At 45.8% G+C, this 112061-nt stretch overlaps 1 protein-coding gene and 1 non-coding gene across 2 annotated transcripts; one reads left to right on the top strand and one right to left on the bottom strand.

The window, feature by feature from the left end:
* Window positions 1–23504: 23504 nt before the first annotated feature.
* DRGX (dorsal root ganglia homeobox) lies at window positions 23505–78014 on the top strand. Its single transcript, XM_033208686.1, has 7 exons — window positions 23505–23699; window positions 45602–45716; window positions 49865–49962; window positions 50891–50992; window positions 54609–54787; window positions 54877–54989; window positions 75800–78014. Exons 2-7 carry the CDS (start codon window positions 45683–45685, stop codon window positions 76063–76065), a joined length of 792 nt encoding a protein of 263 aa, XP_033064577.1. The 5' UTR covers window positions 23505–23699; window positions 45602–45682; the 3' UTR covers window positions 76066–78014.
* A 23124-nt stretch (window positions 78015–101138) lies between these two features.
* LOC117082906 lies at window positions 101139–101223 on the bottom strand. Its single transcript, XR_004436831.1, has one exon. It is a non-coding gene; the product is annotated as a small nucleolar RNA SNORD103/SNORD85 (small nucleolar RNA).
* Between the last annotated feature and the right edge of the window lie 10838 nt (window positions 101224–112061).

The following is a 112061-nucleotide window of genomic DNA, read 5'->3' as shown; positions in this document are numbered from 1 at the left end:
AGAGCTGGACTGGCTGTACTAGTATCAGACAAAGTAGATCTTAAGACAAAAATGCTCCTAGAGATAGAGACATTTTATAATGATAAAAAGGTTAATTCATCAAAAAAATATAACAGTTGTAAACATATATATGAACTTAATCAAAACACAGAAAGCAAAAACTGACAGAAGTGAAAGAAGAAAATGGCCATAATAGTAACTGGAGACTCCAATAACCTATTTTCATTAATGGACAGAACTAGACAGAAAGTTAATGAAATAGAAGAATTGACCAACACTATAAACCAACTAGCCCTAACAGACATCTGTGGAACACTTGACCCAAGCACTACAGCATATACATTCTCAAATGCTCATGGAACATTCTTCAGGATAGGCCTTATACTAGACCATGAAACTTCAATACGTTTGAAAGGATAGAAATAATACAAAGAGCATTTTGTGATCATAATCACAGGATTAAATTAGAAATAAAAAATGGGAACATTTGAAGAACTCACAATTAGGAAATTGAACAACATACTATTAAATAACCAATACACTAAAGAAGAAAACAAAAAGGTAATCAGAAAGCACTTTGAGACTAATGAAAATTAAGACACAAGTGAACTGTACAGATGCAGCTAAAAAAGTGCTTGGAGGGAAATTTATAGGTGTAAATGCCTGTATTAAGAAGGAAGAAATAAAGCAGTAACCTTCCACCCTGAGTCATTGAAGAAAGAAAAACTAAAAGCAAGCAGAAGGAAGGAAATTATATAGAGTAGAAATTAATGAAACAGAATAGAAAAACAATAGAGAAAATATTACTAGAAACTGGTTGTTTGAAAAGATCAATAAATATGACAAATATTTCACTAGATTGACCAATAAAAAGACAATACTCAAATTACTAGGATCTGGTATGAAAGAACAGACACTACTACCAACCTTACAGAAATGGGCAATCTGAATAGGCCTATCACTAGTGAGCAGATTAAAGCAGCAATCAGAAAATTGCCCACGAAGAATAGCCCAGGCACAGACAGTTTTACCCCTGCGTTCTACCAAACAATCAAAGAAATGCTAATAGCAATTATTCTCAAACTCTTTCAAGAAATAGGAGGGAATACTTCCCAGTATTACCCTGATAACAAAACCACTCAAAGATATCACAAGAAAACTGCAGACCAATATGTCTTATGAAATACATGCAAAAATCCTCAACTAAATGCTACAAACCAAATCCAGCAACATATAAAAAGAATTATACACCATCACCAAGTAGGATTTATCCCAGGGATATAAGATTGGCTTAACATGTGAAAATCAATGTAATACATATGTCAATATAATTTTAAAAAGTCATCTCTACTGATAAAAAAAAAAAAAGGTACATTTGAATAAATCCAACACCCTTTCATGATAAAAATGGTTGAAAAACAAGGAATGAAAGGAAACTACCTTAACCTGATAAAGAGCATCTATGAAAAATCTACAGCTGTCTTTATACTTAATGGTGAAAAACTGAATGCTTTCCCACTAAGATTAGAAATAGGACAAGGATGCCCATTATCACACTTCTATTTAACATTGTACTGGAGATTCTAGCCATTACAATTATGCAAGAAGAAAAAAAGGTTGCAAAGGAAGAAGAAAAACTCTGTTCGCAAATAACATGATCTTGTATGTAGAAAATTCTAGGGAATCCACTAAAAAAAAAAAAACTATGGAAGCTAATAAATGAGTTCAACAAGATGGGAGGATACAACATCAGTATTTAAAAATCAGTTGTATTTCTACACACTTGCAGTGAATAATCAAAAATGAAATTAAGAATATTCATAATAGCATAAAAAAGAATAAGGTGCTTAACATATTTAACAAAAAGTGCAAAACTTACACTCTGAAAACTACAAAGCATTGCAGAAAGTAATTAAAGAAGACCTAAATAAGTGGAAAAACATCCCATGTTTGTGGATCAGAAGAGTTAATGCTGTTAAGATGACAATATTCCTCAAACTTACCTACAGATTCAGCATAATCCCTCTCAGAATCTCTGCTGATTTCTTTGCAGAAATTGACAAGCTGATGCTAAGAGTTATATGAAATTGCAAGGAACCCAGAATAGCCAAAGAAATCCTGAAAAAGAATAAAGTAGAAAAACTCACATTTCCTCATTTTGAATTACACAACAACAGTAATTAAGAAGTGTGTTACTGGCACAAGCATAGACATAGATCATTGTATTTTTTTAAAAATGGTGATTCCAGAAATAAATGCAAACATCTGTAGTCAACTGATTTTCAGCAAAGGTGCCAAGTCCATCCAGTGGGGAAAGAACAGTCTTTTCAACAAATGGTGCTGGGACAAGTGGATAGTCATGTGCAAAAGAATAAAGCTGGACACTTACCTTACATTATATTTAAAAAGTTGGCTGGGTGTGATGGCTCATGCCTGGAGTCTTAGCACTTTGGGAGGCAAAGGGGCAGATTGCTTGAGTCCAGGAGTTTCAGACCAGCCTGGGCAACATGGCAAAGTCATGTCTCTACAGAAAAATAAAATTTAGCTGGTCATGGTCATGTGCGTCTGTAGTCCCAGCTACTCAGGAGGCTATGGTGAGAGGATCACTTGAGCCCAGGAGGTCGAGGTTGTAGTGAGCCATGAGCATGCCACTGTACTCCAGCCTGGGTGACAGAGCAAGACCCTATCTCAAAACAAAAAAAAAAAAAAAAAAAAAAAAAAAGTTAAAATAGATGCAAGAGGCCGGACGTGGTGGCTCACGCCTGTAATCCCAGCACTTTGGGAGGCCAAGGCGGGCAGATCACAAAGTCAGGAGTTCAAGACCAGCCTGACCAATATGGTGAAACCCCATCTCTACTAAAAATACAAAAATTAGCTGGGCATGAGGGCATGCGCCTGTAGTCCCAGCTACTCGGGAGGCTGAGGCAGAAGAATCACTTGAACCAGAAGAATCACTTGAACCAGAAGAATCACTTGAACCCAGGAGGCGAGATCGTGCCACTGCACTCCAGCCTGGGTGACAGAGTGAGACTCTGTCTAAAAAAAAAAAAAAAAAAAAGATAAAAGACCTAACTGTCAAAGCAAAACCTATAAAACTCTTAGAAGAAAGTGGGTAAATCTTCATGAACTTGGGTTTGGCAAAGCATTCTTAGATATGACATTCAAAACACAAGCAGCAAAAGAAAAAAGAGAATTTGGACTTCATTGACATTTAAAGCTTCTGTGCTTTGAAGGATACCATCAAGAAAGGGAAAAGACAACCTACAGAATTGGAGAAAATGTTTGTGAATCATACTAATAAAGACTCAGAAATAACTTTAAAAATGGACAAAGGATCTGATTAGACATTTTCCCAAATAAATAAAAATGGCCAAGAAGCACATGAAAAGATGCTCAACATCATTAGTCATCAGGGAAAAGCAAAGCAAAACCACAATGAGATATCACTTCACACCCACTAAGTTGGCTAAAATAATAAAAAAGAAGTGTTGAGAATGTAGAGAAATCGGAAGCCATGGATACTGCTGGTGAGAATGTAAGATGGTGCAGCCACTTTAGAAAACAGTTGCAATTTCTCAAATGATTAAACACAGAGCTAGCCTATGACCTAGAAATTCTTCTCCTAGGTATATAACCAAGTCAAATGAAGACATATGTTCACACAGAAACTTGTATATGAATGTCTCTAGCAGCATTGTTCATAATAGTAAAAAATGGAAACAGCTCAAATATACATCAATAGGTAAATGAATTTTAAAATGCAGTATATCTATACAATGGAATATTATTCAGCCCCACAAGGCAATGAAGGACTGATACACGCTACAACACTAACGAACCTCTAAAATTTTCTGCTAAGTGAAAAAGCTATAAAAGACCACATGCTATGATCCCATCCATATAAAAGTCCAGAATAGGGAAATCTATAGAAACAGGAAGTAGGTTAGTGGTTGCTTAAAGAAAAAGGGGTAAGTAGGTTGCTTAAAGGGTCATAAGTGAGGACAATAGTTAAAAAAGTTGGGGGTTTGGAGGTGTTTTTAGGTTTTCAGGTGATGAAAATGTAAAATTGAGATGGTGATGGTTGCATATATCTTTGAGTATACTAAAAGCTACTGAATTGTACTACTGAAATAAATGGGTTATATGGTATATGAATTATATCTCAGTACAGTTGTTAATACATAATTAACATAAGGTGCAAGATAAATTGGGAGCTTAACAAAAAGACAACCCAATTAAAAATGCTTGAAGAATCTGAATAGACATTTCCCAAAGAAGATACACAAATGGCCAAAAAGCACATGAAAAGATGCTTGACATCATTAGTCTTTAGGGAAATGCAAGTCAAAACCGTGATGAAATACCACTTAACAGTCACTAGCATGACTATAATAAAAATTTTTTAAACTTAGTAACAAGTGTTGACAAGGACATGGATAAGCAAATGCTTATACATTGCTGGTGAGAATGTAAAATGGTGCAACCACTGTGAAAAACAGTTTGGTGGTTCCTCAAAAAGTTAAACATAGAATTATCATATGATCCAACAGTTACACTGTGTAGAATATTCCACAAACTGAAAACTGGTGCTCAAGCAGATACTTGTTTGTGAATATTCATAGTAGCACTATTCATAATAGTCAAAATGTGGAAACAGTTGAAACATCCATTGACAGATGAATGCGTAAACAAAATGTAGTAGATCTATGCAGTGGAATATTACTCAGCCACAAAAGGAATGAAGTACTGATGCAACAACATGGATGACACAAAAGATAGCATATATTATATGATTCCATTTATATAAAATACACAGAACAGGAAATTCTGTAGACAGAAAGCAGATGAATGGTTGTCAGAGGCTGGGGGTGGGGGAGGGGGAATGGGGAGTGATTTCTTAATAGGTATAGGGTTCTTTTATGGGGTAATGAAAGTGCTTTGGAACTAGATGGAAGTGGTGATTGCACAACATTGTGAATGTACTAAAGGCTGCTGATTTGTACACTTTAAAAAATACCTTCAGGTGTTCCATGTTGCTTTCAGTTAATTTTGGTAAGATTTTTCTAGAAAATTGTTTATTTTGTCTGTTTTAAAAGTTGTTCCTTTGTAGATATCATCTGTTTGTCATTGGTGTTCTGCAGTTTCATTCTGATTTATGTGATTTTTTTCCCCCTTCTGGTTCAGTCCTGAGAGATATGTGGATTTATTTTTATCCTGTATGGAGCGTGTACTTCTTGAATTTAAGGATTCATGTCCTTCAACAGTTCTGGAAGACTGTAGCCATTATTTCTTTGAATACTGCCTCTTCTCATTTGCTTTCACCCTTCTGGAACTTTTTATTTCTAACTTTCTGGTTAAGCTATCCATTGACTTTTTATTTTATTTTTTTGAGACATAGTTTCACTTTTGCCCAGGTTGAAGTGCAGTGGCATGATCATAGCTCTGATCATAGCTCACTGCAAACTTTTGACCAGAGCTCACTGCAAACTCTTAACTCCTGGGCTCAAGTGATCAGCCTCCCAAGAGGCTGGGGCTACAGGAAGGTGCCACCATACCTGGCTGAAGTTTGAAAATTTTTTCAGAGGGACAGAGTCTCGCTGTGTCACCTAGGCCGGTCTTGAATTCTTGGTCTCAAATGATCCTCCTGCTTTGGCCTCCCAAAGCACTGGTATGACAGGCATGAGGCACTGTGCCCAGCCTGAATTTTTAATTTTATAATTATAATGTTGATTTCTAAAATTGCTTCTTTCTCCCCTCTAAGCTTCCCGATTTTGTCTTACAATGCTTTTTTCTTATTTTTTCTTCTTGTGGCAATAATAATTTTAAACACCACTGTTTCATAGTCTTCATCGGATTACTGCACTGGCTGCAGGTCTTGCTGTTGATCCTGCTCTTTGTGGTGTCTGCTGGCTCTCTCCCTCACAGTAAATTGGTTTTGTGTGTGTGTGTGACTCTTGTGTGTGTAAAGATGGGTGAGTCATCTTCAAAGGGGCTTTCTCACCAGCATGGTTTTTGTATGTGCTTGTGTCTCATGGGTGTTATCAGCCTGGGACCAATTTTTTTCTGTTAATTTCTTAACTTTCAATGTTATGTTTTAGCAAAGAGACTGGCAGCATTTTGCCCCTGCCCTAGAGATTTGTGGAACTTTGAACCTGAGAGAGATGATTTAGGGTATCTAGTGGAAGAAATTTCCAAGCAGCAAAGCATTCAAGAGATGACTTGGGTGCTGTTAAAGGCATTTAGTTTTATAAGGGACGCAGTGCATGAAAGTTTGGAAAATTTGCAGTCTGACAATGTGATAGAAAAGAAAAACCCATTTTCTGAGGAGAAATTCAAGTTGGCTGCAGAAATTTGCATAAGTAACAAAGAGCCAAATGTCAATCCCCAAGACGATGGGGGGAAATGTCTCAAGGATATGTCAGAGGTCTTCACAGCAGCGCCTCCCATCACAGGCCCGAAGGCCTAGGAGGAAAAAGTGGTTTCATGGACTGGGTCCAGGGTCCCCCAGCTGTGTGCAGCCTAGGGACTTGGTGTCCTGCATCCCAGCTGCTCCAGCTGTGGCAGAAAGAGGCCAACATAGAGCTCAGGCCGTGGCTTCAGATGGTGCAAGCCCCAAGCCTTGACAGCTTCCACATAGTGTTGAGCCTGAGGGTGCACAGAAGACAAGAATTGAGGTTTGGGAACCTCCACCTAGATTTCAGAAGATGGATGGAAACGCCTAGATGCCCAGGCAGAAGTTTGCTGCAGGGGCAGGGTTCTCATGGAGAACTTTTGCTAGGGCAGTGCAGAAGGGAAATGTGGGGTCAGGGCCCCCATACAGAGTCCCTACCGGGGCATCACTTAGTGGAGCTGTAAGAAGAGAGCCACCGTCCACCAGACCCCAGAATGGTAGACGCACCAACAGTTTGCACCATGAACCTGGAAAAGCCTCAGACGATGGCAGCCCGTGAAAGCAGCTGGGCAGGAGTCTGTACCCTGCAAAGCCACAAAGGCAGAGCTTCCCAAGACCATGGGAACCTACTTTTCACATCAGCGTGACCTCGATGTGAGACCTGGAGTCAAAGGAGATCATTTTGGAGCTTTAAAATTTGACTGCCCTGCTGGATTTTGGATGCATGGGTCCTGAAACCCCTTTGTTTTGGCCAATTTCTCCCATTTGGAATGGCTGTATTTACCTGTACCTCCATTGTATCTAGGAAGTAACTAGCTTGCTTTTGATTTTACAGGCTCATAGGCAGAAGGGACTTTCCTTGTCTTAGATGAGACTTTGGACTGTTGACTTTTGGGTTAATGCTGAAATGAGTTAAGACTTTGGGGGACTGTTGGGAAGGCACGATTGGTTTTGTAATGTGAGGACATGAGATTTGGAGGGGTCGGGGCAGAATGATATGGTTTGGCTGTGTCCCCACCCAAATCTTGCATTGTAGCTCCCAGAATTCCCACATGTTGTGGGAGGGACCTAGTGGGAAGTAATTAAATCATGGAGGCTGGTCTTTCCCATGCTGTTCTTGTGATAGTGAATAAATTTCATGAGATCTGATGGTTTTATCAGGGTTTTCCACTTTTGCTACTTTCTCATTTTCTCTTGCCACTGCCATGTAAGAAGTGCCTTTTGCCTCCCACCATGATTCTGAGGCCTCCCCAGCCATGTGGAGCTGTAAGTCCAATTAAATCTCTTTTTCTTTCCAGTCTCGGGTTGTCTTTATCAGCAGGGTGAAAACAGACTAATGTACTCCCCTTCTAAAGTTGATGTGTATTGGTCTCCAGGCGTGCTTCATTCACTGACCATGCCTTCCCAGCCGTCGCTGTCCCTGGTTTCCACACTGGATCTGCAGTGTGGTTGGATCTGCAACCAACCTCAGATCAAGAATACTTTTTTAGAAAATAACAATACAATAAAATATAATACAAACAAACAATACAGTATGACAACTATTTGCATAGCATTTGCATTGTATTAGGTATTGCAAGTGGTCTATAAATGATGTAAAGTACACAGGAGGATGTGCCTATGTTAAATGCACATGTGTCCTATTCTCAAATGGTTATTTAAATTTTGACTTTAACTGTAATTACGTGGTTTTTTTTGTTTTGTTTTGTTTTGTTTTAAATATTTTTAAGACTGTTTCCTTGTTTTTCTTCCCTTTGTTCACCTTGATCTCATGCTGGAGATTTGTCTCTCTTATTAGCCTCTTCAAAAAAATCAGCTTTTTATTATTTATTTGATTACTCTGTTGTTAACTTTCTAACAGACCTCAGGTGCTCAGAACCAGATAAGCCAGAATTCTTGGCAGAAGAGGCTCCCTGTCATCCTGTCATGCCTGTTTTTTTTTGGTTATGCCTGTACTAGTAAGCACCCATGAACCCACTGCCCAGCATAAGAGAAAGGTCACCCCAATAACTCACAGTTACCTGTTTATTCCTGTCCTTCCTCCACCTTTCTTCCACAGCTAGTAAACACTATTCTCAGCTTTGTACTATTTCCTTGCTTCTGTGTTTGTGTATACCTAGAAGAACATTATTTTTAGTTGTTCTTCATGTAATAAAAAGGGATCTTGCTGTACTTAATATTCTGAGACTTCGTTTTTAAAGTCAATGTTATACTGGTGTGTTTTATCCACATTATGGCATGTAGCTGTATATTTCAGTCCGTTTTCATGCTGCTGATGAAGACATACCTGAGACTGATACCTGAGACTGAGCAATTTATAAAGAAAAATAAGTTTAATGGACTCAGTTCCACGTGGCTGGGGAGGCTTCATAATCATGGAGGAAGGCAAGGGAAGAACAAAGATATGTCTTGTATGGCAGCAGGTGAGAGAGAATGAGAACCAAGCAAAAGGAGTTTCCCCTTATAAAACCATCAGATCTCCTGAGACTTATTCACTACCACAAGAATAGCATGGGGGAAACCACCCGCCATGATTCAATCATCTCTCACCGGGTGCCTCCCACAACAGGTGGGAATTTTGGGAGCTACAATTCAAGATGAAATTTGGTGGGGACACAGCCAAACCGTATCACTGTACTTTTACGTTTCACCATTGTATGATATGCCATTTTGTAAATATTCCACAATTTATCTATTCTGTCTTACCTGGTTCTAATTTCTAATTTCCTATGTGATTTCTTATTGAAAGGCATTCAGTTATCTCAGGTTTTTCCATTATAAATACTGCAGCTATTAACACTCTGATATATGCCTCCCGGTACATGTGAGTGAGGTTGTCTCTTGGACATAGAGCCAAGAATGGAATTGTACCCATTGTGCCAACTATCACACTTTAGAAGAAATCCTGCTGATTTGTATCCTTTCCAATATGTAATGCTATCAGACTAATTTTTGTAGACCATATGAGTTTAAAATCTCATTTTGACCTTTATTTGATTTTCTTTATGTCTAATGGTTTCAGACATTTCTTCATGTGTTTCCTTTTCAGTTATTTTTCCTGTTTATTTTTTTTTTTTTTTTTTTTTATTATACTTTAAGTTCTAGGGTACATGTGCATGACGTTTATATCATGTATAACTCCCCAATGCAATCCCTCCCTCCTCCCCCCTCCCCATGATAGGCCCCAGTGTGTGATGTTCCCCTTCCCGAGTCCAAGTGATCTCATTATTCAGTTCCCACCTATGAGTGAGAACATGCGGTGTTTGGTTTTCTCTTCTTGTGATAGTTTGCTAAGAATGATGGATTCCAGCTGCATCCATGTCCCTACAAAGGACGCAAACTCATCCTTTTTTATGGCTGCATAGTATTCCATGGTGTATATGTGCCACATTTTCTTAATCCAGTCTGTCACAGTTGGACATTTGGGTTGATTCCAAGTCTTTGCTATTGTGAACAGTGCCGCAATAAACATACGTGTGCATGTGTCTTTGTAGTAGAGTAATTTATAATCCTTTGGGTATATACCCAGTAGTGGGATGGCTGGGTCATATGGTACATCTAGTTCTAGATCCTTGAGGAATCGCCATACTGTTTTCCATAATGGTTGAACTAGTTTACAATCCCACCAACAGTGTAAAAGTGTTCCTATTTCTCCACATCCTCTCCAACACCTGTTGTTTCCTGACTTCTTAATGATTGCCATTCTAACTGGTGTGAGATGGTATCTCATTGTGGTTTTGATTTGCATTTCTCTGATGGCGAGTGATGATGAGCATTTTTTCATGTGTCTGTTGGCTGTATGGATGTCTTCTTTTGAGAAATGTCTGTTCATATCCTTTGCCCACTTTTTGATGGGGTTGTTTGTTTTTTTCTTGTATATTTGTTTGAGTTCTTTGTAGATTCTGGATATTAGCCCTTTGTCAGATGAGTAGGTTGCAAAAATGTTCTCCCATTCTGTAGGTTGCCTGTTCACTCTGATGGTAGTTTCTTTTGCTGTGCAAAAGCTCTTTAGTTTAATTAGATCCCATGTGTCAATTTTTGCTTTTGCTGCCGTTGCTTTTGGTGTTTTAGACATGAAGTCCTTGCCCATGCCTATGTCCTGAATGGTACTACCTAGATTTTCTTCTAGGGTTTTTATGGTATTAGGTCTAACATTTAAGTCTCTGATCCATCTTGAATTAATTTTCGTATAAGGGGTAAGGAAGGATCCAGTTTCAGCTTTCTACTTATGGCTAGCCAATTTTCCCAGCACCATTTATTAAATAGGGAATCCTTTCCCCATTTCTTGTTTTTGTCAGGTTTGTCAAAGATCAGATGGCTGTAGATGTGTGGTATTATTTCTGAGGACTCTGTTCTGTTCCATTGGTCTATATCTCTGTTGTGGTACCAGTACCATGCTGTTTTGGTTACTGTAGCCTTGTAGTATAGTTTGAAGTCAGGTAGCGTGACGCCTCCAGCTTTGTCCTTTTGACTTAGGATTGTCTTGGCAATGCGGGCTCTTTTTTGGTTCCATATGAACTTTAAAGCCGTTTTTTCCAATTCTGTGAAGAAAGTCATTGGTAGCTTGATGGGGATGGCATTGAATCTATAAATCACCTTGGGCAGTATGGCCATTTTCACGATATTGATTCTTCCTATCCATGAGCATGGTATGTTCTTCCATTTGTTTGTGTCCTCTTTGATTTCACTGAGCAGTGGTTTGTAGTTCTCCTTGAAGAGGTCCTTTACATCCCTTGTAAGCTGGATTCCTAGGTATTTGATTCTCTTTGAAGCAATTGTGAATGGAAGTTGATTCCTGATTTGGCTCTCTGCTTGTCTGTTACTGGTGTATAAGAATGCTTGTGATTTTTGCACATTAATTTTGTATCCTGAGACTTTGCTGAAGTTGCTTATCAGCTTAAGGAGATTTTGGGCTGAGACAATGGGGTTTTCTAAATATACAATCATGTCATCTGCAAACAGGGACAATTTGACTTCTTCTTTTCCTAACTGGATACCCTTGATTTCTTTCTCTTGCCTGATTGCCCTAGCCAGAACTTCCAACACGATGTTGAATAGAGTGGTGAGAGAGGGCATCCCTGTCTTGTGCCAGTTTTCAAAGGGAATTTTTCCAGTTTTTGCCCATTCAGTATGATATTAGCTGTGGGTTTGTCATAAATAGCTCTTATTATTTTGAGGTACGTTCCATCAATACCGAATTTATTGAGCGTTTTTAGCATAAAGGGCTGTTGAATTTTGTCAAAAGCCTTTTCTGCATCTATTGAGATAATCATGTGGTTCTTGTCTTTGGTTCTGTTTATATGCTGGATTACGTTTATTGATTTGCGAATGTTGAACCAGCCTTGCATCCCAGGGATGAAGCCCACTTGATCATGGTGGATAAGCTTTTTGATGTGCTGCTGAATCCGGTTTGCCAGTATTTTATTGAGAATTTTTGCATCGATGTTCATCAGGGATATTGGTCTAAAATCTCTTTTTTTGTTGTGTCTCTGCCAGGCTTTGGTATCAGGATGATGTTGGCCTCATAAAAAGAGTTGGGGAGGATTCCCTCTTTTTCTATTGATTGAAATAGTTTCAGAAGGAATGGTACCAGCTCCTCCTTGTACCTCTGGTAGAATTCAGCTGTGAATCCATCTGGTCCTGGACTTTTTTTGGTGGGTAGGCTATTAATTGTTGCCTCAATTTCAGAGCCTGCTATTGGTCTATTCAGGGATTCAACTTCTTCCTGGTTTAGTCTTGGGAGAGTGTAAGTGTCCAGGAAATTATCCATTTCTTCTAGATTTTCTAGTTGATTTGCGTAGAGGCATTTATAGTATTCTCTGATGGTTGTATTTCTGTGGGGTCGGTGGTGATATCCCCTTTATCATTTTTTATTGCGACTATTTGATTCCTCTCTCTTTTCTTCTTTATTAGTCTTGCTAGCGGTCTGTCAATTTTGTTGATCTTTTCAAAAAACCAACTCCTGGATTCATTGATTTTTTGGAGGGTTTTTTGTGTCTCTCTCTCCTTCAGTTCTGCTCTGATCTTAGTTATTTCTTGCCTTCTGCTAGCTTTTGAATGTGTTTGCTCTTGCCTCTCTAGTTCTTTTAATTGTGATGTTAGAGTGTCCATTTTAGATCTCTCCTGCTTTCTCTTGTGGGCATTTAGTGCTATAAATTTCCCTCTACACACTGCTTTAAATGTGTCCCAGAGATTCTGGTATGTTGTATCTTTGTTCTCATTGGTTTCGAAGAACATCTTTATTTCTGCTTTCATTTCGTTATGTACCCAGTAGTCATTCAGGAGCAGGTTGTTCAGTTTCCATGTAGTTGAGCGGTTTTGATTGAGTTTCTTAGTCCTGAGTTCTAGTTTGATTGCACTGTGGTCTGAGAGACAGTTTGTTATAATTTCTGTTCTTGTACATTTGCTGAGGAGTGCTTTACTTCCAATTATGTGGTCAATTTTGGAATAAGTGCGATGTGGTGCTGAGAAGAATGTATATTCTGTTGATTTGGGGTGGAGAGTTCTATAGATGTCTATTAGGTCCGCTTGGTGCAGAGATGAGTTCAATTCCTGGATATCCTTGTTAACTTTCTGTCTCGTTGATCTGTCTAATGTTGACAGTGGAGTGTTGAAGTCTCCCATTATTATTGTATGGGAGTCTAAGTCTCTTTGTAGGTCTCTAAGGACTTGCTTTATGAATCTGGGTGCTCCTGTATTGGGTGCATAGATATTTAGGAGAGTTAGCTCTTCCTGCTGAATTGATCCCTTTACCATTATGTAATGGCCTTCTTTGTCTCTTTTGATCTTTGATGGTTTAAAGTCTGTTTTATCAGAGACTAGGATTGCAACCCCTGCTTTTTTTGTTCTCCATTTGCTTGGTAGATCTTCCTCCATCCCTTTATTTTGAGCCTATGTATGTCTCTGCATGTGAGATGGGTCTCCTGAATACAGCAGACTGATGGGTCTTGCCTCTTTATCCAGTTTGCCAGTCTGTGTCTTTTAATTGGAGCATTTAGTCCATTGACATTTAGGTTAATATTGTTATGTGTGAACTTGATCCTGTCATTATGATATTAACTGGTTATTTTGCTCGTTAGTTGATGCAATTTCTTCCTAGCCTCGATGTTCTTTACATTTTGGCATGTTTTTGCAATGGCTGGTACCGGTTGTTCCTTTCCATGTTTAGGGCTTCCTTCAGGGTCTCTTGTAAGGCAGGCCTGGTGGTGACAAAATCTCTAAGCATTTGCTTATCTGTAAATGATTTTATTTCTCCTTCACTGATGAAACTTAGTTTGGCTGGATATGAAATTCTGGGTTGAAAATTCTTTTCTTTAAGAACGTTGAATATTGGCCCCCACTCTCTTCTGGCTTGTAGAGTTTCTGCCGAGAGGTCTGCTGTTATTCTGATGGGCTTCCCTTTGTGGGTAACCCGACCTTTCTCTCTGGCTGCCCTTAAGATTTTTTCCTTCATTTCAACTTTGGTGAATCTGGCAATTATGTGTCTTGGAGTTGCTCTTCTGGAGGAGTATCTTTGTGGCGTTCTCTGTATTTCCTGAATTTGAATGTTGGCCTGCCCTACTAGGTGGGGAAGTTCTCCTGGATGATATCCTGAAGAGTGTTTTCCAACTTGGTTCCATTTTCCCCCTCATTTTCAGGCACCCCAATCAGACGTAGATTTGGTCTTTTTACATAATCCCATACTTCTTGCAGGCTTTGTTCATTTCTTTTTCTTCTTTTTTCTTTTGGTTTTCTCTTCTCGCTTCATTTCATTCATTGATCCTCAATCGCTGATACTCTTTCTTCCAGTTGATCGAGTCGGTTACTGAAGCTTGTGCATTTGTCACGTATTTCTCGTGTCATGGTTTTCATCTCTGTCATTTCGTTTATGATCTTCTCTGCATTAATTAGTCTAGCTGTCAATTCTTCCACTTTTTTTTCAAGATTTTTAGTTTCTTTGCGCTGGGTACGTAATTCCTCCTTTAGCTCTGAGAGGTTGATGGACTGAAGCCTTCTTCTCTCATCTCGTCAAAGTCATTCTCTGACCAGCTTTGATCCGTTGCTGGCGATGGGCTGCGCTCCTTTGCAGGAGGAGATGCGCTCTTATTTTTTGAATTTCCAGCTTTTCTGCCCTGCTTCTTCCCCATCTTTGTGGTTTTATCTGTCTCTGGTCTTTGATGATGGTGACGTACTGATGGGGTTTTGGTATAGGTGTCCTTCCTGTTTGATAGTTTTCCTTCTGACAGTCAGAAGGACTGTCTGTTGGTCTGTTGGAGATTGCTTGAGGTCCACTCCAGACCCTGTTTGCCTGGGTGTCAGCAGCAGAGGTTGCCGAAGATAGAATATTGCTGAACAGCGAGTGTACCTGTCTGATTCTTTCTTTGGAAGTTTCCTCTCAGGGGTGACGCCACCCTGTGAGGTGTGGGGTGTCAGACTGCCCCTAGTGGGGGATGTCTCCCAGCTAGGCTACTCAGGGGTCAGGGACCCACCTGAGCAGGCAGTCTGTCCGTTCTCAGATCTCAACCTCCGCGTTAGGAGATCCACGGCTCTCCCCAAAGCTGTCAGACAGAGTCGTTCGCGTCTGCCACGGCCCCGCTCTTTCCCCTAATGGACTGCAGCTGTGCGCTGTCCACAGAGGTAGAGTCTACAGAAACAGGCAGGCTTCCTTAAGCTGCTGTGAGCTCCACCCAGTTCGAGCTTCCCAGCGTCTTTGTTTACCTACTTAAGCCTCAGCAATGGCGGGCGCCCCTCCCCCAGCCTCGCTGCTGCCTTGAGGATAGATCGCCGCAGACGGCTGTGTTAGCAGTGAGGGAGGCTCCGTGGGCGTGGGACCCTCCCGGCCAGGTATGGGATATATTCTCCTGGTGTGCCTGTTTCCTTAAAGCGCAGTATTGGGGTGGGAGTTACCCGATTTTCCAGGTGTTGTGTGTCTCAGTTCCCCTGGCTAGAAAAGGGATTTCCTTCCCCCTTGCGCTTCCAGGTGAGGCGATGCCTCGCCCTGCTTCAGCTCACGCTGGTCAGGCTGCAGCAGCTGACCAGCACCGATTGTCCGGCACTCCCTAGAGAGATGACCCCAGTACCTCAGTTGAAAATGCAGAAATCACCGGTCTTCTGTGTCGCTCGCGCTGGGAGTTGAAGACTGGAGCTGTTCCTATTCGGCCATCTTGCTCCGCCCCCCTTTCCTGTTTATTTTTATTGGCTTGTTTGTCCTTCTCTTATTAATTTGTAGGGGTTCTTTGTATTCCTGATTCAGATTCAGCATAGATTATGTAAATATTATCTCCAAGTTTCTAATGTGTCTTTCTGTTTCGCTAAAGTATTTGTTGATGAGCTTACTTTTTTACATATAGTCAAATTTATCAATCTTTTATTTTATTGCTAGTGTTTGCTGTGTCTTTTTAAAAAAGTCTTTTCCTACTCTACATTTGGAAAGATTTTTACCTGTATTTCCTACTGGAATTTTAATTTTGTCATTTAATTACTTAATACAGCTAGAATTAATTTTTAAGCATAGAGAGAGGTAGAGGTTCAATTTCATTTGTTTCACCAAATGAATATGCTTACATCATTTTCTTCCTTTGGTGGCTTTGGAATTTAGTCTGTTAATTCTTCAAATAATAATTTGAGCTGGATCCTCGTTTCATAGTTTTTTAGTCTTCCTTGTTTTTTGTTTTTTTTTTTTTTTGCTGTCTTTCTTTTGAAACAGTCTGATTCTGTCCCCCAGGCTGGAGTACAGTAGCACGATCTCGGCTCACTGCAACCTCCGCCTCCCAGGTTCAAGTGATTCTCTTGCCTCAGCCTCCTGAGTAGCTGGGATGACAGGCGCCTGCCACCACGCCAAGCTAATTTTTGTATTTTTAGTAGAGATGGGGTTTCACCATGTTGGCCAGGCTGGTCTTGAACTCCTGACCTCAAGTGATCACCTGCCTCAGTCTTCCAAAGTGCTGAGATTACAGGCGTGAGCCACTATGCCCTGCCTTCTTGCTTTTTAATACTTGCATTTAAAGCTATAACTTTCCCTCTGAGTACCACTTTAGGTTCATCCTATAGTTTTTATATGCTATGCAGTCATCATTATTTGGTTCTAATTTCTAATTTTCAGTATGGTTTCTTCTTCAATTCATAAGCTACTTAAAGTGTGGAATTTTCAAATACATTTGCAAGGTTGACTGTCTTTCTGTAATTAATTTTGAATGCCATTTCACTGTGGTCAGAGACTGTGCTGTGCGTGGGATTGGCTGTTTTGGTGTTTGTTGAGGCCAGTTTTGTTGTTTAGCAGCTGATTAGATTGTGCTGATTGTTGGGTGTTCTATGACTGTTCATTAGGTCAAGTGTGTAAACTGGGCTGCTTAAATTTTCTGTGTCCTTGCTAATCTTTATTTTCCCTGCTTAATCTATCAATTACTGAATGAAGGTATGTGAACTTTTCCATTATTATATGGATTTTAAAATTTCTCTTTATAAATCTATGAATTTTTGCTTTTTCTTTTTTAAGGCTATATTGTTAGAAACATACAGATTCTGGATTTTAAAAATATCTTTATGGTGAATTTTCATTGTCATATGTGATAGAAATTGTTCCTATGATCACATGATAACTTCTTTTACCCTAATAATGCTTTTTGTCTTGTTTATTTTGTCTAATGTAAGTATAGCTATAACTGCTCTTTTTTGATTCATATTTGCCTAGTATGTTTTTTCCATTTATCATTTTACAAATAATTTTCTTCAGAATGCAAATAATTTTCATCAGTATACAAACATAGTCAATGTATAACTGAGATTACTAATAAATTTGGATTTATTTCTGTCATTGTGTGTGTGTTGTATTTATTATCATGCTTTGTTTCATCTTTAACTTTACTTTCCTCTCCTGTCTTCTATGGATTTTTTTTTTTTTTTTTTAAGATAGAGTTTTGCTCTTGTTGTCCAGACTGGAGTGCAGTGGTGTGATCTCAGCTCACTGCAACCTCTGCCTCCCGGGTTCAAGCAGTTCTCCTGCCTCAGCTTTGTGAGTAGCTGGGATTACAGGCATCTGCCACCATGCCCGGCTAATTTTTTGTATTTTTTTAGGAGCGATGTTTTGGCGAGGCTGGTCTTGAACTCCTGACCTCAGGTGATCTACCTGACCCGCCTTCCCAAAGTGTTGGGATTACAGGCATGAACCACCGCACCCAGCCTTGACTTCTATGAATTAATTGGACTTGCGTATTCCCTTTCCCTTTTTCACTGAAGTTATACAGTTTATTCCTAGTCTTTACAAATTTAATATGCACTTTTAAAGCTGATATTTTCATCTTCTTTCCCCAGAATAAAAGAACCACAGAACTCCTTAACTATTATTATTATATCTTTCCCTCAACTTTCATGCTCTATTGTCTTAATTTTAGGTCCACCCTGTTTCTAATGATCCCCATTCATCATTAGTATTGTTTCACACAGTTTGTGGTCATGAGGTTTAGATTTCCCTGCATGTTTATTACTTTTCCTGCTTGTTGCATCTTACTCTGTCTTTGTTTCTGAAGTATGTTCTTCACTAGTTCTCTCAGCATGTGTATGTGTGTGTGGGAGGGGTGCTCTATTTGAATGAAAATCACTTCATTTCACTCTCACTCTGGAATGCTTGTTGAACAGGGCATGGAATGTTCAGTTAAAAGTTGTTTGTGGCCGGGCACGGTGGCTCAAGCCTGTAATCCCAGCACTTTGGGAGGCCGAGACGGGCGGATCACGAGGTCAGGAGATCGAGACCATCCTGGCTAATACGGTGAAACCCCGTCTCTACTAAAAAAATACAAAAAACTAGCCGGGCGCGTTGGCGGGCGCCTGTAGTCCCAGCTACTTGGGAGGCTGAGGCAGGAGAATGGCGGGAACCCGGGAGGCGGAGCTTGCAGTGAGCTGAGATCCGGCCACTGCACTCCAGCCTGGGCGACAGAGCGAGACTCCATCTCAAAAAAAAAAAAAAAAAAAAAGTTGTTTGTTTCCAACACATTGAAGACGTGATTCTCTTTTCTTCAGGCCTCTTCTATTGCACTTTAGGCATCTGTGGTCAGTCAAGTGGATACTGGTTGCTAGGTTATTGGTCTTTTCTCTCTGGTTGCTAAGTAGATTTTCTCTTTGTCTTTGACATTTTGTGATTTTTATTGAGGTATATCCATGCATTCCTTTTTTTTTTTTTAAGTCAGTCTTGCTCTGTTGCCCAGTCTGAAGTATAGCGGCATGATCTTGGCTCACTGCAACCTCTGCCTCCTGGGTTTAAGTGATTCTCCTGCCTTGGCCTCCTGAGTAGCTGGGACTATAGGTGCAAGCCACCATGCCTGGCTATTTTTTGTATTTTTAGTAGAGATGGGGTTTCAACATGTTGGCCAGGCTGGTCTTGAACTTCTGGCCTCAAGTGATTTGCCTGCCTCGGCCTCCCAAAGTGTTGGGATTACAGGCATGAGCCACTGCACCTGGCCCATGTATTCATTTTTACTTTTTGTGCTCAGAGCTACTTGTGCTTACTCAACCCGAGGATTTATATTTTAATAATTTCTTTAAAATGACAAATCTCTCAAATATGGCTTCTCCTCCTTCTTCATTCAGAAAGCTCTCCTTTCTGAATGCCCATCAGCTGTGTGTCAGCTCTTATTCTTTTCTCAAGTTTTTGAGCCCCTCAAGGTTTTTAATAAAATTATTTATTTGCATCTCTGTGATGCATTCTAAGTGATTTCCTCAGAACTATCTTCCACTTCACTAATTCTCTCCTCACAGGTGTTCAACTTGTGTTTAACCTGCCCATCGAGTTTTTAATTTCAATGTCTTTTAATTTTATTTTTCAGCTTTATTGAGGTATAACTGACAAATAAAAATTGTATATATTTACAGTGTACACGATAACTTGACATATCTATACATTCTGAAATTATTGCCGCAATCAACCTGGCTAATCTATCACCTAACATACCATTTTTTTTTTGTAGTGAGAACATTTAACATCTGTTCTCTTAGTGACTTTTTATATTTTTAAGTGTTTTATTTTTCCCTTAATCTTTGGAAGTTCTCTTTTCTTATATGGTTTCTAGTTTCTTTAATCTTTTGAAATGTCTTATTTTATAAACATTTTCATAATGTTTTACTGACTCAAGTTTGGTGAGGGTTGGGAGAAGCTAATCTAGTTTGCCATTTCTGCTATTTTTTAAAAAAATAGTCTTTTTTTTCCCAGCAGTTTGAGGTTCACAGAAAAACTGAGTGAAATAGTTCTTTTGATTTTTACTGATTGTGTCATATTTCTTCGTGTGTTTTGAATTTTTTAAACTGAGACTTCCTATATGGCAGAATTTGTTTTTTTTTTTTTTTTTTTTTTTTTTTTGTTGAGACGGAGTCTCGCTCTGTCTCCCAGGCTGGAGTGCAGTGGCCGGATCTCAGCTCACTGCAAGCTCCGCCTCCCGGGTTCCCGCCATTCTCTCGCCTCAGCCTCCCGAGTAGCTGGGACTACAGGCGCCCGCCATCTCGCCCGGCTAATTTTTTGTATTTTTTTAGTAGAGACGGGGTTTCACCGTGTTAGCCAGGATGGTCTCGATCTCCTGACCTCGTGATCCGCCCGTCTCGGCCTCCCAAAGTGCTGGGATTACAGGCTTGAGCCACCGCGCCCGGCCTCATGGCAGAATTTGTGTTTGTTGGTTTTTAATGTAGGAATCTCTGGGCTGGGAGATTGTTTCTAAGGGTGGGTTTTGCTTTCACTGTCTCTGAGACACCTAAAGTCTCAACCAATTATAAACGATTCTCATGTTACTTTCGCAGCTTAGGGATTTTAGTGACACGTGGACTTCAAACCTGTGCATAATGTAAGTTCAGGGTCTCAGTTTCCCTTAGGAGAGTCCTCCTCTCCTCCTCTCCTTCAGTGCTCTAGGCAGATACCAGCTTTCTTGACCTCTTATATGGTACTGGGCAGAATTTTCCTCATTCTCCTTTCACGGCAGCCTCCCACTCTCAAGGATCTCGACTTTATGTAGTTCCAGTTTTGTAGCTTGAATGCATGCAATGCTTCTTCTCCTCTCTCTTTGTGGGGTGGTAAAGTGGGCTTGGATTATAATCCTGGAGGACACATCCTGAATGCCATGATCTTGAATGCTGAATTTGAAAGATCAACATCCCTAATGTCTAAATTCCTACAGTCTAAAAGCCCCCAAATCACAATCCCAACAGATTAGAATCCTGAATGTTGAAATCCTGAAAGTCAAAATTCTGAGGAAGGGATTAGTGCCTCTTTCATTCTACATTACCTTCATATTGTCTTTATGTGAAAATTAAGTATGGTTTAAGGAGATGCATATGGCTATGTATTTCATCATTTCCAATACTGGAGATATACATTGTATAGAGACTTTTAGAGAGTTCAAATTTGTTTCATGCATTTTTTGCAGATTTGACTCCAGAGTGCATTATCACAGTGTTGACTGTGTGCAAGCATTGTGTGTATACATAGGAATGTTGAAGCTTCTTCAATAAATGAAGAGATGTCCTTTTTGTACATCTGCCTTTGTAAAAGAGATTTCTTAACATCTTGACTGTTTGAGTGACTGCTTATGTGGTGGTGACCCATTGTGATTTTTTGATCGATCTCAAAAGGTGGGCCTAGTGGGAGGTGTTTGGGTGATATGGGCTGATCCCTCATGAATGGCTTTGTGCCGTCCTCACCATAATGAGTGAACTCTCACTCTATGAGTTCATGTGAGATCTGGTTAAGATCCTGGTGCCTCCCCTCTCTCTCTTGTTCTCTCTTTCACCATGAGTGGAAGCTCCCTGAGGCCTCCCCAGAAGCTGATGCTGGTGCCGGGCTTCTTGTACAGCCTGCAGAATGTTGAGCCAAATAAATCTCTTTTCTTAATAAATTACCCAGCCTCAGGCATCTCCTTACAGTAATGCAAATGGACTAACACACTTTCCATCCCCAGCTCACCCTTGGACCAAGGAGGAACCTATCCCAAGGCAAGTGCAGTCTCAAGACCCCCTCTCTCCAGGCTCCCCCTCCCCCACACACCAGGATGCTTGTTCAGTCCCTCTGAGCCCTGGGAAGTGGCTGTCTTGGTGAGCCTGGGCTGCTGGGCGTGGGGTGCGTGACACCCCTCAGAGTCACATGCAGGAGCGGGAGAGAGGGTCTGAGCAGCCAGGAAGCTCTTCCTGGAGAAAGTCACTGATAGCCCCAGGCCATTTAGGCTGAAGCCAGAGCTGCCTAGAAGGTAGTAGGGCCCCAGAGCTCTCTCCCGGATCAGTTACTCAAGCCTCCACATGAGAAACAGGGTTGGAGTAATTTAAGTACTCTAAAAAAGTGACAGGCTTGCCTCCAGGAAGAAAACTCTGCATCTGTGGCTTCCCTTATTTTATGGTGCAGCTTTTCAATTTGAATCCCATATGGGGAGAGGGGCAGGGGCTCCATTTTTGGATAAAACTTTAGGCCCTCCAAAGTCATCCTGGGCTGAAGGTAGCTGTTGTGAGGTGCTCTCAGGATCCACCATCATCCCTGGATATTTCCCATTGACTTTGGGTGACCTCGGGTGACTTTGGGCAACAATGAGGGGTGCAGCCCGTGGCAGTCACTGACACACCTCAGCCAGCACCAAGCCTCCCACAGAGCCAGTGAGTGGAATGATCTTGATCCCTGATCTTCCCCACAGCCCTTGGCAGGGATGTTATTGCTGTTTGTAGATGACAAAGTTGAGTTCAAACAGCATGCCTGGGTTTGCACACATCCCCGGTAAGGGCAGAATGGGAAGTTAGGTCTCATTCAAAAATAACCCCAAGCCGAGTTATTTTTATTGAACAGAGTTAGTGCAACACCCACAGCATTGCTCCCATATTTCCCTTGAAAGAGATTCTCAGACTTCTGGTTTTAAAAATGTTGGGGTCCAACCAGATTGACCAATCTTTTTCAAGCCTAGTCAGGAATTTGAAAAAACTACAGGGTGGGCAGAGCTAGATTTTGTCTAGCAGCGGTTGTTGTGAGCTGGGGAAGTTCACACCCTCACTTGATTTATTACTCATTGCAGTCCTGTGCATGAAGTATTCATCCCTGATTGCAAATGGAGAAACTGAGGCAGGGCAAAGAAATGTGATTTGCCCTCAACTGTGGGTGCTGAGGCAGGGCAGAAGCCCGGGCTTGTGGCCTGCAGTCTGGGCTGAGGAATGCCCCTAGGGCCCACATGCTGCCCTGGTTAAGGATCTGTATTGGGGCTCCACTCTTGCCCGCATGAGGGCACGAGAAGCAGATGAGAATTCTGTAAGGGCCTTTGGAGCCTCCAAACCCTGAAGATGGTAAATGCCCTTCCCTACAATTCACTTCCAAATACAAACAATACCAAATGCCAGCGCAGGAGGCCCCTCGAAGCACTGATTTTCCTCCCGTGCACTTCTGGGGTTAGGCTTTTTTTACTTAGGTATCTAGTGTGAGATCATTAAATTATTTAATATTTGATGCCTGTGCTTTGCTGGTGCTCCACTTGCAACCTCAGAGTGTCCACTGGGTACCCCTTATGGGGGTTTCAGGAGCTTCTTGAAGATGGGGAAATTGAGGCCCAAATACAAGTATGGTCCCGGTCATAGAGGGTGCCCACTCTGTCCCCTCAGGAGGCCTCCTTTCCAGGGAGGGCGGGGCCGGACCCTCCCAGCCCTTAGTCACCATCCCAACCACCAGGGCAGGAGCCATTGCCCTGCAGCTGCTGCCTGTGGGGTGCTGGGCCAGCCTGGTCCTCTGCTCTTGGGCCTAGGAGCACTGGCGGCCAGGGACAAGGCACAGAAGGAGAAGCAGCTGGTGTTGGGGATGAAACACCTGTTGCCCTGGAGGAGCATGACCATGTGCTCCCCCACCCACACTTGGCTGCATGTGGGACCCTTTCCAGAGGGGTGCCGACCCCAGCAAGGTCACCAAGGACCAACGCCCCCACAAGCAACACTGTGTGGTGCCTCCAGGGGGAGGGGGTACTGGGCTGCCTGGTGGGTCGGGGGAGGGGAGATGGAGGATGGGTCTGGAGTTGGGGGTGTGTTGGGGAGGGGAGAGGGAAACGGACTGAGAGAAGGGGAGCAGGAGTGAGGCCCCCTCACTGGAGGGCAGGAGTACCACCCCGGACCTAATGCTTTTCTTCCTCGGACCCAGCCTCCCTGGCCTTACCCTCATTTCCAACCCTGCCCAAGGATGAGTGCTAGGGGCCGCGGCCTCCTAACAGCACCGACTGCTTCCAGGGTCTCCTCCGTGCCAAGCCGGAGAAGGTTTTGACAGCCAAGCTCAGCTTCACAAGTTCAAGCTCCGGCATCTGCAGGAGACCCCTTCCTACAACAAGGCCCAGCATTAGCACAGGTGAGAGGGCCTGCGGTGCGGGGAGGCAGTCTGCCCGTCCACACTGGAGGGAGCGCTCCTGGGGAGGACAGCTGGCTTTGACTGGTCCAGATTCATTTCCCTTGGGCTCCCTGCAAGCCAGTTTCCTGGCCTCAAGCCTGGGCTGGGGGAGGCCTGTGGGGGAGAAGCCTGTAGGGCAGCCGCTCTGGCTCCAGGGCTGTTTCTGAAGGAGCTAGGGTGGGCGTCCCAGCAGCCAGCATGCAGGTGGCACAGGGTGGGTGCTCTGTTTCCGAGTGATCTAGCAAGCCCCAATTCTCTCCTTTCCTCTCCCTGTTCCCGTCACTCCTTTACTGCTCATTTCTTGTTTATTTCTAAGAGTAAGTCAGGTAAGGGCTCTGTTCTCAAAGGCCCTGATGTGGGAAGACAAGGTGGAGAGAGACTCTCCAGGAGCCATGGAGAGGCAGGGTGATTGCCTGTTTTGGGGAGGGTCTCAAGGGACAGAGCTCGATGCCTAGGAGGCAGGTGTCCAAAGTGGCACTGCACTCACTCTTCCATGCTCGTGGGGCAACACTGGAGGCCAGCGTTGTCCCCAGAAAAGCTCCTGTTGTCTGAGCTGGCCTTGAGAGGTGCACAGACATTGCTAGGCCCAGGAGGGACTCTAGGAGGAGAACAGCATGGACAAGGAGGGCACTGCTGGAATGAGTGGTGAGCCAGAGGTCATCACAGAAGGCCAGGAATGGGAACAAAGAAGTTGGATTTTATTCCACAGGCAACAAGGTAACATAACCCACGGGAACTACGAAAAGTTCAAAGGAGAGGCAAGAAAGACACCCATGATAGCACCACTCAGGAGCAACTGTCATTAACATCTAGATGTATTTCCTTCCAGTCTTTTTTCTTATAGTTTTTCATGGTAGATTATAGTTTATCTATCTATATATTTTCATTTGATGTCTTAATCCAATCATTTTCCCTTGTGAAGAATTCCTTGGATCACATAATATTGTATCAAGTGGGTGTATCATAATTTACTTAACAACAATTTTCTATTTTCTCCTGTTATAAATAATGCCGCTGGACATTTCCATGCATGAAATCTTTCTCCCCTTCCAATTTACATCAGTTTCTTGCAAGACTTCCCAGGTCAGAGGCCTTTCACCTTCCACCTCCCTGCTTGCATGGCAGCAAGCTTTTCTTGCACCTGCATCTTATTTCTCAGGGGCACTGTGTGTAGCTTTTATTCTCCTCTTTTGGGAGTGAGGGGTAAGCTCATGGCAGGGGTGCTGTGTTCCCAGGTAAAATCCACAAGTTCCTTGGATCTACTACCCCAGAGTCAGAAGGAGGGAACCTCCTCTTGGCCAGAAACATGCCTCTGGCCTCCCAAAGCTGGCTAACTTTTGATGTCACCCAGACGTAAGACAGGGAGGGCCTGGACCTTCTGGACTGGAGGGCTAGGGGAGCAGTGTCGTGGAGCACCCAGGACCTGCCAGACACCACTCCTGATGCTTCTGCATGCTTTATTTCAGAGGAGTCTCCTCCAGCATATCTGGCTCGTTTACAGGTGTGGGGAGGTCACGGTTGCGGGGAGTTCCCAGATACCTCACACACAGGTGCTGGGGGGCTGGGAACTGTCAGCCACACCCCTTTGTCACTCTTTTGGTGGTGGCCAAAGCAGAGCATCTGGATCAGCACACAGTCAAATACCTTTCACTTTAAAGATATTTCTATTTAGAAATAACTTCAAACTTACAGAAAAGCTATGAGAGTGGCAGATAACTCCCACGTGCTTTTGATCCAGATTCACCAATTGTTTACGTTTTTGTCCCATTTGTTTTACCATTTGTATTCTCTCCCCTCTCCCTTCCCCTTTTTTCCTCATCTCTCCTCTCCTCTCTTTCTCCCTCTCCTCCCCTCCTCCTCTTCTGTCTCTCCTCTCCTCTTTCTCTCTCCAGACACATATGCGTGCATGCACACATACACAAGTACACATTTTTTTCCCCAAACATTTGAGAGTAAGTTACAGGCATCATTCCCCTTTGTACCTAAATATTTCAGTGTTTTTCCCAGGCACAAGGGCGATCTCTTAGAGAATCGCAGTACAGTTATCAAAACCAGGAAACTTCACATTGACACAATACTGATTCATATTCACACTTTGCCAGCTCTCCCCACACTGTCCTTAGCAGTTCTTCTGCCTGCCTGTCCAGGCTCCCATGCTGCATTCGGTCATCTACCCCTATCCTGCAGCTGGGATAGACCCCCGACCTTCCTCAGCCTTCATGATATTCACAATTTGGAGTTCACAAAACGTCTCTTGATTTGGGTCAGCCTGATGTTTCCTCAGGCTCTGGGTGAAGCATCTGTAGCTGATCACATCAGGAGGGACATATCTGTCCCGAAATCCCTGGGTAGGGTGGTCGACTCCAGGCCCCACTAATGTAAGCTACTTTTAACCCCTTTGAGCTCAGTAAGTAATCTGTGGGGAAATTCTTCTGAGATTATGCAAGTATCCTGTTCCTCATCCAACTTTTGCCCACTGTTTTAACCTCATTGATGAATTTTGCCTGAATGCATTATTACTATGAGGGCTGCCAAAGGATTTTCTGACTCCATCACTCCTACATTTATTATCGGCATTTACTGGAAGGAAGAGCCGCTCCTACTTATTTATTTACATCAGAATGGACTCATGGAATTTTGTTTTATTCACTAGATTATAATCCATTAGCCTCATCATTTATTTTGATGCTCAAATATTCCTGGTCTTGGCCAGGAGCTGCTGTGAGATAGTTCTGGTGGCCTTTTGACAGGCTCCCATTGCCTTTGTCCATGTCCTCACCTCCTGGCACAGCTCATTGTATACATTCCGTATCCTTACTGGAGTCAGACCTCCCTCTGAGGAGTCCTGTCCTTCTCTCCCTTCCTTCCTCCTCCTGATTTTAAACTCTTCATTCTGAAATAATTTCAAACTTATGTAACATTTGCAAGTCTGGCCCTTGTTGCAGTGGGGAATATTATTTAGAAGCCAATGAGCCCTTTTTGTGCACATTGCATTTGGAGTATCATTTGTATGATGTATTTATTTTAAATTTATTCTTGTGAACATAAGAATACTGGGTTTATCATAGTGCTACCAAGTGTCCATTTAAATTACAGTTTTGGTTACCAAAGTGAGGCAATTGATAGAAAAGTGTGAAGTCAGTAGTAGACCTTAGATACAAAGATGGAGTGTGGCTGAAATCAGAGAATGCGAATGAGTAAAACTAAGAAAACCTGAACCATATCGTGCTGGACTTGGGTCTGAACACCAATGGGCTCTTCGGCATCCTTGCAAACCACTGAATACCCAACATTGGGAATGTTGGCTTGGGCTTTGAGAAGCAGCTCATCCATGCCAAGGCATACGAGTTTAATACTCTCAGCAAGCATATGAGGTTTACCAGTATTACTGCCATTGTACAGATGGGGAAACTGAAGCACAAAAGGCCAATCAATGAGGCGGGACACCTTGGTGCTGTAGGAACTCAAGTTTATAATGGCAATCAGGGATATTGTTCTCTGGGTTCCTACTTTGCGGTATGGGATGTTAGATTGCACAAATTGGAGATTTTTTTCTGTTGCTAATATTCAAAGATAAAATGTTTATTGGGGTTGTCTTTCCATTGCAAATGTGCACTGGCTTGGAAGCAATGACTTGATCATTCAGTTTGTCTGAAGGGGAATTGGTAGGTACAGTCATGTGTTGATTAATGATGGGGATACATTCTGAGAAATGAATCATTAGGTGATTTTGTTGTTGTGTGAACATCATTAAGTGTACTTACACAGACCTCAATGATACAGCCTACTACACACCCAGGCTACACACTTGTACAGCTTTGCTCTCCTGAGTACAGCAAGTGGTTGTAACACAATGGTAAATATCTGTGTCTCTAACCATATCTAAACATAGAAGAGGTGCAGTAAAAATATGGTATTAGGGTGGGCTCAGTGTCTTATGCCCTGTAAGCCCAGCACTTTGGGAGGCTGAGGCAGGTGGATGGCTTTGAGATTAGCTTGGCAACATAGCAAGACCCCATCTCTACCGAAAAAAAAATGAGCTAGACATAGTGTTGCACACCTGTAGTCCTAGCTACTTGGGAGGCTGGGTGGGAGAATCACTTGAGCCCTAAGCTGGGGTCAATTTGGTTCCTCTCATGTGGAGTTGAATCAATTGTCATTTATACCAAGTCATATGAATTTAATGTTCTCAGCAGGCCTAGGAGATTTATACCATTATTATTACTATTATACAGCTAGAAAGACGAAGGTACAAAAAGGTCACTGAGCTGGTAAGAGCCCGAGCCAGAGTTTGAATCCAGGCAGTGTGGCTGCAGGCATCCTGTTTAGCTCCTACCCATTTGGCACCTGGTGCAGAGTTAACATGGGGTGGCACACAGCTCAGTGCCTGACTCCTGGTTGTGTTACTTGTGGCCATGAGGCAAGGAAAAGGTGGGACCACCTGGAAGGCAGGAGTCGTTCTTGGTTGGCCAGTAAAGCTTTGCCTGTGAGGCCAGGAGTGGTGTGCAAGGACTGGGGCACAGGCAGAGGGAGCTGGGGTGCAGGGCAGGGTCAAGTGTGGATGGTCATACTGAGCCCCCTCTGATGCTCTCCACTGCTGTGCAGCTGCCCTTGGGGCTGTAGCATCTGCCCCAGTGGGAGCCATCTCCAGACATCACCCCCAGCCAGCCCGGATGTCTGAGGAGTGTGAGATGCAAAGTGGACTTCTGGAACATTGGCTGAGTCTTCCTGCCACCCACCAAGCTACAAAGTCAATAACTGCAAGGGTCAGTGTGTCTTCCCAGTGGGCCACAAGACCAATGCCTCCCATCACCCCTCCCTCATGTCCTTCCTCTCTCACTTCAAGTGAACCCTGACATCTCCAACTCATCTTATGTCCCCACCAAGCTCCACTCCACCAGACTCCTTTACTTGGACTCACAGGAGACGGTCGTGCTGAGGCAGTGTGCAAACATGGCACTGGAGAGTGTGGCTGTGGTGACAGTCTCACCCTGGCATGAACTTCTCTTGACTTTTCATAACTGCTGAGTAGGGTGAGCAGTGAGAATGGTGTGGGAAGAAATGATATCCACTTGGGAGCTCAGAGCACCAGATCTCATTTAATGATGACATTGAGGTCCCTGTGTGATCTTGGGTGAGGTGTAGATTCTCCCTAAGCCTCGGTTTATCCATCCTGGAATTGTGCTAGCTGAGTGGAGGTATGGGGGCCAGTTTAGGCGGGACTGTTGCCTCCTGTATTATTCTATTCCATAAAAACTTACAGCTGGGTCCCCAGGGCAACACTGGCCCAGCACAGAGACAGCCCTTGGTATTTATTGAATGAATAATGAATGGATCAGAGGTTTCTTTTGTCATTCTTTTTCTTTTTAAGTTTTTTTTTTTTCCACTTTAAGCCCAGTGTCATCATATCTAGCTATTCCTCTCACAAGGCTATGTCCTGTTTTTAAGACAGGAGGAAGAGTTTTATAGCTTTATTGCCTTCTCCAACCTCCTTCCCAGCTTAGGTACAGAAGTCCTGGTTAAGGGCGGAACATAAACTCTCTTGGCTGGCTGACTGGGAGATGGTGGAATTGGTCAGCTTTAGCAGGTGATCAGCAGTGGAATTTATAAAGCTTAGGGAAGCAGGTCACTGGCAGAGCTGAGACCCTGCACAGCTGGAGGCCAGTGGCACCTGTGTTTCTGTACCACTGGGACAGAGTGGTGGAGGGAAAAACCTTTTTAATCTTCACTCTTCTTGACCACCACCCTGGAGCCCAAGTGAGAGCATTTGAGATCTAATGAAATCAGAACAAGAGCCCTGCCATGCCAGTAAGCTACCACTCTCAATCAGGTAGTGGAAAGAGGACAATTTCCTGTCATCTATTGTGGATGTGTGGTACTGCTTAGATTAAAATGAAACAAACCTATCCATCCATCCATCCATCCATCCATCCTTCCATCCATCCATCCATCCATCCATCCATCCATCCAAATTATGGTGAAGACGTTGAAGATGATGTTTATAGCAAGATGTTCAACAACATTGTTTGATTCAAAAAGCTGATTACAGAAGTCTTCACAATATGATCCTATTTTTGTTTACAACTATTTGCATAGAATAAACACCAGACAGAAATACATTGCAGTCAACACTAGAAAGCTTTTCTCTTGTTAGTGAGATCTTGTGTGGTTTTTATTTTCTTCTTATTTAGCTATGTTTTCTACATTTTCTTCAGTGAAGATATATTAATTTTATTTAAAAGAAAAAACCCAACTGATTTAAAAAGAGAGCAGATGTGTTCTGTGTGTTCTTTGGATCTGACTGGGAGATGGGGTGTCCACGGCAGGAAGGTGGGGAGAGCCAGGCAGGGGCATCTTCAGGCTTCACTTGCCAGGTACTGGTGGGCTCCTACCTGGCATGAATGAGGTTCTGGTGACCTCTGAGGCCTCACCCAACTCAGGGTTCCTAGATCAACCTAAGGTGCCATTCAAGGACAGCCTCTCGGTGCCCTGCAGACCTAAGGTGTGGAGAGGTGAAGGCAGTCCTGTCCCAGCCCTCCGTGAACCGAGGATATGTTCAAAGTCCCACATTTGGACCTAGCTCTGTCCCTGGCCACCTATCTGTGTGACCTTAGGAAAATTCCCTCACCTCTGTGAGTGGCAGCCTTCTCATCTGCGAAGAATGTAGAATACCACATCTCTTAAAGGGCTTTTGTGGGAATAAATGGCACAGTAAGCAAATAGAAAGCAAGAGACACTCCTCCCTAGTGAGGACATGAGATAAACACTAGCTCACATAAAAGCCAGCCAAGAAGATTGTGTAGGGCTGGGATAGGGGCACCCGGGAGCTGATTTTGCCAGCCCTCCTTTGCAGTGCCCAGGCCTGGCAGAGAGCTGGTGTTAGGAACATGTCTACTACTTAATGAAGATGAGGGGGAGGTAACAGGACCGCAGGAATGAATCTATAAAAGCACAGGCTGCTGGCAGCAGCAAAATGGGAATAAACTCCTTAGTGCACCTGCGGAGCCTGCTGTCCCATCACTACACAGGTGCCCCACAGCAGGACAGCCCTGGGAACGCCTGGAACCCTCTGGCCTGGCAACAGTTTGTTGACTGAATAGATGGCAGCACGTGCAAGATCCACTTTCTTCCAATAATCCCAGGACCATAATTAGGAGTCAAATCAGCCCACTGCTCGCCTCAGCTCCCCTCTGGTTTTTTGTGCGCCCAGGACCAATCCCAGGCTGAGCCAGGGAATCCCAGAGAGGGGAGTCTGCCACTTCTTTCTGGGGCTCTCTGGGCTCTCTATGGTCAAGGGCAGTGAGTGAGGAGCCTGATGTGGGCCTGCAGAGCCCAGCTTCACTTGTGGCAGTCTCAAAGGTCCTTCTACCTTGTCTGCTGTTGGCATAGCCTCCCCCAGTCCTACTGTCTAGTGCTCCTTTGATAATGGTGAATTCTGGAAGGAGCCCCACCTGCAGACCTGGGGAGGGCCACAGGATTTAGAAGACATTCTGAGAAAACACACAGATGAAGTCCAGCTGTGCTGCTGGATGCGCTCCTGAACTGTGTGGCTTTCTTGCAGATTTCTTTCCCCCTTCTTCCTTCTTTGGTGTCCCAGGGTTGTTTCGTCCTCCCCTAGTCCCTTCCTAAGTAGAAACAAAGACTCAAAAGAGCCAGGAGCTGAATGCAAGGCGGGAATAAAATGAGGCTGAAAAGCCAGGGATGCAGGAGGGCAGCAAGGAGGAGGGCCCCTGGGGGGCAGATGAGTGAGACAGGCCCTCCTGGGGGCTGGCAAGGAGGGGGTCTCTTTTCTTGGGTAGCCAGAGAATCAGTGCTGTGTGCTACCTCGCCCAACTGGTGGAGCTCTGATGTTCCTGCCGCAGGGACCTTGTGGGAGAATGGGGCCTTGGGGGCTGAATCTCACCCTCACCAAGACTAAAAGGGCCGAGGAAGTTGAGATTGTCATGTGAGTGGACACACAGCCACTGCCACACAAGAAACTAGGAAAAACATCTGTGTCACCGATGACAAATGGAAGATGAAAGCCTTATGACATTAAAAGCTCTCACAAGTCATGAACCTTTCAATAAGAAAACAAGCAGAGAAGAGGAAGTCCCCCCACCTTGCCCCGGCACAAACAACTTAAAAGAAATACAATATAGTCGATATACGTACGATAAACTGTTTTAGCCTGTAAAAACGGAAAAAAGAAAAAAACCCTGAGATAAAACAAAATGCCTTTTTGTGTGGCTTGTCAAATCCTGGCACCCGGCATGTGGGGAACTTCCACCATCCACAAGGTCCCTGGGTTTTGGATTGCTCTCCAGGAGGGCGGACATCCTGCCCCGGTGGTGGGCTCAGAGCCAAAGGCAAGGCGGATAAATAAGTGATGGGATTTCTGGGCACAGAGAGGCATCTGGGATTACGGTAAATGAAACCTGAACATCGAGGCTCCCACTCACCACTGGCCCTGCACAGGTGGATACTCCAAATGATCTCCTTTTGTGCACCCTCACTATAGTTTCATTATGGTCCATTAAACAGCAATAATTAAAACAAAATATATTGGATTTGTTTATCCTGGACTTTGCAAGGAAATGAGATTTGCAATGGTGTTGGTGCACAGTTGAGGACTACAGGACTTGTAATTAGTAGGGCAATTAAGGAGATGTTGCCTTTTTACTGCGACGGTGTACTTCTTAGGGATAATGAACTCTCCTGGTGGAGGGGAGTCTGGCTGGGGGTAGCCACGGGGACCAGGGGCTGCCTATTGCTGGTCCAGCCAGTGGGGGAGCTGGGGCTCATTTATGTAACAAAATGCTGCATGCCAGATGCTGTTCTAGAAGCCAGGGTGCACTGTGGAGCTTGCATGTGAGCACCGAGACAGACACCAAGCATGTGCCAATAAAGCATTCGAGAAGGACTTAACAGCTAAGCAGGAAACCAAAGCAGGAATAAAGGTAGAGAGCGGTGGGGACCAGAAACGGGCTTCTATCGTCTCAGAAGTCTTCTCTTAAAGAGATGACTTTAAGCCGAGATTGGGATGAAGTGAGGGTAGAGTCTTGAAGGCCACCCAGGGGCAGCTTTCCAGACAAGGGGAAGGGCAAGGACTGGTGGGAAGGTGGGTGATGGTGTCTGGCCAGGCTGGGGTGGGAACTGGGTACAGACAGGAAGGGTTTTTTTCCCCGATTGCCCCTGGTGTGATGCAGAGTGTGAGGACACCCCAGTGACCTCTTGCTCTCTACCCCGTGACACAGAGGGCAGATCTTATCCCCACTAATTTGTTCAATAAAGGCCCTCTCTCCAGGCTGTGTACCTCAGCTGGAGGCAGAGGCACCTGGGAGGGCATATTCTTGAGTTGGAGTTCATTGTGAGGTCCAGGGCACATCTCCAGCTTTACCTGTGGTTTCCACTTAAAGGAGAAGGGGTGCCCGGCTCCTGTGGGGCTAGGGAGGTAGAATGAACTCCATCATCTGTCCCTTCATCCATCCATTTGTTCATTCCTCCTTCCTCTTTCCTCCTTCCATCCACCCACCTATCCATTCTCCAACCAGCAGGCATTTGCAATTTCTGAGACCCCAGGCTGTTCCAGGGCCTTAGTAGGAGCAGGAACACCCAGATAGATCGGTCCTGGCTCCTGCTATCCACATGAAGCTGTCTCTCCAGTGGAAAAGGAGCTACTCTGCAGTTTGGTGCCACCTGGTGGCAGCTGTTGGCTCTGGCTGAAATCAGTGAGGATGATTCTGGGCTGGGTAGCTCTGTGCAACTTCAGAACAGCAGCAGCTGTTTCTGAAAGTACCAAGTGGGTTAATGCCTCTTCTCATCCCAGTCTGAGGAAGTTGAGCTGGGAGAATGCTGGGAAGGCAGAGACCCCTCCCTGCTGCCACTTCCCTTTTCCCACGATTGGTGGCAGGTTACCTGGTTTCCCGCTGTTTACCCTGTTCTCCCTTGGAGGCAGTGGTTTCTACTCTGAAATTACATATGTATGGAGTGTAAAGTTCTGTTCAGTGACCCAGAAAGTATGGTCACTGAGGAGTTTCTCTGTAGGGCTGTAGGCAGAGAGTCCCATCTGTTGCAGACAGCCGTCTGAGACCGTGGGTGGAGCCAAGTGGGTTCAGGGGAGGCTCTGAGGACCACCATATGCCACATGCTAGATGACCCTGCCTGGGAGAAACAGCCAGCGGCCTTGACCTTGACATCTTTACTATCTGAACTTGTGAGTATCTTTTTTCCTGGCCATGGAAAACAGACCCCTGACCTGATGCCTGATTGTCCTAGGACCTGCCTCTACAGCCTTCCAGCTCCACCCCAGAGACATTTGACTGTGGGCTACCTGCTTATGACCTCTTCCTCCAGCCACTCTCTTTATTGAAGCATCTATCTGGAGGCTCAGGGCTTCCCTACAGACCTCTGTCCCTGGCCTGGGTCCTCACAAAAATGTCCAACATCTCAGACCATCCCTGAGACCCTGCCTGGCTCTAACTTTGCCACCACTGACTAGAGTGGCTGACTCAGAGGCCTGTGGGATTTGCATGATGAATGTAGTTTTCCACGTGGAGCTATGCTCATGGGTGTTTCACCATCCACAAGGATGGGCCACTTGGTTAAGGAGGGAACGTTGAAGGGTGCTCAAGGTGGAAGTGAAGCTGAAGAGAAAAATACTTGCATGCCACTGGTCACGGATGGGCTTTCACAGAAATGGGAAGCAGTGTGAGTAAATTGAGGCATCTGCAATATGCTTATTCTTTGATCAAATCATTTATCTACTGAAAGTTTAAGAAAATAATGAAAATTAGCCCAGCGAATTTTTGTGTTTTTCGTACAGATGGGGTTTTGCCATGTTATCCAGGCTGGTCTTGAACTCCTGTGCCTGCCTTAGCCTCCCAAAGTGCTGGGACTACAGGCATGAGCCACCACTCACTGCTAGTTTTAATTTTTTGTCTTATCTGCTTCCTTAAAAATTTTTTAAACATTTAATTCATTGATTGATTGATTTTCCTTTAGACAACTTTTTCTGAAGAGCATAATAAAAGGAAAGTCAGCCATAAACAAACCACTTAAAAAAATCCATTCAGGGATTGTAAGTTCAGCTGCCTTCAGACGTGAGACAGAAAGTATCCTGGTGTGAGGGATGAGACGTTCCAACGGACCAGGACCTCGGCCAGATGCATTCCATGCAATTGTTTTCACATTTTAGAAAATATAAAACAACACTAATACTGACACTGGCCAAACAACACAACTCTCACCCTGGCTGGACAGCCAGAAGGTGGTAACCTTTGCCCAAAGTAAGAAATGAGGGTCCCCTCTCCTTCACCCCTTCTGCATTCCTACCCCCCAAACTCCAGACACAATTTTCTGGTTAAAGGGGTGAGGCCATGAGAGCCAAGGCAGGTGCACCTGGGAGAGCCATCGCAGGGAATGGGGAATAGGTATTACTTGGACACAGCAGAGTTCAGCATAGGTGTTGCCAGACAGAGCCTGGACCTGGGTGGGGACAGGTAGGAGGAGAAGGAAAAGGAGGAAGAGGGACAGAAGGGAGGGGAGAGAGAAAGGGATGAGGAGAGAGGGAGAGGGAGTGGGAGGGAAGGGAAAGAGGAAGGGAAGGAGGGAGTGGAGGGGAGAGTAGGCAGAGAGGGTGGGAAGAAGGGAAGAGGAGGGAGAGGAGAAAGAAAAGGAGGGAGGGGAGAGAGAGAGAGAGAGAGAGAGAGAGAGAAAGGGGGGCATTTCAGGATTGAGGACAGATATGCAGATGTGGAAGGGCTGCCCTGCCTCCTCCGTTTTCTGAAAGGCTGTCACACTTGCTAATCACCACCACCAGCTGTGGAAAATGTTACCATTTCATACAGCAGTTCTTCCATGACGGGAATCCTTTTGGCTTTGCAGATGGGAAAAATGACGCTCAAAAAACTAAGACAACCCAAGAGCTGGAAAGCAGCAACAAGGATCTGGGACATGAAGCCCCATATCCATTCTATGACTTTGGCTGCAGCATGCGGGGAGGGTAGCCATTGGGATGGTTTGTGGGTGCAGTCAAGAGAAGCAGGCTAGGGAGAAGTGCCTTCCCACTGCTGCAGCCTTTCCAGTAAGACTGGACAGGGTGTCCACCTGGCTCGCACACCACGTATCCCAATGACCATGTAGGAGGTGACTCTCCAAAGGCCCTTAGCAACCTTTAGTAACAGATACTGGAAAGAAGAGACGATTGATTGTCCCTCTTTAATTAATGCGATTATTCAAGGCCTGACTTGTTCCAGAGAGCACTGAAGGACACCAGCCCAGCACTGCAGGGAGGCACTGGCTTTGCTCGCTGTCTGAGGCACTTATCTCCAAATGCTTTGTTCACGGCTATGTCCTCTGTGACTTGAAGCTGTAGATCTTGTCTTATTAATGTATGCATTGAACAGATCTTTATTTTATGCCTACTAGGTGCCAGGCACTGCTAAGCCCATGCTGACCTGCTGTTTACAGTCAGCATTTACAATCTAGTTGGGGAAATAATATTGGTAAACACACATACATGAACATACACAAATATTATATTAAAAGTTTTAAACATCATGAAGGAAATGACATCTCTTTTCTTTTGTCCCCATGTAAGGCTGGCACGAACAGGGTTCTCAGTGAGCGTCTATTGAAGAAATGAGTGGGGAAGGGAGAAGAAGAATATGCAGGCTACAGGAGGAGCCTCCATTCTCCAGCAAAAGGGAGGCCTGGTCCTGAGCTGGGCTGGTGCGGCTAGGGAGTGAAGACGCCATGGCCACCCTGGCTGGCTGGGACTCCCTGAGCCCAAGCTGCCAGGGCTGAGGGGCTGCCTTGGACAGCTCAGGTCCCCTCCAGGGCTGCATCCAGGGGACATGCTGCCTGTTGCTGGAGGTCTCAATTTGGCAAGCTTTGTTACAATGGCTGTATGAGGCCCTCCCAACACCCCAACCTCCCCAGGTCCCCAGGTACATCTGCTGAATGTTACCTGACCACAGAACCAGGGCTGCACAGCTGTTTGAATATTGGATGAGGAGGTGGATGGATCAGTGGGCAAAGGGGCATGCCCCCTGTGTATTACCTTGTCTCTTGCCAGGCTGGTCTGTGGAGGGTGTGGGCTGATTGGGGATGGGGCTGAAAGGTGGGAATTGCCTGAGCCAGCTTTGCTTAGACAACAGGCAATTTCATGCAATAAAAATTTCTGTTGGGATCTAAGAGTGCTCGGAGAGTCTGCTGTTGAGTGAGGCTGAGGCCATGGGAGGAGAGGGAGGCAGTGCCCCACCCCTGGGAAATGTGCTGAGGAGTCCCTGTTATAGCCTGGCTATGCCAGGCAAGGTGATGGCCAACCAAGTCACTAAGAGCAGAGCAGTGAGACGTTGGGGAGGGGCAGAGGGCAGTCCTTGTGAGGTGGGACCAATGTGGATGGGAGTGGGCTGGTCAGGTGGGGAGACAGAGGGCCCTGCCGATCCAGGATTCCAAGAGCATGACAGTGAAGTCACAGCTGAGAAGTACTCACTGTGTGTGTCTTTGTGTGTATGAGAGAGTAGGAGGGAGAGAGAGAGAGGAGAGAGAGAAAGAAGGGAGGGAGAGAAAGAGAAAGGGAAAGAAAGAAGGAGAGAGAGAAAAGGAGAGAGAGAAAGAAGGAGAGAAAGGAGAGACAGAAGGAGAGAGAGAAAGAAGGAAAGAAAGGAGAGACAGAAGGGGAGAGAAAAAAGGGGAGAGAGAGAAAGGTGAGAGACAGAAAGAAGGAAGAGAAAGGAGAGAATGAGAGAGAAAGAAGGAGAGAAAGAAGAGAGGGAGAGGGAGAGGGACAGAAGGAGAGAAATAGCAAGAGAGAGAGGGAGAGAAAAAAGAGGAAGGGAGAGAGGGCTGGGAAGAGAAAGGAAGAAGTGGTGAAAGGAAGAGAGAGGGATGGGGATAGAGAAAGAGAGAAAGAAGAGAGAGTGGTGGGGAGCAGCAAGAATAACCTACTGATGCTTGGATCAAGTACTGACAGGCGGGCCTTGTCAATAGAGAGGTTTAAGAGGCCAGACTTGACCCCAAGTTCACCTGGTTGAAAACCCGTACCCCTTCTGCTGCAGCTATGTACATAATGCAAGTCTCAGAAATGGAAAAGATTCATTGTGTTTACTAATTATTCATGTAGCAAACTTACTTCATTCCTTCCATAGTCATTTCCATTAAATTCCACACATTTATCGAGCACTTAATATGGGCAATCAAATGTGCATTTTGTTTGAGGGAAGCCACGTCCTATTTAGGAGGGAGCAGCTAGGGATGTTGTGCTGGGGATCAGTAGGACTGGCCGCCAACCCTGCCTCTGCTGTTTCCAGTCCCCTCTCCATGTGCCACAGCTCCATTCAAGTCGTATGAATGCACCCAAAGAGCTTTGCACCCAAGAGCTGACCTTGAAAGCTATTTTTTTTTGTCTAGAGATTTATTGGTGAAATAATTTAGACTTGGAGACTGAGAGATCTTTCTTCTATTTCTGGTCGGTCCCAATTTGAGATTTCCTTAGATTGATTTAGGTTTCTTATTAGCAATTCATTACTACATGTTAATAATAGCTAGACTTACCAATTAAATACTTATAAAAGTATTTTGCTTCAAGTCAGTGACTCCAGTGAGTCAATTAGAGCAGTCTTGGATGCTGGGATCTTAGAAATTGAACCTGTGGGTGTTCCTGGAGGAGGTCTCCCAGACCAATGTGGGGTCCAGCCCCTCAAGATTGTCCCATTAGGAGGCTGATGGTTGATGCTTAGCCCTGTCATGACCCCTTGACAAGACTCTGGTGAGAACTCTGGGACAGAGGAGATACTGTGTCTTTGGGCTCTTCTCCACTGGAAGCTGCAGGAGAGCACATAAGGACAGGAACTCCTCCCCAGGTGGAGGTGAGCTATGTTCTCAGAGCTGCCCATCCAGAAGTTCCTCTAGGGTGGTAGAGACAAGGTCCAGTGGATCCAATACTTTTGGGTATGGTTTCCATGTGGTACCAGTTTCTTTTCCCTCTGTGTCCCCATCTCCTTCCCTAGCCAGAATCCCTAGGGGCTGGTTCCCCAGGGCTGTGAGCTCAGATCTGCATCCCCTGGCATAGCACAGAGTAGGTGCTAGATACCCGAAAGGAGGGGAGAGAAAGAAGGAGAGACAGAGAAAGGAGAGAGAGAGAGAGAGAGAAAGAAAGAAAGAAGGAGAGAAAGGAGAGAGACAGAGAGTGAGAGAGAAAGAAGGAGAGAGAGAAAGCAAGAAGGGAGAAGGAGAAAGGGTTGAAATGGACTGAACGAGACCCTGAAATGCTAGAAGCTGAGGACTTGGCCTTCCTCAACACGCCCCTTTCTTATCCTAACACTTGACAAAAAGTCATTATCAGTCTGAAAATAATGATAGACTCACACAGAATTTATGTCAAGGGTTGGAAAGACAGATAACTGCAGGAGCCAGGGGGGTTACACAACCTGGAGACAGGAAAAGTAGTAGGGAATAGTGAGGTATGTGACCGAGTAAAGTTGACATGCCCAATCTAAAGTCAATGGATTTAAATTTCTAAAACATTTCTGTTAACTGGATAAGATGCCTTTGATCCAGCTCAAAGGACCTTTGTTTAGGTTTTCTAGCAAAATAGGTGTTTTGAGTACAGTTCAACAAACCAGGCAATTAAGTGTGAAGAACAAAAAATGGTAAGGAAGTAAGTTAAGTGTGGCAGACAGGCAAGTGCGAGCTCTCCCAAGGATGTTGTGGCTTTGGCCTGGTGGGGGACGGGGCTAATTTAGGAGACCACCAGAAGATTCAGGTGCCATCTGTAAGTTCCCAAAACAGCTCACAAGAGCATCTCTCCAGGAACGTGGCCCTAGCAGCAAGACAATAATAATAATGATAATGCCACAGTTGCAGCTGATGTTCACAGGGCAGTTGCTACGTGCTGGGCATTGTGTTCAGCACTGTCTTTAAAATTTTTTAATTTTTAAAATAGACTTTATTTTGTAGAGGAGTTTTCTATGCACTGCAGAATTGAGCAGGAAGTGCAGCGAGTTCCCATATATCCACCCCCAGCCTCCTCAACTGTTAACATTAGCACCAGAGTGGCCCATTTATTACAGTGGGTGAACCTGCATTGACATGTCATGATCACCCAGAGGCCACCATTTACATTAGGGTTCATCTTGGTGTTGTGCATTCTATGAGTTTAGACAAATGTCAAATGACATATATCTACCATTAAAATAGTTTTAACTGTCCTAAAAGTCCTTTAGCACTTTTTTTGTTGTTGTTGTTGATACGGAGTCTTACTCTGTCAACAGGCTGGAGTGCAGTGGCGAAATCTTGGCTTACTACAACCTCTGCCTCCCAGGTTCAAGTGATTCTTCTACCTCAGCCTCGCAAGTAATTGGGACTAGAGGCATGCACCACCACGCCCAGCTAATTTTTGTATTTTTGGTAGAGACGGGGTTTCACCATGTTGGCCAGGATGGTCTCAATCTCTAGATCTTGTGATCTGCCTACCTCGGCCTCCCAAAGTGTTGGGATTACAGGCGTGAGCCACTGCACCAGGCCAGCACTGTCTTTTAATCCTTCCTCCAGCACTTGATGTGGCATTGTTGTCCCATGTCACACAATGAGACAGGGAGGTCCTGAGAGAGTAAGTGACCTGCTCAAGCTCACTCTCCTGAGGACCAAAGCCTGCTTGAATGGAGGCCGAGGTGCAGACTCTGCAGGTGGTGGGCCTTCCTCCTGGTCTGTGCTCTCTTTCTTTGTGAGAATTAGGAGGTCATGGGCAACCCTCCAAGCTCTGCAGCAAACACAGGGCCAAAGGTTGAAGCTGAGCTCTGAGATCCCTGGGAATCACATGGGAATATACTTTGTCCTGTGGTCACTGAACAGTAACAGGTGAAGTTATTGGAAGTTGGCTTGCATTTGAGCAGCTACCATGTTTTATATGACAGTAGAACTAGTGAATTACAGGGAATTTTCAGGATGATAAAAATGCATATCTATCCCTTGTTGTATATATGTATTTTCTGTTTCCAAGTCCCCAGGAAATCTGGAATTTCAATTAACTGCTATGTTCTTCACATATTCTCTCATGTTTAGCTTAGCTAAGCTAAGTTTTTTGGCAATTTCCAAAACTGCAATATAACAATAGATTTGCTGACAAGTAGAGAACATGCCATATTCACACTGAGATGTATCCACCAGGGATTATGCTAGAGAGCCTTTAAAACATTTGTAAAAATATCAAAATGACAGCACAAATAACCTGAGCCCTTCCAAAACATATAATTAGAAATTCAGTGTGGTTTTTTCCTCCCTGATAATTTAAGTATTTTACCTGCTTTACCTTGTTGCTATGGGTTTGAGCCATGTGTACTGAAATCATTTCTGCTAAGTAAAGTTTTAAAAGGGAGGTTGTGAAAATCCCTTCTGAGCACAATTAAGATGTCAAATCCAACACATATTTTTGTATTTGGCCTCAAAAGATGAGGACAGAGGTGTCTCCAAATATTTTTCTAATTTTCCTAAAACAACCCAAACAGTAAGAAATGAGTACTATGCATGGTATTTAAGATCTCAACTCGGAGCCTTCAAACCCCTACATTTTCTAAGGATTTGGAATTCTTTTCAGGAATCAATTTAAAATGATTCATAATTCAACTGAAAACAATTGAGGGCTTAGATAGACGCTCGCATTTCCAGCTTTTTATTGCTGCTCTTAGTGTTTCTGAGATGACAGTTTTCCTTTCATAGAACCAGCTTAAAATTAGAAAAATCAAACACCCATTAGAGAAAGCAGATTTACTCTGCTATTAATTGATATAGAGATGTAAAGCTTCCATCACCTGGGCAGAAGTCTAGTGCATTCCTGCAGACAGTTGCAGTGGCTAGAACCTGGGGGGTCTGCATCCCACTCACTGGGCCTGAGTCGGAGCTGTCAGCCTTTAGGAGCCAAGCTTTGAATTTTCAGCACTAAGACATGCGACACTGGGGGAGCTGCCTCTGTAAAAACATCTGCATGCCAGTCTTGAGGGGTGTGTGTTACTGTCTTCCCATTTTATTTTTAAAAACATGAACATCCTTGAAAGTTGAACTCCCCACCCTGAGCTGGCTTCTCTCTTCCCTATGGGACAGGAGGCAAAGTAGCACACCCTGTTTAGCAACCAGGAAATGATTCTCCGGAATGCAGATGCTGTGGCTGCGGGTATGAGATGCGGAGACAAGGGGCACTGAGAACCCAGGATTGTCTCCCTACAGAGGCTGGAGGCAGCCTAGGTGAGGGCCGGGAGCGGGGGACTGTGAATCTGCTGAAATAAGACTCCCGCGGTTTTAACTTTAAATAAGCATTTCCATCCTAGTGGAAGCCCCTCTAATGTCTCCTGCAGCTTTGATTTTGGAACACGTCATATTCCTCATTAAAGCAATCACTGTTAAAACATAAAGCAACACAGGATTTATTTCTTCATTAAACTGATGATCCGTATATGAAGCCAATTAACATTATGAGTCTGGTGAACATCAAGTGTAAAGAGGTTAGAGAATATTAAAAGCAGTCACCTTGGTCTTTAGATAAAGAAAGTACACTTTTAGATTGTAAATTATCAGAGTGTCCAAGCAGGACAGATAGGAGAATTTGGTTAATTGGAAAATACATTTTACCGCACAAGAATTAAGGAAAAATAACCTTTTCGTTGCTAAAGCCCTTTTTTAGGGGGAGGGGGACCGTAGCGAACACCTATTAGTCACCTTCTCCCGGGTGTCGGAGACATTCGGAGAAAAAGGGGGCTAGCGTCATCAAAGTTTGCCGTAGCCTTTCGTTTCTAAGGTTGTTTGGTTGTTTGTTTAGTCGCTGTTTTGCCAACAGGAAGGAGCACTCGCTGTTTTGCCAAGAGGAAGGAGCACAGCCTAGCGGCTCCGAGAGAGGGGCGCCGGGCGAGGCGAGGCCGAGGGTCCCGAGCCGGCTTGGAACCCCGCGAGCTGGGTGTGTTACCGGAGCTCGGCTGGTTATCTAGCAAGGGAAGCCGCCGGACTCGCCTTGGGGGCCGCGGGATGGTTTCCGGCTGCAGCCGCCGGGTAAGAGTGGCGCGTGGGACTGCGGAGAAGGGAGTTTTGTCCCTGTTGCCAGCACTGGGTGCGTGTCCGGAGTAACTTTCGCAGGTTTGGACTGGGAGAGGATTGGGGTCGGTCCCCGGACGCCTGGGGTCCGGCCGGGTGGATCCCACTCCTGAGCAGAGAGGGGCCCCGGCTGGGCCCCCGGGACTGGCTTCTTTCTCCGCAGCAGCCGGGGGTGGGCGGGGTGGGGAAACCGGCGCCGCTGTCCAGGGTTCTGACCTTGCCGGGAGGCTCGGCGAGCGCTCAGTCCTCAGACCCCGGACCCGCCTGTCTCGTCCCGGGGTCATCTCTGGGCCTTAATAGGAACCTGCCTCGGTCGATGTCAGGGATGGGGAGCTGAGACTGGCGTTTGGACCTCACTGGTTTCTGGGGCCAACGCAGCACCCTGCGCTGGTCTGCTGCCGCTGAGCGTTCCCGCACAGACCCCCAGGTGTGCCTGAATATCTTGGCCGGGGCGGCCCAGACGCTGTCCGCACCTCGCTTCACCGCCACCGGGCTCCCAGAGCGCACAGGCAGGAAACTGCTGCCTAGGGCAGGAGGGAACCCGAGGGGACTTTCGGCAGACCTAGGCAGCAAGAGGAGCTTCGGGCTCTTGTCAAGAGCTCCAGAGAGCAAGGGCCCTCTGAGGGAGACAGGGAGACAGACAGCGCGCGCGAGCCGGTCTCTTGACCTGGGATAAGGGAGGATCAGCGCCAGGGGCTCCCAGCCCTCTTGGCATGACGTATGGAAGACCCTCAGCTGCCATGCCGGCCCCCGCCTGCCACCGCACCCGCCTCCGGGACCTGCCAGCTGCTCCTCCCGGGCCGGCTGCCTGGACTCTCAGAGTCCGTGGCCCCGGCGTCGCCGGCGTCGCGAGCTCTCTCCGCTCTGAACCTAGCGGGACTTTCCTGTGATTCTTTCCCCGAGGCAGAGCAGACTCTCCTCTGGAGCGACTGAGCCCAGGAAGGGCCGCTTCACTGAAATAGGTCCTGACTTGCCTCGGCCGGAGAGGGACTGGTCTTCCTCCAGGCTGTTTTCTAAGGGGCGTCGACGGCGGCCGGGACCCAGCGCTCTGTCCCGCAGCAAGATGCTCCTCGCCCAGCGCTGGTGTCCAGCGGCGGGCCTGCCAGGCGTTTTGTTTCCGAAGCGCTGTGTCTTTAAGATGAAGGCTGGATCCTGGGTCGTGCAGGGACCCGACCCACCACCTTGCCAAGGCTCCCTAACGCAGCATTAGAATGTTTATAAAATATTCAATTTATGTAGTCTGTCCAAGAAGCCATCGTCCCAAAATAAAATCAGCAGTCTAGACGGAGCACAGACACCAGAACTTATCAACAGTTGTCTGACTTGCATCTTCTGATGCATCTTGAGTGGGTCATAATACCAACTTTATTTTCAGTGGTGCATAAATTAATTACACGCATTTAATAACCAAAATATCATTATATTCCCCCTTTAATATCATAAAGGCTTTCCGCCAGGGAAGCACTTAATAGTGCAGGGGGCCGTAACGGGCTATTATCCTGGTGTAATGCTATTACAGAACCAATTATGCGCCATTAGACTTGCTTTTTTTGCAGTTTATGTGATTTGATCCAATCCCGCGCCCCTGACTTGAAAATTTCAGCCCGGTACTTTAGAGTTTAATTTTCACCCAGGCAGAGAGAAGGGCGGTCTCTCTCCGTTGAGTGTCTGCCTCCGATGCATTTTAAAAGTAATTGCAAAGGGTCCCACCGCATATCATTTGCATCGAGAAGCGAACATAAATTCAGGGACCCCTTGCTGAGAACAAAATCAAACTTTCCTTTTGTACGATCGCTTGGAAAGGGAAGCCGTGTGCAAAGAGTCCCCCCAAAACCCATCCGGCGGCGACAATTAGCAGCGCTTTGTCAATTTGCAGCCCGGGAGTCGCCAGGCCTTTGACAAGGGCAGCCCAAACCAGGCGCTCGCTCTCGGAGAAAGGTTTGCCTCTGAGGGGACATGAGGTGGGGGGTGGGGCCTAGTGTATTTTCGGAAAATGTATTTTTTGGGAGTGGTGGTGGTGGTTGTTGTATCGTTCTGTTTTAAAAGAGGAAAAAACATTCCTGATGTTTGCTGAGAAATGACGGATTTTTTTTTTTTTAAACACCACGTGGGCCATTTGTAAGGCCCAATAGACCTATCCAAGTTACTCGCTGTAGACAGCGCTGGAAATAATCAGATTAAGGCCAATTATGCGTGAGATTATAAAGGCGAGTGCTGAGCGGCGGCGCGCGCTGCAGACAGACAGCAAGACATCTGGCCACTTCCCGAGTCACTTCTTTGGTCCTGCGGGGGCCAGCCGCGCCGAGCCCCGCCCGCCGCCAGCCAAGCAGGGCGTGCGGACCGGAGGCGGTCACGCTCCGGCCTCCTCGACCGCCGCCCACCGAGGTATGCTCGGCTCCGGACCCACTCGCCAGTCCCCGAGCGCCGGGCCTTGGGGCTCGGCTGCCTTCCTGGCCTGAGCTGCAGCGCGCAGATGGCCTTGCGCGCTAGCCGGACCTGGCTGCGGCGGCCCGGGTGCAGGGCTTCTGGATGGGACCCCGGAGAGCCAGAAACTACGCCGCGAGGGTTTGGTGCTGGGGCTAGGGTGAGGGCACGGCACTCCAGGAGGTGGACACACCCGAAGGACTGCCCCGTGGGGTTGCCGCTTGCGACGTGGCTGACGCCTTCCCTCCTGTCTCCCGCAGTGAGCTGAAGGCATTGGGAAGGGTTTTCCAGGAGGGGAGCGCCCCGGGTGCGCCCTAGGGCAGGGCGGGAGCGCTGGCAGAGGGAGACTTGAAGCTCTATCGCTGTTTGCTTTGCAGCCAGGCAGGAGCAACGCGCGCCGGTCCGTTCCGCTGCCACCCTCCCAGGTCTTGGCCGTCCAGCCGATCTGACAGCCGGCGATGTTTTATTTCCACTGCCCGCCACAGCTAGAGGGTAAGTAAGCGCCGCGCCCCACGCTCTCCATGAAGCCAGAGCCGACCAGAAAGGGCCGGAGAGGCAGCAGGGTTGGCGGGTGGCGGGGTCCCCGCCCTGCGGGGAGCGCAGCCGCCTGCCGGTGAGTAGGGGTGCCCCTGTCCCCCTCCCTACACCCCACTGCAGCCTCGCTCCAGCTCCCCGCCCCGTCGCCACCTGCCTCCCACCTCCCTCCCCGCCTGGGCCAGGACGCCCCGGGCTATGCGTGCTGTGGGGACCGGCCGAATCCTCCCAGCACAGATGCTGGTGTCACGCCTCTAATTGGGGCTCCCCAACCCAGGGGGCCGCATCAATCTTTCACGGTGCTTTTGCAAACATCCCAGAAAGCGAAGGCGAGTGAGCCCGCCGCGTCCTGGCCCCGATCACGAGCTGCGCGAGCCTAGAAGGGCCCATCGCTGGGCTGCTCTCACTGGGGCCGCTGGCGAGAGCGCTGCAGGGGCCTTGTCCGCCCTGGATTCTGGGCAGCTCAATTCGCTTGCTGGCCGCCTGGCTGTCCCTGGAACCAGGTGGCCCTGCCCACCATCTGCCGGGACTGACCTAGCGTGGCTCCTTCGCTGTGACTCACTAACCCTAAATGTCGAGCACTCCCCACTCCCCAGGGCCAGAATTTCCATCTTTGAGGGTCTCCAGGCCTGAGAAGAAATTTCCCTTCAGGATCCCCAGTCTGGCTTCCGCAGTCAGTTGTTAGGGGGGCGTGGGTTGGTGAGAAGGGGACAGTTGGGACCTCCTGCATGCCCCCTGCTCAGGAGCCGGGGGATCCAAGATGGGGTCTTCACATCAGGGGGCCAATTAGTAGCCATCAGGTGAGCCACACTGTGGGCTTTAATGGGGCCTTCTGCAGAGCAGCAGTCTCAGCCCTGGGGTATTGGGACTTTTGTAACTGTGGGAGTGGCATTTGGCAACCTACTCCTTTGATTTATTATTGTGGTGGGAGAATTTGGGGAGCCAAGTAGTTGTGGGAGACAAGGGGCAAGGTAAATGTTGTGAGGCCCTGGGAGACCTGAGACTTCAGGTGATACTTGTCAGTCTTGCCACAGGCTGCCCTGAACAGTGGCTGAGCCTCAGAAAGTTTGTTTTTGTTTTTCTCATAAAAGCTCTTAAGAGTCCAGTAGGATTTTCTAAAGGAAGCTAATGAGGACCAGTGTTTAAGCCCTGCTAGCTCTGTCAGCATTGCTAGGAAGGGAAGGCCACACATTTGCCTGCATTTCACCTCCTTTTATCCCCAAGGTCCCATGCAGGGTGAGTTTTATGGAAGGGTGGGAGATGTGCATCCCCTGACAGTGTACCCTAGGGGTTGAGGGAGTCTCTCTTATGTTGAGGGTGCCTTCTCTGTGCATCTGAACCAGGGGTCCAGACTAATTGCCAGCTAGTGTCCCACCCTTCTGGTCAAAGTTGGGGAAGGCAGAGGTTTGGGCATTTGGCAGGTAGGGGACATCATGAATGTCTGTGTGCAGGGTGGGTTGCAGGAGTGACTTAGGGAGAGTCCTGGCCTGGCCTGCCATGACCCCAGCTCTCAGCCCAGCTTAGCAGGCTTACTGTGCTCCCCACACCCTGGGCACATCCCACCTCAGTGCTGACTCTGTGATACAACCAGAAGAAGAGCAGATGGGTCTTTCAGAGTCTTTCTTCCCTCTGTAGATGTGTTTCTATGCCAGTTTTGCAGAAAGGAGTAATTTAGTTTAGTTGAGTGTTGCTGGGTGAAAGGGATCTCCTGAGAATGGAAAAGTTGAGAACAGACCTTTGGAACATGACGTAATTATAGTCTATCATCTTTTTTATTTTAATTTTTTTTTGCTAATCTAGAGAGACATAAAGAAGAAAAGAAAGAAAGGCTCATAATCTTACTTGTCAGATAATTTTGCTGATGTTACATTAAAAAGTACCACTGGCACCTGCCTGAGAAGTTTGAATACAACAGAAACTTACACATTGAAAAGTAAAATCCTCCTTTTCCACTTCTTTTCCTAAAAGTATCTGTTATTTTTTTGTGATTCCTTCAAGAAAACATGATTTAATTCTCATTTATGTATTTTTAAAATGCATGTTTTGCCTTATTTGCACTGAAATTATGTTGCTACATCATTCTGTACTTTGCTTTTTTCAGTTTGTAATGTATCTTGGAGATTTGTTCATGTCAATATGTATTGATCTACTGATTTCTTTTAAACTGCTGTGTAGTATTCCATTCTATGTTGTGGAGAAAGTGTCTGCTGATGGGCATTTTGGTTGTTTTCCTTTTTTTTTCAACTATGGTGTTTCCAGAAACACATTTTTTTCTATTTTGGCACATGTTACAAATATATTCAGAGATTAAATACCTGTATGTGTACTTAAATGTTTGATGGATGTTGTCAAATTACCTTCTAATAAGGCTGCACCTGATTTGTACTCCTACAAATGGTGAATGAACCTGCACATCTTATGACACTCATATCTGTAATGGGTGTCTTTATTCACTTCATTATTTCACCAAAATGTTGAAAATAATATTTCATTGTTCTGTTGTGTTTGGTTGAATTATCTTTAAGGTTTAACATTTTCATAATATCGATTATCCTACTTATTTTTAAGTAAAATAGCTATTCTCATTTTTTCTTCTTTTCTATTAGCTTGTCAATCTTTTATTAATTTGGTGAACTGTCATCCTTTTTTAGGATTCAGTTTGACATGCAGTGTTTCACTTAAAGATTCTGCATGTACACGTTGTGAGCCACTTTGGGACCATGAGGTATAAATTAGAAGACTGAGGGAAATTGTGATGGGAGATCCTCAGAGATTGTATTCCATCCTCACCAGTCAAGTGCACTGTTTCAAAAAAAGACAATTTGTTTTCATGCAAAGTAATGAAAATAAGACTGCATTGAGGCCATTCCTTTTAAGTTTCCAATGAACTGGAGAGAAATAACTGTAACTAGGGTTTTGAGGAACAACGCAATTTGGACAGGAAGATGGAAGGAGAACACTTTAGCAGAGAGTCAGGGTGTTTAGCAGAGAGTCCAGGATGTGGTCCTGGAGGGTGAAAGAATAACTAGAAGGAACTTCCTCTAGTAGACAGAATTTTAAGAAGCCCAAAGGACTTTCAATCTTTGAGACTGAGGCCCTTCTGAGGGTCCTTGTCTGGGACAGTGTAGCTCCAGAACCCCTAATGCCGTGATTCTGAGAACAGAGCCCATAGCAGGTAAAGTATTCACTGGTTAATGGCAAGTTGCTCATTTGTTTTCCTAAGAAGCCATTGTGGACTATCAAGTAAATAGAGCACAATTTGGAAAATGATCTGAATGCACGTTTGGGGCCAAACTCTGTTCTGGGTTTATAGCGAGTTTTGAAGCCTGCTGGGGAGGACAACGTCTTTCTTTTGTGGGGAAGTAGAAGCAATAGGTGCTTTATAAGGCCTGGCCAGAGGGCGGGGTGCCCTTTGAGAGTGGCCTTGTTCAAGTCTGCTTGGCATTCAGGACAGTCACTATTGGTGCAGATCTCCTGTTAATTGACATCTATATAACAGATCCACTGTGGTGCTGATGAGCTGTGACCAACAGTAATTAATATTCATTTATAAACTTCTTACCTCCTTGCGTTCTGCACTTCTAGGAGAAAAGTGCTGTGAAAAGCTCTTGGTGTTTTCTTTCCTCCCCCAGCCTCTCCCCACTCCCAGATTTTAATTCTTGTTTATAGAAATAAGGGAAAGTAAACTACCAGATGAGCCAAAGGGAGACACACAGGCTTCTATTAAAGGATCTGGAGTAAGGGTGAGATAAAGGCACATTGAACAGGGGTGGAGCCGGGAGCTGGAGAGCAGGTGAAGGCTCTGCCTCAAGTCAGTGACCCTTCCTGGTTCAGAGTCCAGAATTTCACAAGAATTGAACTTTGCCATCTTGGGGATTAAGGTCACCACCTGCCCTGTGTAATAGGGATAACTGGGTTTAAAGTCAGAGGTTTTGGGGACAGAGTGGAAAAGAGGGGGATTTAATAGGAGGAACAGAAAAATATCCTTTGGGACAAATAGGGCTGCTTGTCTGGTGGGTCAGGTGTGTGCCCTCTGAACTGTGTCCGGGGGCGGTCTGAGGACTGGGGCCCCTTCCAGCCCAGGCTGATCACTTTGCTCTTGGTAGGCACTGCACCCTTTGGCAACCACTCTTCGGGGGATTTTGACGACGGGTTTCTACGCAGAAAACAGCGCCGGAACCGGACAACGTTCACTCTTCAACAGGTACCAATGCTGATTCTCCTTTCAAACATCAGCTACTTCCTACCTCCCCCAAATCAGAGTTGAGCAACTCTTCTTTGTCTTTTAAAATAAGACCAATTGATTATGTTAACTGAATCTTTCTGTTTTCTTGAACAACTTACGTGCCAAGGAATCTGTTTAAGGGAGAGTGCAGATGACTTTAACCTTGTAATCCCAGATGAGAGAAGAAGCAACAACGTTCTCTCCCACTTGCCTTAGGTTGATAGTTTGGGGAACACTTCCATGTCAGCAATATCATTTGAACCTCACAGTGACCCTCTGAGGAAGGCAGGTCAGACATTCTCATTCTCAGTACAGAGATGAAAACTCAGATCCCTGGAAGTTGGCTGACTTGGACAAGGTATAGTTGCCCATAAGTGGAAGGGCTACAACTGGGACCTTGATACTGTGTTTCCCAGAGCTGGGCTCTTTCTCCTCGATCAGCCTGTGTCCCACTCTTGAAGTGAACTGGAGTGGTTGCAAAGGTGACCAAATATCCCTATGGCATTTTGTGGGATGACACCATGAGGGCTTCTGCAAGTTGTTTCTGTTCCCTGGCTTCCTATGGTGAAAGCGATACCAATTACTGTAACTGTTCATAAGGTGACCATTAGGTTTTTTTGATTCCTATGACAATACTTAAATGTAAAAGCATATAAATATTCACACCTCTCTTATTTCTATTTCTTGCCAGAGCACTGAGTTTGCCAGTAAGCTGTAGCTCCTAAGTCATCCGTGGTTGAAATTCTCATTCTGTGGGATCCTTCCAAAGAGCTCTTTTCTCCCTGTCCTTCCTTGATTTGATGTGTGAAACTGCTTCCTCACCACTCATAGGAGATTTGAAATATGCATCTGCTTCCCCTCACCTAGCCACAGCCTCTCACCAGTACATATTTTTTCCTTTTACCAGCTGGAAGCTCTCGAGGCCGTTTTTGCCCAAACACACTATCCAGATGTCTTCACCAGAGAAGAGCTCGCCATGAAAATAAACCTCACAGAAGCCAGAGTGCAGGTAAACCTTCTTTTTAATTATTTAACTCTCTAATATTAAAACTGGCAAACTTTTTTTTTGACATCATGACTGCAGAGTGCACATTTGGCCAAAGAAAGCAAATGAAGACTATCTGTCATTTTCATGATGCACTTTAATAACATCAACATAATGTGGAATATTAGATTAGGTTGATTAATCGGTCATTCATAATTAACTAGTGATAATGTTCTACACTAATTTGTCCGCGTCTCTAAGGTACTAAATTACATCAATGCACATCCATTTCCTTGCTTTGGGAAAAAAAAAAAAAAGAAAGAAAGAAAAGAGCTGAGATGCTATTCTCAAAGCAGCTCTGACCGCTCTGGGGTAAGGCCGGTCAATTGCACAGAACCGCGTTTTCAGATGGGAAGCAGGGTAGGATCTGCTTTCCAGAAATTGCATCATGTCCAACTTTTCCCCTGCTCTCTGAATCTTTCAACAAAGTGGATCGGAAGAAGATGTGCAATTTAAAAATCTTGAAACAGCAAAAGCGATAGGGCTGCTTCAGAGATGAGCATGGCCCACGGTGGCCGTCTCTAAACAGGATTTCTGTTTAGAAGCTACACAGTGATTACGTTTAGGTGCACAAACCCGCCCGCCAAACCCAGCAGATGTGCTTGAGTGCGAGAGGAAGGGATTCACAGTGCCGCCTCTCTGGGCGAGCTGTTCTTTGAGCACAATTATATATTCATTTTATTTATGGGGTTTCCTCCATGCTGTTTCTGTTCTTTTTTATGTAGGGGCTTGGGGTTAAGACTATGCAAAGATCTAATTGTAGGAAATATAATAGTTTGCTTTCGGTTCCCCTGGGTCATGTTAGTATCTCTTAAAAACCAATGGCTGAAGAGAGATAATGGAATTCTGAGCAGTAAATTGGGGATTGTAAACAAATTATTTCCCCTATAATCAGATTATGTGATCCTGATTATTAAATCTGAACATGAATCATTGGTCATATGCAGGCAAATTAAACTGATTATTATTTGGAAATGAAAATCTCCTTTGGCCAGGATACCGTCTATCCTTTCTTTTTTTAATGCCAGCTTGCCAATAGCTGCCTAAAGACTGAACTGCAAATTGAGATAAATGACACAATTATTGAGCATTCAGAAGTGGAAGATCATAACTTCTCCCTGAAAGGTGCAAGGGTAAGATAGGGGTGGTGACAATTAAAGCCGGGAATTGTTGTTCAGGCTGTTGTTGGCTATTATGCAGACAGACAATGGCTGTGAAGCGTTTGTTTAGTGAACCTCCGTGTGGGGACGTGGGCTTCGGTGGCGGGAAGGGAGATGTGTTTACATTTATACCCCTTGCTCATTCAAATATGATTAATGTTCTATAAAGCAGGGTCTTAATCGAAGCTGATGTTGTCAAACAATAACTAAATAGGGAAATAAACGACTCCATCATGCTCTTTCCTCAGAAGCAGGAGAACTGTCAGTGCAAAGTCATTAAAATATGATAATGAAAAATAGCTCAATTAAATGTTGTTATAGCTGTGACCTTCATTCAATTAAGACGCAAGAAAGTGTCTGCATTTTGCTTTGCATTTAACTGCCCTAAATTTAGAATATAGATAAAATCATTATTCAATGGTTGCTGATATGTGCAATTAAAAGCCAAGTAGATTAGAAAGAAAGAAAGAAACCCTGTTAAAGGAGAATGAAAATTAAGAGATAGGGTGGGCCAGCCCAGCAGAGGGCTCAGCCTCAAGGACCCAGGATCTCTCTGGGGCCAGCGTGCCAGCAGCCAGGGGAGGAGGAGAGGATGCGCTGGGGAATTGAAGGGAGGTCTTGCCAAGCATTTTTTTTTTTTTTTTTTTTTGTAGTCAGGAATTATCTCCCAGGAGGGGAGGGAAGAGGTTTTGCTGGAAGGAGTAAACAGAAGCAGGATTTCACTGACCTCTGGAAACTCCTTGAACCTGGGCTGCCCGGCTTCCATGAGGCTGTCCTGCAGAATATAGTTTTGGTTTCTAAGGCTTAAAGAACCCTGCACCTGACTCTAAGAACGTACTTAGGTCAAGATGAATCACCAGCCTTTTTGTAACCTGAGGGTGATGGAGATGACATGAGTGCATGTTTACTGAGTGGTGGATGGCTATGCATCAGGCCCTGTGCTCAGTGTTTTGCAGGCATGCCAATCTTCCTAACAAGGCTTACCGGGTGGCCACAGTTATTACCCCCAAACAGTTTGAATCACAGTTCCCAGCCAAGCCAGTGGGCTTCAAACTATGGATCTGCCAGTTACCACCTGGATGGCCTTAGGCAAGTTAATTAACCTCTCTGCACTTAATTTTCTCATCTGTAAAATAGGGATAGCAGGACTACTTACCTCATAGGGATGCAGTGGATTCTAAACCAGATTTACTGAGGTCCCAAATTCTATGCCATGGCTGCATCCAGAGTCAGTGTTTCTTTCCGTCCTTCCCTTCCTTCCCTTTTTTCCTTTCCTTCCTTCCTTCCTTCCCTTTTTTCCTTTCCTTCCTTCCTCCCTCCCTCCCTCCCTCCCTCCCTCCCTTCCTTCCTTCCTTCCTTCCTTCCTTCTTCCTTCCTCCCTTTCTCTCTCCCTTCCTTCCTCCTTCCTTCCTTCCTCCTTCCTTCCTTCCTTCCTTTCTTTCTTTCTTTCTCTCTCTCTCTCTCTTTCTTTCTTTCTTCCTTCCTTCCTTCCTTCCTTCCTTCCTTCTTCCTTCCTTTCTTTCTTTCTTTCTTTCTTTCTTTCTTTCTTTCTTTCTTTCTTTCTTTCTTTCTTTCTTTCTTTTTCTTTCTTCTTTCTTTCTTCTTTTTCTTTCTTTCCTGGAGTCTCACTGTGTCACCCAGCCTGAAGTGCTGTGGCATGATCTCAGTTCACTGCAATCTCTGCCTCCTAGGTTCAAGTGATTATCTTGCCTCCACCTCCTGAGTAGCTGGGATTACAGGCATCTACCACCACACCCGGCTAACTTTTTGTATTTTTACAAAAAGAGACGGGGTTTCGCCATGTTGGCCAGTCTGGTCTCAAACTCCCGACCTCAAGTGATCCACCCACCTTGGCCTCCCAAACTGCTGGGACTGCAGGCCTGAGCCACCACACCTGACCCAGAGTCAATGTTTCTAATGAGTACACTGGGCTGCTGATCATGAATATGTCATGATGTGTATCCAGATGATATCATAGATATGAGGCCAGACCAGACACACCCAGGTACCCAGACCACAGCTGTTGGAAGAGCTAGTGAGTCTTTGTGATGAGGAAGCCCCGGGTCAGGTTTCATTAGCTGCTTTGCTGGTGATCCTCTACCTCCAGTAGGAAATACATTTCACATCAAATAAATGAACTTGCGTGTGACTCAACGTTAAGGATTTCCACAAGACAGTGCTTTTACCCTTATTATGGGCATTCGGATACTTTCTATTATTTAACGTTCATTAAAAAATGTCTGTCCTAACCTCTTCAGTGGATCTTCTGACCACTCTGTGGGCCTGATACTGCAGTTCAGAGGGCGTGGTGTGGAGAGGAGGCTGCAGGGTGAGCTGCGAGTGCCAGCACTGGGTCCAGGGTTCTGGCTCCCTCCTCCTGTCTGATTTTCACTGGGTGCATGTTTCCATCGGGGATTCAGGTTTGGTTCCAGAACAGAAGAGCCAAATGGAGGAAGACGGAGAGAGGGGCCTCGGACCAGGAGCCAGGAGCCAAGGAGCCCATGGCAGAGGTGACGCCTCCTCCAGTGAGAAACATCAACTCCCCGCCCCCTGGGGACCAAGCCCGGAGCAAGAAGGAGGTGCTGGAGGCCCAGCAGAGGTGAGACTGTGGGTCTCTAGGCCCGGTGGGCCATGGGCAGCACTGCAGACACAGGGTGAGACCTCAATGTGATCTCCTTCCTTTGCCAGCCTAGGGCGAACGGTAGGTCCTGCAGGGCCTTTCTTCCCCTCCTGTTTGCCGGGGACTCTCCTGAACACGGCCACCTACGCCCAGGCCTTGTCCCATGTGGCCTCCCTCAAAGGTGAGTTTGGGTTTGGCTGGGCTGGTGGGCATGACCTCGTGGGGGTGGTGGAGGTTGTGTGACCAGCCTGGGTCTCAGCTTGGCCATCCTTTCACCTGGGCCTGTGCAGCTTCCTCGCCTCCTGTCAGTCGCAGCCAGGGCCACTGGTGCTGTCCAGTGCTATCTTGATTGCTTCCTACATGCGGCCTGAGCATGGAGAGAATGTCCTAAGCATCATTCCACCCACAGAGAGCTGGTCCTAGAGGAGACTGCCCCACCGTGACTTCCATGTTCGCAGCTTTCTCCTGCTCCCTGGTAACAGTGTTAGGTGCCAACCTGCAGCTCATGGGTGGGGCCTGGGTGGGGCAATCATCCCTGCTCCCAGCTTTCTCTCCATGTGTGCAGCTGGCCCACTTGCTTTCCTCAGGTCTCCTGATGCCAGAGGTCTGAGCTGTTAGGATTTGTGGTTTTCCAGGATGTACTCTCTTCTCAGTGGCTGTTGTCTCATCTGAAGGATGGAAATTGTTAGGGACATTTTGTCAGACTCAGAGAAAGGAGTTCCTATGGGGTTGGCCCTTGGGATTTCTGAGCAGCCTCACTGGAATGGGCTCATCCAGTGTTTCTCAGATACTGGCCCCAAACCTATTCCTTCAGTGATCAGGCTACACAGCTGTGTTGGCCAGGAGCAGAGCTGGGTCCCAGCGTGGGTCTGGGGGAGTGTTAGGGGGCTCGTTTGTCACAGGGGGTCTGGGAGGTGGGGGCACAGGGGTAGGCTATAGGCTTTTTTTCTGATAATAGGAAGTAGGAGACACACCCTTAGGGTGTCCCCTGCATGTTCTGCTAAGGCCTGAGGTCTCCCTGCTCTCGAGGAGGGTCCCTCTCCAGCAGGTGGGACACACACACGCACACACACACACACACACACACACACACACAGTGTGGCAATCTGTGTTGCAAAGGCAGTTTCTGGAGACAGAAGGAGAATATGATGGAGTCTCCCTAGACAGTGTCCAGGAAGAAGGAAGGAAGGGATTCTGGGTGTAGGGAACAGCATATGCAAAGCATTCCAGGGGCAAGGAGGGTGCCCATGGGAGAGTGCCCAGAGATCGGGTGAGGGTGCCCAGCGGGGGCCAGAGCTTGATGGCCCTGGATGCCAGGATCCTGAGTCTGGACTTCCCACTGCAGGAGGTGGAGCCCTTTTAGCCTGGGACTGCTTCTGAGTGGTCCAGGCAGCTGGGTGCATCCCCTGGCTCAGTTGGCTGATGTGGACAAGACTTAGCTCAGTACCTTCTCCTGGTACTTCCTTCAGCTCCAGGGTCCAGGTGCTCGGGGGGCCACGTATAACCCACCCCCACTCCCCAACCCCATAGAGCAAACTTGGGACATGTTTACAAGACACAGTGGGCTGCTCGGGGGCTAGAGGGGTGCAGGCAACCAATTAGAAGGGGAATCCAGAAGATTACCAGTGGGATGCGGGCATCATCCAAGGGGCTGGGGCTTGGCAAAGGAGCAGTCAATCCTGTGTCCACGCAGCACTGTCTGCTTCGGCAAGGGCCAGGTCAGGAAAGTCATCTTCTCTTTTACAAATGAGGGTTGCTCGCCCTACTCTGGCCTCATGAATAGGAAGTGATTCCCACGGCGTCTCTGATAGGCTGAGCTGAGTCCCCGTTGGACGCCAGCAGTGGCTGAATGGGGCTTGAGGACTAGACTGCAGCCAGGACGGTGGGAAGGCTGAGGGCAGTGTGTGAGAGGGAGACAGAGCTGGGCTTGTGGCTCCCACACCCTGAGGGTGCTCCCAGCTCAGCACCAACCTACGACAGAGGCTGATGCAGACAGGAGGGGGTGGTGCTGAACTGGACCAACTGGCCTGAGTGAACGTGGCCACAAACATCTGTCCACTCTCCTCCCCTCCCCTCCACCCCTTCCCTAAGCCCTTCTGGCTGGGCTGTGACCTGCCCCCATCTTCCCCGGAGCCTGCCCCATGCCTGCCTTGCTGGAGATGGACTTTCCTGTGTTGCTGCCTTTCTTGCTAGACCTTGGGGACTACAGGGCCCTGTGGAGGTGGCAGGAATCACAGTGTGCTCATCAAACTTGGACGTGTCTTTGTGCACTGTAGGGGCCCTTCAGGGGCAGACAGCACACCCCTGTGAGATCCCCTTCATGTCTAATCAGGGGCGTGGCGGGCCCTTGAGGTCGGCGATATACCGTGTTTCCAGAGCCAGGCAGGTGGGCGCAAAGTGAGCATGTGCAGGTGTTGTCTTTTTTTTCCCAGTTACAAAGGGAGCTCTTGCTCCCTTTTCTTGAAACAGGAGGCCCTCTGGGTCTGTTTGTCATTTTCCCACTCTGAGAGAGGCCTGGGTAAAATGCACATGTCGCTACCACCAGAAGCAGCTATGCGAGGAGCCTTGCTGGGGGCACCCTCAGATTAGGGTTGGGCAGAGGCAGGATGGGGGGCCTTTACCCACTCAAGGGGCAGCTGTTGCTCTGCCAGCTGATTGTGGCTGTATGGGAATGTGGATTCTGTGTTGCCAGAATTGCTGCATTTTCCAGAGAAGCTGGAGATTTGTATTTACATTCGAAGTATTCCTGTCTTAGTTGGTTCAGGCTGCTATAACGCACTGCCCTATGCTGGGTGGCTTAGACACAGAAGAAGTTTATGTCTCACAGTGCTGGAGGCTGGAAGTCTGCGATCAGGACGCCAGCAGGGTTGGGTTCTGGTGAGGGCCCTCTTTTCAGGCTGCAGGCTTCTGACTGCTCCTTGTGGAAAGAGAGCAAGGTCCTCTAGGACGCTTCTTAAGAGGGCATGAGGCCGGGCGCGGTGGCTCAAGCCTGTAATCCCAGCACTTTGGGAGGCCGAGATGGGCGGATCACGAGGTCAGGAGATGGAGACCATCCTGGCTAACATGGTGAAACCCCGTCTCTACTAAAAATACAAAAAAAACTAGCCGGGCGAGGTGGCGGGCGCCTGTAGTCCCAGCTACTTGGGAGGCTGAGGCAGGAGAATGGCGTGAACCCGGGAGGCGGAGCTTTCAGTGAGCCGAGATTGCGCCACTGCACTCCAGCCTGGGCGACAGAGCGAGACTCCGCCTCAAAAAAAAAAAATAAAAAATAAAAAAAGAGGGCATGAGTCCCATTCACGAAGGCTCCGCCCTCACAGCCGAAGTCCTCCCAAAGGCCCTGCTTCTGAACACCATCACAAGATTTCAACCTACGAATTTTGAGGGGGACACAAGCATTCAGTCCATAACAATTTCCATCTTTTAAATGTTGCCTCCAAGTCTTTGGGCCAAATTGGCAGGTCCTTGGTTCGACCTGCCATGGCCCTGCCATTTTGTGACACCCCCTGGGCTGTGAGGGGATGTCCCATTTCTGCTTTATGAGTTCTCTCTGCATACCTGCCTCCTGTCCCCAGCAAAGCTCTGCTCCCTGGGCTCATCCTGACACCTTTCCCTTCCATGGCCCACTCCTGCCTGGTCTCTCTGAGCAGTGGCTTTTAAATCTCCGACAAGCTAAGTCGTGTTGGAAAGGGAGGCAAGTGACTGATTATGGAAACTTCTCCTGTGCTCTACCAGGCAACCTGCCATTCAATTCTCACAGTAGTGTGGTCAGCATTATAGCAAGAGGGGGTCTGTAGTTGTACAACCAGTGGGTGAAGCTGGGCTTGCTTATGTGGGTCATGGCAGCTTTGCATTCTAAAAGCGCCTGGCTCCATCGTGGGACACTTCTGGAAGTGAGGTCTTCTGAGCTGCCAGTCCCTGGGGCTGCCTTGGAGTCAGCAGGTCAGCACTGACTCACTCTTGGAAGTGTGTGGGGATCTCTGCTCCAGGACCCTGGATGGGGGTGGGAGGTGTGTGCCTGCAGCACGGTCAGCTTCTAACACCCCCGGGGTTCACTTATCCCCGGGGTCCCTCTCCAGTAGGTGGGACACACACGTACACACACACAGTGTGTTTCAAAGGTGGTTTCTGGAGACAGAAGGAGAATATGATAGAGTCTCCCTAGATAGTGTCCAGGAAGAAAGAGGGAAAGGATTCTGGGTGTAGGAAATGGCATAGGCAAAGCATTCCAGGGGCCAGTAGAAGAACCAGATCCCTCTGGAGAATGGCTGGTGTGTTGGGTGCCCATGGGAGGGTGCCCATGGGAGGGTGCCCAGAGATAGGGTGAGGGTGGAACACGTGGTATGTGGCTTGGGGCTGCACAGCTTTCTGGCTTTTGCAGCCCAGTCTTCTCCTTCTCTTAGGTTTCCCCAAGCTGCAGAAATTAAGCACACAGCCCAGTGTAAGCCTGGGCAAGGAATGACCCCAATTTTTTAGGTCCTAGCTCAGTTTGAGGAGCTCTGGGCTATGACATAACCTCCCTCATCTTCCTGCATCTCCAGAGGTGGCTGGGCACAGCTGTTGGCTGAACCAGTTCTCCTTTTCTCAGGCCTGAATCCTGCTCCCTAGGGGCTGCTAGTCAACTAGGGGACTAGCACAGCATGCATGCCCGTGCTAGAAGGCACCTGACTGAGCTCTTTTTATAAATGAGAAACCAAGGCTTCGGGAGGGGAAGTCGCTTGCTCACACATCACTGATTTGGGTGGGTCACCCCCTTGGGATGGAGGCTGCTGTCCTCGGGTTCCCGATGTGTCCCTCCCTCCCTGCCTGGCACTACCAGACACCACTTTTTCATTCATTCCTCTGGATGAGCACCGCTGGTTGGGGGACAATGAGAGGACTTGGACATCCCCCTTTGCTGCTTCCCAGCAAGTGATAACAGTCATAAGTCTACTGGGGGAGGGGCTGGACTTGCCCAGGACCACAGAGACCAGAACCAATGTGGGCTGAGCCCTCGGGCCCCTTCTAGCCCAGACATCCCAACCACTTCTCCAAGCAGCTTGCAATTCACCCAGAAGAAATGAATCAAAGTTGTTTTCAGCTCCCAGACCCAAATCAGTGCTAGTCTCTTTCCCCAGGCTTTGTGGTCTTACTGGTATCACACAGCCCTGGACCAAAGACAACAAATGTCTCTGGGTAGGCCACGGAGGTTTGGGCCCAGCCCTGGATACCCTCTGAGTGCTGCTCTCCTGTGACTGAGGATCCACGCAAAGGCTGTTCCGTGTTGCACCAGCCCCCAGCTAGAATGTGAGGTCGATGCAGGGCTCCGAATGCCCCAGGGCAAGACCTGTTCTCCCAGTGAGCAATTGGGGTACCGCTGAGAGCATTATGTGTGGTTACACATCAGAGGACTCTGAACTGGCGGTCCTGGTCTTTTGGTTCTGGGCATGGTTGCCATGGATGTGAAGTCCTTGTCTTGCACATATTGAGAGACCCTCCACATACTGAGAGAGCTGGCAATGCTAGCCCAGCAGGGTTGGTGCTGGGGCCTGTGGGGCAGCATGTGCACGAGAAAGATGTGGCTGCCAAGGTCAGCAGGGCTGCTTGGGCCAGAGGGAGCCGGGCAAGGGTTGGAGGTGGGATGTGGGAGATGGCAGCCCTGTTTGGGAAGGAATTCCTGGCTGCTCCAGTGAGGCTGGCCAGGTGGAGTGTCCACGGGTGCAGGTGTGGCAGACCAGCCTGCAGTGTTACCAGGAGGGTGCCTGGATGGCCATCGGGCTGACCCCATCAGGCAGTGAGGCAACTGGTTGCCTCGAGTCAGGAAGCTGCCCACCAGAGACAGAGCTAGGCAATCAGAAACCAGACTCTTGCGGGTATTTTCACCTTTAATTCTGAAGCAGCTGACTAGCACAGTGGCTTCCAGCAAGGGCCTGCTGGTGTGAACCGTAGTTCTCCCATTCTGTAGCCATGCACATCTTGAGTAAATCACCGAAACACTCTGTACTTCTGCCCGCTCATCTGCAGAATGGGGATCTTGATCACGATAGCACTGAATTCGTAAGACTGAATGAGGAGAACACGAGCTAGAGCATTTGAAGCCTTCAGGACAGTGTGTAGCATGTGGGAGGCAACACTATCACTAACCATCATTGAACACCAGCTACTATTGCTGACCAGTCCTCCATTCCCATGCCCAGCTGCAGTCCCTAGACCCCATTCACTTTTAAAGGACTCAGTAAAGTATCTTCTTCTCTAAAACTTCTCCCATTTCTGAAACTTTATTGCTACTGAAATTTACCCTTTCCTTGTAACCCTTGTTGCTCCAATTTTTGACCCTGTTGAGATGTCCTTTGTAGGATTTCGTGGTTGGTGCTCCCTGGGGCTTCATGCAGTGATGTGCTTTGTCCTCTGGGATGGCCAGGCAGGCTTGCTGGGCTCACTGTGGGCATGTTTTATTTTATGGAAACTCTCAAATAAGAAGAGAGCAGGACGCTACTCCTGTGCAGAGAAGATTAACATGACAATAATGGGTGTCTAGAAAAAAATCTGTCCCAATACGAAGAATTTTCTTAGGCTGTCTTAATGGCCAGGATTGCATTCACAATTCATTAATGCAGAGGAGGTTATTAATGGCCAGGGAGGCGCTTGGGTTTGTTCCGGGGAAGTGCTGGCCACAGGCCGGGTGGGAGCAGCTGGGGCTGGAGAGTCACAGTGGAGGAGGTGCTCTCCCCAGTGCACTTAGCTGGTCTGCCTCTAACCTGTGATTCACAGAGCTGGGTGTGAGGTGGGACATAATTACAGCTGCCAGGGGAAAGCTTTCATAACTCACTGTATGCTCACGCTGCAGGAGTCACAGCAACCCCCTGCACCCAGCAGGGCAGCCTGCTGAGTGGCAGCATCATAGCTGAACTTCCCAGGTGGGAGGGGTCAGCCTTCTGGGCAAGGTGGACATGATGGGGACCCTTGTCCCCAGTGTGGTTCCCTAGAGTCAGAGCCCGAGGCCAGAGAACAGCAGCAGGACAATGGAGTAAGATCTGACTCCTTCTTGCCTTCCTCCTCATCCCCTCTGGAGAGGTGAGATGGTTCCAGCCAGTTGCAGGTAAGGCCCAGGCTGGGAGGAGTCTGGGGACAGACAGGCTGGAGTCTGGCCCCATCTTCCCCACAGAGACCATGGACGCTGTGAGGACTGAAGGAGCTGCTGTAGGTCATGTGCCCCGCGTTGTGCAGGCATGCAATGGCACTCACTAGACACGAGCAATTGAGCGGCAGTCCTGGTCCTGCACAGAGTACGTGAGGATGAGGGGAAGGATGTGCAGGGGAAGGGAGTGCTAGCAGAGGTCTGGCCATGGCCTTCCTAAGGATATGGCCCCTGCATTAGTCAAGAATGTTTTGCTTTGCTTTGGTCTTTGCCCTTGGGCTTCCAGGCTGAAATGTCCAGCTTCTGAGGGCTGTATTGGCCGTAGCATTTGTCCACAAAGGCTGACGTAAGAGTCAGAAGTGACCTCTTCCTCCTCTGAGGCCCCCTGAAACCATCTTTCCCCTTTTCTTCTTTAATGATGTTTTCCTTTTTTAAGAAATTGTGATGTTTTAAAAATTTTTTAAATTTTTTTATAATGGTTGTATTGTAAAATAGGATATTCATTAGAAAAATGCATGAAGCATGCACCTAGGACTTCATTAATGGTTTCAAGCATCCAGATTACCTTGCTTGCACTCCACACTCCCAACTCCATGTGCCTTGTTTTACTCACGTCACTTTTCCTCTTAGCAAAAGACACCACTCTGCTGACTTTAATGATGATATAACTTTACCACTGAAGTAGGCACTGAAACACTGTACCGGTTAGTATCCCTTATCCACAGTGCTTGGACCAGAAATGTTTGTGATTTTGTATTTTTTTTTTTTTGGATTTCAGAATATTTGCATTTTACTTAGTGGTTGAGCATCCCAAGTCTAAAAATCCTAAATCTGAAACACTCCAATGAGCATTTTATTTGGGTGTCGTGTTGGCATGCAAAAGCTTTAGATTTACAGCATTTCAAATTTTGGACTCGGGGAGCTCAATCTATAGTCTTGACTTTTTTGAACTTCACATATACGTACATGTACTTATATATATTAAATATATAGCACACAAAAATATATACACACATATACATGGAGTCCTACAGTATGTATCTTTTTGTGTCTGAGTTCTTTGGCTGAGCATTATGTTTACAAGATTTGTTGCAATTAGGTTTAGTCATAGATTCTTTATGATATTGTATGTACACAAGCATGTCTATAAAGATTGTTTGTCTATTCTTTTCCAAGCTTATACTTTTCAATTTCTTTTTCTTGTGGGACTGTGCTGGCTAGAACCTCTAGTACAGTATTGAACAGAAGTGGTGAAAACAGGCATCTGGCCTTATTCTTTTTTTTTAAAGCTTTATTGAGATATAATTCACATTCTATATGATTCATCCATTAAAGTGTACAATTCAATAACTTTTAGAATATTCACCATTTGAGTGTTCACCATCGCTACAATCAATTTTAGAACATTTTCACCACTCTGTATCCATTATCAGTCACTGGCACTTTCTCCATTTTGCACAGCCCAGGGCAACCCTGACCCTGCCCTCTGTCTCTGTAGACTGTGGACATCTCATGTGAATGGAATCATGTCATGCGTGGTGTGTGTGACCTGCTGTTGCTTTATTGATCTCATGAGGAAGCTCTTAGGGTTTGACAGTTGTGTTTGCTGCCTGCTTTTTTTTTTTTTAAAGATACTCTTTATCAATTAAATGTATTTTCTTCTTGTCCTAGTTTTCTAAGAATTTTTTCTTGATTATCATTTTTAAAAATTGCTAATATTAATGAATATTGAATTTCATCACTTCTTCTGTAGCTGTTGAGCTGATTGTATGATTTTTTTCTTTCTCAATATATTAGTAGGATGAATTATATATTTGTTTTTTTTTTTTTTGAGACGGAGTCTCACTCTGTTGCCCAGGCTGGAGTGCAGTGGCCGAATCTCGGCTCACTGCAAGCTCCGCCTCCCGGGTTTATGCCATTCTCCTGCCTCAGCCTCCCGAGTAGCTGGGACTACAGGCGCCTGCCACCTCGCCCGGCTAGTTTTTTTGCATTTTTTTTTTTTTAGTAGAGACGGGGTTTCACCATGTTAGCCAGGATGGTCTCGATCTCCTGACCTCGTGATCCGCCCATCTCGGCCTCCCAAAGTGCTGGGATTACAGGCTTGAGCCACCGCGCCCGGCGGATGAATTATATTGATTCTTTTTTGTAAATGTTAAAACAACTGCACATTCCTGGAATAGACCCAAATTAGATGTGACATGCTATTCTTTTTACATATTACTGAATTTGGTTTGCTAATGTTTTCTTTAGGGTGTTTGCAGCTATGATCATGAGGAGATGGACTTTTTTTTTTTTTTCTTATAATCTCCATTCCAGGTTTTGGTATGGTTTTACTTAACTGTGGTTGCCCCAAAAGTTAGTATTATAAAATAGCAACTGTTTTGTTATCTCTTATCATTCTGAGGACTGGCTGGGCTCAACTGGTCAGTTCTTCGGCTGCTTTTCCTTAGGATCTTTTGTGAGGTTGCAGTCAGATGGCAGCTAGGCCTGATATATACAAGATGGCATTACTTAGGTGTCTGGTGCTTTTACAGAGATGCTGGGAGGCTGAACCTCTCCCTCTTTCTCCACATGGTCTCTCCTATGGTTAGCTTGGGGTGGGGTTGAGTGGTGGTTGGGTACCAAGAGTATAAAGCAGAAGATGCCAGGCCTTCTTAAGGGTCACACCCAGAATGGGTATAGTGTCACTGCTGCTGCATCCTATTAAAGCCAATCACTGGGCCAGCCCAGACTCAGGCAGAGGGGACTGCATGTGGGCGTGAGTCCTGGGAGGTGTGGTCCATTGAGACTGACTGCAGACACTAACTGCCACAAGTATCAAGGTTATGCTGGCCCCTGCCATGAGTTGGGGTGTTTGTTTTTGACCACCCGTACTTCCAGTTGTGACTATTTACACTTTAAGGGCACTGGTCACATCCAACGCACCTCTGGATCCTTCCACCTACCTCTGCCCCAGCACAGAGTCTGGTGCAGAGTAAAATGTAATGCAGTCTGGGAAAAGAAGGAAAGAATCTTGTGCTGCTCTGGGCCTGAGAGAAGGTCCTCTCTTAGGAGATTCCAAAGATATTGGCACCTGGCTCTGCACTGCTGGCCACCTGCTGGACTCCAGAGACGAGGCTTTCCTGTTCTTCATTCAGCACCCACTGAGTAGGTACACTTTGCCAGACTCTGAACCACAGGTTGAGCACTTAGCAATGAATTAGACCAATGAATTAGACTATCCCTACCCAAAGGGTCTGGCGGTTTGAGGAGGTAGGCTTGGAGAAACAGACAGGTCCACCAAGAATCCCAGTTCAGGTGACAGTCATGTACTCTCATAGAAGCAAACAAGGGCATACAAGGTATGGGGAAGCTCAGAGGCGGGAGGAACTTTCTTCACAGGAAGAAGTCTTTCCAGAGAAGATGCTTAAGCTGTGAGTGGGTGAGAGACCGCAGGCAGAGAGAAACATGAACACAGGGAAGGAACCTGGCAGTGCTGCCTCTTTCTTGACACTGGGTCACCTTGGGGTGGATGCTAGGCTCCTCACCTGTGAAACAAAGACTGTAATGGCCATACCTAATGGTGCCCATGTATCTGGCACATCCAAATCCACCTAAGTGCTTGTAATTGTTGTTAGAGTCAGGATGTTGAGGCCAAAAAGTCACTTGGAATCTGATTAGGGCTTGGGTTTGGATCGCCAGGGCAGAGGTTTCTGCTTCCTGCAAGCATTTACTCTCCCATGGGAGGGTCTCCCAGTACCCAGTGCATGGTGACTGGGCTTCGTGGTGTGTGGGCAGCACATGGGGCTCCAGGAAAACAACACAGTCTCCCAGGGCCCCTGGCTCGTTTCTGAGGATACAGGCATTTGGGGAGCAGAGGACTCAAGGGACAGAAGTGGTCATTCCTCATGGGGAAAATGACTAGGTCAACTCTGGCCCCCTCCATGCCTAGCTGATGTCAGGAAGACAGATGGAGAATCCTGGCACTTAAGATTTGTAAGGAATCTCTTTGACAAGCATGTTACCACTGCTTCTGCAGACTATAGTGGGGGAACCTGAGGCCTGGAGAAGAGATAGAACTGTCCAAGGTCACATAGCATGAATGTCAGAGGCACAACAATTCAGGGACCTGGGTGTGCCACCTTCCAGCCCCCTACACCCTGTATTGATTCTGCTCCTTTGACAGGCACCTTCTGTCATCTTCTGACTTGAAAACCTGCAACTCACTTTCCAGAAGCCATTTCCTATGGGTGCTGATGGGTTTGCCCTTCCTGCTAATCAATGGGGCCCTGGAGTGCACAGAGCTGAGCAGAAGGCTCTGGCTGGTGCCAGGGGCAGCAGGAGAAGCAGCCTGCCCATGCCGAGCTCTGGCTGCCACTGAAAGGAGGGAGGGTTGTGTGAATTGGCATCTGACTGCCAGGAACATGTGTCCCTGTGGCTGTTCTGGCTGTGCTGAGGGTCCTTAGATCTGGGGGCCACTGTCATTATTTGTTTGACCCTGCGGAGACATCCAAGCAGAAATAGAACATGTGCACTGGCCCTGAGACTGTGTCAGAACACAAAGCTCTGGTTGGAATGGTCAGTTGAGTTGGCCCCCATCAATGAATGTTTGCTGAGTGCATAAGTAATTGTCGAGACAAAGGCCTTACATGTAATAGGTGAAATTAAGGGACAGGTGGGATTTAGAGCTGATTCCACCAAAACCCCTTCCAAATTAGCCCAGGGATTTTGACATTAATCAGATTGGGTAACTGTTAAGAATACAGTTTTTCTTTCCACGGGGTATTGAGGAAGCTTAGAACTCGGGAGATGGCAACTTTGAAGAACTAAAATATGCCAACTCGGTCAAGAAAGATAGATTCTCTCTCCTTTTCTCCCTTCACTAAATATTCACGGAATGTTTACTTTGTACCAAAATGGGACAGTTTTGTTCTGCAATCAGGGCTGTGAGATTGGATGGGGGAGGCACACACATCAAGCTTGGGAGGTGAGGTGTGTACGAAAACAAACACGGCTCATGGTGAAAAGACAAGAAATAAGCCATAAAACAAGAGGAGGAGAAAGTACTTCAGGAGTCCCATTAGGAGAAGACAGTGTGTCCAGGTGTGAATTTGGCCTTGTTTTTTGTTTGATTATTGGTGACTGCACTTAAACACAGCAGCTAAAAATACACTTAAATATTGTAGACATCTACCAATATTCCCACTTAAACTCTCCATGTGAGCTATAAGGAAATGGTGTGATGACTCACAGAATGTTTATCAGTTCATCTATTTTACTCTAAAGTGAAAAGAAGTGAACTATGCTGTTTACACTAGATGTCTCATAAATCCATGCATTCATTTTCTGTTCAACTCTTGTTACCCTAACCTGAATGTTCAACAGGAAAACGGGGTGTTAGAGCTCTCCTTGTCACCAGCATTGGAGTCCACATACCTTTATGATGAAAATGTGCTATTGGCAGAGACGAGACAGAGCTAACTTAATTTTTCCTGTCAGTCTTGGTAGTAGATCAATTAAACTGCCAAGGAGATCAAATATTTCAGACTGTATTTATTACATTAAGTATTTATATTCAGACCAAACCTTTAAAGCATGATGTCATATAGGAATGGAGGCCGATTAGATCAATTCAGCAGAATTTGCTGTAACTTAATGGAAATCAAATTGTGTGTTTTAATTTAGTGTCCAGGAGGTAGTAGCATGTTCTCAGACTGCATTTAAGGACCAGAGGGCTCTTGCATAGACTTTTGTGATGGCACAAGTCTGCCAGGGGGAGGGAGGGAGTCATGGCCTTTTAGGGGTTTCATGGGGTGGGGGCGGGCAGGAAGGGACTCACTGACTTTGGTCCACACAAATGAGAGGGGAGATGAATAGAAGGTTGCTGGTGAATCTCGTGGCGCACCCTCAGCCCTGTGTTTGCTGTCAATACCCTGAGTGCAGACGGATGCCATTAGTCATCTTGGAGTCTTCACTGGGTGGTGAAGACATGGTCTTTATCCCTTAGCAACCTATGGGGGACTCTGTGCTGAAGGAGAACATCTGTCGCCATCTCTGAATGAGAGAAGACAGGAAATCACAAATCCCAAGGAGATTACTCCTTCTATGAGAGTAATACCTGGTCAGTTTAGAAAGAGCAAAACTTACAATAAAACACAAATAAAAAAAAATCATAGCCTCAACACCCAGAACCAGATACTGTGAATATTTTGGTATTGGAAAATTTTAAGATGTCACTTATGAATATATATATATCTAATAAACATATATTTAATAACTTACAAATTAAAAAGTTTAAATTAAGAATTGAAATTTATACATTTTTCTATTTCTAAGTAAATTTATATTTACATACATATACCTATGATGCTAGATTGATGTGGTCTATGGCTATACATATATATATGTACACTATGTGCATATATGTGTGTTAGTATATGTGAATATGGATCATCTTAGTCAGTTTGGGCTGCTATAACTAAATATCATAAACCCGGGGGCTTATAAACAATGGAAATTTATTTCTCACAGTTCTGGAGGCTGGGAAGTCTAAGATCAAGGTGCTGGCAGACTCAGTGTCTTGTGAGGGCACTGGATTCATAGATGGTGTCTTGTTGCTGTGTCCTTGTATAGTGGAAGAGGAAGAGACAGGGCGACCCTCTGGGGTCTCTTATGTAAGGACATTAGTCCCTGAGAGATCTATACTCATGACTTAATCATCTTCCAAAAGCCCCACCTCCCAAACCTTGGGGTTTAGGATTTCAACATATGAATTTTGGGGTGGGGGGACATCAACATTCAGTCTATCACATGTGTATGTATTATACACATGCATATGTATTCCAAAATGTATGCATGTTGACTTATTGATGACTTATTGTTTATTTACTGCTCCTTTACCAATTCTTTAAATGTCTTATTTCATTAGTATCTTTTTCATGGTACTAAATATCCTCCTTTAATATAATTTGTCATAGTTGTAGTGTGTTCTATATGGGTATAACTTATTCAGCTAGTTCCCTATTATTGGACCATTGGTAGATTCATGTTTTTTGTTGTTGTTATATGCACACAAGTATGACTTCCTTAGTAGCTAATTCAATTTTTAGCCCATTAATACTAGCTTAAACTTTTTTATTTAAATTTTTATCTTTAAAAAATATTATTTGCTTATCTTCTCTTTATTGTTCCAATTTTAATGTATGTGCTGCTGAAGTGAGCACATGATAGCTTTTTGACAAATTAAAAAAAACAAAAACAAAAAGTACTCTTCTATTCCCTTCTAGAGCCCCATGTATAGAAATCAAGTAATTAAGATGGGGGTTTTGAAAGTTTGTTTGGCTCACTCTTCAAAATTCTCTTGGCAGTATAAATTACTTTTTGGCCAGATGGGAAGATTTCACTGAGGAACAAGTACAGCTGTGAAAAGGTGTACAGCTTGTGCCAAAGGCAGGGTAGGCACGCAGTGCCGGTGAGCGCAGTCACTGCATATACCCTATGTGCACATATGTAGTGTTACGTGTGTGTGCATGAGGATGGTTGCAGGTCTCGTGTCCATCGTGGCGTCCTCTGGGGGATACTTGGGACAACTTGGGTTCTTCAGCTGGTCATGGAATTGAACCAGAAATTGGAATAAGCTGTGGATTATGACTTAGAATTGTCCTTTCATTTGTATGGGGTTGAGGAAATAATTGTTTGAGGATTAAGTACCAGTTGCTTTATAGGATTTATCACCAAAGTAGGTGTGTTAAGGCGCAGAAGCTGAAGCTTGAGTGGATGAAGGCGGGTCCTGTGTCTGGTTAACAGTGGGGTCAGGGGTCAGACTTCTTCCGACCACCTTCTTCCGACCACCTTCTTCTGACCACCTTCTTCTGACCACCTTCTTTTCATCACCTTCTTCTGCCCTACACAGATGCACTGGGCTTTCTGGCCCCAGAGACGTCCTATTGCCACTTGTTTATAGGGTTTCCATAATGATGACTTGGTTTTAGGGTAGACTTTTTCTAAGTGTGTTTGTCACTTTATGATGTAATAAAGAGGCAGAGTCTAGCTCCTCTTATGACCAACGCAGTGGCCCCATGACTAATAGTCACAGGCTTGGTGCAGTTTTCAAAGCCCTGTCAAACATCATACCTTGAGACCCACAGTGGCCACTGTGATGGCTTTGGGCCATCCCAGGATTCTGCTCTGCTTGCCTCTGTGCAAATGGCTCTAGTTTATTGTGCATTTGGAGGGTTTTTGGCTGTTTTATAACATTTTGTCTCTTTTCTTAGTATTAACCATCAATGGGTCTGCCACTAGTAGCCACGTTTCTTTCTAGTTTGTGGCAGTCTTGGAAATCATACAACTTATGTTAGAAATAGAAATGCACTTTGCACATAGGAGAATCTTTAAGCATTTGGTGAAGGTCCTAGTAGCTGGGACTACAGCAGTGTGCTACCACACCCGGCTTTTTTTTTTTTTTTTAGATGGAGTCTCATTCTGTTGTCCAGGCTGGAGTACAGTGGCATGATCTCAGTTCACTGCAACCTCCACCTCCTGGGTTCAAGCAATTCCCCTGCCTTAGCCTCCAGAGCACCTGGGATTACAGGCGCACACCATCATGCCTGGCTAATTTTTGTATTTTTAGTGGAGATGGGGTTTCATCATGTTGGCCAGGCTGGTCTTGAACTTCTGAACTCAGGTGATCCACCTGCCTTGGCCTTCCAAAGTGCTGGGATTACAGGCATCTGCCACCACACCTGGCTAATTTTTTTGTATATTTTGTAGAGACAGGGTTTTGCTATGTTGCCCAGGCTGGTCTCAAACTCCTGGGCTCAAGCAATCCACCTGCCTCAGCCTCCCAAAGTGCTGGGATTACAGGTGCGAGCCACTGTGCCCGGGCTCTACTTGAGCACATGTTTCATGGCCAAAGTGCATGAACTTTGGGTCTGGATTTTTACTCAGTAACTATTTACTAATGAATCACCCTGGGAACTAAATATCCTCCTTTAATATAATTTGTCATAGTCGCAGTGTGTTCTATATGGAGGATGAAGCTCCATCATGTTATTTCAAGTTCTCAAAAGTGTTCAGGGTCCATGAAGTTGTTTGTGCAGGCAGCATATTGGTACTGTCAGATCACTGAGAAATCAAAATCATTTTTTTCCTTTGCAAAAAATGGCTATAGAATTCAAGGGAGATGCTGGTTGTTGGACAATTTAAGTTAACATGTATATGTGCCCAGATCACTGTATTTCCTATCCCCTCAACAGCTTTTCTCTTTAGGGTGATGACAGAAGTGTCTGTTGATGGGAGACATAAGGCAGGGTGTGACCATCACACAAGATAGAAGGACTTTACCTTCCCTTTTTCTGCAGGTTCTGCCTCTGTTAAGGCAACCCACAACCCTGTGGGATGGCCGTGAAGTTACTGTGAAGTCGTATTGACCACACATGATTGATCACTGAGCCATGTCTCCTTTGTGCAGATGGATCCTTGGATGCAGATTATAGACTTTATACTTTTCCTTGTTAACCATCTCACCAGATTTGTCCCCTGTTTGCTTTTAATCTTGTTTCTTACACAGTGGCCTCTTTCAATCTTGTCCATACCTCTGTCTTGAATCCACACATCTTCCCAGTTCTCATTCAGGTATGGGCAGGTTCAGGGGAAGCCCCTTTGGCAGCCTCTGAGGACTTCCCTTCAGATGGCCAGGGCTCATTTGCCACATTCCTGGGTGTGGCTGTTACTGTGTTTTTGTGTCCACCTGGGCTTCCGCCCCCTTTGACGGACGCTTTAGCTGCAGTTCAGGCTTGGGGTGCAGATGAAGAAAGGGTGCAGATGAGGAAAGGGAGTGATGGCACGTGTCGGGCTGTGTGCCCAAGGCTCTTTTTTTTTTTTTTTCTTTGAGAAGGAGTCTCACTCTTTCACCCAGACTGGAGTGCAGTGGCACGATCTTGGCTCACCGCAACCTCCACCTCCTGGGTTCAAGCAATTCTCCTGTCTCAGCCTCCGGAGTAGCTGGGACTACAAGTGCATGCCACCACATCCGGCTAATTTTTGTATTAGTAGAGACGGGGTTTCACCATATTGGTCAGGCTGGTCTCGAACTCATGACCACAGGTGATCCACTCTCCTAGGCCTCCCAAAGTGCTGGTTTTACAGGTGTGAGCCACTGTGCTGGGCCCCAAGACTCTTGTTGGTCAGTGCGCACCCATCGGAGTCAGCTGCCTGCTGAGGAATTCCACTCCCCCCTGCCCCTGCCACCAATGGTCAGGAACTGGAGGGATGTGTGAAAACTCTGCAAAGCTTCCTTAGGCAAAGGCCCAGTGAGTGCAGTCGGTTGAGAGTGCCAGCCCCATGGACATGGGACTGGGTGTGGCTGGGTGAGTGTTTGGCAGCTGGAGGGGCTTTGGAGATTCTTGCTCACTGAAGGAGTAAAAACAGACCTGGCTACCCTGTGCACACTTCACCTTCCTGGATCACTTTGCCCTCAACTCACCTCTGGCCAGTATACTTAAAAAAACAAAAACAAACAAACAAAAACTATCTTATTTTCTTTTTGATTATGGTAAAATACGCATAACATAAAATTTACCACCTTAACCATTTTTAAGTGTGTGACTCAGTTGTATTAAGCACATTCCTGTTGATGTGCAGCCAATCTCCTGAACTCTTCATCTTGCAAACTTCCCACTTCCCCCATCTTCCCACTTCCCCTCCCCCGCCCCAGGTCTATGTCATTCTACTTCTGTCTCTGGGAATTGGAGTACTCTGGGGACCTCACAGAAGAGGACTCCTGCAGGATTTTTTCTTTTAGTGACTGGCTTATTTCACTTAGCATAATTTCTTCAAGGTTGACCCCTGTTGGAGCCAGTGTCAAAATTCCCTTCCTTTTGAGTCATATTCCATGGTATGTACAGTCCTTAACGGTTTTTAACTACAGGGTCCTTGGCTTCACTTGGTCCTCAGTTTCCCATCAATCCAGTGCTGTGTGTGTATGTGCGTAGGGGGTGAGCTAGGCACACATAGACTCTTTACCCTGCTGCAGCTTTGGTTCTGTGAGTTAATTTATTCCTCTTAACTTCTAAGTTTGGGTTTTGAGGGCCAGCAGTATAGTTACGGGTGGCTTTCTTGTGGTCCGCTGCAGGTGTGACCTAGCGGCTGTAAGCTATGGCTCCAGGGGAAGGAGGCTCTGTCACTTCTACGTCTGGTACATGGCTAGATTTCCCACTGAGTTACAGAACATTGAACTCACCATTGATGCTTACATTGAAGCAAGGCCTTGGCTGGGTTAATACCAGCCTGAGATGGACTGAGCCCATCTTTCTCATCTGGCCTGACCCAGGACCGGCTACCCAGGGCTAAGCCTGAGGATGGTGGCCCCTTCCAGGTCCTTGAGAGCCTATAGCCCTAACCATTCTCTGCTCTCAGATGTGCCTGCTGGGTCTGTCTTCGATCTTCCTTCTTTTTAACATTCATTTAAAATTAACATTATGTTTCTAAACTTAAATTCATTTTCACTGTAGAAAAACAAAAAAAATTCTAAATAGACATAGAGAGGAAAATACAAATCTACAGCATACCCGCTCCAAGGGGGACCACCATTCTTAATAACTTGGTGTCTTCACACCTTAGGTGCTCCTCACCAATGAGTGCCCTTGGGCAGGGAGACTTGGAGGAAGACAAGGGCCCCTGGGGGTGGGTTCTAACCATCAGGAAGGCCTGAGACTCATAGAAGGCATTGTTCCCAGCAAAAGCTGTCATTCCCTCTAACAGTCTCTCAGTGACTGGTGTCAGGGTGTGGCTATGCCTGTGTAAGAGCCCCTAGGGGAAGTGGAGCAGCCAGGCCCCAGGGTTTGACTAAATACATGACAGGCTGGAGGCCAATGGGCCTGCAGGGCAGTGGGGCTGGTCCTAGAGCTCCCTTGCACACTCTGCATGTGTGCTGCCTCACACTCATTTTGGTATCTGCTGCCTACTGGATCAGCCCCTCAGTCAAACTTGAGGGAGGAGGTGAAGCTGCATTTAAACCTCCCATTATGATACAGGAGAGGGAAAGGTCACCAGGAAGTTCTGGTCCCTTCTGTACAATAAACTGCAAATTTGGAGACTCAGTTTCCTTACCGGGAGAGGGGGATGAGCCACGCCTACAGTATGGGTGACCATAATGTGATAAGAGGAGCAGTGGGTGGTAAAGGTGAGCTTCCCTTTGTCTCTCAGCGGCTTGGCAAGGAAGAGGAGGATTCGTGAATGTGCTTGAGGGGAGCAGAAGGTACCCTGGCTTTGGCATTAGGAAGGCTGTCTTGGGAAGGGAGGGTGGGGACGTCCCAGCTGCTGGAAAAGCTGGTGCAGCTGCAGCTGCAGCTGCCCCTGAGGTGGATCTCTAAAAGTGGATACTGGGCCTGAGTGGCCTTCCAGGCTCCAGTGAGCATAGGCATTTGTCTCACGATTACTGCCCCTTGGTGGTTCGAGGAAGGACTCCAGAGCATGCTTAGAAAGGCAGGACAGCAGCTCAAGGCTCACTCGCAGCCTGTGGACATGTCCAGGACTGCAAGGGAGGTGGGACACAAGGGTGCTGACCTTGGTGCTGACCTTGCTGCAGCCCTCAGCCTTGGCTGGGACCACTTCAGAAATTCCATCTTCTCCATGTTTTCCATTATCACCAGCCAAGAGGCAACACATGGGTGAGAACGATTGACCTGGGCCTGAACCCACACTAAGCACTTTCCAAACTGGTTCCCTCTGAGGTTCTCAAACCTCAGTTCACGACACCCCCTGGACCATAAGCAATATATAACAGTTAACAGTTCTGTTAATTCAATGGTTAGGTCCAAGCAGCTCACTAAGTATGTCCTGACAACTTAGTAGCTATTTGGAAAATAATACTTATAAAATGAAAGAAAAATAATGTTTTTCTTTTCTTTTTCTTTTTATTATTATTGTTTTTAGAGACAGGGACTTGCTCTGTTGCCCAGGCTGGAGTGCACTGATGCAATCATGGCTCACTGCACCCTTGAACTCCTGGGCTCAAGTGATCTTCCTGCCTCAGCTTCCCGAGTAGCTAGGACTATCGGCACATACGACTGTGCTTGGTTAATTTATTTTTTATTTTTATTTTGTAGCGATAGAGTCTCACTACGTTGCCCATGCTGGTCTTGAACTCTTGGGCTCAAGCTATCCTCCTACCTCAGACTCCCAAACTGTTGGGATTATAGGTGTGAGCCACTGCACCTGACTGCTTTCATTTTTAAATAGCCACTATTCCTTTCTAAGGGGCTTATGTGCCTTATAAGCTTTGTACAGCTTCTCTAATCTTGGAATTCTTTTAGACTCTGCCACCCACATTTTATATTCCAATGTGGAATTTTGTGTGGTACTTGCAAAATCCAGCTTCACAAAGAGATAACATTCTTGACAGGAATGCAGCAGGATCTCGTGGTTAAGCCGGGAACTGCCTGCAGCCAGCAGCTTGCCTGGCACCTGACACGTGTGGCTGGGTTTCCCTCCATTTAAGGTATCCCCCAGTACCCCAGTGAGTTCTTAGGGGTGGTTGACACAGTTTGGGAATGTGGAATGACTTAATGGGATCCTCCTTATAATCCTGCAATGTAGGTATTACCCCATTTTACAGAAGTCGAGACTGAGGCTCAGAGAAGCCAAGATATTGGCCTAAGGCCACACAGCTCCTTGGCAAGGGAGCCAGGACTGACCGGGTGTCCCTGATGCTCTGACAAACCTTTGAAGGATTAACTAGGTCCCTTTGAGGTTCTGAGCACTTGTCCTTCTCCCTTTAGTATCTGGCGCCAGAGGGAATCAATCTTTCTGTCCTTCAGAACTCAGACCGTTCCCTGTCACCCAGCCCTGAGAGGCAGAAAGTGGACAGTGATGGGAGCCTGTTGTTTTTCCTTTTCCAGGGGGCCCACTGTGCTCTTGCTGTGTCCCAGACCCCATGGGACTCTCTTTCCTTCCCACCTATGGCTGCCAGAGTAACCGCACGGCCAGCGTGGCCGCCCTGCGCATGAAAGCCCGTGAGCACTCAGAAGCCGTCCTGCAGTCAGCCAACCTCCTGCCTTCCACCAGCAGCAGCCCCGGCCCTGTCGCCAAGCCGGCGCCCCCAGATGGCAGCCAGGACAAGATCTCTCCCACCAAGGAACAGAGCGAGGCAGAGAAGAGTGTATGAGGGTCTACAGTGCCCTGTCTGGCGTGCCCTCCCCCCGCCCCTGCTTCTCCCAGCCTCAGACCCTACAGAAAACTCTCCAAATAGCAAGGAGAAGCCTGCGGCCCCAGGGCCTCTGCATGGACCCAGGACGGGCAAGTGAGACCCACAGCTCCCTTGGCACCTGGAGGGTCCCTCTGGAGTCCCACCAGCGTGGCTGTATTGTGGTGGCTTCTTTGGCAACAGATCCCGATGGCACTTGGTGGCAGCAGAGCCCTCTCTGTGAGGAGCCTCCCTGGGATTTCCATCCAGGCCCAGAGTCTCGGAGGGAGGTAGATTCCTCATCCATTACCCTTCCTATTTCCCCCCTGGGCTGCCTTTGAATGTCTTGTCAACCCCAGGAACTGTGGCATGGGCTGAAGTTTCATGATAAGAAAAGGGCCTGTCCCCCTTACATTGTTTAATAACTGGGGAACCGGTGGAATCCCAAGCGGCTCTCGCTCCCCTGGGCCAAGACAAGCAGTAGTGCCCTTTCTCTTGTTGGAGAATATTGGTTGTGGGCTTGGTTAGAAAGTGAGAAGATGTAGGGTAGGGAGGGGCCAACACGACACAGCCTGTCCCAGAGGTCCACGGTGGCTCTGACCCAGGAGATTTCACTGGCACATCTGGCCAGGGGTACTGGGCTAATCACCCAGACCATCTGCTCCATGAACTGGGGTCTGCCGTCTTGACACTTTGGGTGTGGAACCAGTGTGGCCCCGGTACCTGAAGCACTCACCTGCAAGCCCTTCCTCTCTCCCAAATAGACCTGTGGGTTAATGGGAAGTGAAGCAACTGAAAAGCAGCTCTCTGGTCCAGGGGGCCTAACGGCCCTTGGAGAGGGAAGAAGCCCTTCAGGAACGCCTCTGAAATAATTGCGCATATGGATGAACTACCTTTCCCCAGGTGCCTGGCATGTAGAGGGGGCTCTTCAGTGCTGGTGTTTTTTTACTGAGGGAAAACAAGTAGGAAAGGAGACAGGAACGGCGTATGTGCAGAAATGGAGCATGGGGAAGACAGCTTTCTCATGGTGTGGAGAGCATTCATTCCAAAGGGCCAAATTTCACAGAGATTTCTGTTTTGGTCTAGTGTGGCTGTTTTCTCTGGTGTGGATGGTGACCTGGAGGAGATCCAAGGGGAACGTGCAATAGCATAAGCTCTGCCGCTTTCTGGCAGGGACGCCCGGCACCCGAAAGGTTGCAGTCTTTGGTGGCTTTTGCTGATGGTGTTTCCATGCGGATAGTTATTGCCTTCATGATGGTTATTTTGGTTTCAGTTATTATCATCGAAAGATTCTACTTTCACATTTCCTGTTCCCTTTTTACCTTCCCCCACTCCATGACCCCCAAATAATACTCCTGAGTGTATCATGCCTCTTCTATGATCACCATGAAGCATTTGATAAAACACACTGTCTCCTTTAAAGAAAAAAAAATCAAATCCTTCTTCCTGCTGTATTTTGCTTGTTGAGTATAAAGATGAAACGATTTGCCAAAAAGCGGCAAAGTTGCTTCCGTTTCCCTGTAATTACGAATGTTTGGTTGAAGGATGTGAGCTCAAGCCCTTATGTACACTAACTCTTCAATCTAATTGTTTGATTAAACTCGTATTTCCTCCAGAAAGGTACATAAATAAGTGAACTGTTGAGCAAATTAAGAATACTTAACAGCATTGCATCTGAAAAGTAGTTATGCTGATTAAATTTTGTGTCCTTGAGGACTTTCAGGAAATTACTTTTGATCGTCAATAACACAATTAAGTAAACTACACACACATTAGCATGAATAATTGATAAGAAATTATGTATTACCACGAAGCACTGATTTAATAATTCATGATGCGACACTCTAGTGACTGTGCAAAACTGGATCATATCGAAAACTCTGCCTGATGTTACTGAAAGAAAGGAAAAAAAAAAAAGAGCACCAAACCTCTGCAGATATATCGAGTACTTAGTTTTGTTGTACAAAGGCAAAAAGTAACGATGCATGATGTAGTTTCTGTTTGTTTAAATACCCAAATAAATTTAGAGGAGTTAAAAGAAAGACCGAAAAAGCTCAGGTCCTCTCTTTGTTCCTCCCAGCCCTGAGGCTACAGGGCTGGGTGGAGTCTGCGCTCTTCAATCTTCCACTTTGGCCAATGTGCAAATGGAAACCTGGAAACTTCCAGGAGGAGGGCGTTGAGGCCTTGGCTCAGGAACCTTTTAGTGGATGCTGGGACAAGATAGGGTCCTCTGTGCAGATCAGAGTGCTCCCCAAGTCATTGACAAGCACTGTCTTGCAGGGTCGTTCTTCCTGGAGCCCCCCGTAGGTTGCCCTGTCTGCAGGAGTTCATCACGTGACTGTAAAAGGCAGCTGGGCTTCAGTGTGGGAAGGAGGCTGGGGCCCCAGGGATTGATTGATTAATTAATTATTATTATTCATTTATTAGTTGAGGCACAATGAAGTCCATTCCTTAATGCACTCTAGGTTAGGGTAGAAACCACTGAAGTTGTGACTGTGACTGGGGCAGCAGCCTGGCCTTGTTGGGGATGACAGCCTGCCCAGAGGAGGAGCAACTGTGGCATGGCAGGGAGTCAGGGCAGGCATCCCTGGCATAGGACTTGGAGGACTTGGGGGCTCCTCCTCCATTTCTCGGTGGGTGCCCAGTGTCTGATCTCTCAGTTGGGTAGAAAGAACTTCCTTTGACTCTGCCACTGTCTCATTTCCTGGAAACTTTACATAGGTTAGCATATTTAATTCCAATGATAAACCCACAGTGTAAGTCCTACTATTCCCATTTCACAGTTAAGGAAACCGAGGCACAGTTAGATCGGACAACTTCTGTGAAGCTACATAGTTGATAGCCTTTGATAGGAAGAGGGAAAGCTCGACTTCATTGGCTGTCACACAGAGAGTGGTTAATAAATGACTTGATGAGATCAGCTGTGCTCAGTCTTCAAGCCCAGGAGCACCATGGAGGCATATGAGGACCCGTTGGTCCCAGCAGGTTTCACAGATGGTGAGTCATGGTTTGCCTTTGCTCACTGTCTTTTGGGTTCTGTCCTGGGTGGGCCTATGGGAGGGGAGGATGAACCACCCCAGCACCCTGTCAGATGTCTCCCTCCCCTGGGTCCGGCCTGGCTGGGGCAGGGGCCAGCCTGCCCCCGTTTTATCTGCACCTGGCCTTCAGGTGTGTGCCTGTCTAAGTGCAGGCCCAGCAACAATCCCTGAACTCAGTGGTGACCAGAGCTTCTGGGCCCCTCCAATGGATATAGCAAGACAGGACACCAAGAAGGTGTCTGAGACTCAACCAGTCCACTTAATGGAAACTCTCTTTCTTCCTAATTTTCTGGCTTCATCAGAAAAAGTGAAGCCTTTACAAATTCAGAGCTTGGTTGAAGTTGGTTAAGAGCATGCCTTGTTCAGAATCCTAGCCCTAAGGGCTGTGTGACTCTGGGTGAGTCACCTAACCTCTCTGTGCTTCAGTCATCTCCTACGTAATAATGGCACCAGCCTCCCGGGGCTCTTTGGAGATTAAATGAATGGATAGCTACATGGTGCCTGGCATGGATAACTGCAGTATAAAAGCCAGCTCTTGTTCCACCAAGCCTCACACATGTCAAAGGCTTGAAGACCTTTTTCAGGTGAAAACCTCACTTTCTCAAGAAGGAAACGATGGAATGGCTCTCAGCTGCGCCTGAGCCGACAGAGGGAGTTGAGGGAGTTGGGATTGCCACACCCTTCCCTGAGCAAATTGTGTGGGCTGTAGGAGGGATTGATTTTCAAGAGGATGCGTGTGCCCAGGCACTTGAGCTTGGAAGGGAATCTGCGGTGCCCAGAGGCAGGGGTGGGCATGAAGCCTGGGGTAGGGGGAATGTCTTAGAGAGAGCTCTTCTAGTGGCAAGTACTGGGAAGCACTGAAACCAGTTTATGTCAAAAAGTGCCTTTAGGAGGAGGATACCAAGTGATCTCATGGAACTCAGGATGGCTGAGACTCTAGTCCTGGGACCCCAGTGAGACAGGTACCAAGAAGTAGGGGGTTGTCAGGAACCTCCTTCATTTTCCCCTGCAGCGCGGCCTTCTCTGCTCTCTCACAGCCATCAGCCAGGCAGGGATCGCTGTGGCTTTCCAGCCTCAGCCACACCCCTTGGGGACTTGAGCCAGCAGACCCCTCTGGTCTCATCAGGAGTGGTCAATCATGGCCACTCTGGCCTGCCCTGCCCTGGGGAGTGGACATGGCTCTAAGTCTCTGGGCTGGGGATCTGGGCCGACACCCAGCATATACCCCCATCAGCCCCACGGGGATGGCACCAGAGGCAGAGAAGGGCACAGATGTGGAAAACACAGTCCCTGCTGAGGCAAGTTAAACCAAAGGATGATAGGTTTCCCTGAGACAGGGACTGTAAGGGCTTATATTTTTATTATTTTTAAATGATAATGCAGCTTCATTCTGGGCTCCACTCATGAACACTGTCAACCTACTTTACAGAATTCCACATTTGGCTATTTTTCTCATCAAGACTTGGCCAAATACCTTCTACAGCAGCTCCAACAAACTCTTGTAGGAACAAAGCATGTGCCCGCCGCACCCAGGAAGCTCAAAGGCCCTAGGGCTGTGGAACACCCAGCTGTCCCTTTGAGCCGTTCTCAGCTGCCCCCTTGTGTCCAGATCACACTTCCAATGACAACAAAGCCCTGGACTCCGAATTTGGACACCCTTGGCCCCAGCACCACCAACTGCTGTCTGAGGGGAATGACATAATTAGTGTCGGACCGGCAGGTGCTTGGGGCCTGCAGTCCTTGAGGCCAAGAGCAGTGGCCCCAACCTTCCTCCCAGCCTGAGCTGTTCTGGTAGAGCCGGGTCCCTGGCTCTCAGTCCCAAAGCAGGAGGCAGGGTAATGGGTTTGGATAAACCACAATCCATCCCCCAGCCCCCAGGAGGAGCATTTTAGAGAAGGTGGTTGCCTCTGCCCAGATATGGATTTTTCAGCTGCCTCTTTCTGAGCCACCTCAAGGCAAAGCGAGGCATCTTGGTGGAAAGCAGCTTTGACTGGTGCCCCGGAAGTGCCTAGGGTCTCTCCTACCCAGGTGCCCTGGAAGCGCCTAGGGCCTGTCCTGCACCCTGCTGGAGGGACCAAGGAGACTGGCCTGGGAGCCCAGCCTGTGCTTGCTGCTCCTGCCTGCCATCTGCTCACTGGCCTCTTAACTGATGGCAGAGCCCCTGCTGGGCAAAGCTGCTTCTTGTCAGAGCCTGGCTGTGTGCAGGATGGGCCATTGCCCTTTAGCACACCTCCTTAGGTCCTGGGCACCACCCCCTCCCTCTTGCTGGGTGCATTGTCAGACAACCCTGGAGTTGTGGCTGCCTGACCCTGGCCTGGTTCAGCTGGGTACACCAGATGCCACAGCAACCCCTATCTTGGGACCTCTGCTATGGCTGGGAGAGGAGGCTTGCCAGCTGTTGGAGGGCTGCCAACCCTGCCTGGGCCACACAGCGGTGGGGGGTTGAGTGGGAGAGGGCACTCATCCATCCTGAGCCAGGGTCTAGAGAGCAAAGGAGGATGGTGCAGGAGGAAATTACCCAAGCTGGTGGCCCACCAGGTCAAGGGCTGCCTGGCAGCTGCCAAGGGGGCAAGGCGTTCCTTGCAGTCTCTGGTGGCCTCATTCCTCCACTCAGCAGAGAGAAGCAGCCCTTGCCCTTGCCCTGGCCCTGGAGACCCTCCTCTGAGGTGGAGTTCCCCATGCATGCTAACACTTCAGCAGGGTTACCGCTGCCTGGGGCGGAGGAAGCATCACAGGCCTGGGAACCAGAGGCCTGACATTCCTAGCTGTGTGACCACGGGCAAACCATTTAACCTCTCTGTGCCTCATTTCTTTATCTGTGTCATGGAAAGAATCATCCTAATTTTGAGTACAGAGGGTTATTGTGAGGAGTCAAGGAAATGATGCATGTGAAGGCAGTGTTTGAACCACTCTCAGGAGAACAAGGTCATTGGCAGCACATGGTGCTGTCTGAAGCTGCCTCCTGCTGCATCAGTGTGGCCTGGCAAAATGCAGTCTAAGAGCAGAGAGGAGGCAGCGCCAGGAAGTGAATTGTGTGGACTATCCCCAGGGCTTTGCCTGCCTCAAGGCCCCTCCTCCTCCCAAGGTCTGGATGGGGCAGCGAGAGGGAGCTAAGTGATTGTGTAATGGCCACATCTGTCAGCGCTGGCCAAATGTTTTTTTCAGGAGTCAGGGAGCTAATGGCCCTGCAGCCGGGAGAGAGTTTCTCCTAAGTGGAGCACTTTACCCGGGAACATAAGAGCAGCATGGCCTCAGGCCACAGGGACCCAGAGAACAGCTGCTCTGCTGCAGACTTGAATTAGTGCCCTTTCCCCACTGGCTTCCCTCACACCTGCTGCCAGAGGCCAGCCTGCAGGTGGCAGTCTGAGTGGTGGTGGTGGTGGGGAGTGACGGCAGCCCAGTGGGGGTGTCACCAGACCCAGCCTTGAGTCCAGGATCCCACACAACCCACCTAAGCAAATCTCCTGCCCTCTCCAAGCCTCAGTTTCCTCATCTGTAAAATGGGGGCAGTGAGGATTAGGTGGGATGAGACAGTGAGGGGCACTGTGGCCAGCACCCAGTGAGGTTGCTGCTGCAGAGGAGGGTGTGAGCTGTCCTGAACAATGGCGAGCGGCTTCAAACTGAGGGAACTGGAGAAGAATCCTCTGGGCAGAGAGAAGCCTTGTAAGTGAGAGGGATGCAGAATTCCAGCGACTCTGGGTCACTGAGTGTGTTGTGTTTCTGTTTTCACCAGGAGTGCACCTGGGATGATATGAAAGTCCTGTGTACAGAAGTCCAACAAGACCTTACACATGGTAAAGTGGCTTCTGTCTCCAAGGAGCTACAGAATATCACAAATTCTCCAACTATCGGATACATATTTTAATTTTTAATTTTTTAGAGTCAGGAAATAGTGGTACATATTTATAGGGTAAATGTGATATTTTAACACAAAAATACAATGTGTAATGATCAAATCAGGAATATCCATCACCCCAAATCAACTATTCTTTCTTTGTGTTGAGAACATTCCAAATCCATTCCTCAAGTTATTTTGAAATATATAATAAATTATTGTCAATGATAGCTTCCCTATTGTGCTACCAAACACTAGCTCTTACCTCTACCATCTAACTGTATTGTTGTACCCATTAAATAATCTCTCTTAATCCTGCCATCCTCACCACCCTTCTAAGCCTCTGGTAACCTTCATTGTACTCTCTACCTCCATGAGATCAATTTTTTTTTTTTTAGCTCCCACATACGAGATAATATGCAATATTTACCTTTCTGTGTCTGGCATGTTTAACTTGACATAATGTCCCCCAGTTCCATCCATGTTGATGCAAACAATAGAATTTCATTCTTTTTTATGACTGAATATTATTCCCTTGTGTATATATACCATGTTTCCTTTATCCATTCATCTGTTGATGGATATCAACAGTTGATATCCATCAAGTTGACTTCATATCTTGGCTATTGTGAATAGTGTTGCAATAAACACGGGAGGACAGATGTCTTTTTTCAATACACTGATGTTTTTTCTTGTGGATATATACCTAGTAGTGAAACTGCTGGATCATATGGTAGCTTCATTTTTGGTTTCTTGAGGAAACTCCATACTCCTTTCCTTGGTAGTGGTACTAGTTTATGTTCCCACCAACAGTGTACGAGTGTTCTCCTTTCTCCACATATATGCCATTACTAACTTTTTAAAAAAATATTTTTGACAAAAGCTACTATAACTGTGGATGTATTTTAGAAGTCTTTTTATTTTGAAATAATTTTAGAATCACTTGCAAGTTGCAAAAGTAGTACAGAGTTCTCATGTCCTTTTCACCCAACTTCTCCCAAAGAGAACACTGACATAACAATAGTACAATGATCAAAACTGAAAATGGACATTGCTACAATACTATTAACTAACCTACAGACCTTATTTGGATTTCATAAATTTTTACATATGCTCATTTTGGGGGAGGAAGGTAATGATTGCATGAAATGTCATCACATATACATTTTCCATCAGGATGCGGAACTGTTCCTTCATCTTCGAGAGATTCTCTCATGCTACTCTTTTGTAATCATACCCTCCCCAGATGTAACCCCTGGCAGTACTCATCTGTCTTCCATCATTATACTTTAAAAAATTTTGAGACTGTTATATACATGAGATCACACAGAAGTATATGTTTTTTAAAGAAGAGTGTTAAACATGATTGTTATTCATGGTGATTTAAGACATCAACTGTAGAGAGTAAACACTGACTACATATAACATGTATTAGTCAGTTTGGGCTGCTATAACAAAATACCACAGACAGGATGGCTTATACAACAGAAATTAATTTTCTCCCACTTCTGGAGGCTGAAGTTTGGGATCATGGCAGCAGCAGTGTTGGTTCCTGGTGAGGGCTGTCTTCCAGGCTTGCAGACAGCAGCCTTCTTGCTGTGTCCTTAAGTAACCTTTCCTCATGGGATAGGGGAGGAGTGAGAGAACTCTCTGGTATCTCCTCTTATAAGGACACAAATCTTGTTGGATCAGGGCCCCAGCCTTATAATGTAATTTAATTTTAATTACTTCCTTTAGGCTACATCTCTAAATATAGCCACACTGGGGGACTGGGGCTTCACAGTCAACACAACATAACTTCTAAAATACTTTTTATTATTTTTTTTATTTTTATTTTTGAGATGGAGTCTCGCTCTGTCGCCCAGGCTGGAGTGCAGTGGCCGGATCTCAGCTCACTGCAAGCTCCGCCTCCCGGGTTTACGCCATTCTCCTGCCTCAGCCTCCCGAGTAGCTGGGACTACAGGCGCCCGCCACCTCGCCCGGCTAGTTTTTTTTTTTTTTTTGCATTTTTTAGTAGAGACGGGGTTTCACTGTGTTAGCCAGGATGATCTGGATCTCCTGACCTCGTGATCCGCCCGTCTCGGCCTCCCAAAGTGCTGGGATTACAGGCTTGAGCCACCGCGCCCGGCCTAAAATACTTTTTAAACACCTGAATCTAATTCTGCAAGATAGCATATAGTGACATTTATGAAACAGAAAAAACTTTTAAATTAAAAATATATTTAATTGTGGCAAAATACATATGATATAAAATTTACCATCTTGACCATTTCTAAGTATACAGATCAGTGGCATTAAGTTCATTCGCATTAATGTGCTACTATGACCAACATTCATCTCCAGAATTTCACATCTTGCAAAACTGAAACTCTGCACCCATTAAATGATAACTCCCCAGTCCCTCCTATCCTTAGCCCTTGGCAACCACTATTCTACTTTCTGTTTCTGTGAGTTTGACTGCTCTAAGTACCTCATCTAAGTGGAATCATTCAGTATTTGCCTTTTTCTAAATGGCATATTTCACTTAGCATCATGTCCTCAAGGCATTCATATTATAGCATGTGTCAGAATTTCCCTCCTTTCTAAGACTGGGTAATATTCCACTGTAAGTATACTCCACATTTAGCTTAACAATTCATCCCCCATGGATACTTGGATGAATAACCAAACGAGGGTTGCTTCTGCCTTTGGGCTATTGTCATTTTTGAGACCCTGCTTTCAATTATTTTGGTGTATTTCCTATTCCCCAAAGTGAGATTACTGGATTATATGGTAGTTCTGTTTTTAATTTTTTGAGGGACTACCATACTGTTTTCCATAGTGGCAGCATCATTTTATATTCCCACCAACAATGCACAAGGATTCTAGTTATTTTTTATTTTTTACAGTGACCCTTCTAACGGGAGTGAGATGATCTCTCATTGTGGTGTTGATTTACATTTTCCTCAAGATTAGTGGTGTTGAGCATCTTTTCATGTGCTTATTGGAGGAAATTATTTCTGATGTGGAAAAAGCTTTGCTGATGGGGATTCTTTCAACGTGTACAGGATTGAGTAGGACAATGCAAAATTGACTTTGGTGATGTCTTATCAACTTTTGGGAACAATTTGTCAAGAGGAGATGCAATGCCAGCCTGCTTGTCTTGGTAGAGGAGTCTGTGAGAAGCCACAACGTAGCATATGGACTCATGAATCTTTTCTCCATTTGGATCTGTACACTACAACCTACTCATGTGGTAAGAAAAAAACAAGGAAGCCTGGTGAATTATGTTGGATGTTTTCTCCCCATTGCTAACTCCCCATTCTCTCTTCTGGCCTCTCTCCCTAAAGATGTCCTCTGCTACCAGGTTCCTCGTATCCACCCAGAGACGGTGTATATGCACATCTCTCATTCAACAAATAGTGGCAAGTCACACACACTGTTGGGTCTTTGCTTTTTCCTTCTTAAATACATATTTTGGAGGGAGTCCTGTATCAGGGCCTAAGCTTCTGCTTCTGGAATGTTCTTTTGCAGTTCATTCTCAATCCATGCATCTCTATTCCCTCCATCCATGCACTTAAACTCTAGAAACTTCCTCTCTGCTTCCTCCTGACATCTGGCCGCTGCTCTTCTCCTGGTTTGTTCCTTGCACAGATGGACACCTAGTGCCCAGACTGTTCCAGTGAACATCAGAGTGAAAGCAGTGGCTTGTTAGTAGCAGTGTGCCTCATGATTTATATTTTTTTCTGCTTTAATTTCTCCTTTCTCACTTTTTAAAAAGATAGTAAGGGCCAATAATCCGGTATAGCACCAACACTGCGGTATTGATAAAAATATGTTGACACTACAGCACTGACTATTTAGCTCAAAGTGTCCATGCACGGGCTGATGCTCTGAAGTCCAGCTGTGGTACCAGAAAGTTGACTTAGGGGTGCAGGTACAATGTTTGGAGACCCATTCTGTGGGAAAATTGATGTATTTATGTCAAGAGCCACTGTAGTCCCATCTGAGAAGAGCAAAGGTGTCCAGGGTGTGGTGGGGGAGGTCCAGAACACAGGCTTAGGCCAGAGGCCAGGGGCCTTGAGAAGCAGGGTAGAGGTCTGAGCTTTACACTGTAGGGGCTGCAAGGACGTTTTGGAATACCAAGGAAATTTTGGAATACCAAGGGTTGCTGGCCTGAATTTGTCTTTGATTATGAAAAAAAAGATTATTTATGGATACCATCCATGTGCCAAGCATTCAGCCAGAGGCTTCTCACCTATTATTTCTGATGTACACATACATTTATAAGGCTGGCATTATTTTGTTTTTTACTTTACATCTGGAAGAAGCAGAGGCTCAAAGGGTTTAAGTGACTTACCTAGAGACAAAATGGCTAGTGATCGGCAGAGCCAAAATACATATGACGTGGATGCCTAGGCTCCCTCCTTTCCTGGGAATTTGTCCCAAAGCAAAGGCATGGTCTTCCGGGATCAGCAACCTGTCCTGAGCTCCCCATCCGCCCTGCTGGAGAGAGGTGGGCCTGCTGCTGTCTGCAGTGCTGTCAGTGGATTAGAAGCTTCTTCCCCAGGACTGCCAAGCTGAGGAGCCCCTCAACCCTGCCCACTCCAAGGCAGACAGCTTGAATCCCGACTGTCAACACAAGGAACCCGGCACCCCACTTCCTGTGCCCCAATGTGGCTGTAGGGATCATGCCCTGGCTGTAAGAAGACTGGGTGTACCAGGCACAGTGCTGGAGCCGAGTGTGGGGAGTGCTGCATTCCTGGTATGAAAAACACTTAGATGGTTCCTGCATCAACACAGTTTTTATGTAGATGTGTATCCATGTTGACATGCATTAAGAAACAGATAACTGGGCCGGGCGCGGTGGCTCAAGCCTGTAATCCCAGCACTTTGGGAGGCCGAGATGGGCGGATCACGAGGTCAGGAGATCGAGACCATCCTGGCTAACACGGTGAAACCCCATCTCTACTAAAAAATACAAAAAAACTAGCCGGGCGAGGTGGCGGGTGCCTGTAGTCCCAGCTACTCGGGAGGCTGAGGCAGTAGAATGGTGTGAACCCGGGAGGCGGAGCTTGCAGTGAGCTGAGATCTGGCCACTGCACTCCAGCCTGGGGGACAGAGTGAGACTCCGTCTCAAAAAAAAAAAAAAAAAAAGAAACAGATAACTGGCACAGCAAAACATTGAGATAAAGTTTCCTTTTAGAATATTTTAGTGGAATAAAAAAGGGAGTTGATTTAAAGAAAAAGTATTACATCAACTGTGGTCTTGAGAGTACTTGGCCTAGGCAGGTGAGTGACCAGACTGATCTAGAGAGAGGGTGCTCACCCAGAGAGCTGGGAGCGGGATGCTGACACTCCTGTTTGTACCTCTTGGCAGCTGTGTAGTAAAAACCCAGACCTAAGCAGCCAGATGGGGTCACAGGAGGAGATGTCACACTCATCGCAGCTTGTTGAGGCAGCCGGACATGTCCACACAGCTGTCAGATGGGCCTGACAGCTCATCTCATGGCCACTGGCACCTTCCTCCTTGTCTCTGTCCCATTCTCATTCCCACCCAGTCTCCACCAGCTCCCAGATCTGGACTGAGTCTACCCCATCTCCACCAGTCCTACAGGTGCCTTCCCATAGGTGGTTTCAAAGAGCTTCATGGAGGGAGGGTTTTCAGGTGTGTAGGTGAAGGTGGCAACAGTGGGGAGCCATTACACCCCTGGGCCCAAGTGGACAAGGGTTCGCAGGGTCCCTGAGCCAGTGTGCCCTACCACTTGGAGGGGGGCTGCTGGACAGGAGTCTTGGCCTGGGGAGAGGCATTCCACTACACTCAGCCCTGAGTTCCAGAGAGGGACAGGGAACACATGTTTCTGCCAGGGTTTCCTCCTGCTTTGCTTCCCAGTCAATCCTGCACTGTCCGTCACTGCAGTGGAGGGGGCTGGAGGGTGTGGGGAGGGATGCTGGAAGCCAGCTGGAGATGGGGCAGCAGGTCATCCTGTTGGTGTCTCAAGACTGGGGCTGGGTTCTGCCTTCCAGCCTATCTTGGGGAGGAGTCCCTAGCTGTCACAACATGGGGAGGGAAACTTGACCCTAGGCCAGCCCTCCCCTGGCCAACTCAGGGGTGGATGGGAAAGTGGAGGAATTAGATGTGGGAGAAAGTGTGAGAGTTCAGGAAGTCCTGGGCAGAGTTAGGAGGCTATTGGGACAACTCTGCCCACCTTTGGGTGCCCTGAGGCTGTCTACATCCCTGGCTCTGTGAGCTTCTTGGAGCTCCAGCTCAAGTGGCCATCAGTGACTCAGCAAATGAGTGGTACCACCACTCTCACTTTCATTAATATCCAGATCTTTTTCTCCAGATGTCTGTACAGAGCTGGCTCCCTAGTGTTGGGCCTGAGTCAAAGACCAGTGTTCCTGGTGGGCTCCTCCCTCCCAGAAAGCAGGCAAAGTAATGGCTGCTCTGGAACGAGTCTTGAGTGAGGCGAGGGAGACAGAGCCCCGAGCACAGGCGGGACCCCAAATGCAGTCCACATTGGGCATGTTTCTCTTATCCTGAAAAGGCCACCTGGTTCTTGGTTCCCATTTCTCTGTGGGCAGAGGAGTGCCAGGTGAGAAGAAGGTCACACACGACAGCCAGGCGTGGCTGCCAGTCATGCGCCGAGGAGACCCCTCATGCTCCCTTTTTTGGTATCTGTGTCACCATGTGTATGGGGGGATTAAAAAGCAGATGTGGGGTTGACACAAATTCTCAAATTCCTTTCTTCTTTTAGGATACTTTTTACCTCAGGGTTGTAGGGGGTGTAGGGGGAGAAGCAAACACAACTTGGGAGGAAATATTTCATCTTGTTGATGAATATCCTGCCTCCCTCCATCCCTCCCTCACTCCCTGATACCTTCTTTGACTCTGAGGACCACCTGCCTCTCAGCTAGTCTTTTTGCCCACCACCCCCATATGTAGTAGGTGTGGTAAGCAGCTTCTAAAATGTCCCTCAGTGATTCCTGTAGCCCCCACCCCTTGAGTGTGGACTGGATTTAGTAACTCATTTCTGATGAATAAAAGAAGCTATGGGATGCCACTTCCCAGATTAGGGTAGAAAATGATGGCAGCTTCCATCCTGGGTGCGTGCTCCCACTTTTTCTTGGATAGCTCCCTCACGAGAGGGTGGGTCCCCAGCTGACATATCATGAGGCAGGAACTGAGGGAGGCCTCATACCAACAGCCCCAGAGGAGCAGAGGCCCATATGCATGAGTTTGAAAGAGCGCCCTTCCCCAGCAGTCTTCGGATGAGACCGCAGCCCAGGTCAATAGCTTGACTGCAGCCTCATGAGACACTGAAGGCCAGAGACACCCAGCTAGGCCATGCCCAATTCTCACCCAGAGAAACTGCAGGATAATAAGTGTTTGTTGTTTTAAGCTGCTAAGTTTCAGGATAATTTGTTATGCAACAGTAGTCAGGGGATGCTGTTATTACAACTGAGAAAGGAAGACCTGGACTTGGTGTGCTTGGCAGTGGGAGCCATCAGGGTCCTACCTGTGACCCCAGGAGTGGGGCAGGGCAGCACATTCCCATACCTAGGAGCTCTTGTCAGTGCTCAGTGCTAGGGTTGAGAGCTGATGGAAGACTCCACTAGGGTGGAGGAGGCTGGGGTCCCCTCTTCTTTTATTATTGACTGAGCTCAATGACTATTTTATTAATAATACATGGCTGGCAGTGATGTCTGTGAACGCATGTTTGCCTCTCAAGCATAATTGTTCTGTTGGGCCTCCCTCCTATAGATTTATCATTCCGTCTCTGTTCTTTATTTAGCAGTTTTATTGCCAGTGATTAGTAATGGCATCAGTTGGAGTCCCTCTTTATGGGGAAGATTCATCTCTGTTTACTCAGTGGGGTGACTTTGGAGGGTGGTGGTTTGTCAGAGCCTGGCACCCCACTGGCCTCCCTCATCCAGCAGCTCCAGGTCTCCAGCGCCTGCAGCACCTTCAGGCTGCCCCTGCCAGGCATTCACCCTCCTCTCCTGGCTTGGCCCAGATACCCCTGCAGGCTCGGCTCTGCCTCCTCATCAGGATGCCTCAGTGGGCAGGGGGTACTTGAACAGCTTCACACTTTACTCCCTGTATCCCCATTTAGAGGAATTTAGAATCATAACACCTTCTGAGTTCCCCTTCTGTCCCTCCAAGCACCACCTCCTAACATCCACTTCTTAGGAGGCTTTTGTGTTGGGAAAATGTTCCTGTAGTAGACCTGGGTCTGTGGGGAATTGGCTGTTGCCACCACCTGCAGATTCTTCATTGCCCCATTCACTATTGTTGCCCACCCTACGTGTGTTCCAGGCATGGAGCTTTCTAACTTTGGGTGAATCTGACCTTCCACTGTGGCAGCCCTCAATGACAGCTATGCCTCCAAACACTGCCTGAAGCCTGCAGAATCCAAGCTTTCAGGTTCACACCCTCATGATAACCTACCTGGCACAGGGCATCTCTCCCAGTGCACCTGTTCCCCATCTGATGAAGAGGACGTTCTTCTGCAGAAGGTATGTGAAGGGCTGCAAAGGCAAGGCAGGCTGGCAGCAGGGGTTCATGGGGAGGAGCATGTCTCTGAATGGATGTAGTCAGGCCTGCTTGTGGAGGGAGTGGAGGCTTCCAGACAGGACTGGTCCGGGTCTCTGCAGGATGGGGACCTTGCCACGCATGGCCCCTGATGTGAGTTGGCCTCAGCTTGCCCCATGCAGGACTCCTCCCTGTTTCTTCCCACACTGCTGCAGTCTGCACAGCATGACTGAGCTCTTCCCTGATCATCCGTGGTGTTGGCACAGCCGCTTAGGTTTGCAGTTGGGGAAACCGAGGGTTCAGATCCCAGTTCCACTCCGTGTGGGCACAGTGACCTTGGTGCGCACTAAGCCTCAGGTTTTTCTTCAGCACAACGGAGAGAATAATTGCTATCAACAAGTGGCTTACCAGGCCTCTAAAACATGAGTCCTGCCCTTCAAGGCAAGGAGGGCTGGCTAGCCAGGGCTTACAGCCTCAACTTCTGCCATGGACGATTCCCTCCCTACTCTCTTACTAATCAGCCACCTCCTCCAAGCTGTCCCTGAGGGATGTGTCTCGTCTGACCCAAGCACGGACATTCCATCTTTCCCCTATTCCCTATTGTATAGTGGAGCATGGTGGAGACCAGCTGGAATGTTCCATTGCTCTATTGCTGAGTGACAAATTATTTTAGAATCAGTGACTTAAGGCAACGCCAATGCTTTATTATATCTCTTGGGTCTGTGGGTCAGGCATTTGGGAATGGTTTGGCTGGTGGCTCTGGCACCAGACCTCTCATGTGGTTGTCCTGGGGTGATGGCTGGAGTTGGAAGGGCAAGAGCTGTGGCAGATCAGGGGAGATCCAGCATTTTGTCATGTAGTCTCAGGGCCTCTCCCTGTGGTCTGCCTATGTGAGCTAGTTGAGCTTCCTCACAGCATGGTGGCCTCAGACTTTTTACTTAGCCCTGGGTTACAAAGAGAGAAACAGGTAGAAACTGTATCACCTTTTGTGACCCAGCCTCGGAAGTCACATAGGGTCACTTCCACTGTACTCAATGAGTGGAGGCAGTCATAAAGGCCCATCCAGGGGAAGGCAGGGGAAGAAACATAGACTCTGTCTCTTACTGTGGGAATGAAAAATTTCCAGGAGAGTATGTGGGATGGGAAATAATTTTGTAGCCTTTTGGAAAATACAATCTGTCACATTCATCCTACAGGGAAGTGGACTGCAAAGAGACCTATGACCCAGGGCCATCAGAGTACAGGGTACTGCACCTTCAGTTTGGAGGCCACCATGGCTGCATCCTTCCTCTTTTTGCTCCACTTCTAACCTCCACCACAGGCAGCAGCTCAGCAATCCCCACTGAGGACAGTCTGTGTCCTCAGTCAAGGTCCCAGGAAATGAGATCTGAGACCCAAGCTGACCTGTCTCTCTGTCCCAGGCCTTCCTTTCAAGGTCACTTCCTGTCTAGAGATCCACCCCTTTTGCTATGATTGACACCAGGATCCCCCTCTACCCTTTCCCCTAGGAAGACCTGCTCTAGCCATGTACTGACACTGTGTTCCACGTCCAGGGAGTGCTGGTCCAGCAGCAGAGGCAGCTTCATCCTGGGGCCTACAGAGTGTGCTGACCCTCTTGCCTAACAAGTCCACAAGCAGTGAGCAGGGAGAAAAAATTTTTATTCCTTTGTTGTTCTGAGAGTTTCCCCAGTGACGTCCATTTTCTTCCCCCTCCCTCCTGGCTCTGACTGTGAACTTCCTCACTAGCTCAGGGCATGTATTGGTGGGGCCATGACTGGCATGCCAAGCTGCTCCTTGGTTTCTTCATGAGCTCCAAGGGGCCTTGAACCCTGTTTTGTGACCGGTGGTCTACCATCTGATGCTAATCCACACTCCTGTCTTTCTGCCTGCCGTCCTCCCTCCCTGTTCCCTCCCTCTCTCCTTCCCGTCTTCCACATATGTTTACTGAGCATCTACTATGTTCCAGGTGCTTTGGATACAGCAGAGAACAAAACAGACAGAGATGCTTGCCTTTTTTTGGCTTGTATTCTTGTTGAGAGAAAAGAGACAATAAATGGTAGACTCAATTTAGCCCTAAATTATGGGGTGCTATGGCTTGGATGTTTGTCCCTTCCAAATCTCATGTTGAAATTTGATCCCAAAGTTGAAAGTGGAGCCAAATGTGAGGTGTTTGGGTCATGAGGACAGGTCCCTCATGAAGAGATCAATGTTCTCCCTCCAGGATGAGTGAGTTCTTACTCTGTTTGTTCCAACAAGAGCTGGTTGTTGAAGAGCCTGGCACCTCCCCTTCTCTCTTGCTTCCTCTTTCACCAAGCGATCTCTGCAAAGTCTGGCTCCCCTCTGCCTTCTGCCATGAGTGGAAGCAGCCCAAGCCCCTCACCAGATGCAGATGTGCAATTTCAAACTTTCCAGCCTTCAGAATTGTGAGCTAAATAAACTTCTTCTCTTTATAAATTACCCAGTCTCAGGTGTTCTGTTGTAGCAACACAAGCTAAGACACATGGTATGTTGGCAGGTGATAAGCACTGGGAAAAAAGTAATGAAGAGGAATAGGGGAGGGGAACCTGGCAGTGCTGGGATGATGGACTTGGGTGATAGGAGACAGAGAGGCGGTGAGGAATGGGAAGCCCTCATGGGTGGGGGATGCTGGTGGCCATTGCAAAGCCTGGTATGACACTTCCCATGCCAGGAACTCTAGGAGTCCCAATCCCTCTGACTTTTCTCACACAGGTGCTGTGCAGTCCAGGGCCTGCCTGGGAGCTTCAAGCAGAGCACCAGCCTATATCTTACAGCCAGCATTGCTCACAGACAGCATGAGGAGGTTTTCTGCTCAGGGTCTGAGCCCTGAGCCTTGAACACCGTCCCCAAAGCAGAGATGCTCCTCAGAGGCCATGGCCACTTCTGCCAAGATTGCTTCACCAGATTATGTTCTTGGAGTTGGTGCAAGGAAGGAGGGAGTAACTTTTTCCAATTAAGCCTCATTCACTTGGTCATCTGAATCCAATTCCCCTTAGTCCTTCAGTCTAAGTGTTATCCTTTATTAAACTTGGGGCTTCCCTGTGCATGTGAGACTCCAACTGCAGCTGCTGCAGAATCCAGAGCCTCCACTGGGTGCTGAGAGGCCCTGTGCTCCTGGAGATCTTCTTGCAACTTTTTCAGGTTTGTGTTGTGGGAGGAAATGCAGAGAGCAGTGACCTTCTCAGCCTCCAGGAATGGGAGGGGTCCTGCCCCTGACTCAGCCCTGATAGGCTCTCAGTGCTATCACTGGACAATAAAACTCTGCTGAGCAGTGAGGGGCTGTGGCCAAACGAACCAGAAAGTGATGGTGACAGTGCCTGACACTTATGAACATTTAGTGGGTACCAGATCCTGGGCATACTAACTCACCTAATCCTCATTGCCATTGTATGAGGTTGGGATTAGAATGATCCTTTTTACAGATGAAGATACTGAGGGTCAGAGTGGCCTGCCCAATTACTGAGTAAGTGGTAGTCCAGTGGGAATGTGAACCTAGACAATCTGATTCTAAGCCTGTGCCTTAGCTCCTCATAGGTGGGGCTTCTCTTTGGTAGTGACTGTGAGCTGCCTCTGTGGAGTAGGAGTTGGGTAATTGGTATGTTACTCTGGCATGCTTTGGTTGCATGTCTTGGGGGATCTCCTTCAGTGGGAGGTGGTGGTTGGGGGATACTTTCTCTCAGACCCCTTGACTGAGGAAGGCCAGACAAATGCTGCCCCAACAAATGCTGCCCCAGCTGACATCTTGCTTCAATCTCGTGAGTTACCCTAGCCCAGAATATACAGCTAAGCCACTCTTGCATTTCTGACCCTTGGTAGTATGAGGAAATAAGGTGGCTTTTTAAAAAGCCACTATATTTTTGGTATTTTGTGATGTATCAGTAGATAACTAATACAGTGTTTGTATGAATTAATGTTCTCTCAAGCAGTCTACTAGAATTCCCATAACTCCTTATTCTTGTCAACACTTGGGATTGTCAGAATTGATTTTTCCAATCTGATGGGTAGGTGATACTGTTTTATTTAGACTTTAATTTGCTTCTTGAACTTTAGAGCTCTGTTGTTAGGCACATGCACATTCAGGATTGTTGTGTTTTCTTGATTAATGGGCTCCTTTATCATTCTGAAATGTCTCTATTTATTCCTTGTTCTAAAATCTACTTTCGCTCTTGCAAATGAGAGGAGCTCATTCTTTTTATGCCTGAATACTACTCCATCGTGCATAAGTGCCACATTTTGTTTATCCACTTGTCTGTTGATGGACACTTAAGTTGCTTCCAAATCTTGGCTATTGTGAACAGTGCTGCATTAAACATGGGAGTGCAGACATCATTTCAATACACTAATTTCCTTTCTTTTGGGTACATACCTAGCAGTGGGATTACTGGATCGTACGGTAGTTCTTTTTTAGTTTTATGAAGTATCTTTAAACTCTTCTCTATAGTGGTTGTACTAATTTACATTCTCACCAACAGTGTACATGGGTTTCTTTTCTCCACATCCTTGCCAGCATCTGTTATTTCCTGTCTTTTGGATAAAAGCCATTTTACCTGGGGTGAGATGATACACCATTATAGTTTTTTGGTTTTTTTTTTGAGATGAAGTCTTGCTCTGTGGCCAGGCTGGAATGCAATGGCACGAGCTCTGCTCACTGCAATATCCATCTCCCTGGCTCAAGCAATTCTCCTACCTCAGCCTCCCGAGTAGCCGGTACTACAGGCACATGCCACCACACCCAACTAATTTTTGTATTTTTAGTAGGGATGGGGTTTCACCACATTGGCCAGGCTGGTCTCAAACTCCTGACCTCAGGTGATCCACCCACCTTGGCCTCCCAAAGTGCTAGGATGACAGGCGTGAGTCACTGCGCCCGGCATCACTGTAGTTTTGATTTGCATTTCTCTGATGATCAATGATATTGAGCACCTCTTCATATGCCTGTTTGCCATTTGTATGTCTTCTTTTGAGAAATGTCTATTCAGATCTTTTGCCCATTTTTTGATCAGATTATTAGATTGTTTCCTATAGCGTTGTTTGAGCTCTTTATATATTCTGCTTATTAATCCCTTGTCATATGGGTAGTTTGCAAATATTTTATCCCATTCTGTGGGTTTTTCTCTTCACTTTGTTGATTGTTTCCTTGCTGTGCAGAAGCTTTTTAATTTGATGTGATCTCATTTGTTCATTTTTGCTTTGGGTGCTTGCGCTCAAGAAATTTTTGCTCAGATCAATGTCCTGGAGATTTTCCCCAACATTTTCTTATAGTAGTTTCATAGTTTAAGGTCTTAGATTTAAATGTTTAATCAATTTTGATTTGATTTTTGTATATAGTGAGTGACAGGGGTCTAGTTTCATTCTTTTGCCTATGGATATCCAGTTTTCCCAGCACCATTTATTGAAGAGACTGTCTTTTCCCCAGTGTATGTTCTTGTCACCTTTGTTAAAAATGAGTTCACTGTAGCTATGTGGATTTGTTTCTGGGTTTTATATTCTTTTCCCTTGATCTATGTGTCAGTTTTTATGCTAGTAGCATATTGTTTGGGTGACTATAGCTCTGTAATATAATTTGAAGTCAGGTCATGTGATTCCTTCAGTTTTGTTCTTTTTGCTTAGGATAGATTTAGCTATTATGGATCTTTTGTGGTTCCTTGTACATTTGAGGCTAGGTTTTTCTATATCTGTGAAGAATGCCATTGGTATTTTGATAAGGACTGCATTGAATCTGTACATTGCTTTGGTTAGTATGGATATTTTAACAGTATTGATTCTTCCAATTCACAAACATGAAATATTTTTCCATTTTTTGTGTCCTCTTCAATTTCTCTCATCCAGTGTTCTATAGTTTTTGTTATAGAGATATTTCACTTCTTTGGTTAAGTTAATTCCTAGGTATATAATTTTATGTGTGGCTATTGTAAACAGGATTATTTTTTAAAATTTCCTTTTCACATTGTTCGCTATTGACATATAGAAATACTACTAATTTTTGTGTGTTGATTTTGTATCCTGCAACTTTAGTGGATCTGTTTATCAGTTCTAGTAGTTTTCTTGTGAAGTCTTTAGGTTTTTCCAAATATAAGACCATATCATCTACAAACAAGGATGATTTGACTTCCTCATTTCCAGTTTGGTTGCCCTTTATATCTTTCTCTTGTCTGACTGCTCTAGCTAGGACTTCTAGTACTGTGTTGAGTAATAGTGGTGACAGTGAACATCCTTGTTGTGTTCTAGATCTTAGAGGAAAGGCTTTCAGTTTTCCCCCATTCAATATGATACTAGCTGTGGGTCTGTCACATATGGCTTTTATTATGTTGAGTTATGTTCTGTTTATGCTCAGTTTTTGAATTTTTATCATAAAAAGGTGTTTAATTTTATCAAATGCTTTTTCAGCATCAATTGAAATGATCAAATGGTTCTTATCCTTCATTCATTGATATGATGTATCACATTGATTGATTTATGTATGTTGAACCATCCTTGCATCCCAGAGATAAATCCCACTTGGTCATGATAAAGGATCTTTCTAATGCATTGTTGAATTCGATTTGCTAGTATTTTGTTGAGGATTTTTGCATCAATATTTATTAGAGATATGGGCCTGTAGTTTTCTTTTTTTGATGTGTCTTTGTCTGGTTTTGGTATTAAGGTAATACTGGCCTCATGGAATACATTTGGAAGTATTCCCTCCTTTATTTTTTGGAATAGTTTGCGTAAGATTGACATTATTTCTTTAAATGTTTGGTAGAATTCAGTAGTGAAGCCATCAGATCCTGGGGTTGTCTTTACTGGAATACTTTTTATTATGGCTTTGATATCATTACTTATTATTGGTCTGTTCAGATTTTGGATTTATTCCTGATTCAGTCTTGGTAAGTTGTATGTATACAGGAATTTGTCCATTTATTCTAGATTTTCCAATTTATTGGTATATGGTATATGGTGAGCTCATAGTGGCCACTAATGATCCTTTGAATTTCTGCAGTATCGGTTGTAATGTTTCCTTTTTCATTTCCAATTTTATTTACTTGGATCTTGTCTTATTTTTTCTTAGTTAGCCTGGCTAAAGGTTTGCCAATATCATTTAACTTTTCAAAAAAATCAACTTTTTGTTTGATTAATGTTTTATATTTTTTCATTTCAGTTTCATTTATTTCTGCTCTGGTCTTTATTATTTCTGTTCTTCTAATCTTGGGTTTGGTTTGCTCTTGTTTTTTTTGTTCTTTAAGATGCATCATTAGATTGTTTATTAGAAGTTTTCCTCTTTTTTGATGGAGCCACTTACAGCTATAAACTTTTCTCTTAGTGTTGTTTTCGCTATATTCCACAGGTTTTGATAGGTTGTGGTTCCACTATCATTTGTTTCAATACATTTTTCAAGTTCCTTCTTAATTTCTTCATTGACTCACAGGCCATTCAGGAGCATGTTTAATTTCCATGAATTTGTGTAGTTTCCAAAATTTGTGTTGCTATTAATTTTTAGTTTTAATCCATTGTGGTCAAAGAAGATGTTTGATATTATTTCAATTTTTCTGAATGTTCTAAGACTTGTTTTGTGACCTAACATATGGTCTCTTGAGAATTATACATGTGCTGAGGAAAAGAATGTGTATTATGTAGCTCTTGAATAAAATGTTGTGTAAATATCTATTAGACCCATTTGGTCTATAGTGCAAATTAAGTCTGATGTTTATTTGTTGATTTTCTGTCTGGAACATCTGTCCAATGCTGAGAGTGGGGTGTTGAAGTCTCCAGCTATTATTGTATTGGGCTTCTCTCTCTCTTTATCTCATATTATACTTCCTTTATATATCTGATGCTCCTGTGTTAGGTGACACTTCTCAAAATAAGACATTCATACAGCCAACAGACACATGAAAAAATGCTCATCATCACTCGCCATCAGAGAAATGCAAATCAAAACCACAATGAGATACCATCTCACACCAGTTAGAATGTTAGAATGGCAATCATTAAAAAATCAGGAAACAACAGGTGCTGGAGAGGATGTGGAGAAACAGGAACACTTTTACACTGTTGGTGGGACTGTAAACTGGTTCAACCATTGTGGAAAACAGTGTGGCGATTCCTCAAGGATCTAGAACTAGAAATATCATTTAACCCAGCCATTCCATTACTGGGGATATACCCAAAGGATTATAAGTCATGCTGCTATAAAGACACATGCACATATATGTTTATTGTGGCACTATTCACAATAGCAAAGACTTGGAATCAACCCAAATGTCCATTAGTGACAGACTGGATTAAGAAAATGTGGCACATATACACCATGGAAACTATGCAGCCATAAAAAAGGATGAGTTCGTGTCCTTTGTAGGGACACGGATGCAGCTGGAAACCATAATTCTCAGCAAACTATTGCAAGAACAGAAAACCAAATACCGCATGTTCTCACTCATAGGTGGGAATTGAACAATGAGATCACTTGGACACAGGAAGGGGAGCATCACACACTGGGTCCTATTGTGGGGAGGGGGTAGGGGGGAGGGATAGCATTAAGAGATATACCTAATGTAAATGATGAGTTAATGGGTGCAGCACACCAATATGGCACATGTATATATATGTAACAAACCTGCACGTTGTGCACATGTACACTAGAACTTAAAGTATAATAAAAAATAAAAGAAAAAATGATAAATTAGACTTGAGCCTAATAAAAATAAATTGCTTTACAAAATATACCATTACAAAACTGAAAATACATGCCATGAACTGGGAGAAAATAATGGCCAAACGTATCTCAGGTAGAGAGATATGTTTGTATACAAAATAAAGAATTTTCTTTTTTTTTTTGAACTCCATTTTTTATTGGATTTAACAAGAGGTGAAACGTTAATTACCCGCTTCTCTCCTAGTGCCCCTTTTGCTGAAAAGGATACCACTTAGTCATGGAAGAGCTGAAAAACTAAGAGGGCTTCTCGGGACTCTCCCCATCAACTCCCTCAGCCAACCAACTGCTATGCTAAACCCTACCAATTCTAGCGCCCTATTCTGTCCACTTCTCTTCAATCCCAAACCATCAGGATCTGGTGCCCTGACAGCCACCCATGTGGTCTCATCACTGTCTCCCCTCCTCTAAACTACAAGGGCCACATGGCAGCCAGGACAATTATTTGAAATATAAGTGTGATTTTGTCACCACACTCCTCCCCCACTGAACTTGTTTTACTTCTTCAGATACAACACGGTCTCGTCTCTGGCTTCCAAGTCTTCACACACCATGTTCCCTCTTCTGGAAAGGGTCATCACTCTATTAAGTATCACTCACTTAGAGAGCCTCCTCTGTGCCCACACGTTATAGAAGACACCCTGCACATTCCTGGACAACCCTTTCCCCTGTATTTCTCCAGCATCCCAGTAACTATCTGTGCACAGCACTGTTGTGTTTACCAATACAACTCTGTTGAGAACACGACCTGCTGTACAGCAGGTGTTTAGCACTTAATGATTGAATGAATGGACATGTCTTAAGCTCCTACTTACCTCCAACACTCCCTCCACCTTCACCAGCATCCTCAAAACTTCAACTTTAAGAACTTGGGACTCCCCAAGCCTTCAACTGCCATTGCCAATACCAGTGCAGTGGTCTGGATTGGTTTAGTTTGACTCAGGGATGGTGGGTGTCTTGTCTGGCTCAGAACTTGAGTCCATAACAAAGATTCTTATTACCAAACTTTGTTTTCAGTGAGGGCAAGTGGGTCATCATTGCCAAAAATAAAGAATTTTCAAAACTCAAAAAAAAAGAAAAAAAAGGTGCATGTATATTTAAAGCAGTTACATCCTCTTGCTAAATTGATCCCTTTATCATACTGGTTTCTCAGTATGTCTCAAGCTCCCCCAGTCCACTGTCTCTGGGTCTGGTTCAGCACCAGGCCTCACCTAAAAGTTGCAGTCCTTATGGCATAGACTGCCTTTCAAGTTTACTTGGAGACACACTGTAGTGTAGCCCTCAGTAGTGAGGTTTGCAGGGACTCACGTTTGGACTGCTGGGGTAGGCAATTCCCCTCTGGCTAGGGCTGGCTTAAATGCTTCCTCTGTGGGTGGGTGTCAGCTGTGTTTGGTCTGGTTTTCCTTTCTGCTCTAACAGAATAGCCCGAAATTCAGTGCCTCACGATTGTTATGTTCTTCCTCCCCCAGGGCCCAGAGAGGCTCTCTGTGCCAAGCCACTGCCAGGGGTGGAGGAGGAGTGGTGTTGGCAATTCAGGACGGTTTTTTCTGTCTCTTCAATGTCTATCTCAGGGATATGAAGTTAAAACCAGGTACTATGAGTGCTCACTTGATTTTTGGTCCTTAGAAAGGTGTTTTTTCTGTGTAGATAGTTGTTAAATTAGTGTCCTTGCAGGGGTGATGATCAGTGAGCTTTCTATTCTGCTATCTTGCTCTGCCCTTCCATCTCTGCTATTGATTTCTAATTTAATTTTCTTTTGGTCAGAGAACATGCTTTGTATTGTTTGAACCCTTTAAAATTTACTGAGATTTGCTTTATGCCCCAGAATATGGCCTATCTTGGTAAATATTCTATGTGCACTTGAAAAGAATACTTTTATGATGTTGGTTGAAGTGCTATATAAATGTCAATAAGATCAAGTTGGTTAATGGTATTTTTCAAGTCTTCTGTATCATTACTAATTTTCTGTCTACTTGTATCAATTATTAAGAGACTGATGTTGAAATCTTTGTGATACGGTTGGGATCTGTGTTCCCACCAAATCTTATGTTGAATTGTAATCTCCAGTGTTGCAGGTGGGGCCTGGTGGGAGGTGATTGGATCATGGGGGCAGTTTCTCATGAATAGTTTACCACCATCCCCTTGATGCTGTTCTTGGGCTAGTGAGTGAATTCTCATGACATCTGATTGTTTAAAGGTGTGTAGTACCTACCCCCAAACTTTCTATTGCTCCTTCTCCTGCCATGTGAGACATCTGTTCCCCTTTGCCTTGTACTGTGACTAGAAGCTTCCTGAGGCCTCTCCAGAAGCAGAAGCTGCTATGCTTCCTGTACAGCCTGCAGAACCATGAGCCAATTGAAGCTCTTTTTTTAAAAAATAAATTACCCAGTCTCAGGTATATCTTTTTTATTTTTTTTTCTGTTTTTTTGAGACGAACTCTCACTTTGTCATCCAGGCTGGAGTGTAGTGGCATGATCTTGGCGCACTGCAACCTCTGCCTCCTGGGTTCAAGCGATTCTTGTGCCTCAGCCTCCTGAGTAGCTGGGATTACAGGCACATGCCACCACACCCAGCTAATTTTTGCATTTTTTTTTTTTTTTAAAGTAGAGATGGAGTTTGGCCATCTTGCCCAGGCTGGTCTTGAACTCCTGGCCTCAAGTTATCTGCCTGCCTTGGCTTCTCAAAGTGCTGGGATTACAGGTATGAGCCACTGCGTCCAGCCTTCAGGTATTTCTTTATAGCAGTGCAAAAATGGACTAATACACTTTGAGTACAATTTTTAAAATTTATCCTTGTCAGTTTATAAGTTTTCGCCTCATGTATTTTGAAGCTTTGTTTTTACTTAGGACCCCTACAACTATATTATCACCTTCACTCTTTGTAATATTTGTTTCTCTGAAGCCTGTTTGTTCAATTCTGATGCACGCAAGTTAGTTTTATTTTTATTGGCGTTAGCACAATATATCTTTTTCTATGCTTTTACTTTTAAAACTGTTTGTGACTTTACATTGAATTTGAATGTCTATTGACAGGTTATAATTGGGTTTTTCTTTTTCAATCCAATCAGACCATCTTTGTCTTTCATTTATATTTAATATAGTTATCTATTTTGGATTTAAATCTACCATCTTGATATTTGTCTCATATCCTGTTTGTTTCTTTTTTCTGTCTTTCCCTATCTTCTTTTGGAAACATTATTTTCTATAATTTCATTTCACTCCACTGTTGGTTTAATCTCATGGGTTTTTTTTTTGTTTGTTTGTTTGTTTGTTTTGTAGTTGCTGTAGAATTTACAATTTAATCCTTAATTTAAAACAACCTTCCAATAATATTATCATACTTCTTATAAAAACCTTACAACAATATTTTTGTCTACCTCCTTTTATCCCTTGTGCTATTGTTGACATATATTTTACTTCTGTTTACATAAATCCCACATGCATTGACATTATTTTTGCTTTAAACAATTATCTTTATCTCTAGTGTATATTCAGATTCTCAGCTTGCCATCAGATATCATTTTCCTTCTGCCTAAATAACTTACTTTTATATTTCTTGAGGTACATATCTTCCAGAGATAAGTTGTCCTAGAATTTTTTGTCTGATTTTATTTAATCTTTATTTTTGGATGACATTTTTGCTGGCCAAACAATTATACATTGACAGAGTATTTCTTTTAATACTTTAAAGATGTTGCCACACTGTCCTCTTACTTGCATAGATTCTGGTGATAGGTCTGCTGTGATTCTTATCTTTGATCTTTTGAATGTAATATGTCTTCTTTTCCTCGAGCTGCTTTAAAATTTTTCTCTTAATCACTGGTTAGCATGGTTGTCTTCAGATTTATTCTGCATAGCATTTGTTGAACCTCTTGGATTTCTGGGTATATATTTATTACCAAATTTGTGTTATACCATTCTTACATCACTATAAAGAAATACCTAAGACTAGGTAATTTATAAAGAAAAGAAGTTTATTTGGCTCATAGTCCCGCATACTGTAAAGGAAGAATGGCACCAGCGTCTGCAGGGCTTCTGGGGGAGGCCTAAGGAAGCTTACAATTATGGTGGAAAGCAAAAGGTAAGCAGGCACATCACATGGCGAGAGCAGGAGCAAGAACGAGTTGGGGAGGAAAGGTGTCACAAACTTAAGTGACCAGATCTCATGAGTACTCACTCACTCACTCTACTGTGAGGATGGCACCAAGCCATGAGGGATCTGGCCTGTGATCCAATCACCTCCCAGTAGGCCTCACTTCCAACACTGGGGATTACAATTTAACATGAGACTTGGAGGGGACATCCAAACTATATCACCAAATCTGGAAAAAATCAACCATTATTTCTTGAATTTTTTTCCTTATCTCTTTCTTCCTCACTTTGATTCCAATTAAGTGTATATTAAACCCATTGATATTGTCCCACAAGCCATTAATACTATTAACTTTTTAAATGTCCTTTTCTATGTATCTCATTTTATATAGTTTCTCTTGCTATATCTTCTAGTTCACTGGCATTTTCTTCTAATTGTCTAGTCTGCTGTTAACTTGATCCAGTATATTCTTCATTTCAGATGTTGTAATATTTATCTCCAGAAGTTACATTTGGATTATTTTTTATGTCTTACATTTGTCTCCTTATCATGCTCATGTTTTCCTCTACATTCTGGGATGTGTAGAACATGTTTATTATAGCTGTTTGAATGCCCTTCTCTGGTTGTTCATTATTTCTTTCATTTAGGGTATGTTTCTATTGAGTGAATTCTTTTACCTGATTATGAGTTGTATTTTTCTGCTTTTTGCATGTCTGGTAATACTTGATTGGCTACTGAAAATTGCTGGATTTTGTTGTATTCTTCTAAATGGAGTCATATTTTGTATGGTGAACAACTAAGTTACTCGAAGTGAGTTGGGTCCTTTAGAACTTATTTTGATAAATGTTCTATAATCTGTCCAGAAGGATAGCCACTACTCACATGTATCTTGTGAACACTTTCTGTTTAGCTAGTACAACTGAGTAACTAAACTTTGAATCTCATTTAATTTAAAACAGCCATATTTGGCTAGTGGCTATGCTATAGGACGCTGCAGATTTCAGGTTTGCTTTCAAGCTTTCTAAAAGGTAGAGCCAGTGAGCCTTTATTCTAAGACTTATTTAGCTTCACTCCAAAGTGACACCCTTCTGAAGATTCTAGTCAATGACCTGTGTCTTGTGAGGTATTTCCATTCTGATGGGTGGGACGTGAACTGTTCCCAGCTTTGTATGAGCTCTGGGGATTATTTTGTGTATGCATTACTGGTAGTTCATTTCCTAGCAGTTTCTTCTCACATATATGTGTACCACTACTCAGCCCAAGACTTGAGGAGACCCCTCTGCTCATTTCCAAAGCTTTCCTTCGGTGATGCTTCCTTCTCCTCAGTATTCTACCCTGCAGATTCTGGCTTTTTGGGTCTCTTCAAACTCTGATCTCTGTGGCTACAAAGACAAACCACCAGACTCTTCTTGGGTTTCCCCTCCCTGCATTGCAGCCTGAAAATTTCTTTCAGATAATAAGGTGGTAAAATCCTAGGGCTCACCCTGTGCTCATGCCCTGTCTTCAGGATTCCAATCCTATGCTGCCTATTGCCCAAAATCTAAAAGTTGTTTAGTTTTTTCATGCAGAAGAAAGGGAAGACAGAAGATACATGCCTTCATGATGTATAGTTCAGTTAGCTATGGTGGTTAATTTTAGTGACTGGTAAATTCAGCTAAGAGCTTATTCATGGAGTATGATAAAATTATTCATATTCCTTTTGATATAAAATTTCCATTAAAAGTTGAAAAGGCTTTTGGTGTAAATCAGAATGACCCAGTTTGATGGGTCTACTGATGATGATACCTTGAAAGGACACATCTCACCTGGGTTGCTGGAGTCCCTGCCTAAGTGGCAGAGAGGAAGGACTCACACCTAGTAAATCCTCTCTACAGCCATCAACATAGGGCTTAGGTTTGCTTAGAGAAACCCTTACCCTCAGCTTCTTAGTCCATTTTGTGCTGCTATAACAAAATACCACAGACTGGATAATTTGTAAACAATAGAGTTTATTTGGCTCATAATTCTGGAGGCTAGGAAATTCAAGATCAAGGGACTGCATCTGGTGAGGGCCTTCTTGCAGCATCATAGCATGGCAGAAGGCATCACCTGGCTCAGGGGGCATGTGTGTGAGAAAGGAAAGGGGGCCACACTCATCCTTTCATCAGGAAGCCACTCCTGAGGTAACAATATTAATCCATTCATGAGGGTGGAGCCCTCATGACCTAATCACTTCCTAAAGGTCCTACCTTTCAACGTAGTCACATTGGGTATTAAGTTGCCAACACGTGGATTTTGGGGACCACAATCAAACCATAGCCTTTAGCATCTTCTGCCAACAGCCTGAGAAGACTGAGACTGGATTCTAATATGATGTGGTCATTTTTGGGAGGGAATTTCTTCCTACCTTCTCCTTGCTTCTGGTGGCTTCTGCCCTACCCCCGACCCTTGCAGAGTGTGAGAGGCAAAGGTCTTTCTTAGGGCTGGGTGGGCCATCCCTGTCAGCAAAGATAATATGCTGTAGGAACACAGAGTGGTCTGGGTTCCTTCAACAAATTCATTTAGCTGGGTCAGCTGGTTTAAAGTTTTTGGAGCCTCAAGAATGCTCAAAGGAAGCTGTTGGAATTTTCTTGGACATTAAAAACTCTTAGTGGCTAATTTGACTTCCTAAAAGCCACCCGATTTGACCTTTAAAGCCACCTGTTTCAAAAACTCATAGAAAAATTGATGGAGATATGAACATGTAAAGCATCCTTTGGATGCTCTAAAAGTTTTGAAAGCTCCTCTGTGCTTCATAATGTTTAAATTCTACCCACAGATTTAAACATGGATGTGTGGATATTTTGGGTAGTGATGCTATTTGCCTTTTGGAGCCATTTTTTCGTGTGATAATGTTTATTTCTCCAATCTGTCTAAACTAAAATTAGACAGATTCATTGGATTGAGGGGAAATGAGAAGAGAAATAAAATAACTATCTTAATTTACCCTCCAAGTCCTGAAGAATAGCACCCCTGTTTTTTCTTAGGTGACTTAAAAGTTAAAAGCACATCTGTACTAACTTGGCCTTCCCACTTGGTAAACAAACACAATGAAGACTGTAGTCTGCAGCTGAATTATCCCTGTGGTAATAAACACAGAATTCAGGCATATCCACCACTTTTACTTAATACAATTTGCCTAATGTCCTCATCATTACAAAACCAAATAATACTTCAGTTCTAATTTGAGCTTTGGATGTTGTTGTGAGTGCTGGGCAAGCCTTTTGGCCTTTTGTTGGCAGGCATGAGATTTCTCATCAAAGAACATTAGTTAGATGTAAGTACTTACGTAAGTGTTACATTGCAGGACCCCTGTTCTTGGATACCTGAGATCCCATCTGTGGGGTTCAGTCTAGCCACCACATGGAGGTTGGGGGGAAATCACTCACCGTGACTTGGAACTGGAGCTCATCTACATGGTGTCCAACTGCTAGTTGGGAAAAGTGAAGAAACACAGTCAACATGGCATTGGTTGCTCTTCCAAAAAATTCGTTTTGCTGGTTTCAACCCAACAATTTAAAATAAGAAAATAAGAACTCAACGTAAGAGTTGAAAGATGTTTACTACTTGCCTGCCTTGTACCTGGCACTGCGTTAGCCTCTGGGGATACAACATGATGTGGATAGGCAAGATTTCTCCTTCCAAAACTGACCATTGCCTGGGTTAGGAAGACAAACAGTTAAATAGGCAATGACAATATGTCCAATGATGGGAGGAGTACACAGTGCTAGTGGACTAAGAAAGTGAGGTGTGTGGTTAGGAGTTAGGGCATCAGGGACAGCCTCCTAGAGGGACATGGTATCTAATTAGGGTATTTTAAGGTACATAATAGATATACAAGAGAAGGTTATCTGTTTTGGGTCTCTAGAAATTAGAAAAGACTGCAAGGTTAAACTCTGGAGGAATTAGATAAGAGAAGGTTATAAGGTTGGGATCTGTAAGAATTAGGCAGGAGAGGGCTGTAAGATTAGGATCTGTAGAAATAAGACATTAAAGACTGTAAGGTTAGGATGTGCAGAAATTCCACAAAGGGAAGCTGTAGGGTTAGGATCCACAGGAGGTAGAAAAGAGAGGGCTATAAAGTTAGGATCCTTAGGACGTAAATAAGAGAAAGTATAAGATTAGGATCCATAGAATTTAGGCAAAAGAAGACTGTAGATTAGAATCCACAGGGAACAGACAAGAGAAGGCTGTGGTTAGAACCTACAAGAAGTGAACAAGAGAAGGCTGTAGGAAGTAGTCCTGTAGTAGTAGTAGTACTACTACATGGAAGTAGTCATGAGAAGGCTATAGGTCAGGCCCCACAGGAAGTAGTCAAGAGAAGGCTGTAGGTAGGTCAGGACCCACAGGAAGAGGTCAAGAGAAGGCTGTATGTAGGTCAGGACCCAGGGGAAGTAGTCAAGAGAATGCTGTAGGTCAGGACCCACAGGAAGTAGTCAAGAGAAGGTTGTAGGTCAGGACTCACAGGAAATGGACAAGAGAAGGCTGCAGGTCAGGACCCATAGGAAGTAGACAAGAGAAGGCTGTAGGTCAGGACCCACAGGGAGTGGACAAGAGAAGGCTGGAAGAGTGTGAGGTTTCAGGGATTGTGTGAGGGTAGAGAGGGAAAGGAGACTGGGAGAAAGAGAGAGCTCTGGTTATCTGTTGCTGTGTTATAAAGCACTCCAAAACCTAGTGGCTTAAAATAACAACAATCTTCATTGCCTTTCACAGCTTTGCGAGTCAGGAACTTGGTCTCTGTCAGCCCATGGATGGAACTGAAACAGTGTGGATGAGCATGCCAAACTGGCTGGACACCTCTCCTTCTGATATGGTTTGAATATGTGTCCCCACCCAAATCTCATATTGAATTGTAATCCTCAGTGGTGGATGTGGGGCCTGGTGGGAAGTGTTTGGGTCATGGGGGCAGATCCCTCATGGCTTGGTGTTGTCTTCATGATAGTGAGGTCTTGTGAGATCTGGTCACTTAAATGTGTGTGGCATCTCCCCCTCCACTCTCTCTCTTGCTTCTGCCTTTGCCATGTGATGTGCCTGCCCATGCTTTGCTTTCTGCCATGATTGGAAGCTTCCTGAGATCCCCCACCCCGCTGCCCAGAAGCAGATATACTATGCTTCCTGTACAGCCCGCAGAACTGTGAGCCAAATAAACTTCTTTTCTTTATAAATGACCCAGTCCCAGGTATTTCTTTATAGCAATGATCACACCTGTAATCCCAGCATTTTGGGAGGGTGAAGCGAGCGGATCACTTGAGATCAGGAGTTAGAGACCAGCTTGGCCAACATGATGAAACCCTGTCTCTACTAAAAATACAAAACTTAGCTGGTCATTGTGGCTCCTGCCTGTAGTCCCAGCTACTTGGGAGGCTGAGGCAGGAGAATCACTTGAACCCAGGAGGTGGAGGTTGCAATAAGCCGAGACTGTGCCACTGCACTCCAGTCTGGGCAACAGAGTGAGACTCCTTCTCAAAAAAAAAAAAAAAAAAAAACCCAAACCAACACACACACACACACACACAAAACCTGCCTAGTACACCCTCTCGTACATATGGTCCCAGGGCCCCTCCAGACCATCTTTCCATATGGGCTGATGTGGCTTTCCTTATGGTGGAGTGACCTAGGATACACAGACTGCCTCTGTGGCCACTGGGACTTCAGGAGTGTGTATCCCAGAAGATCAGCGGAAGTGGCATGGTGTTTTCCCACCTTTGAGGGAGGGGGTCAAAGTTTCTCACCTTCTGAGGCAGGGGGGTTTTAACACAGCCACAGAAGAAAGGGCATGTGGAAAGGGCTGGAAATAGTCTGCTTGGTCATCTTGGAGAAGCTCAGGGAAGCTGAGGTGTAAAGAGGCTCTAAGGATAGGCAGGTGATGAGGCTGGAGAAGATGGAGACTCCAATGCATGATGACTTTGCACGCTGTGCCCTGGAGCCCGGCTCTATCCTGAGGTGAGCAGGAACATTTTGGTACTTCCTGGATCAGGAAGGTGCATTAATCAGGACCTCAGGCTACCCTGTGGGAGCAGTTGGGAGGGAGGTCATAATAGAAGTGGGAGCAGTGAAGAGATGCCAGCAACAGTCCTGTGAGGGATGATGGTGGGTGCAGATGGATGATGGACTGATAAATACCTGGAGGCATAATTGACAGGTTTGGGGCCTGATTGAATTGGGGGCAAGAGATTGGAAACAGGGTGGATGGCAACCAGGACTATGGCTTGGACCACCAGGCAGTGTACAATTTCTCTACACCCTTGCCAACACTTGCTATTTTCCATTTTCTTTTTGATAGTAGTCGTCCATTGGGTGTGAGGTGGTATCTTATTGTGGTTTTGATTTGCATTTCCCTAATGACTAGTGATGTGGAGCATTGGTCAAAAGGTTTCAATCAAGACGTATCCACCTTTTGGGAAACTAGCACACTGGACAGTGGAGTTGTGGTAACTGTGTGTGGGTCAGAACAGATTGGAGAGCCAGTGAGATCACCTTGCCCTGTGCGTGGAGACATAGTAACTATGTGTGAGTCAGGACAGATGGGGAGACCCACTATCACCTTGCCCTGTGCATGGAAACATAGTAATTGTGTGTGAGTCAGGACAGATGGGGGGTGGGGGCACTGAGATCACCTTGCCCTGTGCAGGGGTCACTCCTCACACAAGTACGTGAGGACTACAAGTGCAAGAAAGCAGTAACGAAGTCTCCACTTCTATCAGCACTGGCTGGCAGTCTTTGCTAGCAGCCAACCATTCGATTAACTATTGACTTGGCCTGCTGACTCTTTCAGGCTACATCAGTGAGGAGGAATGGGCTGGTGAAAGCACGGGAATGCTGAAGGAGACCGACCACATATATGACCTTTCTAAATGGGAAAGAGGACCACACGAGTCAAAGGTTTCCACATTCAGAGGAAAATACAGGAATGATCACGAATGACAGGAAGGCAGGTGCTGACAATGTTCTCATGCAGGGGCCTAAGGGAGGGCTCTAAAGCTCAGGAAGGATGGACACAAGGGATGGGAGTTGGGGCTGGGACCCAGGAGCAGGACCGATGCCAGGCAAGGACCCAGGGAAATGGCATCCATGTGACAGTGCCTGGAGCAAGCGGAGGCTCGAGAAAAATTCTGAGACAGAGAGAAGACTTAAAAACTAAACCACAGTTTGGCAAATGATGAGCACAAGAAGGTTAACTCTCTGCTTGGAGATAGTGGTCAGTGGAGCACCTTTACCCTTGGACATCTACTTGCGTTGGTCAGAGCCCCAGGCTTCACCCAGTTGAAGGTGTTACCCTCAAGTGTCGCACCTTGACATGCTGAATACTTTGAACTGAAGAAGCAGCCCCAGAACCAAGGTCCCTCTGACCTTCTCTCGACTCTGTCCCTTGCCTCTTTGCTTCTCCCGAAGGGCAAGGAGGAGCTTTCTTGACTAAGGGAAGTTCCTTCAGAAGGAATGCAATTGTCTTGGACCCCTCTCCCTAGCCTGTCAAACAGAGATGAACTTACAGAAAAGAAGGCTTGGAAAGAAGACTAGAGTGGATACCATATCCAGGACCCAGGGGAACTTTGCTCTAGGCTGTTGTCTGTTTTGGAACCATTTATCTTCCCTAAAAAATCACTTACTCTTCCTCAGAATTGCAAGTCCCAACTCCTTCTCCTCTACGAAGGGGGCATTTAAGTTTCAACCATCTGGTTCTTCTTAGAGTTTCATACTTTGTGCAACTCCCTTGTGCTTGCATGTTAATAAATTTGTAGGCCTTTTCTCTGGTTAATCTGTCTATTGTCAGTT

This window comes from Trachypithecus francoisi, unplaced genomic scaffold (genome assembly GCF_009764315.1).
Source record: "Trachypithecus francoisi isolate TF-2019V2 unplaced genomic scaffold, Tfra_2.0 Lachesis_group9, whole genome shotgun sequence".
Taxonomy (NCBI): domain Eukaryota; kingdom Metazoa; phylum Chordata; class Mammalia; order Primates; family Cercopithecidae; genus Trachypithecus; species Trachypithecus francoisi.
Note: the sequence above shows the minus strand (reverse complement) of the source record. Positions and strands in the feature narration are given on the sequence as shown.

What these genes read in the sequence shown, in the direction of transcription:
- DRGX (XM_033208686.1), top strand. Translation starts at nt 45,683, where the DNA reads ATGTTTTATTTCCACTGCCCGCCACAGCTAGAGG. An exon ending in TCACAGAAGCCAGAGTGCAG is followed by an intron (nt 50,993 to 54,608) that starts GTAAACCTTCTT and finishes TCGGGGATTCAG; the next exon opens with GTTTGGTTCCAGAACAGAAG. An exon ending in CCATGTGGCCTCCCTCAAAG is followed by an intron (nt 54,990 to 75,799) that starts GTGAGTTTGGGT and finishes TTCCTTTTCCAG; the next exon opens with GGGGCCCACTGTGCTCTTGC.